The sequence below is a fragment of the Ceratotherium simum genome, chromosome 34, assembly GCF_057802395.1.
Source record: "Ceratotherium simum simum isolate JZ-2026a chromosome 34, ASM5780239v1, whole genome shotgun sequence".
Taxonomy (NCBI): domain Eukaryota; kingdom Metazoa; phylum Chordata; class Mammalia; order Perissodactyla; family Rhinocerotidae; genus Ceratotherium; species Ceratotherium simum.
In genome coordinates this window covers 1573476-1674865 of record NC_141933.1, presented here as the reverse complement: position 1 = coordinate 1674865, position 101390 = coordinate 1573476, and the positions used below count along the sequence as shown (strand labels likewise).

The 101390-nt window shown below is 58.1% G+C and overlaps 1 protein-coding gene across 4 annotated transcripts; it reads right to left on the bottom strand.

Annotated features, from left to right (window-relative positions):
* Positions 1-1623: 1623 nt before the first annotated feature.
* On the bottom strand, positions 1624-77455 carry OSBPL5 (oxysterol binding protein like 5). 4 transcript variants are annotated; one of them, XM_004441054.3, is made up of 22 exons: positions 77367-77455; positions 38651-38807; positions 36158-36240; positions 30078-30158; positions 29736-29837; positions 28373-28576; positions 27343-27427; positions 24661-24832; positions 24091-24283; positions 15912-16096; positions 15171-15252; positions 13566-13664; positions 13047-13143; positions 11961-12059; positions 9224-9321; positions 8624-8713; positions 8390-8526; positions 7742-7927; positions 7298-7424; positions 5354-5492; positions 4662-4764; positions 1624-2755 (listed from the first exon to the last, which is right to left on the bottom strand). In XM_004441054.3, the coding sequence occupies exons 2-22, from the start codon at positions 38784-38786 to the stop codon at positions 2617-2619; spliced, it is 2637 nt and encodes an 878-aa protein (XP_004441111.2). In that variant the 5' UTR covers positions 38787-38807; positions 77367-77455; the 3' UTR covers positions 1624-2616. The 4 variants fall into 4 exon arrangements, with proteins under 4 accessions (XP_004441111.2, XP_087278582.1, XP_087278583.1 ...); XM_087422456.1 differs by lacking the exon at positions 77367-77455 and adding an exon at positions 68483-68704; XM_087422457.1 differs by lacking the exon at positions 77367-77455 and adding an exon at positions 68483-68704 and having other exon boundaries at positions 28496-28576.
* Positions 77456-101390: the final 23935 nt, after the last annotated feature.

The window sequence follows — 101390 nt, the reverse complement described above, 5'->3', positions numbered from 1 at the left end:
GGGGGGGGTGAGAGGGATTCAGGGGGAGCAGACGGTTCTTCAAAAGAGGAACCCCTCGTAACCCCTTATCTGGGCATTGGCCCCCCTGCTCCCTTGGGGTTATGCCCACAAAGCTTTCTTTTTTTTTTTGTAGGGAAGATCAGCCCTGAGCTAACAGCCATGTCAGTCGTCGTCTTTTTTTTTTTTATATTTTTTTATTTATTTATTTTTTTCCCCAAAGCCCCAGTAGATAGTTGTGTGTCATAGCTGCACAGCCTTCTAGTTGCTGTATGTGGGACGCGGCCTCAGCACGGCCAGAGAAGTGGTGCGTCGGTGCGCGCTGGGGATCCCAACCCCGGCCGCCAGCACCTAACCACTAAGCCACGGGGCTCGTGCACTTAACCACTAAGCCTCAGGGCTGGCCCTCAGTCATCTTCTTTTTGCTGAGGAAGACTGGCCCTGAGCTCACAGCTGTGCCAATCTTCCTCCACTTTATGAGGGACCCTGCCACAGCATGGCCTGACAAGCGGTGCGTGGGTCGGCGCCCGGGATCAGAACCAGGGCTGCCAGCAGCGGGGCGCGAGCGCTTAACCGCCATGCCACAGGGCCGGCCCCTCACCCAGCTTTCTTTTCCTCCTTGATGTAGAATGGTTCTTGGTGTACCAAAGACATAAAGAGAATTCCGAGAGGGATTTTCCGAGGCTTGGGGTAGTTGGGGGGGTGAAGCTGTGAGTCAGGCTGCACCAGCCAATTAGCTCTGCGAGATGGGTGTCCGATTGCTACATCCCGGTGACTAATCAGCTCTGAAAGACGTGCAAGGCAGTCCAGGGCTTCCAGTCCTGAGCAGCCTGTCCTCCTGGATGCAGGAAACTACCACCCAGAGGGCGCCCACTCTCCAGCAGGGGGTGGCCTCCACATGGGGGTCCAGAGCCAGTCTGAGGGCACTGCCCTGGGGAGGGCAGTCCAGTCTGCCTGAGGCAGGCGTGACGGCCGGGATGGCAGTGCCCACCTGCCCCTTCCTTGGCCCCAGCCCAAGCTTCATCCTGCCCGGGGCCCTGGGGGCCCAGGTGGAGAGACCCAGACCCCTCTCAAGGACACTGCTTGCCCACCTCTTTCCCTGTGGTCTCTTATCCTTCACACACTGTTAGGGGTGGGCCACAGCCTCTCTTTGCCGTGGTGTGTGGGGTCTGTGATCAGCCGCCCGCCTCCCTCCTTCAGGGGCATCCTGGGCTATCCCAGCAAAGGCAGGCCCACTCACTCTGGCCACAGTGGAACACAAGCAAGTGCCAGGCTGGCGCAGCAGGGCGGGGAGGGGGTGGTCCGTGGAGGCAAGACACCAACCAGGCAAAATGGGCCTCGGCACAGCCTTGGCAGTTCCCTGGGGGGCCCTGGTGGGTAGTGCTGCCCCCGCGTCCTCAGCTGGCTCAGCGGATGGTGGTCAGGAACCCCGGCCTCCTAGTGCTTGCTCCACAGGGTGGGTCTGCTTCCTCCTGCTGCCTGCAAACTGCACCCCATCCTCCCCCGACCCCTGCTCTCCAGCCTCACAGCCTCGGGCACCTCCAGCCCCAGACAGCCCCCTGCCTGCCTTGAGTGTCTCCTGGAAACACCCCCCACGTTTCTGAAGTCCCCCAAGAAGACAATGCGCACTGTGTGTCCGTTTATTTCAGGGTATGGAGCACAGACACAGACACGTCCCCAAATCGGGGTGGGGAGGGCAAGGACATGGATACAAAAACTGGAAGATGAAACGTTCAGCTCAGGCGGCACCACCACAACACAGTTTAAGGCTCCACATGTATCTGTGTGTGCAGATGCTTACACACGCACGCAAGCGCACGCACACACACGGCGGGCAGCACTTGACACAGGAACGGAGGCTAAATGCCAGACGCTGCTCGCAGCCTGCCTAAAATATTGCAATTGCGTTTATTAAAAAAGTGTGGAATGGGAAGACCATGCCTCAGTCTGAGCAAAGTGTCCAACCCAAGCCTCTCTGACCCGGGGGGTGCTCACGTGTGCCCGCCCCATCTCGGTATGTCTGGGCTGTGGGAGGTGGGGCGGGTCATAGCTGGGCTCCCGTCCAAACAGCACACCAGCGGAATAAAACCCAGAAGGCCCTCTCAGAGCAGCTCCAGCCTGCCCCCGGAGCCCACCTGAGGCCCCTCCAGCGCAAGGTGGGCAGAGTCTCGGGAAGGAGACCAAGGAGGCCCTGGGGACCCCTGGGGACTCTCTGCTGGCTCCTCAAAACCCCCCATTCGCCCCTGCTGGGGAGTGATTGTCCAAGGCTGAGCAGGCACTCCTACCCTCCCTCCGGCAGTCCCACTTGGCCAGTGGAAGCTGCACTGGGAAGGACCAGGCGAGATGACCAGGGAGAGTGGTGCACGGTGAAGCGGCATTTGGCTTTAGCATCAAGGCCGGCGCTGGGTGGAGGGCCCTGCGGGAGAGGCCAGTGCCTCCCCAAGAGGAGCCTGTGCGGCCCCCTGGGTCCCTCCCGTCGCCGTGGGCCCCTCTGTCCATGTTGGCTGGCTCTCTCTGCCTCCCTGGGGCTGGCTTAAAGTGCTAGGTGCCTGGGTGGGAGGGCGGGTCGGGGCTGGCCGGAGTTCTGCAGGTGATGCCCACGCTGCCCCCGACGGGCTCTTATTTGAGGATGTAGTTAAGGAGCAGCTGACACGCCAGGAACACGCAGAGCAGGAACCAGGAGCGGGGGCTCTGCAGGAGGCCTGGGGTCGGCGCCTGCCTGGCCTGGGCCGTGGAGCTCAGCATGGCTGAGAGGTGCCTGCAACAAACGAACGACAGGGTGCAGCAGCTGAACCAGGCCAGCCCGGCCCACCCTCCCAACAGCCGAGAGAGGGTGCTCTCTGGGTGCCAGACCAGACAGGATGGCACGTCCCCGCCCTCCAGGGACATGGGTGCCAATGAGGGTGGGGGCTCATTAGGAGGAGGGGGCCTGGGGCACAACGGCTGCACTGGGTTTCCTAGGCACACATTCCAGGGAGAGGGGGGTCAGGGCAGGGGAGCTGGGCCTCTTGCATCCCCCCTCCAACCCCTGGTGTGATGGGCTGAGCTGTGTCTCCCCTGCCCCAAAGTTACATGTTGGAGTCCTAAGCCCCAGCACCTCAGAATGTGGCTGTATTTGGAGCTGGGGTCTTTAAAGAGGTGATTAGGTTAAAATGAGGCTGTTAGGGTGGGTCCTAATCCAGTGTCCTATAAGACTGGTGACCTTATAGGAAGAGGAGATCAGGACACAGACACGCACAGAGGGACGGCCATGTGAGGACACAGGGAGACGACGGCCGTCTACACACCAGGGAGAGAGGCCTCAGGAGGAACCAGCCCTGCCCACACCTGGATCTCGGACGTCCAGCCTCCAGGACTGGGAGACAGTAAATGTCTGTGGTTTAAGCCACCTGGTCTGGGGGGCTTTGTTACGGCAGTCCCAGGACACTCATCCCCTGCCCTGGACTCTGATGTCACTGTGTGTCTGCACTGCTGCAGAAGCTTCTGGCTGTTCTCCTGGCCACCCGCCTTGCAGCCAGCCTCCTCCTGTGGTGCCAGGCGGCTGTTCCGACCCTCCCTGGCTTCCGTGGCCTCAGGGCTCAGCTCCACCATCTCGGCTCACCCTTTCTCCCAGCAGCGGCCCTCCTGTGGCACCCACAGCTCAGTACTGACCTTTGCTGTCCCCTCCTCCCTTCCTCCCTGCCCACCTACATTCTCCAGGAAGCCTTCCCTGACCACACAGGTGGCCTTCTCTCATTCTTCCAAGGTGCCAGCCTCCCTTTCTCTTGGCCCCACACAGCCTCACAAAGCAGCAGGTTATTAAAAAGGTGACAAGCACCTCTGTGCCAAGTGTTGGGTTGGTCACAGAGGAGGCTGAGGCCAGCCTCATCACTGCCATGCTTATCCTGGGCTTCCCGACCGGCTGGGACGCTAACAGCGGCTGAATGTGGCTGGGTGCCGGGCACAGAGCCCAGCCCTCTGCACCATCTTCATCCCGCCCAGGGGCACTGCTATCACCCCACTTTCCGGAGGGGAGACTGAGGTACTGGCAGCCCGAGCCCCCACAGCCAGTGAGACTGGAGCCAGGAACCTGGCTTTGGAGTGGAGCTGGAAACTATGGCTCTGCCCTGCCTCGAGGGTGTCTGCTGATGGACGCAGTGGCCCTGGTAGCCTGCACCCGCCAGGGGTTGCAGAGTGTGGCTCTCAAGCTCCCAGCCATTCCTGAGGGTCTACTCTGCACAGTGCTGCGGACATAGCAGCGAGCCCAGAGCTGCCCATGGGGAGCTACTGCTGGCGCACCTCCTCCCAGCTTCCACCTGGCTGCTGACCGCCACCCCACCCCTCACTGGACGGTGTACTGCTCTGAGTCACCTGGGGCTCCTGCAAGCCCACGCCTGGCCCAGCATCCTCCTCCAGGCTCCTCCCTCTCCAGCTCGGTGTCTACCAAGCAGCGCCAATCCAGCCTGTTCAAACAGAACTCCCCGCCGCCCGCCCGCCCCTCACAAAGGGCAGGACCCCAGGTCTCCTTCCTGTCCTCACCCCAGAGCCAGACCCCTTGCAGGTCCCCAGAGTTCTAGCTCCCAATGACATTCCAGACACACGGCCTCCCTGGCCCCCGCTCCGGCCCACTGGCTCTCCTGCACTCTCTGCCCCGGAGCCCTGGCTGGGTCCCGGAGTGTGCCTACCTGTGGAGCTCCTGCTGGGCCTCCCGGATGGACAGGATAGCCTCGTGCAGCACCTGCAGCCGCCGCGCCTCCTTCCCACACCGAGGGCACGGGCTCTCGCAGCCTGGGCCGGCCGGCCGCCAGTCACAGGACACAGGGGACAAGGGGACACAGGATGGGAAGGGAGAGGAGAAGCCAGGATGAGCGAGAATGTCCTGCATGTGGGGACCCAGAGTCATGCCAAGCTCGGACCACGCCCCACCTCACAGGAGCCTTCAGGATGAGGCTAATGACACAGGGAGACCAGGGAGAGGCTGAGGGCTGTTTCAGGAGAGGCCCCTGGGCTCAGCTGGCCTCTAATAAGCCGTGGGAGACAGAAATGGCCAAGGTGTGGCTCATCCACTGCAGAAGCGAGGACAAGGTCGGGAAGACACAGGCATGCCCCATGAGGGCAGCGGGCAGAGAGGCAGGAGCGGAACCAGAGGGTCACAGACAGATGGACACTGCCCAGCCCTGCTTGTCACACTGCCCCTGCCAGCCAGGGAAGGCGTCCTCGTCCTCTGAGTGCAGAGTTGGGGAGCCCCTGCCCCCTCCATGCCCCTTTGTGCCCCTGGGCTCAGGGAGGCTTCTGGGGTCCCCTGGGAGGATAGTCAGGGCCAGCCGCTTCTCCAGCCCTTCACACCCTGCAGGGGGGCCGGCCGAGGAGGGCTCACCAGGAACGAAGTCACCGTCTTCCTCCTCGTCCGAGAGTTCCGGGCAGGACTCGGGCGTGGAGCCGCTGCTCTCCGTGAGCTGGCTGTGGCCGGAGGGCTGGTCGCTGGCCTTGCGGAGCCGCCGGTCTGGGCCAGGCCCCTGGAGAGAGACGGAGCCGCTGCCGCTGGGAGCCCATGCACACCCACTGCATCCTCGCTGGCCTCTGCTCCAGCTGCACCTGTGGGGACCTGCCCTGCTGGCCTTGGGGACATGGTGGCACACATGCCAGGACAGCTCTAGAGAAGGAAGCTGATGGGGTCTGGGTGCACAGCGGAGGTCTGAACCCTGGCCCTGAGCAGCCACGCCCCTGCTGGGCCTCAGTTTCCTCACTGGAAACATACAGTCCTGGCCTGTCTGCAGCGGGGCCAGGCCCGGCAAGCCGGTGCAGACAGGCCTGCCCGCTGCCCGTCGCTGCGTCGTGCCCAATACATGCAGACGTGATGGCCGTGGGGCGGAGGCCGTTCTGACCCGTGAGCCGTGAGGGCTGATTGCAGCCCACCGTGTGAACCGTCAGCGAGGGGTCCCCCCACACTGAGGGGACTTCTCCGGAGGGACCCCAGGCTCAGCCGGCCTCTAACAAGCCCCCAGAGTACAGGAGTGGCCAAGGCGCAGCTCGAGTTCACAAGGACCACGGACACGGACCGATGCTCAGGGGAGATTAGTGGAAAGAGCAGAACTGGGCTGCGGGCGCGGCACCAACAGCAGGTCTGTGCTCCCACAGAGAGGCCCGGTGGGTGCCTGGACGCTCCGCATCAGGCCTGTGTGGCCCTGAGGAGTATCAGCGATGGGGAGGCGGGATCATAGCCGGGACAGGTAGGGTCAGCGATAGAGGCGTGGGGTCAGACACATGACAGGTGGGGTCAGCGATGGGGATGTGGGGGTCAGAGCCGGGACAGGTGGATTTGGCACAGGGTGATCAGTGGCGACCACCCTGGGGCAGGTTTTGAGGCGTCGTGGGGCTGAGGCCGACTGGAGAGGCTGGGGAGAGGGAGGACGATGCAGAGGGCGTCAGTGTGGACACCTGCTGGAGCGGCTGGGGTGAGGGGCTGCAGCACGCGGGGGAGGCGAGGGGGTGGGACACATGTGGGTGGTGAGATGCTGCAGCACCTGCTTGCCGGGAGATTGGGGTCACGGGACAAGAATGGCCCTTCTGAGTTCGGCCCAGGCCCCTGCAGCTGGGGAGCACCCCCCTCCCTGCCCCTCCCAGCCCCTCCCCGCCCTGGGGGAGCGCTGTCCTCGTGCCGGCTCTGCGCACAGTAGGTGCCCAGATGGCACAGCAGGTGCTGTTCAGCACGTGGCACCTGCAGCACGTGGGCTGGCCATAATGGGGGTCTGCCACCTTCCTGATGCCTCCTGGAGCCTCCCCACCTTCCCTCCTGCCCTGTGAAGCCCCAGGCATCTGTGCACATGCTGGCTCCTCCTCCCCCTACCTGGGCAAGTCCCGGGGCTGCCCCGAGCCTCGGTTTACTCATCTGTAGAATGGGATAATGTACTACTGACACCACAGAGGGCGGCTTTGGGGAGCTATGGGCCAGGAGCCAGTAGACCCCAGCACAGTGCCTTGCACACTGGGGCGCCCAGGAAACTGAGCGTCCTGCAAATCCAGGTGTCTTGGGTCCCCTGCTGGGCAGGGCAGGGCAGGGATGGGGGGGCAGAGGAGGCCCTGCTGGGGGGGGATGAGAGTGTGACAGGGCTGGGGACTGGGCAGGACAGAGTAGGGCAGGGATGGGGGTGCAGAGGAGGCCATGCTGGGAGAGGAGGTATGAGTATGACAGCATAGGGGACCAAGATGAGGAGGGCCAGGCGGGTAGAAACGAGGGTGGGGGTGGCGGCCACATCTACAGCCTGACTGTCCCCTCCCGCTGCTGAGGACGATCCTGGGCAAGGGACGGGGGGGTGCTGACCTGGTGCCTGGGCCCCGGGCTGCGCAGGAAGGTGGTCTGGCCGGCCATGGTCTCCCGCTGCAGGGTGTGCAGGACCCCGTCTTGCTCAAACTGGGCGATGTCCTTCAGCGGGTCCCAGGGGCTGAGGCTGGAGGGTCCAGAGGGCATCCATTGGCAGGGTCAGTGGCTCTCGGGGTGAGGGGACCCCAGCCTGGCCCAGCCCTCAGCCTCCCAGCCACGGCCAGAGCCCCCAGGAGAATGGCTATTGCCTGTACCCCTTGTGCAGGGCCTGCATAAGGGCTGGCTGGGGGAGCCCCTATACGACCCTCCCTCCCCCATCACTCTCTCCTCCAGGGGAGTAGGAGCCCCTGCAGTGCTTCTCAGGCCCAGGGTGGGGTGCAGGTGGGGGGCAGTCTGCTGGTCCAGCCCACGCAGGCCCCCCAGCCGCCGCCCACCAGCACTCACTTCTCGTATCGGTAGCGCCACTCCTGGGTGGCGGGGTCCAGGTGGAACAGCTGTGGCTTCCAGGGCGTGAGGCTCTGCTGGCGCTCGCGAGTCCGCTGCCGCTGTGCCTCCTCCAGGGAAAACTTCTCCTCTGTGGCCTTGTGCTGGTCACCCTCGCAGATGGCCCTGGTGACGTGCTGCCAGAGCCTGTGGGCAGGGCACCCGCTCTGAGCTGGGGGACTTGGGCAGCCGCAACCCCTCAGCACTGGAGGGAAGGCTCAGAGCAACCTCAACTTGATTGCCTCCAGTGACAGGGAGCTCACTGCCTCTCAAGGTGCCTGTTTCTCCTGGGGCGCTGTTTATTCACCATGAGATTGTTCTTTCCTACGCTGAGCTCACACCTCCCGCCAGCAGGGACCTCCCTGTGGAGCTGCTGCTCATCTGCTGGCAGTGACGGGCTCCAGGGCCAGCTCTTCCCCAGGCCTCACCTCCTCTCCCTCCAGCTGCCCCCAGCAGGACATCTGCCGTGAGGGGTCCATTCCCCCTGACAGGGACATCCTGGGGACGTGCTCACAGCATTGTAACCCTGCCGACCTGGAGAGTAGCTGCCCGCCCGGCCACACCATGCTGGGGTCAGCGGCGTCCCTCGGGACCCGGCCTGGGCCTCACCTCTCTGACTCCAGCTCCGTCTGCTCCTCAAACAGCACGGTGTGCCGCTTCAGCCTCTGCCCGCGCACCTCCCTGCTTGGGTTCCAGAAGAGCTCGGTGCCTCCTCTCCCCTCCTCCTTGATAAACACTTCTCTGTCCTGCCCCAGATGGCCCGGGCGGGGTCAGAGGTGCTGGCGTGATGGCCGTCCCATGCCCAGGGGCCCGTCCGTGCCTGTCCCGGGGGCGGCCTCTTACCCAGTGTCCCGAGAGACGCGCCAGGACCTCCTCCCCCGACACGATCTTCCCCGTGATCTGGTTGATGCTTGTGCTGCCCCCAAAGAAAGGCTGTGGGGACACAGCCGAGATGGACACCAGTGAGGGGCAGTGGCCTCTCCGTGGACGCTTAAACCCCTTAGCGAGCTGGAGGGAGGAGGAGGCCCCTTCTTCACCAGGAGTCGGGGGGGTAGGGGGCTGGGGGGGCAGGCTCTTGGCCCCCAGGGCATGGGAGCCCGGCTGGGATGGGACTCAAAGCTGGAGGCAGCCACACTCATCCAATGGCTCAGCCTGAGCTCAAGGATGCAGGGTCCCTGCCAGGTGTATGTGCCGCATGGTGGGAGGGGGCCTGGGCCTGTCCTGGCTCTGCTGGTTGGCCTGCAGGCAGCCCCTTCCCCTCTCTGGGCCCGGCTGCACCACGGGGGTACCAAGAGCCGCTCCCCTCATGTGTATCTGCTCGGGAAACCATCCTTGGGGCATGGAGAGGGCCGAGGGGGTACCCCAAGGCCTTGCTCCTCCCGGGCTGAGCCCCACGTCCCCCGAGGCCCTCCAGGTGGCTGAGGGTGCTGCGGCCAGTGCTACCTTGAGCTTGAATTCCAACTCAGCTTGGAGGTTGTTCTTCTCGCACTCGATGGTCACCCTGCCGCCCAGCTCCATGGTCATGGTGCCATACAGGATACCTGAAATACAGCTGGTGGGGGTCAGGGGCCAACCGGTCCTGCCAAACCCCAGGCCGCTGCTGAGTCCCAACCCAGCAATGCTGACTCCTGGAGGCCTATGTCAGGCCCTGGGAATGTGAGAAGGGCCAGCGGAGAGGACAGGAGCTCCTGGGGGCAGAGCCGGCAGGATGGAGAGGAGCTCGTCAGGGGGAGCAGAGCCTGGGGGCTGTGCCTGGTTCCTCAGTGACCAGCTCCCCCAGAGGACAGGGTCTCCACCACCAGGGCCTCTGCTCCTGTGAGGTGCTCCGTCCAGGAGACGCCCCCACCCTTGGCTGGTCCCTCCCCAGGAACCCCCTGTTCCGGGCCCCCGTGAGACACTCGTCACAGTCTGTCATTTGGCTCTGCAGTTCCTGCCCCAACGTGGGCTCCCAGCGGCAGACGTCCTCCCTCTCACTGCTGTGCCCAGGATGGCCTGCACGGAGCCACGCCAGTGCCTGGGATGTGCCTGGCATATTTTTTTTAGTTAATACGTATTTTATTTTTTAATGAATGAAGGAAAGAATGAATCTTCCATTTCTGGCCATATGGAGGACTTAATCTAATGAAAGAAAGAAAAAAAGAACCATTCCCACTCTAAAACACTTAGCAACGTGGGATAAAATATGTCTTTCAAAAATGCAAAAAAAAAGACAAGCTAATTGAAATATTAACATGCTAGAAACATCCCCCAGATCTCTCTGTGCACGTGATGGAAAAGGAACAAGACTAGCAGCTTGCTGTGTTGGGGGTACGCGGCGGGTCACTGTGCTTTCATATGTGCTCGAAGTTTTCCATAATAAAATGTTGAAAAGACATATAATGTTCTCTTCAGCGCACTGGTGAGCAGATGAGCAGGCGAGAAATAAAAGAAATCCCCCGAGAGAAAAAACAAACAGGAAGAGAAGAAAGGGAGGGGGGGGGAGGGAGAGAAGGAAGAGGAGCGGGGACGAGGGGGAAGGAGGACGAGGAGCCAGCCGAAGCTGCCCTGCTGAGCAGAGAGGGCATTTGATCTGAGACCTGGGATTCGAGGTTCTGTGGGGAGCAGGAGAGAGGGGCCGGGGCCGGAGCAATGTGGAGAGTGTGTTCTGAGACATTTCCAGAAAGCTGGGCTCTCACATGGCTACCCCCTCAGCACAAGGGAGGGAGCTGCAGAAAGCCCCTCCACCGCAAAGGGACAGTCAGGGAAACATCCGTACTGGGCGGGGCTCTCGGGGTTAAAGATAAGAACACCCCCCCCCCGCCCCCGCCGGTGAGTTTGAGACTCAAATGGGCACTTCCTGGGTGGCCCAGAAACAACCTACTATACGCGAGAGCCAGGAAAACCCCAGGAGAATTAGAATCTCAAGGTCTTCATGTACACAGCCATCACTGAACAAGTCTTGATGGAGCGTCTCCTAAGGCACTGCTGTGGGCAGTGGGGCCGGAGTAGAATTACGAGACAGAGAATATAAAACAGCTGTGTCTGCAGCGTTTACAGATTTCTAAGAAGGAGTTGCAAATATGATCAAGGAATGCAGTACAAGTATAAAAGAAATAGGTAGGTTTGAAATGGAACCAAGTAGAACTTTTAGGGCAAAAACCCCCAAAACATCGAATTGAACTCAGTGGATGAGTTAATATCAGGTTAACCAGAGTTGAAGGTAGCTCTAAAGAAATTATCCAGAATGCAAAGGGATAAAAGATATGAGATGCAGGGCATAGAATGTGACAGTTTGACTTATGTCAAGTTGTGGTTCTGGAAAAAAACTGGAGAAATTGGGGTGAGGCAGTATTAAAAAAATAATGGCTAAAAAATTTCCAGACTTGATTAAAGCCATGAAATCTCAGATTTAAAAAGTCCAAACCAACAAAAACCCTCAAGCAGCAAAAATAAAAAAGAAATCCAGAGCTATCAAGCCACAAAAAGGCATCGAGGAATCTTAAATGCATGTTGCTTAGTGAAAGAAGCCAGAGTGAAAAGGCTGTATACTCTGTGATTCCAACTCTATGACATTCTGGAAAAGGCAACACTATGAGACAGTAAGAACATCAGTGGTGCCCAGGGGTTGCAGGGAGGGGAGAGGGATGAATAAGTGAATTCATCTATTTACATATTACCATAAGAGATTCTTAGGGAAGTGAAACTATTCTGTGATGCTCTAATTGTGGAAACAGGTCATTATGCATTTGTCCAAATACACAGAATGTATTACACAAAGACGGAACCCTAATGCAAACTGTGGACTTTAGGTAATACGTTCTGCTCAATTTTTTTGTAAACCTAAAACTTCTGTTAAAAAAAATAGTCTATTAATTAAAAACTAAAAAAGAAGTCCAAACCTTGACATACTATAGCGAGATTGCAGGACACCAAAGAGAAGATAAGAGGAGAAAAGTAGATTATGTAACAAATAGGCTGACGGCCGACTAGTCATCAACCACAGTGGGAACCAGAAGGCGATAAAACGCTTTCGAAGAGGAGAGCAGCATAACAACCTTCCTGGAACTCCACACCCAGCTAAAACGTCATTGAAGAATGAGGGTGACATAAAGCTGTCTTCAAGCAAACAGGGAGCCGGTGCCCTCACCGAGGGGCCAGCCTGGGCTCTGCCCTCCAGTGCAGGGGCGGCGCGGCCTCTCACCTTTGCAGTGGGCGTAGGGCATGGTGAGGGTGTAATCCTCTGCCCGGTTCAGGAAGGTGAGCGTGGCCTTGCCGTCCAGCAGAGCCGACAGCGAGTTCCCTGCAGAGACGAGGCAGTGGAACCAGTGAGTGGAGACGGACCCTCGGGACCCCAGGGCCCACCTCCTAAGTCACAGGGTCTGAGTTCCTTTCCAACAGGTGGAAAGAGTCCCCGGCATCTCCAGCTGTGTGACTGTGGGTGGGTCACTTAAACTCTCTGAGCCTCAGATTCTGTACAAGCCCTGTTCAGGTGGCACATGTCATCCTTCCTAAGGAGTTACTTAACTCGCTACACGTTAACGTTCATTGCAGTTACTAAAGCAGGATTCTTGGGTGGAGGTGGTCCGAGCCCTTGCTCCGAGTTTAAACACTCCTTAGAGGGGTATGGCCCACTGTGGGCTGAGAGTCGCAGCCACGGTCAGCAACGGGAGCACGGGGGTGGGCAACGGGGGACCGCCCGTGCCCACCCTCTGCAGGCCGCTGGGCACACAGAGGTACTCAGAGCACCTGCCCGCCAAGAAGACCATAAAGAAATGACGGGAAAATGCAGACGCTTTCTGAGCACCCCCGGTGCCCGGCCCTACAGTGGCGCTGCCGACAGAGCTATCTGTGATGGTGGGAATGTTCCGCCCTGCGCTGTCCCTCACGGGGGCCACCAACCACACGTGGCTCCTGAGCACAGGTGACGTGGCTGCATGTTAAGTTTTATTTCATTTTAATCAATTCAAACAGCCTGGTAGTGGCTAGCGGTACTGACTGGACAGGTCGGCTCTAGACGGCACATTTCCACGCGGGGTCTTCCTCGTAACCCTCACGGCATCTCTGCAAACGGTGCCCACTCTACGGCTGAGGGCTGGGGGGCCGGGGGGCTGGGCTCTGCCCGACTCTAGGTTCTGGGCACTTTACCACCCACGTGGTCCCTGACTAGGAGAGGCGGGGAGGGACACACACTCGGCCACCACGTGAGGTCTGGTGACCTCCGGCTCCAGGAGCCGGTCCTGCTCCCACTTCCCCAGGCCCCGGGGAGAGCCCAGGGGAGCCCCCTCACCGTAGAACCGGGACTTGGCCGTGATGCTGCCGCTAATGCAGAAGCCGTCCTTCCGGTTGCTGACATGGAAGGCGGACACGGGCGGGTGGTGGGACACCTGTGGGCAGAGAGGCGGCTCCAGAAATGGCCCCAGCAGTGGGCAGCCCCTGGGAGGCCAGAGCCCAACTTCCCGATGAGAAGCCCCCCGCCCAGGGCATTCCTCCTAGCGCCAGGGGTGGGCATGGGGCGTTTCCAGCTCTCACTCTTGAGCCCAGGGAAGCCGGGCCTGAGTCCTGGGGCCCAGGGGCAGACGGGAATCCCCGTACCACCCCAGAGTGCCCCTGAAGGAAACAGGATGTGATGTCCCCTCTCTAAGGAAACATTCTGCTGTCACAGCCGCGGTGCCGTGTCTGCACCTCCTGGGAGAATCCCCGTTGGCATTCAGGGTCAGATCCATCTCTGCCCACTGCCAGGGTCCTGCCCACTGCAGAGCCCAGAGCCCAGCCCAGCATCCCCCGGGGTGCGGCTGGGGGGCCTTGCCTGCTCCGCTATGTAGAAGGTGTGGCTGTTGGTCTGGGGATGGAACCAGCAGCAGCGGAAGGTCTCCCCCAGGATGGGGTTGTAGGGCTTCTTGATCCCCTGCAGGTAACGAAGGAAGAGCCTCGTGTGAGGAACTGGGCGGGCCATGGACCCCATGCAGGGTGGGTGTGGACGGAGGGACAACGCGGGGGGCTGCCCCCTGCCCACAGCCCCGGGCATCTGCAGGGAGGAAGTCTCTAGAAGGGCCTGGTTTGCCTCTGGGAACAGCAGCCCCCTTCTGGTCTGGGGAGACTATGCTTTGCCAATGATATACATTCTGGGGGGACAGCCTACGAGGTGTCCTGTCCACTTCTTGACCCTGAGGGGAACATGAGACCTCGACCAGGTCCTGCTCTCCCTGGACTTCGAGTAGAGCCAGCACACAGCCCACTCAAAGCCCCAATGGCTTCTAATGACCTTTTAAGTAACACCCCAAACCCTCTGGCCCTGTCTACCTCCCCCCACCCTCTCACTCTGCTTCAGCCACACTCCCCACCTTTCTGTTCCCCAAACGGCCCAAGTTGGTCCCCACTACAGAGGGAGCAAGTTTCTGTCTGGAGAGCCTTCCTTCCAGGTCTCCACGGGGTCCAGCTCAGACCCCCGATCTGATGTGAAGGAACTAGGTTACTCCCTTTATGCGCCCCCCTCCCCTCCCCAGATCTCCCTCACTTCCAGCTCTTTGCGCATGTGTCAGCCTCGCCCTGGAGGCTCCATGAGCCATAAATGTTTGCAGGATGCTCTGGAGGGACACCTGCCCCAAGCCTCACCTGCAGCCTCCCATCAACTCTTCTTCTGCTGAGCTCCCCAGTCCATCTCTGAGCTGACCCTGCATCGCCCGACTGTCCCATCCCAGACAGCCTTCTGGAGCCTCCTCTTCTGAGAAGTCCTCCCGGAGTGGTCCCTTCCACCCCAACAGACCACGCACTCAACACAGCTAAGTGTGCGCACACACCTGGCCCTACCAAGGGCCGTGGGGTCCACCTCCACCGAGCCCAAGCCTGTAGCCAACGCAAAAGGCCCCAGCAGAGTCAGGAGCCCTGGTTCCACACCCAACCCTCTGTGTGACTCTGGGCCGTCCCTTTCCCTCCCTGAGCCTGTTTCCCCAGCTGCACGATGACAAGGTGGCGCCAGAATCGTGGCTTCAAACCTGCATCCCAAGGAACCCCAGGGTTCCAGGGTGGGGTCAGGGGAGTGGGCGGAGCTGCAGGCCCCTCCTGTCACGGCAACCAGAGCAGCCCTGCCCTCCCCTGAGCCTGGGTTTGGGGCTCTCAAAAGAGGATCCATGACTAAAAGACAAACGACGGAAATCACAGTCCCAGGGTCCTTGCAGTTCGGGGTCGAAAGCCCCTTTCCTGGCACGTGTGGCAGCCCTGTCCTTGATGGGGAGGAGCACCCTGGGGGCCTGGCCTGACTGGGCCAGGGGGCCCCTGTGTGGGAAGTCAGGGCCTGCCCCCATCTCTGGCTGCCTGGGCCCACCGTGGGGACCATCCGGATCCTTCAAGGCCATGTAGGGTGGGCGACGGTTCAGGGACACAGGGGGGACCACCCGCCCTGGCTGCCGCTTACCTTGGGCTTCTTGTAGAAGCCAGACAGGTACCAGCGCAGCACGAGCTTGATGCGGCTGTAGGCGTCCTCCTCCAGTGCAGCCCTGCGACGTGGGGGGACCCCTGACTCCAGGCAGGGTCCCTGCGCCCCTCCTCCCTTTCCCTGCCCCTCCCTCCTTCCATGCCAACCTCTATCCACTCGCTGGAAACAGGCCACGTGGGCTCCTCCTGTCCTTCCCAGCCCTGAATTGGGGCGAGTTTCCCACCCCCCTGGGAGGTGGGTTCTCCACCTCACCAGAAACTGTCAGAGCCGCTCCAATGCTGGGGCAGAGAAGGTGCTCCTGCCTCCATGAAGCTCCCCGAGTGCTCCCACCCTCACCCAGCTCCCTCTTGTGGGCTCCTGAGCCAGCAGCCCCCTTTCCAGCCTCTATAGCCTGCTGTGTTCAGCCTGAAGGTGCCAATGCCGGGCCTCAGGACTTGGGGCTCATGAAAGATGCTCAGGGCAGACCCCATGCTCACATTTGATGGTCCGGCCCTGACTAGATGGACATGGAGCCGCCCCCACCCTCCCTCTCCACCAGCTCCCCCTGGGGCTGGTCTTGGAGACTGGACCCCTTGGAGGGCTGAGCCAGCAGGGACAGTGGACGGAGCTCAGCCCAGAGCCCCAGGGACCCTCCAGAAACCTGCGTGGGGCGGGCAGGGGCGGAGGGAGGCTGGGGGTCTCTGGGCACACATGTGTGCGATGGGCCCCCTCCTGGCTCACCTGGAGAGCAGGTCGGCGTGGTAGTAGTAGTCAGAGAGTTTGTTGAGGAAGGAGCGGGGCTCCAGCACGAACGTGGGTAGCACCACACGGGACAGGTCCATGCCAGGCCGTAGCTGCTTCAGCAGGACCCACATCAGGCTCTTGTTCTCTTCGGACACCGTCTCCACCTGGGACGCCTCGCCCAGCTGCTGGCAGAGGGGCTATGGTCAGGCCCCCAGCTCTGGCTGCCCAAGGAAGCGGGAGGGGTGGGCAGGACAGCGGCAGCTGGCTCTGGCTGGAGGAGGCGTGATGGGAGGGGGCTGCTGCAGTCCACCACCCCATCAGGGGAAGCCCCTGGTCTGGCCCCACCTGACCCCTGCACTTTCCAGAACGTGTCCCACCCCAGGCCGCTGGGCCCTGACTCCCTCCAGCCTGGCTGACCTGGGCTCTGCCCTGGGTCTGTGCAAACCCCCACTCTCTGAGTCCAGGGTGGAGCCTCTCCCACCCTGGCTGCTGAAACCCATCTGTGGATTTTGCAGGACTCTGCGCCCATGGCAGGAGGTGCCATGTGCATGGGGAGACTCCTCTGGCCCACAATCTCCATGACTGCCTGGCAATGCAGGCGCTTCAGGCCTGCACTTCCTTTAAAAAGGAGCCCTCCGCGGATCGCAGTGGGCTCAGAATACACATCTCTTGACCCCCAGCCAGTGATGGCAGGGGGAAGCTGCAACCAGATATTTTCAGAATGAGGAAAAATAAGCCCACGCCCTCAAGCACTATGCAAAAATATATTAAACCTCCAGACCAGAAGGAAAATGACAAGCACCCAGAAATCAATGCTGAAGGCACAGAAATTTATAACCGAAATGACAGAGAATTCAAAATAGCTATCATAAAAAAGCTCAATGAATTACAAAAAAACACAGATAGACAAGTCAATGAAATCAGGAACTTCTTCACAAAAGAGATTGAAACTCTAAAGAAAAATCAATCAGAAATGTTGGAGATGAAAAACACAATGGAGGAGATAAAGAAAATTCTGGAATCTTTAAAGAACAGAGCTGACAATATGGAGGAAAGAATTAGCAATATTGAGGATAGGAATGCAGAAATGCGCCAGATGGAGGAGGAGAGAGAACTTAGACTAAAAAGAAATAAAGAAATTCTCTGAGAAATATCTGATTCAATTAGGAAACGCAACATAAGGATAATAGGTATTTCAGAGGGAGAAGTGAGGGGAAAAGGTGCAGAGAGCTTGTTCAAAGCAATAATAGCTGAGAACTTCCCAAACCTGGGGAAGGAGCTGGAAATACAAGTGAATGAAATCAATAGATCTCCTAAATGTATCAACATGAAAAGACCCTCTCCAAGGCATATAGTAGTAAAGCTGGCAAAAGTCAACAATAAAGAAAAAATATGAAGGGCAATGAGAAAAAAAAAAAACATACAAAGGATTTACTATCAGGCTCTCAGCCGATTTCTTGGCAGAAACTTTATAGGCTAGGAGAGAGTGGAATGATATATTCAAAATTCTGAAAGACAAAAACTTTCAGACAAGAATACTCTATCCAGCAAAAACATCCTTCAGATATGATGGACAAATAATAACTATCCCAGATAAACAAAATCTCAGGGAGTTCATTGCCACAAGACCCCCACTACAAGAAATGCTCAAGAAGGCCCTCATTCCTGAGGGGGGGAAAAAAAAAGAGAAAGGGGATTCAAAGCTTTGAGCAAGGAGAAAAATAGCTAGACAAAATAAGAACAATTGCAGCTCTCTATCAGAATAGGTTAGCAAACACTTAATTATAACATCAAAGATTAAGGGAAGGAAAACATCAAAAATGAATATAACTTCATCACTTTAAACACAAACTCACAACACAAGTTGGAATAAGTTGTGACAATAATAACTTAGAAGGGGGAGAGGTAAGGGATGGAATCGACTTAGTCTAAGGAAATAAGAGGCCATCAGAAAAAGGACTATCTCATCTATGAGATTTTTTATACAAACCTCATGGTAACTACTAAACAAATAAACAGAACAGAGACACATATGATAAATAAAGGGAAAACTAAGAAAACCATCATGCAGAACTACCAAACTGAATTGGTAGTCCAAAACACATGAGATGAGAAACAAAGACAACGCAAAAGAACCAGAAAATGAGTGATAAAATAGCAACAATAAGCCCTCTTATATCAATAATAACTCTAAATATAAATGGATTGAATTCTCCAACCAAAAGACACAGAGTGGTGGGATGGATTAAAAAACAAGACCCAACAATATGCTGCCTCCAGGAAACACGTCTCAGCTCTAAAGACAAACACAGGCTCGGAGTGAAGGGATGGAAGATGATACTCCAAGCTAATGGCAAACAAAAGAAAGCAGGTGTTGCCATACTTATATCAGACAAAGTTGACTTCAAGATAAAACAGGTAATGAGAGACAAAGAAGGGAAATATATAATGATAAAAGGGACACTCCACCAAGAGGACATAACACTTATAAATATATATGCACCCAACACAGGAGCACCAAAGTACATAAAGCAACTATTAACAAACCTAAAAGGAGATATTAACAACAACACAATAATAGTAGGGGATCTTAATACCCCACTCACACCAACAGATAGATCATCCAGACAAAACGTCAATAAGGAAATAGCGGACTTAAATGAAAACCTAGACGAGATGGACTTAATAGATATATATAGAGCACTCCATCCTAACACAGCAGATTACACATTCTTCTCAAGTGCGCATGCAATATTCTCAAGGATAGACCATATGTTGGGAAGCAAGGCAAGCCTCTATAAATTTTTTTTTTTGGTGAGAAAGATTAGCCTTGAGCTAACATCTGTTGCAAATCCTCCTCTTGTTGCTGAGGAAGATTGGCCCTGGGCTAACATCTGTGCCCATCTTCCTCTACTTTATATGTGGGACGCCTGCCATAAGATGGTTTGATAAGCCCTGCGTAGGTCCACGCCCGGGATCCGAACCTGCGAGCTCTGGGCCTCTGAAGCAGAGTGCATGAACTTAACCACTATGCCACCAGGCCGGCCCCAAGCCTCTATAAATTTAAGAAGATTGAAATCATAACAAGCATCTTTTCTGACCACAATGCTATGAAACTAGAAATCAACTACAAGAAAAAAGCTGGGAAAGTGACAAAGATGTGAGGCCTAAACAACATGCTACTGAACAACTAATGGATCATTGAAGAAATTAAAGGAGAAATCAAAAACTATCTGGAAACAAACAAAAATGAAAATATGCCATACCAAACCATATGGGATGCAGCAAAAGTGGTCCTAAGAGGGAAACTCACAGCAATACAGGCCTACCTTAACAAACAAGAAAAATGCCAAATAAGTAACCTCAAACTATGCCTAACAGAATTAGAAAAAGAAGAGCAAACAAATCCCAAAGTCAGCAGAAGGAGGGAAACAATAAAAGTCAGAGTAGAAATAAATGAAATTGAAATAAAAAAAACAGTAGAAAGGATCAATGAAACAAAGAGCTGGTTCTTTGAGAAGATAAACAAAATTAACAAACCCTTAGCCAGACTCACTAAGAAAAAAGAGGGAAGTCTCAAATAAAGAAAATTAGAAATGAAAGAGGAGAATTACAATGGATACCACAGCAACACGAAGGATTATAAGAAAAGACTATGAAAAACTATATGCCAACAAATTGGACAACCTAGAAGAAATGGATAAATTCTTAGACTCATACAACCTCCCAAAACTGAATCAAGAAAAAATAGAGAATCTGAACAGATCAATCACAAGTAAAGAGATTGAAACAGTAACCAAAAACCTCCCAAAAAATAAAATTTCAGGACCAGATGGCTTCTCTGGAGAATTCTACCAAACATTCAAAGAAGACTTAATACATACCCTTCTCAAACTATTCCAAAAAATAGAGGAAGATGGAACACTTCCTAACACATTCTATGAGGCCAACATCACCGTGATACCAAAGCCAGACAAGGACAATACAGAGAAGGAAAATTACAGGCCAATATAGCTGATGAACAAAGATGCAAAAATCCTCAACAAAATATTGGCAAATTGAATACAGCAATACATTAAAAAGATCATACACCATGATCAAGTGGGATTTATACCAGGGACGCAGGGATGGTTCAACATCTGCAAATCAATCAACGTGATACACCACATCAACAAAATAAAGAATTAAAAGCACATGGTCATCTCAATAGACACAGAGAAGGCATTTGACAAGATACAACATCTATTTATGATAAAAACTTTCAACAAAGTGGGAATAGAAGGAAAGTACCTCAACATAATAAAGGCCATATATGACAAACCCACAGCCAACATCATACTCAATGGGGAAAGACTGAAAGCCATTCCTCTCAGAACAGGAACAAGACAAGGGTGTCCACTCTCGCCACTCTTATTCAACACAGTACTGGAGCTTCTGGCCAGAGCAATTAGGCAAGAAAAAGGAATAAAAGGAATCCAAATAGGCAACGAAGAAGTGAAACTCTCCCTGTTTGTAGATGACATGATTTTATATATAGACAACCCTAAAGAATCCACTGGAAAACTATTAGAAATAATCAACTACTACAGCAAAGTTGCAGGGTACAAAATCAACTTACAGAAATCAGTTGCATTTCTATATACCAACAACAAACTAACAGAAAGAAAGCTCAAGAAGACAATCCCGTTACAATCGCAACAAAAAGAATAAAACATCTAGGAAAAAATTTAACCAAGGAGCTGAAAGACCTATATATTGAAAACTATAAGACATTATTGAAAGAAATTGATGATCATATAAAGAAACAGAAAGATATCCCATGCACACGGATTTGAAGAACAAACATAGTTAAAATGTCTATATTACCTAAAGCAATCTACAGATTCAATGCAATCCCAATCAGAATCCCAAGGACATTCTTCATGGAAATAAAACAAAGAATACTAAAATTCATATGGGGCAGCAAAAGACCCCAAATAGCTAAAGCACTCCAGAGAAAAAAGAACAAAGCTGGAGGCATCACAATCCCTGACTCCAAAACATACTACAAAGCGATAGTAATCAAAACAGCATGGTACTGGTACAAAAACAGACACATAGATCAATGGAACAGAATTGAAAGCCCAGAAATAAATCCACGCATCTATGGACAGCTAATCTTAGACAAAGGAGCTAAGGACATACAGTGGAGAAAGGAAAGTCTCTTCAATAAACGGTGCTGGGAAAACTGAACAGCCACATGCAAAAGAATGAAAGTAGACTGTTTTCTTTCACCATACACAAAAATTAACTCAAAATAGATCCAAGACTTGAAGGTGAGACCCGAAACTATAAAAATCCAGGAAGAAAACATAGGCAGTACACTCTTTGATATTGGTCATAGAGGGATCTTTTTGAATTCCATGTCTACTCGGACAAGGGAAACAAAAGAAAAAATAAACAAGTGGGACTTCATCAGACTAAAGAGCTTCTGCAAGGCAAACGAAACCAGGATCAAAATGAAAAGACAATCCACCAGCTGGGAGAAAATATTTGCAAACCAGATATCCGACTAGGGGTTAATCTCCATAATATATAAAGAACTCACACAGCTGAACAACAAAAAAAACAAACAATCCAACCAAAAAATGGGCAGAAGAAATGAAGAGACATTTTTCCAAGGAAGGTATACAGATGGCCAATAGGCACATGAAAAGATGTTCAACATCACTAATCATCAGAGAAATGCAAATCAAAACTGCACTAAGATATCACCTTTTATCCGTTAGAATGGCTATGATCACCAAGACAAAAAATAACAAATGCTGGAGAGGCTGTGGAGAAATGGGAACCCTCATTCACTGCTGGTGGGAATGCAAACTGGTGCAGCCTCTATGGAAAACAGTATGGAGATTCCTCAAAAAATTAAAAATAGAAATACATTATGATCCAGCTATCCCACTACTGGGAATCTACCCAACGAACCTGAAATCAACAATCCAAAGAAGCTTATATACCCCTATGTCCATTGCAGCATTATTCACCATAGCCAAGAAGTGGAAGCAACCCAAGTGTCCCTCGACTGATGATTGGATCAAGAAGATGTGGTATATATATACAACGGAATACTACTCAGCCATAAAAGAGACAAAATCGTCCCATTTGCAACAACATGGATGGACCTGGAGGGTATTATGTTAAGCAAAATAAGCCAGAGAAAGACAAACACCATATGATTTCACTCATAAGTGAAAGATAAACTAACACACAGACAGAGAGAACAGTTTGGTGGTTACCAGGGGGAAGGGGGTTGAGGGGCAGGCACAAGGGGTGAAGGGATGCATTTATATGGTGAGTGACAAACAATAATGTGCAACTAAAATTTCACAATGTTATAAACTATTATGACACCAATAAAAAAAACACCTCAAAAAAAAGGGCCCTCATTTGTCCTGGGTACACGGCTAGAGGGCTGCCCTGGACCCCTGTCTGCTCTTCTCTGAGATGCCTATCACCGTAGCTGCCACACACGTGCTGTGGAGACTGAGCCCAGGACTTCCGGCTTCATCCGGCCAAGTCTGGGCGGGGGGCGGGGAGGCGGGGGTCCATCTCCCACTCCACACCGGACAGCAAACCCTCAGGGAGGCAGGATCACCTTATAAAAGGTCACAGAGGCGTTTCAGGATGGTGGGCCGGGAGGGCAGGTGCTGGGAGGCATGGCCAGCTCTGTTGGGTGCTCATGGGACAGGGCCAGCCAGTGGGGACCCTCCCCTCGCTTGTAGCAAGTCCCACCAGGCTGCAGCGCCTGGGCGAACACCAAGCCCATCTCCCCTCACTGGGGACCCCCACCATCTGTGGCTCCGAGGCCTCGGGACTGGGCTGTGGAGGGACTTGGCTGGGGACCCCCCAGGCCCCCACCCCTCTGAGCTCCCAGGGAGGCCTGGAGCTGGACCTGGGCTAAGGAGGCAGAGCAGGGTCCCAGGCCGCTGGCGTTCCTCTTCCTTCTCTCTAGACCCACTCCTCGCAGCAGTCCCCGGGCACCCTCACTGTAGTCACCCCACTCTACAGAGGGACAAGTGACTTGCCCAGGGTCGCACAGCTGGGAATCTGAACTCAGGGCTGTCTGCGTTCTTGCCTGGATGGCAGCCACCCCCAGGGAGACAGAACAGGGCCAGCAGTCAGCCCTCATGGGGATCCATCACCTCCCTGCTAGGCTGCCTTACACAAGTCACTTTGCCTCTCTGTGCGTGCACAGCTGCAGCCGAGGCCTACTGGGACTTGCTTGGACAGCATGCCTGGGCACCTAGGGGACGGGGAGCCCCTGGAGGAGGGGCCACGCCTGACCCCCATGAGGGGGCCTGGAAGGGTCAGCTGATGAGTGGCCACGTGAAGCCCTGAGCATCTCTCCATTTCCAGGCCAGCTTCGGGCCCACAGGGGCAGCTGCCACAGCGGGGAAACCCCCTGCACCCCCACATCCCACCCCCACTCCCTTTAATCCTGCCCCCTGTCAGAATGCCCTGGCAAGGTCACCACCACCCCGGTGACTGATCCAGTGGTCACCCCCTCTGCCCTCCTGCTCCACTTCTCAGCACAGCTGCCCCGTGACCCCCGCACTCTGGGCTCCCTCCCGCCTCCTGGGCTCCTCTGCAGGGCCTTGTCCATGCTCAGCCTCTGAAGCCCGGGGTGCCCCGCCCCTGCGACCTCGGGCTGCCCGCCCCACGCCCTAACGTCCAGACCACCACCCTGAGCCCTAGACCCTCACGTGCAGCAGCAGCTCCCCTGGACGTCTGGACCCGGGACACAGTCCTGTCCCCACCCCAGCTGCCAGCTCTTGCTCCCAGGGCGCCCGCCTCACAGGCAGCACCTCAGTCTGGCTGGACCTGCCTCTCTGAACACCTCGGGATGCGCCCAAATGCCCCGCCTCCCCTTCTCCACCGCTGCCCCGGGCCCGGCGCCCTCGGCTTGCTCCAGACAACAGCTCCTCCCTGGCAGGTCCGGGCTTCTCCCTCTGCCCCTCGCCCCCAGCCCTCACGGCCCTTCCCGCTCTCCCCAAGTCCTGCCATCCTGACCTTTCCGTGACCCAGGGCCCTGCAGGCTCTCCTCCAGGGGACTGGCGGCCAGCACGGCCACACTGCTTCAGGGAGGAGGGGCGGGGTGCAGGGTGACACCCGGGGCCCCAGGCGGGCAGGCTCTCACCTCCCCCAGCTCCTCGTGGGCCTGCTCCACATACGTGGTCCCTCTCCGCGCTGGGCGCCCCGGGGTCTCCGACTGGTCACTCCCGCTCTCAGTCTTCCGGCTGTGGTCCTGGGCCTCGGTATCTGACTCCTCAGCGTTCTCTCTCTCCGACTTGTCCGAGAAAGCATCATTCTCCAGGGAGGACCCATTCAGTCTGGAAGGCAGGTGGCGCCTGTGGGTCCCTGGTCACAGGTGAGGCCCAGGCACCCCCACTCTGGGGTACCTCTACCCCTGCACCCCCATCCAGGGCCCCGTCACCGCTGGGCGCTTCACCCACACCCCTGGGTTTAATTGCCATGGCAACCGGCATTTGACGCTATGAGCCCAGTTTATAGATGAAGAAACTGAGGCTCTCAGGTCCACACGGAGTGGAGGAGGCCGGCCTCCTGACCTGAGGCTTGGGTGGCCAGCCACATATTGAGTTTGCCCCACGTACAAAGAGACCCGTGTGTTAGTGCCAGTGACAGCCAGGGTCTGGGGGTTCCCGGGCTCCCGGGAGGGGCCGATCCCCGCCCTCCGCGCCCTGCTCACGGGAACGGGTCCTGGTCGTGGATGGCGGCGGAGGGGGGCAGCCCGCAGAGTGAGGAGGGCGACGCGTCTGGCGAGGACCCGGGCTCCCCGTCGCGGCCCTGCTTGCACGTGCTGAGTCGCAGGAGGCTGGAGCAGCGCAGTGCCAGCTCCAGGGCGTCCAGCCAGCAGCGGCCTGCGGGCGGAGTGTGGGCTGAGCCAGCCGCACCCTGGGGAGCCCCCTGCCCCTCCGCCGGGGAGTCCCCTTGCCCCACTCCCGCCCTTCCTCACCAAGGAGTCCCCATCTCCTGAAGCCTCCTACCAGGGAGCGCCCACTGACTGGGATGCCCCTCTTCTGTCCCAAGGAGCCCCCAACTCACCTCAGGGAGCCCTTTCCGGCCCCCCTACATGGGGGGCCCACCCCTTCCCTTTGGCCTATCCTTACCAAAGAGCCCCTCTTGTGGCCCCCCCAGAAAGCTCCCCGCCTTCTCCTGACTCTTCAGGGATCCCCCCCCAAGCCCAGGAGACAGCCCCACTTAGCCCTGCCCCTCCCCACCAGGGATGCGGCCCCTGTCCCTCCCCAACAGAGATCCCCGTCCCTCCCCACCATCCACCTGGAGATTCTGCCTCCCACAGGGACCTCTGCTGTGGGCGTGTGTGTGCGCGTGTGTGTGCGTGCAGGGGGCAGGCCCGAAGAGTCCTGTGGCCACAGGCTTAGTGGGCAGGCTGTGACTCTGGAGAGACGCCTGTCTGGCGGAAGCTGCCCTTCAGAGGGGATCAAAGGATGCTCACACAGCCCCTCACGGTCCCACCCTAACAAGACTCAGAGCTCCCTCCACCCAGACGCCCCGCAGGTTCCCACACATGGAGTGGGGAGGAGGCCTCCCTGGTGGGAACCGTCTGCCACAGGTCGGGGAACAGGAGTGGGCCTTGGGGGCCAGGCCTCGGGCTCCTGCTGGCCTGGAGCACAGGGCAGGAGGGTGGGCGGCAGGCTGGGAAGGGGGCTGCCAAACCCAAGGAGCATCCAAGTGGGAGGGCTGGCCAAGGCCGCAGAGGGGCGCTCCCGGTGTCGAGCAGATCCCTGGGGACGACTGGGAGGGCGGGGAGGGAGGCCTGGGGTGGGGTGGGTAGAGCAAGTGGACCAGGACCACAGAGGGGAGGTAGCAGAGCCAGCTGCCTCCAATCCCCAGCTCTCATCCCCTGTCCCTGCCGCCTTCCTGCTGGAGGCCGCCGGCGGGTTAGGCCAGCACCACCAGTGTGTCCCAGGGTGTTAACAGCGGTGGGGACATGTGTCCACCAGGCGACCCCCGACATCCTGGTGCCATCACTAACAGTGGCCCTTCCACGAGCGAGAGGGTCTGTAACGATGTGTCGTGCTCTTCGTGTTACCCTCAGACAGCCTTCGGGGGTCTGTGAGCGTGGGGTGCGGGATTAAGGAACTCTGAAGAAGGTTCTTCTCTGAGCAGCCTCCTTCCCCAACATTGAAAACCACAGAATGGGAATTGCGGGGAGGGGCTTGCAGGAGTGGTGGCTCCTGCTTCTCAGGGGACCCCTGGGGTCCTGCCAGGGGTTCACCCCAGGCTCAGTTGGAGCCCGAGCGCCCCAGCCTGGGCTGAACATTCACGGGAGACAAAGGTGGGAGGTCATAGGTACAGCACCCATCAAGTTGGAACTGGGGCCTGAATGTGCGTGTTCTCTGGTGCCCACAAAGGACTGGACATCCTGAATATTATGCACCCTTTGAGCCCATCCCAAGGCCTCTGCTGCCTCCTCCAGGAAGCCCACCCTGATACCCACAGGTACTGTGGACACCCTTCTTCCCTGATCCTGGTCCCCAACCCCACCAGGGGCTCAGCTCACGCTCCAGCCCAATTGGCCTTGTCTGACACTTCACTGCTCATCTCTCCCCCAAGACTGCGGGCTCCATGACGGCACGGGCTGCCCTGTCCATCCAGGGCCCACTTGGGGCCTGGCACACAGTCAGGGACTTGGGAAAAGAGGGTGAAATTTAGACTTGGCAGAGTGTGGATGCGGAGTCTGACCACCAGGGGGCGGCATCACACCAGCAGGACCGCCGCCCGCCGCCCGCTCCACTCCAAGCGGGAAGGGCTGGAGCCCAGGGGTCGGGCCAGGCTGCCTTGGCAGGGCCCTGCCCGCCCTGGACCACTGGTGGGATGGCAGCCCCTCACCGCCTGCCCAGGAGGTGCCCGTCCGGAGGGCTTGGAGGGAGGGGCAGACGCATTTACTGGGAGCAACCACTGGAGAGCGCTCCTTCAACGTGTGACGCATTGGGAGTGGGGAAATCGATTCCTATCCAGGCTCTAGCACTTTCTTGCTGGCAGCCGGCCCGTGCCTCAGTTTCCTCATGTGTCAAAGGTGGATGGTAACAGTAGAACCTATTGATTCGATGGTGCCTGGCACGTGGTCGGCGCTCAGGAATGACCTGGTTGCTGTATACAAAGTCATAACGACAGGTGTTACTGTTCACGCTTTGCCCGTGGGGAAACCGAGGCTCAGAGAGGGGTACTAGTGAGTGGCAGGCCTGTCTGGCCCAGGCCAGGGCTTGTCCCGTGACATCAGGCTGCCTCCTTCCTAGATGGTGGCGGAAGGGCCTGAACTGGGCCACGTGCACGTCTACAACTTTGCCACGGGGACCCCGTTTCAGACAGGGCCACCGGGAGACCTGCAGGGTAGGCGGGGACTCACCATCTGACTCAGAGGCGGCCCTGAAGATCAGGTAGCTGCTGGGCAGGGGCTGTGTGATGGAGCCCACAGTCTCGCCTTTGGGGCCCTGGAGGAGCAGAGACCCCGCGTCACTCGTGGGAACACCCGGGAACAGGTGGAACAGGTCACTCAGGGCATGCAGACCCACACCGAGACACGCATGCGCACTTCCGGGGCCTCAGGACCCCCCAGGCGGGGTCAGGCACTGGCCACGCAGACACTTCTGGGGCCTCAGGACCCCGACGCGGGGTCAGGCATCGGCCACGCAGACACTTCTGGGGCCTCAGGACCCCCACGCGGGGTCAGGCATCGGCCACGCAGACACTTCTGGGGCCTCAGGACCCCCACGCGGGGTCAGGCACCGGCCACGCAGACAGGGGAGGTGAACGGGCCAGGAGCTCTCTCGCCCCTTCTTAGCTGGTGGCTCCGCCCTCGGCTTTCCAGCTCTGAGCTCCCCAGCCTAGGGCGGCCAGAATCAGCATGTGCAAACCCAGGAGGCCCAGTTCAACTCAAATCTCAGAGAAATAATAAATACTGTTCTTTAGTATAAGTGTACCCGTGCAACATTTGGGACACATTTATACTAAAAAGCGATTTGATGTTGCTCTGACATCCAAATTCACCCGGGCATTCTGGATTTGATCTGGCAATCTGACTCCAGTTCATCCTGCGCTGGGCAGCCCCGGGGTTATGAGGGGTGAGATGGGGGCAGCTGCTCGCATGGCCCTGTTGCTCAGCCTCTGGGCAGGGCTTGAGGTGTGATCTGGATCCCATCGTGTCACCTCCACATGGAGGGCCAGGGACCGCATCTGATCCCCCGGCCATTGCGAGATTTAACCCAGGGCCCCCGCAGCTGGGCGGCGAGGGGCCCATTTCGAACTGACAGCCGTTTCTCGGGCCCCCGGACGAGCCCCATGACGGCCCAAGGTACCCTTCTCCTACACGGCCCCCGTGGGGCCTCTCTCCTGGCAGGGGCCTGGCCCTCCCGAGCCCCGGGCTCCCACGGCAGCACCTTCACGGCCCAGACGGACTGGTCCAGCGGGTGGAAAAGCTTGAAGCAGAAGCCGACCTTCTTGGAGGGCCGCTCGAGGAGCTCGCAGCAGTGCAGCAGGACGGTGCCCACCCACTGGCCCACCTTGGGCGTCTTGTAGATGAGCAGCACCCCCGGCTTCAGCACGCACCACAGTTTGGTCCAGCTCTTCAGGGTCCCGCGGATCTGCAGGGAGGGATGCCACTGCTGGCTACGGCTCGGAGGCCAATGCCCCTGGGGCAGCTGGACGGCTGGGGGTCGGGGGCCAGAGCGGGGTGGGGCTCTGGGCTGCGGCCAGATTTCTCTGCTAGTTTTAAAAGGAGTTCATAAAGTACGGTGACCCTAAAGAAATGCGCTGCAGCTGGGCACACATTTACTACTGAAGCTCTGAAGCTCAAGGCTAAGTGCAATCTCAGGTCCCAGGTCCTCCGGGGTCCTGGGAGGGACCGGCAACGAGCTGTGACCGCTGTAACTGCCCACTGTGTAAAGTGTGAAACCTGCTGTCGTTTGTTTTCTCGCTCTAAATATATAGTCACTTTGGTCCCTAAGTTTTTATGCATAATTTTGTGGGGGGAAAGGAGCCCCGCAGGCCCAGGGCTCTGCAGACGACCAGGCTCCAAGTGCACTCGTCTCGTCTGCTCTTCACGGCAGCCCTGCATTCGGCAGCGTTCCCCGCACCGTACGGAGGGGAAAACCGAGGCTCGGGGCTGAGGGAACTGCCCACCACCTGAGTGAGGTCTGGACACGGCCTCTGACCCCAACCCCGGTCCTTTCCCGTGAAGCCTGAGTTTCGCCTCCCTCCTGTGCCCCAGCACAGGGCGCCACAGACAGCCGGGACCCCCACCCGCACGCCAGAGCCCCCACCTTAACTGGACAGAGTGTCTTTGCAGAGGTAAGCAAGTGAAGATGAGGCCACAGTGGGGAGGGTGGGCCCTGATCCAGGGACTGTGCCCTTATAAGAAGAGAACAGGTCACAGAGAGACACTGGGAGGAGGCCGTGTGCGATGGAGGCAGAGACTGGGGTGATATAGCCACAGGCCCAGGAACGCCTGGAGCCCCCCGAAGCTGGGAGAGGCAGGAAGGATCCTCCCCTGGAACCAGGGGAGGAAGCATGGCCCTGCGACACCTCGATTTTGGACTTTGGTCTCCGGAACTGGGAGAGAATGAATTTCTATTGTTTTCAGCCACCAGCATGTGGCCATTCGTTAGGGCAGCCCCAGGACACTGACACAGACTCGCAGTAACAAACACAGCGAACCATCTCCCGAGGGGCTGTGACTTTGCCCCGTCCCCTCCGGAGGCCTCCTGAATGAGCCGCGGACAACACGGTGCCAGTCGCGCCTACCTTCAGGCTGTCGGCCATGATGACCACGCTGGGGTCCGTCAGGGCGCTGAACAGCTGCCTGGTGGCGCGCTTCTTCTCCTGCCGGTAGTTCTCCTTCTGCACCTGGGCCCAGGGCACCCCGCGGGCGGGTCAGGGAGAAGGCCTGGCTGGCCACCCCCCAGCTCCTGCCCCCGGGACCTCCACCGTCCAGCCCCGGGGGATGAGGACAGGGCAGGGAGGGGAGAGGAAGTGGGGGGCACAGAGGTGGCCAGTTTGTCCCCCCGCCTGTGGCAGGTTGGGGGGTGGTAGCCTCTCTGGCCAGTGCTTGCTCACACCCATGCCTCCTCCCAGGCCTGTGCCCACCTTGAGAGTTTCCTTCTTGGTGACCTTGGCTGTGGGGGACACACATTCCTTGTCGGATCCATTGCACAGCCTGTACTCTGCCTGCAGGAGACAGAAAAGGGGCATCGGGGGGCAGCCTGGGGCTGTGGAGGGCCGGGGGGTGGGGCGGCTTGAGGCCCAGAGTGTGAAGCAGAGAGGTCAGAGACAGGCACTCGCCCATCCCTGCCCGCACCCCTGTCCGGCTCACCAGCGCTGCTGGGGGGTGGGTGGGGGGTGAAGTCAGGGTGGCCGAGGAAAGCACGCGAGCAAGAGGCCAGAGGTGAACACCCAGGCCTGGCCTTCAAGGCCAGCGCTTCCCCGGGCACCTGCCCTGGGCATCCAGCAACGACCATCCTCATGATGCCCATCTGAGCCGCTGCCATGCGCCCAGCTTGGGGCAGAGAGGGGCCCACACGTGCAGGGGGTCTCCCATCCCTGGCGCCCTGGGAGCCGCTGTGCAGGGGCCAATGCCTGGGTCCTCTCCCGAGCCTGCCCAGGGCTGCCGGGGAGAAGGCACAGCCTGCCAGGCCCGCTGGGCAGGCCACACGGGCCGAGAGAAGCATCCAGGGACGTGGGAGCTGGAAGGGGCCGCAGTCCTTTTACAGATGGGGAAAGTGAGGCCAGGGGTGGGAGTGGGGAGAACGAGCCAGGACTAACGGCTATAGATGGGGGGATGGCAAACTGTAGTCTGAAGCCCAACCCCAGCCTGCGAGCTCAGAATGGTTTTACATTTTTAACTAGCTGAAAAAAAATCAAAATAATAATATTTTGTGAGACACGCAAGTCATATGAATTCAAATTTCAGCATCTATAAATAAGGTTTTCCTGGCACCCAGCCACACCCGTTCGTCCGCGCGCTGTCCGCGGCTGCTGCGGCTCTGACGCAGCGTCGAGCGCCTGCAACAGAGCCTCGTGGCCGTGAAGCCTCCAACACCTACTCTCCGGTCCTTTCCAGAAAAAGTGTGCCCACCCCGCTCTGTTCTCTGGGTTGCGTGCCTGGGTGTTCTCGCCAGCCCCCCCAACCCCGAGCCTCCAGGCAAGGGAGGCAGGCCCGGTGGCTGGCGGCTCCCACCCTGCGCAGGTGACAGGGTGACGGGAGGCAGCGGAAACCAGCATTGGCTGCCGTTGTCACGCGGATGGACCGGGTCCCGGCAGACGCCGTGCCGGGATCTGCTCACCTCACTCTCATCACACTCACTAGGCGGGTCCATCTCTTGTCCCTGCTTGAACGACTAGGAAACCAAGGCACAGAGAGGTGGAGCAGCTCCCCGAGGCTGCAGAGCCGGTACGCGGCAGGGATGGGACCTGAACAGTCCAGGGGAGCTGCGTCCCCATAGGACCGTGTGCCAGGCGTGGCTTCAGGCGCTGGGGTCGGAAAGGAGACAGGCCATCCACAAGCAACAGAGGCTGCGGGAGCGGGGGGTGGAGAGCGTGCGTGCACGTGAACTACCCCCACTCGGTTATTATCATTATCCACGTCCTGCAGACAGGGAGACGGCGGCACAGAGAGGCTCAGGAACCTGCCCAAAGTCACACAGCTCGTGTGGAGCTGAGCTCTGACTGAACTCAGGCAGCCTCACTCTGGAGCTGCACTCTTTGAGCCAAGTAAGAACGTTCCAGATCATAGGAAGACAGGGACATGGGACAAGCGTCCCCGGGGAACTCTGTTCTAGAAGCAGGAGTGATGAGAAGGAGCCAGATCTGAGTGACGATGTGTATGCCGGACCTCGGCCAGGTGACGGGCCTCCAGGGGCCGGGGCTGACCGACAGGATGCTCCTGGCTGCCCTCCTGAGGATCTGGGTCTTGTGCATGGCATCCCCAGCTCACTTAGCACATGCTGTTCCCCCAGCGTGGAATGCTCTTCTGGTTGCCGAACGGCCTCTGCTCCTTCCTCAGGCCCCAGTGGGCCGCTTAACCAGAAGGAAGACGGCTCTGATGGCCCTGCTGGCATCAGACCCCATGACACACCCGCCCGTGGCCCGCCCAGAGCCCTCTGCAATTACAGCCACACAGATGTTTCTGTTCACCGTCTAGGGCTCCTGCCGGGGACGGTTACGCCCCAGCACCCCCTTGGCACTGGCAGCTGGGAGCTCGGGAAGCATCTTGAATGAATGAACAAAGGCACGAACCCACTGCCAATTCCCTGCAGCCCAGTTTTCCACCAGATGCGGTGGAACGGAGCTGTGCTTGTTCTAGGCAGCAGAGGAAGAGAGAAGGAGAGATCTGGGGCGGTGGGCCTGGCGGGGTGGGTAGACGGAGCATCTGTGCCCTGCAACCCTCTGCTTTGGGGCCTAGCAAGGCCACTCGCGTCTGGTCACTGCAGCCCCTGCCCAGCACTGCAGCCAGTGCCCGCAGAGGCCTCCCTCCTCAGGGCCGTGCGGCGTCCCTGCCCAGGCCCCCGGGGCCCTTCTGCTCACTCGTGCCTGCCACCAGCGCCCCTGCGCGGCGATGAAGCACCTTAGCAATGAGAGACGCTGCTCAGAACCGCGAGCTCGAGCGTCTGGCCAGAAAGGTGCAACCTACCAAAGTTACTTTAAGAAGGTAATTTAGAACGACCGACAGAATGGGAGACAGCAGTATCTGCAATCGTATATCTGACCAGGTTCCAGCATCCAGAATATATAAAGAACTCACACAACGACTCACAGTAAACAGACAATCAATCCAGTTAAAAAATGGGCAAAGGGCCCGAAGAGTCACTTCTCCAAAGAAGATATGCAAATGGTCGATGAGCACGTGAAAAGATGCCCAACATCACTAATTGTTGGGGAAATGCACGTCAAACCACAAGACACCAGTTCGCACCCACTGGGATTGCTAGAATAATGATTTAAAAACCCAGAAGAACACAGGTGTTGGTGAGGATGTGGGCATGGGAGCCCTCACTCACTGCTGGTGGGACTGTAAGGTGGCGCAGCCGCTGGGGAAAACAGTTTGGCAGTTCCTCAAAAAGTTAAATATAGAATTTTTGAGAATTCCATATTACTATAGAATTGCCATATGGCCCAGCAACTCCACTCTTAAGTATAAACCCAAAACAAGAGAAAGCAGGGACTCTAACAAACACACGTCCACACATGTCCACAGCAGCTGAAAAGTGGGAACAGCCCAAAGGTCCACCAGCTGAGGAAGAGACAAGCCAACTGTGGTCCGTCCACCCAGTGGAATATTACTCAGCCCTCAAAAGGAATGAAGCGCTGACCCATGCCATGACATGGATGCTCTCCAAGCATGATGCTCAGTGAAAGAAGCCAGTCACCAAAGACCACGCTGTACGATTCTGTTTATATGAAACGTCCAGAACAGGCAAACCCACAGAGATGGAAACTAGAGTATAGGCTGCCAGCGGTTGTGGGACAGGGAATGGGAGAGACGGCTCACGGGGTTTCAGTTTGGGATGATGAGAACGTTCTGGAACTAGACAGAGGTGGTGGTTGCACAACACTGTGAATGCACTGAATGCTACTGAATTGATCACTTAAAATGGTTAATTTAATGTTATCTGAATTTTATCTCATTAAGAATAGGTAATATATAACACATCTATACATATATACGTGTGTATAGACATGTGCATATGTACATACATGTATATATGTATTAGAGTTTGTATCTTTTCCCAAGCCATGATCCCTTAAAGCAGCCCCAAGCTGGTCTCAAGTATCTGGGGGTGTGCGGAGCTTTCCTTTCCTTCCCCCGTGGCCTCTGACATGCTGTGGATGTACTTGTCGTGTCTCCCCTCACCGGAACGTAAGCTCCAGGAGAGCAGGGCCTTGGTTTATCCATGACTCCCCACCGGCCCCCAGCACCTACAGCAGTGTGGGGCTTTGCACACAGAAGATGCTCAGAAAATAAATATTGACTGACTGAATGAAATCTGAAATTTGAACCAAGTGAGTGTTTCTGGCAACATGTGTATGTTTGATTGGGTATTATAAGGACATAACCATGTTTTCAAAGCTTTTAAGAAATAAATCTGTTTCTTAAAATATAAATAATCCAAGTGTCCATCGACAGATGAATGGATAAACAAAATGTCGTCTATCCATACAGTGGAATATTATTCACCCTTAAAAAAGAAGGAATCCTGACACCCGTAAAAAAGAAGATGGGTGAGCCTTGAGGACATTGTGCTGAGTGAAATAAGCCAGTCACAGAAGGACAAATACTGTGTGATTCCACTCATATGAGGACCTAGAGGAGTCAAGTCCACAGAGACAGACAGTAGGATGGTGGGTGCCAGGGCCTGGGGGAGGGGATGGGAGTCAGTGTTTAATGGGGACAGAGCTTCAGTTTGGGAAGGTGAAGAAGTTTCTGGAGGACCAGCCCCATGGCTTAGTGGTTAAGTGCGTGTGCTCTGCTACCGGCGGCCTGGGCGCGCACCGACGCACCGCTTCTCCGGCCATGCTGAGGCCACGTCCCACATACAGCAACTAGAAGGATGTGCAACTATGACATACAGCTATCTACTGGGGCTTTGGGGAAAAAAAGGAGGAGGACTGGAAATAGATGTTAGCTCAGGGCCAGTCTTCCTCAGCAAAAAGAGGAGGATTAGCATGGATGTTAGCTCAGGGCTGATCTTCCTCACAAAAAAAAAAAAAAGAAGTTTCTGGAGATGGATGGAGGTGATGGTTGCACAACAATGTGAATGTACCTAATGCCACCAAACTGTGCACTTAGAAATGGTGAAAATGGTAAATTTTGTGTTATCTGTATTTTACTACAATTAAACATTTTTTAAAAATTAAAAAAATCCCCAGCATACACACATACACACACACAGACACAAATGCAGGTGCTCCAACTGCTTGCCCAGTAGCCGGCGGCCCTGGGGGCCGAGAAGGGCATGCAGGCTCTGGGCGCGGGGGACCCACTGGAGGCCTGGCTGCTTCCTCCGCTGTGGTAGACAGCCAGTCTGAGCCACCACTCACCCATCTGACAGGCCAGGACCCGGGGCCTGGAGAGGCAGGCCGTCACTCTCGGTCACACAGGGTCCCAGGGGCCCAGGCAGGGGGAGAACCAGGCTCCACCTGCACTGCTGCCCAGACCCACCCCAGAACCCGGGCCACCACCCTCGGGCAATGTCTGGGGCCGGGGCTCCCCCGGCCTGAGACCCTCGGGGAGCAGGGAGGAAGGGTGTGCCTCAAGTCCGCGTGTGGTGCCGGGGCCTCCTCACCCTCCCCGGACCAAAGTGTGCGGGAGGGCTGGCCTGGGGAACATGTGGGGTGTGTGCGAGTGTGTGTCTGTCTCTGTGTGTGTCTGCGTGGGTATCTGTGTGCGTGTGTGTGTGTCCATGGGTGTGTGTCTGTGGGTGTGTCTGAGTGAGTCTGTGTGTGAGTGTCCGTGTGAGTCTGTGTGATTGTGGGTGTCTGTGTGTATGAGTGTGTGTGTGTCTGTGGGTGTGTGTGCCTGTATATCTGTCTGTATGTGTGCCTGTGTGAGTGTGTGTGGGTGTCTGTGTGTGTCTGTGTGTGTGAGTGAGCGTCTGTGGATGTGTGTCCGTCTGTGTGTGTGTCTGTGTGTATATCTGCGAGTGTGTGTGTACCTGTGTGAGTGTGTGAGTGCGTCTGAGTGTGTATCTGTGAGTGTGTCTGTGTGTGTGAGTATCTGTGTGTGTCTGTGTGTGTCTGTGGGTGTGTGTGCATGTGTCTCATGTGTCTGTGTGTGTGTCTGCGTGAGTGTGTGTCTGCGTGGGTATCTGTGTGTGTGTGTGCTTTTCCAGAACCTGGCGTCAGGCTGGAGAGGCTGTTCCTGGTGGAGGGAACAGCACAGGCAGAGGCAGGAAGGGCTTATCCCTCGACAGAGGGCTTGGGGGCCTCCTGTCCCCGAATGCCACCCAGCCCACAGCCTTTCTCTGGTCCCGTTTCTCCAAGAAGGCGGCTCTGGTGAAACAGCTGACAAGCTGTGTGCCCCGCCCCTCCCGCAGCCTTCCCTGGACCTGCAGTCTGCATTCAAAGCTGGTCCCCACGGAACGGCCGGCGCCCCAGCTGTGCCCCTCCCTGAGCCCCTTCCTGTTGTGCCCTGGGCAGGCTCCCCAGGTCCTCCCACAGCCTCGTCTTACCGGAGGCACCTTCGTGGCAGAGCCTGGGGTCGGGGGCCCTTCATCTCTTGGCAGCGACGTGCCGTTGGGCTCCATGTCCTTCCCTGCAAGACAGCGGCTGGGGTGAGGTCCAGGGCATGGCGGGAAGCTGGCTGCCCCGAGTGTGGCAGGCGAGGGGTGGGTGCAGGCGGCCTGGGCGGGGCAGGAAGCCAGCGTGAGGCCGCAGCGGCGGGGACACTGCCCTGAGATCTAATCAGCACCAGCGTCACGTCACGTCACGGCTGGGAGGGAGTGTCAGGGCTGGGAGGGACCCGGGAGCCTGGCCTCCACAGCCTGCAGGGAGGCACCCCGGGCGCCCTGGGCTCTGGAGTGGCATGTCCTTTGGGGTTCTGGAAAGCCAGACCCCCCAGTTTTCAGGCCAAGAATGTGGCGTCCAGGCTCACATGCACACGGCGGGCTCAGGGCGCCCGGACCACTCCTGGCCTCCTCCCATAGCCTGAATCCTCTGACCGAATTCTGTCGTCCCCCAGTGCAGGGCTCTGGGCGGGAGGTGGCCCGACACTGTCCCTGCGCCCGGCCCTGGCAGGTGTCCATTTCCCTCTCCAGCCTGGCTGGAGGTGTCTGGGTTCTGGAGATGGATGGAGGTGATCCTGGATTCGATCCTGGGGGAGACGCCCGCCTCTTCCCTGGCTCTGGTTCTTTGAAGGGGGCTTCCAAAGCCCGGTTCGCCGCCGGAGAAGGAAGGATGGTCTCAGAGGAGGCCGCCTGATGGCCGCTCCAGCTTCCTGGGGCCGGTGGTTTATTGCCAGGGGCAGTGGGATAGGCAGGAGCAGTGGACAGCTGCCCAAGATCCAGCCCGGGCGGGGGCTCTGCAGACTCGCTTCCGGGAGCCCTGGGAAGGGGCTGGGAGGCCGGGGACCGAGAGCCATGCCCCGCAGAAAGCCGGCAAGGCGACCCGAGGCAGTGACACTGGCTCCAGGCCCAGGTTCACCTGGGGCACGAAAGGTCCTGGAACGGCAGCCACTCAAAGTCGCCCTGCCCTCGGCCCTGCCTCACCACCTCTGCTTCCCCATCCGCAAAGCACCCTGAGCCCCCACCCAGAGCCCGGGCTGGGTGGTGAGTAGGGTCTTTCTCCACTTCCGTGGGGCCCTGCATCTGGGCCCTTTGATTAAGGAACTGTCTTGGGGGGTTTGTTCTGCAGCTGTCAGAAGGCGGTCTCCCAGTATGGGTGCTGCCTGCTGGGCTGGGAGGACTGGGGGCCCTCAGAGCACCCGAGGGAGCGGGGTGCCGGCTCCCTGGCGTTGGCGGCCAGGTGCCGGTTCCTCTCCTCGCAGCCTGTCCATGGCTGCCTTCTTGCCTCTGCCCCCAGGACCTGCCGCCTCCTGCGCTCCCTGGAAAAGGCCCTCACCCCGCCCGGGGCCTGCACTCCCCGGGCCAGCTGCTCTGGGGACCAAATCCCTTGGAAACTGACCACCAAATGGGACCCATCCTTCCCCTCCCACCCTGCTCCGCGAGGGTGTGGCAGCAGAGAAGGAATGTCAGATTTATTTCCCCAGGCGTCCTGCACCCCCCCGCCTGCCACGCGTCTTCAACAAGGCCCTCCCCGTGCAGCCTCAGTTTCCCCATCTGCTTGGCGGTCCCCAGAAGCCCCTCTGGTCCTGACAGCACATCAGCCTGATGCTCTCCCAGTCTCCTCCAGGGACAGGACGGATGCTGTGGCCTGGAAGGGAATGGACTCGTCTCTCAATCCCAAAGCAGGGGGTGGGAGAAGGGTGGGCAGACCGGAGGAGGCCAGGCGGGGCACAGGAGGGAGGGAGGCTACGCTGCCCCCGACCCCAGCAGGGGCACCAGGAAGGAAGGGCTGGGCTCTCGGGATGGCAGTCACAGACACGGCAGAGAGAGCTCAGCTCAGATGTGGCTTGGTGGGGACGTGGAGAGGTGGGTGATGGGGGGGTGGGCCTGGAGCCATGAAAGCAGCAGCAGGTACAGATGATGCAGGGGTCTATGCGCTCAGCGTTTTACCCACGAGCTGCATGAGAGCAGCCAGGTCTGAATCCTTCCCCGCAGAGCCCAGGGATCCTCCGTAGCTGGTTGCAGTACCAATGTTATCCCCAATTTACAGATGAGCAAACTGAGGCCCAGGGAGGTCCTGCAGCTGGCCCAGGAGAGAGCTGGGGCTGGAACTCAGGCTGCCTGTCCCGGGGCCCGTGTTTGGGACCACTGCGCCACACCGCCTCTCCAAGGACGGATGAGCTGCCCCCAGAGCCTGGGCTGGGGAGCCCCTGCTTGACCTCCTGGTGGGTCTGCAAACCCTCTGTTCATTCACCTCGCACAGCACCCAGCATTGAGGGGCCCGTGAGCAGAGCAAGACTATCGACCTCACTGATGGGGACAGCACAGACAGGGCAAACGACCCGCCTGAGGTCACACAGCCGGGCTGCAAAGCCACGGAGGACCCAGGCCCCAGCAGCCGCCCGGCCCCCGCCCTGTGCCTGTGCCGCAGCCAGCACTGACCTGGGCTGAGAGGGTAGAGCTCATTCTCTCCGCCAAACAGCAGGTTGCGGGTGAGTCTTCGGGGGTCGACCTTCTGAGGGGTGGAGGAAGGCGGGCACAGTGAGAAGCGGCGCCGGAGAAAGGCCTCCTCCTTCATGGCCTGAGCGCTGGGCGGCTTCTGGAAGGAAGGAGGGGACAGCAGGGGTCACACCTCACTGGAGGCCGGGGGCGGCCCCGGATGCACGGGGGTAAGGCCAGGAGGCCAGAGACACTCCAGAAAGTCAGGGGTGAATGGCAGGGGCCACCCCCTCTTACGCTCAGCTCCCCGCTCAGGGGATGTCTCAGAAATGGACGAGGAGGGCCTGAGGGGCCTGCAGGTCAGCAGGGGCGGTCAGCCCGGGGAAGGCTGCCCAGCCAAGCTCAGGCTCTCCAGGGCCGGCATCGAGGGTGGGCTGTGACAAAGCCCTTGTCAGAAGCAGCCCCACCCAGCCCCCCCAAAGTGCGGCCCATCACGGGTGTGGAGACATCTTTCTCTGAGAACCCCTGCCCGCCAAGCCCAGCGCTAAATTGGCTCTGTAAGATCCTGGCCACAGCCAAGTGACCCTGAGGTGGGCCACTGAGTGATGCCAGGCCACCACGCTTTCCCTCCCAGGTGATGGCGCTCCGTGGTGGGGAGATGGCCACTGATGCCCACAGGGGAGGCAGCCAAGAGCTGCTCAGGAAGAGGGGACACAGGCAGGCGAGACAGGTGGCCCCAGAGCGCAGGGAGGTGGTGGTGCTGGGCCGTCCCCGAACCTGGCCTGCCCCTCCGGCCTAAGGATGCCAGGAGACCCTCCCCTCCCACATTCCTTCAGTCTGGTCTTCCCCTACTTCAGCCCCCCCGCCACGCTCCTGTCATTTCCACCAAAGCACCTTCCTCAACCCAGAGAGAAATCACAGGTGTGCTGAAGTCGAGGTGCTCCCAAGTTCACATGCCCCCAAGACACCGCATTCCCGGGTAAGCCTCCGTCCTGCCTCCCAGCACAGCCTGAGACAGCCCCCCAGGGCCCCACAGAAGGAGCGGCATTGGCGAGCCCCCACAGTCAGTCCTCCCGCCGCCCGCCACGCCCTCCCGGGCCCTGCCACTGCCTGGCCTCGTCCGCGGCTCACGGGCAGCTCTGAGCCTCCTCCCGGGATGCTTCCCTCTCTCTCCTGTCCCCCTCATGCCCTACCCAGAGCAGGGCTGGGGCAAGCGGTTGACAGTTGACAGCACCGCCCCCACCGCTGTCAGCCCACATTATAGACGAGAAGATCGTGGTTCCGAGAGCTGAAGGCCTTGCCCCGAGGTCACAGCCGGGAGGCACTGGCAGAGCTGGACTCCAACTCCTGATCCTGCGCGCTGTCCACTCCCCGAGGACGCACTCCATAAAGGCGCACTAATCAACCCGTCCTCCAGGCCCGGGCTGCTGCCTGCCGCCTCCCTGGGCGGGCTGAGGGCTGCCCGCCAAGCCCAGGACAAAGGCCCCGCTTTCTCTCTTGGCCCTGGGCCTTCCTGGGCGGGCCCGCAGCCACACAGCGCCTTTCCTGCAGTGACAGGGTGGCGAGCGGGACCTAGCGGGGCTTCAGGAGTGTGCGGCGCGGCCCAGGGCCTCCTCTGCACCCCCCGCCCAGGGGTCAGAGTGAGGGGCTCCCAGGCTGCAGGTGGGCCGGTGGCACCTCTGGCCCCTCCTTCCTGATCACTCTCTTGTCACCTGCTAAGCTTGTTACCTTTGTCATTTTAGAGATGGGGACACTGATGTCAGAGAGGTTGGGGGTTTTGGCCCAAGGTCACACACTAGTAACTGGCAAGGCCGCACCTGAGCCACGCTGGACTGACTCTAAAACCTGGCTCCGAGTCTGCCCTCTCCCCGTCTCAGCTGGGCCTCCAGCAAACCTGCTGCTGAGGGAGAGGGCCGGCATCTGGGCAGCCCAGCCCCGCTTATCAGAGTCCCAGTGGACACGTGCTGCCAGCCCAGGTGCGTCTCAGGACGGGAGGCCAGCACGTGAGAGGAGGCCTGGCTCACTCGCCATTCAGCTGAGATGTTCTGAGCACCCAGGCTGGCAGCCAAGGTGAGTCACACTCGGTCCTGCCCTGGGGGCCCCTAGGGAGTGTGATAAGGGAGGATGACAAAGGTCGACCTCCATCACCTGGAGCCTCATTTCTCTTAAGGGCTGAGTCTTGCAGACTTGGGGCGGGGAGAGGGGCTCTTGCTCACAGCTCAGTCTCAGCTCCCCCATCTGGCCATCTGTCCTGGCTCCACCCAGGGCAGGGTGGGGAGGGCATGGAGATCACTGGCTGCCTTTCTTCTCAGAGCCTACTGCACACCTTCTCCCAGCACCACTAAGGACCAGTGGGACTCATTAGTGCATGAGCTCCACCAACCACTCACCTACACCATCCTCTCTCCTTTCTTCCCTCCCTCCCTTCCTTCCTTCCCTCTCTCCCTCCCATCCATCCATCCATCCATCTAGCCATCTATCCACCTATCCTTCCATCTTTCCACTAGCCTATCTACCCATCCACCCAACATCCCAGCCATCCACCCATCTATTTATCCATCCATTCGTCTACCCATCCATCCATCCATCCATCCATCCACCCACCCACCCACCCACCCATCCATCTTCCCACCTGCCTATCCATCCATCTAACCTCCTATCCATCCATCCAAACATCCAATCACTTATCCATCCACCCATCTACCCATCTGCCTATCTATCCATCCATCCACCAACTATCCATTCAGCCTCTCAACCTTCCCCCCCCCCCCCCTCCTCCACGAATCTTTCTAGCCAGTCAGCTGAGCAGCCTGGTTTTCCTTCTTCCCTTCCCCCCTTCCTTCCTATTCGCCCAACAATCAGACACACCAGAGGTGACAGTCAAACGACTGAACTACTGGTATGGAACAGACACCCACCAATCTGAATGCCGTATAGGTGTGTGCCAGTGACTGTCGGCTCTGCGTCCTGACACCCCAGGCCAGTGCACGGGCCCCAGCAAGCCACCTCTGATCCAGGAGGGCTTCAGGGTCTCCACAGCTCTTCTGAAGACACGTCTCCCTTGGTCTTCCCTGTGCCCACCCCCGGCTGCTGTCTCTGGCTGCCTACTGCGGGCCAGGGGGTTATCTCGGTTGTGGTAAAGGCAGCGGAAATGTTTTGTTTATTGCAAAGGTAAATCCAGGTCACGTCTCCCCGGTGGCTCTTCACTGCATTGAGAACACAGTCCAGTCAGTGGCCTTGTCCACGGCCCCGCCACCCTCCCACCTCATTCCCTGCCGGCTCTCCCACACAGCCCAGCCACACTGGCCCCTTATGTTTCTCGAAAATGCTGAGCCCACTCCGGCCAGGGGCCTCTGCTCAGGAACTCCCCCTGGAATGCCCTCGCCCACATCTTGCATTCCGCGCTCAGCTGAAATGTCGCTTCCTGGAGAGTCCCACTCCTCATGTGTTACACTACGCGAATTCTCCACGTAACACTCGAGGTTCTGGGAGCCGTCTCTTCTGCCTTCCTTTCTCCTTTCTTAACTCTCTTCCCTCCACAGGATGCGAGTTCCAGGGGAGGGGGACGTGTCTGTCTGTCCCGTTCACTGCATCTTCCCAGGCCAGCAGCAGGGACCCGAGTCTGGGTACCCCCAGAAGCTCCTGGGTGATTGAGGGCGGCAGGGCAAACGCCCCGGGCTCCAACCCTCCTCATCTGCAGGTCAGGGGAGGATCCTCGGAGAGGCGGCCAAGGCCGGCTTTGGGGCCGGTTTCCACCGTAGCCCTGGTGAGGTTCCCACTCCGGGCTGCCCGCCACGCCAGGTGTAAAGATTAGAGTGCCCGGTGCGGCCGAGGAACGAGGCCTGCTCTCCAGGCGCTGGCAGGAGACAAGGGGCATCCACACCCCAAGGGTCTGCAGGCCCATGGAGGCTGCGAGCTGGGAGGACCATCCACCTGCTGCTGGGCTGACAGCACCCGCGGCCCACTGCTCTCCTCCTCCCAAGAACACTGAAGCTCGCGGCCCTGGGGATGCAGCCCCCATGGAAGGCCATTCACGAGGGGAGGAAGGGAGGGAGGTCCGAGGGAGGGAGGACGAGGGAGGGAAGACGAGGGAGTGAAAGAACGGAGGGATGACGCAACGGACTCCCCGGCTGAGCCAGCAGCACCCTGGGACGGCACCCACGGTGGGTCGCTCCCTGCTCTGTCCCGCATGGCCTGCTGGGAAGCCCCCCAGGCCTGGGCTCCAGCCGCCCAAGGGCTTGGGGTACGCTCTCTCTGGGCCCAGCCCCAGGGTCCTTGGGCCCTGGGGTCCACCCGCCTGAGCCACCAAAGGCTGGCATGTGCCCGCCCTCACTGGCTTCCCTGACCTCCAGGGGGCTGGCCCGTGCCCCCTGCCAGTAATGCTCCCCTCCCGGTCACTGGGCCGGCTGTTCTTCTGTGCACAGCTGGCCGCTGGCCGACAGTTGTCCAGATCCTTTTCCTGCCGCCATAAACGAGGCCATTTCCACGTTCAGCCGTGGCTTCCCCTGGCCCTCATTATCACAAAGTCCTAGCATCCGAGGGGACGCTGCGGGTCCTGGGGGAAGGAGCCCCAGGGCACCCGCACATGGTGAGACTGTCCCCGGCACAGCACGTGTGTGGATACGCCTGCACGTGAGGGGACCGTGACATGCCGGTGCAGGGGCCTAGGGCGGTGCTGCTCCAAAAGGTCGGCTGTTTCTGCAAGAGTGTGGCCCCAGCCCAGAGACCCCGGGGCCCCCTAAGGGGGCTCATACTGGAGGCCAGGAAGCAGAAGGGCAGTGTCTGGGAGGGGGCAGAGCGGGGTCACCATGGGTATGAGGCCTGGCACTGCCCAGCCCTGGCCGAGCCTCAGAGGAAGGGGTTTGCAGGCCTAGAACTCAACCACTGCGGCCCCCTCCTTGGACCCGAGGCCACGCCAGCCTCCTGGGCCTGGGAGGGCGTGGCAGGATTTTCCAGACTGGCCCGCAGGGCTCAGGCCAGGATCCTCCTTTGCCAGAGTCTCAGGCATGACCAGCTTCCGTTCCTGGAAGGCTCGGCAGCTCCCGCAGTCCCAGGAAGGTTTTTTTTTCCGTCTCTGTGTCAGGCAGGGTGGCTCTGCTGGGGGACAGCGGCCCCCACGGTTGCTGCTGTAGCCCTCGGCGGGCTCACCCAGCAAGCAGGAATCCCAGTGCTAGGGGATGCGTGTGCCCCTGGGAACCAAGTCCCCAAGGTCCCCTGCTCTGGAGCACCAGGTGTGTCCAGCTGCTGCCACCACCCTGGCTGGGGTGGGTCTGGAGGTTGGAGCGGGTGGGGCACGCTTCCCCTCACGGTGCTGGCCCAGAGCAGGCGGGGGCAGGCAGGTCCCACAGCCCTGAGTTCAACTTGTTTGGGCACCTGATGGGTGATGAGCTCTCTGATCCCTCGCCAAGGCCAACCACCAACAGCAAGGCCTGGAGAGTGGGCACGGAGCCCATCCCACTGCTGACGTCCCCCCCGGGAGCCAGACCCCTGCCCTCCCTCTCCCACTGAAGCCACCTTCTGAGCACTTGTCTGCCTCTGAACACTCTCCTTCCCTCCACCCCCCTGACGCCCACCTTTGGGCCAGAACAATGGGCCCGTTGTAAAGAAAGGTCATTGATGCCTTATCAGGGCCACACAGGCGGGACTCCGGGCCTGGTTAGCTGGGGCCAGAATCCACGGAGCCTCAGTTCCCGGTGGGAACGGCTGAGACTGAGAAGGAATCCAAGAGAATCGGACTCATGTCACATCCCGTTGCAGGCCTGGAAGCGGAGGGGACGATGCTGACCGCAGGGGTCTGGGGACCACGCAGAGCCGGGAAAGTGTCCAGCCTGCCTCTAACTGCTGTGTGGCCTCAGCTAGCCACGTTCATCTCTGAGCCCCTATCTGTAAATGGGGGTTTGCTCTGAGCGGGGGTGGCGAAGTCCCAGGCTCAGAGAGGCCCGGGGAGGCACCTGCGGAGGCGGAGACAACGAACACAGTGTGAGCCCACCCCCGTGCCCAAGGCGCCCGGTCAGCTTTCTCAGCAGCGTCCAATGCGACAGGGCCAGCCCAGCTGTGCTGGAGGGGAGGAGGGCCAGGGCAGGGGAGATGTGGCTCAGGCCACCAGGGGCTCTCTATTAAGTGGTGGGAGCAGGAGAAGTAGGCACTTGCTGTCGGGCCATCACCAACAACCTGTCTGCACTCATATTTCTGCTTGAACCAAATAGATCCTAAAAGGCTTCGGGGAAAAAATACTCCGAAATCAGATAAGCTGAGGGATGAAGCAACATAAGCCCAGTTGCTTGGCTCTCCACCTGCACACCTGAAGGAGAGATTGGCAGGTCCCAGGGAAGGACAGCAGTCATCAGTTAAAGGACAGCAGCCATCATGTCAACACCACATACTTGCCAAGGTCCCAAGGCCAGTGACCATGAGGATCCTGTGGAGGGGAAACCACCCGGACCTCATGAGCTACCCCATGCCCTGGCCCAGCAACAGCTGCCCTCCCCAAGAGCAGGCACCAGCATGAGGGTCCAGAAACGTGCCAGGCTTTTGTCCTCAGGCTGGACCAACTCCTGGGGCTCAAACTGGGCAGTGCGAGGTTCAGAGCTCCTGGCATGCATTTTGGCATGTGGGAGCATCCCCGGCGTGTCTGGACTGGTGTCCAGGCCCTGAAGGGCTTTGGAGCCGGGGCTTTTCCAGTCCATCTGCTGTGCTGATGGACCCTGCAGGTGCCCCAGGCCCTTTGTACGTTTTGTCCTACCTGATGTGATTCTTGTGACATGGACAGGTGAGGGGAGCAGATCTCACCATCCCGTTTTAAAGTTGCGGAAATCAAGGTCCCAAGAGAGGAAATGACTAGCTGAGGTCCCGTGGCTCGAGCCATGCCTGGGTCCCCTCCAGGTGGCACAGCTTCAAGCCCCAAGTCCCCTCTGTACTTTGGAGATGGCTGAGGGCAGGGACAGAAAGGAAGGCAGGGGGCCAGGCTCCCGGGGGGAGGGGGCGGGAGCCAGACCTCCCAGAGAGACTTTTCCCAGACACAACCATGACCACAGTCCGTGGGGCTGAGCCCTGGGGAGACAGGCAGGAAGTGACTCGCTCTGCTCAGGGGACAGCGATGGCCACACCTAGCTGCTCCCCGGTCATGTGGCTGCTGGTTAGGGCCGGCCCCTGGCAGCCGCCCACTGGCCTCCTGACGGACACCGGGCCAACCGCATGCTCGGTGCCACGGTCAGCCGGCCTGGGCCCCGCCCACCGCCCACTTCCTCTGCAGCAGCCCACTCCCCGGGGTTCTAGGAAGCCCAGCCACGTCGGCGGTCGGATGTGGTCCCCGCTGCAGGCCTGACCCCACCACGTCCCACCCAGAACCTGCCCCCACCATCCCAAATGAAAGGAGACTGATTTTCCGACGCAAACTGCAGCCTGGTGGTGGCACCGTCGGGGGAGGGCGACCAGGCAGCGATCAGTGTGGGGGGCGACGGGGAGAGGGGGTGCCAGGGCCCAGCAGGAGACAGGGGACCTGCCCCACTCTCAGCCCAGCCCTGGGCCTCAGGGTCCACATCTGAGCCCCTAGAGTGACCTCACGCCCCCTTCTGGACGAGACGCTCACCAGCCACGCTGCGTGGCTGGCCTCTGTCTGGAGTCCTCGACACACCCGGGGACTCGCCCAGGGTGCTGACGTCGCCGCCCACCCCCTCGCCGGGCTCTCCCTCGGGGGCTCCGGCCTGGTGTGTCACCCCGGGGAGACGGTGCCAGAGGCGGCTGCCCGCCTGGAAGTGAGACTGACGGACAAGCAGTCAGGCGGCCACCGCAAGGGGGAATCGGCCGAAGTTGGGTGCACCGCCGTCCAGAGCCCCTGCTGCTCACCCTCCCTATTACAGGGCCTGCAGCCTTGAGCGTGGTGGGGCTCCAACAAGGGAACTAGAGGGGACGGCGGGCCAGCGCGGCTGTGGCCTCCACTTACGTCCGCCTTGCTCCCTGCCGGCAGGGCTGGGACCCCGCAGCTCCAGGAGGCAGGAGGGGTGGTGGGGTGGCGGGACACCGCTGACCCTGAGGGGGAGCCTGGAGGCTCACGCAAGCCCGATGTCCTGTAGACCCCTCCAGCCTCAGTCTCTCCCACTGCTCAGCCCCTACCACTCCCATGGGACCTTCTGCCGCTGCTCCCACTCAGGTGACCCCAGGGTGGGCATCAGGCGGTGGACCCAACGCTGGCACTGAGTGGGCCTGAAAACCAGGCAGGTGAGAAGCACCAGCCCCAGAGGAGCACACAGCAGTCGGCCAGCAAACAGAAGGAACCGAGACCAGGAGGGTCACCACTGGACGGGTGGAGCCAGGGGCTGGGGCCCTTGGGAGGGGGGCATCAGCCCTCAGCTGTGCAGTGAGGGAGTGGGCACAGGCAGGGACCCACCTCACAGCATCTCTGCCAAGGCTTTCCCTCTGCAGAGAAGCAGCTAGCCCAGGTTCCCTAAGAGCAGCCATCATCTTGGGCTGTATTAACCGAGGTTGAGCCCTCAGAAGGAGGGAGGGGACCAGTGGGCCCTCCCTGGTCAGACTGCTGGGTTCCTCTCCACATGCCTCAGGAGGAGGCAAACCACAGGAATGCTCTCTGTGAAGGGCCAGGGTGGTGCCACCTGGGCATGGTGCCACTTGAGAGTGGTGCTACCCAGGAGGGGCACACACAGCTGAGCTCTCCCGTGTCCTTCCGGTGACTGATGGTGTGAGCTCACGGCGAGGCGGGCCTCACAGGAGGCCTGAGACAGCCGCCCTCTGGGGAAGGGGAGGCGTGCCCACAGCCCTGGAAAAGGCAGCAAGTCCTCCCCTCCTCAGAGGCTTTTTGAGGACCGTCTGCTTAAAGTTGCAGAGCACAGACACGGGAGGGGCCCTCAAGCACCCAGAAGCTCCCAAGGAGACTCAGTGACGTGGCACTCCCACACTCGGGTGGGGATGCCCCTGGGCCCCCCAAAGAGCCTAGGTCTCCCACAGAGGTCACGGTGGTGGGCTCCACAGCTGTGGGTGAGCAAGGGCTCCCTCTGTTTCCTCTTTGCAGCCCCTGCACCCCCCAGCCCTGCAGGGTCCCTGGCCGAGGCCCCAGCTGAGCCGGAAGGGGTGCGGCACTCACAGGGCCAGGTGATCCGGTGCCTGGCCACACCTCAGGGGGCCACACTGTGGACCCTGCAGGGAGGGGGATGCTGCCCCGCCTGCCGGCAGAGAACACTGAGGCACGGCGTGGCAGGAGGGCCACTAAACTGCTTAGGGCCCCACGAACAACCGGGAGCTCGGCCCGATGGGGAGGGACGTGGCCTCGGTCTCCTCCCTCCCTCCCCAGCCCCCGCTGACCCGAGACGGCTCTGCGTCCAGGACAGACCAGCCCTCTCTCCTCACTCACGCGCCACCTGCACGGGCTCTGTCACGGGTCATCTTAAATGCCAGTCCGTCTGGCCCCAGGCTGCTCGGCACTGGGTGGGGCGGCACCCAGGCCCGCTCAGGGGAGACGAGGCCCTGGTCTTGCAGGACCCCCTTTTAACAGCCCTGGTCCTGTGCTCCTGGGCGTGTGAGGCCTCATGGCCCTCCCCAAACAGAAAGAGGGGCACCGAGGACCCAGGGGAGCCTGGACCCCAGGGTGGGCAGTGTCCTCCCACTCACCCGGCTGCAGCATCGAGCCAGCGACTGGGGGCCAGGCTGGGGCATCCTGGCTCCCTTCTCCCCTGAACGTGCACCTGCCCAGACATGACTGGCTGAGGGGTCCTTGTTTCTGAGACCAAGGAGGTCACAAGAAGGGCACTTTCTACCCACATGTCCCATCCCAGGCCCTCCCAGGGATCTGGGGCACCTGGGGCAGCCCCTCATGGCCAGAGCTGAGGGCGTAGCATGGCCACATTGGCCCAGCACCAAGGGGCCGAGATGAGGGGACGAACCCACCCCCCTGCCCATCCACGCCTGGCTGGTCCACAGAGTGTGAGTGCCATGGAGCCCGGGCTCTGCCAGAGGGCCTGGGAACAGGTGGCTGCCAGAGACAAACACCCCAGAGCCGCCAATCCTTCCCCAACTCCACCCACCAAGGGTTGGGGGCCACAAAGTGCAGAAGACACTGAGCCCAGCACGTGGGCCGCTGGGGGCAGGGTCAGTCTGACGCCTGTACAGAGAGTCCCGCAGACAAGGACTAAATCACTCGAACAATGGAAACAGCAAAGTCAACCATCGGTGCTTCCGTCTCACCTTGTCTCAAGGGCTTTGCTTCCGTTTCCACTCTGAATCCTCACTCCCTCCCCAGGAAGTGCTGTCATCATCCCCGTGGGACGGAGGAGGGCACCGAGGCACAGAGAGGGTAAGTAACTTGCCCAAGGTAACACAGCTGCAGAGTGGGGGTGTGGGACTCGCACCCAGGCTGCCGGCTTCAGGGCCCGTGGGCTTTACCTGGTATGATGGTTAATTTTATGTATCAACTTCGCTGGGCCACAGGGGGATGTGACATTTGTCAAACATGATTCTGGACGTGTCTTCGAGGGTGTTTCTGGACGAGATTAACATCTGAATCGTGGACTGAGTCAAGCAGATTGCCCTCCCCAGCGTGGGTGGGCCTCGTCCAATCAGTTGAGGAACTGGATAGAACAAAAGGCTGACCTTCCCCAAGTAAGAGGGCACTCCTCCTGCCTGACTGCCATTGAACTGGGACATCAGCTTTTTTCCTGCCTTTGGAGCCAGACTGAAACTTCTGCTCTTCCTGAGTCTCAAGGCTGCTGGCTTTTGGACTTGAACTACACTGTCAGCTCTCCCGATCCAGGCTCCAGCTTGCCGATTCACCCTCAGATCTTCAGACCTCTCAGCCTCCATAACCGTGTGAGCCATTTTCTTATAATACATCTCTCTCTCCACACACACACACACACGCACACACGCACGCACACACACAGACACACACACGGGAGAACCCAGACCAACACACCTGGGCATTGTGCTGTTCTCTCCGTTGCTACAGTCACTGACAACAGCACAGGGGACGGCGATGAGAGCACAAATGTTGCGGGAGGGAGGCTCCAGGGGAGACTGGCCACCCAACTTCTCTGTGCCTCGACTTCCTTGTCTGTAACAGGCTGGAGATAGTTCCCACTTGCAGGGTTACTGTGAAGACTGAGTGAGATAAGGCTCCTAAAGGGTTTAGAACAGCAGCCGTGGCCACTCGCCAGTCAGCGTGAACTCTTACTATCGTGGCACTGAGCCCTGAAGAAACAGGCCTGCTGTGTCGGGAGCGCGGCAGTGCCTCGGGGCCCAGAAGGCTTGTGCCGGGGCCAGGAGGAACCAAGGACTCCTCTTTCCCAGGGAGCTGCCCCCAGGAAACAGTGGCCTCTGGCGGAATGACGCTGAGGGGCCGCGGAGCCGGAAAGACCCCAGTGACTGCGAACACCCCCCACAGAGGCCACAGGACGAGAATCACAACAGTCAGATGTGCACGTGGGGCCCTGGGCGGGCACCTCAGCTGCAGGATCTGGGCCGGTGGCTGCTGGGCGGTAATCCCCTCCACGGGGTCCCAGATCCAGCCTGGGGCGCAGCCCTGGTGGGATTTACCTCTGTGGCATGGGAGGCCGGGCATGGGGTCTCTGCTCCCCTCTCCGACATGCGGCCCAGCCCACGGCCGCCCCCTTCCTGGTGAGCCTTTTATTTGGTATCAAGGCTCCGGCCCCGGGAGGGCTGAGATAGAGAGAAGCAGGATCGCAGGTCTGGGTCAAAATAACTGAATTTATGCCAAGAACCGACAATTTATAACACATAATATAGAAGATGTGTCCAAGGGCCCCCATTTAGCATACAATTCCTGGAAAACCGCTCCCTGGTCTCGCCGCCCCCACCCCCACTCCGGGTTGGGGTGAAGCCTCCTCTCCTGACGACCTCGTCTCCCCCCTGCAGGGAACAAGGCTCCAGATCAGGCCGGGGCACCTCCCTGCCCTGGACCGCCGCCAGGCCCGCTCTGCTCCTCGACGCTGGACGGAAACGGAGCCGCTGGGACAGACGCGCCTCTTGGCCCCTTGAGGCCCGGCCGAGTCCACCTCGCTCCAGCCAAGTCCTGACTGCTCCTGGCGATGGCAGACGTGTCTCTGGACCCACGTGCAGGAGGGCGAAAAGCCCCTGCTCCCTGCTCACTGGGAACGGCCCTGCACTGGGGGAGGCATGGGCCCCGGACACCCTCCCGCCAGCACGCGGTCCAGCCCCCCAGCTGGACTCGGCCCCCCCGAGTGGGGCTTCCAGAAGGGCTCGCTCTGAGCACTGAGGTGGAGGGCTCACCAAGGCTTTCAGGAGACGGGTTTTGGGGGTGTCATCACAACTTGAGCCACATGAGGGGGCGGCGGGGTGCCTGGCGTCACTGACGGTAGAGATGAATCCTTGAATAAACCGGAAACTCGCCCTGCTCCAGGGACCCCAGTCCCCACACGGCACAGCGCTGCACCAGCGCGCACGCACCACCCCGCACTGCGGCCTCCCGGGCACCGCACGCTGAATGAGTCCGCAGGTGGGCGACAGGCACGACGCCCCTCTGTCCCCCCGTCTGCCTCCCGCTCTGTCCGGGGGCTGGAGGACCCTAAGTCTAGGAAGCAAAATAGCCCCCAAGTGTTCAACTGCTCTGTTTTCCTGCCTTCTCTCCATTTGACAGATGCAGTAACTGAGGCCCCCAGCGAGCTGACCCGCCCAGGGCCACGTGGCTGGTTAGCGCGGCCCCCAACCCCTAGCTCGCCCGAGGCAGGCAGTGCTGGGCCACCGGCGTCGCCACATCTGAGGCCCCCAACCCCTAGCTCGCCCGAGGCAGGCAGTGCTGGGCCACCGGCGTCGCCACATCTGAGGAGCCCTCCGAGTGGACAGGTGGCTCTTCTCACCCCCATCCCAGGTCCTGCACACAGTGGGTCAGCCGTGGCTGACGCCTGCAGCCTGGTGCACTGAGCACCTGGTGTGTGCTGGTTCTCAGTCAGCCCAGCCCTGCAGGTTTCCATTCATCAGGGGTGGGCTGTCTGCACTTATCCCGGCCGAGGCCAGCAGGGTCTCGCATGGCTCCAGGCCCCCTCCCCTCAGCCTTCAGCATGATGCCTTACTCACCCGCTGACCGGCTGGGTGGGCAGCTGCTGGGCGCGAGCTGGAGCCCCGCCTCTCGGGTCCTTCTGGGACAACTAGCTGTAGCGGCCCCGGTGACCCACGTCAGGCTGTGGGTGGCCCACAGTCACGGCCTCCCCCTGCCCCTCCCCGGAGGGTTATGGGGAAACTGGTTCTGTCAGTGTCTGGTGGAGAAAGTGGCCCTGCCAGTCGGGTGGGACCAGGCTGGCACCGGAGTGAGCACCCCCTCCATGTCCTGCCATGGAGAGGACAGTCCAGGAAGGAGACTTGATGTCTCAAGGACATGGTGACCAGCCCACAGGCCCCCAGCCTGGGAGCCCTGGGTACTCCCTGGGGTCACTGGACCCCCAGCCCACGGGCCTGGCCTCTAGCACACCGTCCCGGCCCGAGCAAACCCCACACGAGGGCACTGGGCTTCCTGGTGAGAAAGTGTCAGTGTGACATCAGCTGACACAGGAGACACGGGAGGCCATGCTGAGTGCTTCCCTCCCCTCTGGAGCCCGGGACCCCAGGGTCAGCCCCATCTGTGCTGACAGTCCCCACAGAGGGACTTGGCACACATCTGGGGGACGGGAGCCTGGCCGGGGTGCCTGGGGCCAAAGGCCAGCTGTCCAGAGCCCCACCTGCCCTCCCGGGCTCCAGCTGTTCTCCTGCCCACCCTGTCCCTGCCCCAGCCTGAGCCCTCGGCCTGGGCGCCTCCTGGTTACTCAGCTTCCCCAGGACAAGCCAAGGAGACAGAAACCCTGGCAGAGGGGAAAGGAGAGGCACTCCTGGGGCTGGGCATTCCAGGAAGGCTTCTTGGGAGAGGCAGCTTCAAATGACGATGGAGAGGAGGGGTGGCGGTCAGCCTCGGCTCACTGTGGCTGGCCTCTGCTTGTCGGCACCTGACACCCACACCCCAAACCCTGTGGGGACGAGGGTGGGTGCCGCCAGGGCTTCTCCATCTCGCTCCTGGACAGCACTCGTGGGTTCTGTGCTCTGCAGTGCAATGACCAGCTGTCACCTGCCACCACCAACCCGGGCTCTGCGATGACCAGAATCATCTGCACCGCGCACACAGGGCCCTGCACGGTGCCGCCCTGACCACCTCCTTCTGGAAAGCTTTCTCTGACCTTCTGGCCGACGTCAGGCCCCAGATCCACTCCCTCTCGTGAGGAGAGGTTGGAACGTGCACCCATCTCTATTTCTCCTTTCATGTCTCCTCCCTGTGTCCTCATCATTAGATCTGCCGGGCGGGACCTGTCTCTGCCTGCCTCAGTTTCCCAAGGGCCCGGTAGGAGGTGGGGCTGGAAGAGCGACAGGGCTTCCTCGTCCCCCGTGGACAACTGACGGCCCCAGGGCAGCCCTGCAGGTGGGAAGTGACCACCTGCCCATGTCACGCAGGGAGCATGAGGCCAGGGAGGGGGTCAGGGGGGTGGAGAGGACACAGACGCATCTCCCAGGACATCACTGACGGAGCCCTGCAGCGCTCGGCTCCGACCACGTGGGCGGGGAGAGCAGAGACCCCACAGAGTCTGCAGCTAAGTCCCACTGTGCCTGGGTGACTGGAGAGCAGGGGCAGCGGGGACAGGCCTCAAGGGGACCCCCTGGAGTCGGGCTGTGGGTGAAAACAACGGAGGCAATTCACCAAAGAGAAATGAAAACAGGTCCACACAGCAATGCGCACGCATGTCCCCGAGAGCCAAAAAGGAGGCAGCCCAGATGCCCGTCAGCTGATGAATAGGTAATCTATCTGTGGTCTGTCTACACAGTGGAATACTATTCAGCTGTGAAAAGGAATAAAGCACTGAAACATACCCCTAGCAGGAACCGTCTAGAAGGCAGAATGCAGAGATGCCAGCAGCAGTGACTTTAGGTGACAGGTGCCATTTCTTTTTTAAAAAAGTCAAATTTGCATGACTTCTCACATTTCCATTGATCATAATCATGGGCCAGTGACCCCACTGGACTCTGGCTAATCCTGAGCTCCTCGGCGTGGACCCACAACCCTCTCGACAGGACCAGCCCCATCCTACAAGCACTGCAGTGGTGGCCGCCCTGCCCCACCTGTGAGTCGCCTGAGATGTGAAGGGTCCAGAGATCCCTGGGGCCCGAGTCCCCGATGTTGGGGTCCCCCCGGAGCTGTCAGGGCTGAGAAACCGGCCCTGGGGAGAGGTAAGAAGGCAAGGCTTGTCCTCAAAGTTCCGAGACCTAATTTTGGGTCTATTCCCTGACACACTGGTCACACAATGAGATGGCAAGTTCCAGGGCATGAAGCACCACAGGCGCCTCGTGAGCAGCCGGTGACAGCAAAAATGAGACCGGGAGCGACAGGAGAGCAGCAAGCGCGCGGAGGCTGGACCTGGGTCCAACGTGTCCCTCTGGGGCAGGGCTGGCTTTACGGATGCCCGTGCATGAGGTCGGGTCCTGACAGCTGGTCGCCCCTTCGTCTACACCTGCCTTCGGGATGCGCCAGGGAACCCAGCCTGCCAGTCGGCACACCCCCTGGCACCGCTCATCGACCCTAAAACGCCTCCCCCGGGTTTTAAGGGACAGTCCCGTCCCAGCCCCCATGGACAGTGCTCAGGGGAGCTTCCCAGAGGCTCCCTGGACCCCGTGGGGTCAGACTCCTGGATTATCTGGTGCGCAGAAGGGGCGCCTGTCCTGAGACCACAAGGCCTCCCCCTCCAGGCTGTCCTCTCCGACTGGGGCAGGAGGTTGACATCTCTCCCAGAGCCAGCGAAGCCCAGCTGGGGCAGACAGAAGGCCCGGTGGGCTTCACCGGCAGGGCCTGGCCCCCCAGGAGGGCAGAAGGCTCTGCTCCTTCCTCCTTCTCGAGGTGACACCCCTGACAGTAGAGGTGACCAGTGGGGGTGGGGGCTTCACTGAGTCCTGAGGCTTTTCGAAGAAAACTAACAAGTTTCCTCCTCAGGGGCTGTGTGCACGTCCAGGGGCCGCTGTGATACACGACCACACATCCGGGGCTTAAAACCACAGGAATTGATTCTCTCACAGTCTGGAGGCCACAAGTCCAAAACCAAGATGTTGCAGGGCCGCACTCCCTCCAGAGGCTCTGAGGAGGGTCCTTTTGGCCTTTTCCTGCTTCTGGGGCTCCAGAGGTCCTTGGCTCATAGAAGCATCCCTTCTTCTATGGAGGGATCCCTGCCTCGTCCTCATGTGGCCTCCCCTGCAGCTCTGTCCCTCACTTCCCTCCCATTTCTCTCAGAAGTCACCGTATTAGGGTCCACGAGATGATCCAGGATGATCTCACACCAGGACCCTTCACTGAATCACACCTGCCAACCCCCAGTTCCAGGTAGGGTCATGTTCACGGGTTCTGGGGTGGGACCTGGACACATCTCTCAACCCACTGCCGGGACTTTCTGGGGCACCCAGCCCGATGGAGACCCATGGGATGGGCTGAGGGGGACTGCCCCATTCTCAGTGTTCCCCTTGCACACAAGACCCCACCCCCCACCCCACATTGCCTGGGCTTCCACCTGCAAAGTCCCCTCCTGCTCACTTGGATTGGGCCAACGACCCACTAGCTCCTCCCACTGCCCGACCACCCTCAGCAGAGCCACCTTTCACCCTGTCACCCCCGTGACTAACCTGCTCGGGCTCCATCCCCTGGGACCCTCCCCACCCCGCCCCTCCCCCATTGGCCCCCAGCAAGCACCCGGAGGTGTCAGCTATCTTGTCACAGTGGCCGGCCCTGCACCAGGTCCCAAGTGCCAGGCAGCTTCACGCATCCCTGCCCTGGTCTCCCAGATCCCTGGGCCAGCAGGGCCGCCCCATGCCCCACCCCCAGACCTGCACTCGCCCGCCCCAGCACTCGGCTCTGCGCCGCGGTCTGCCGCTCTGCGTCCAGGCTCCCCTCACGCACCCTGTGGTCCAGCCTGGGGGACACCCTATGGGCACACAGCCCTGCGCTGGCCCAGCTGAGAAGCAGGCCCTGAGGGTGGAAGGGGGGAGGGAGGGAGGGCAGTTTGTGAACGAGTCAAAACGTCAATCAAATGCGTCCTTTAAGCCAATGATCTGACTCCCGGAAATCACTGTCGGGGAATAAAATCCTGTGCTATTGATATTTGCGCAGAGATCCATGTGGGAGGACGTGCTGTGCAGTGCATTTACAGGGGTGAAAACAACCATTGCCAGGCAGGAGGTAGTAAGGAGGGAACGGCCGGGCGGGGAACGCCAACCGTGGCCGCGCAGAGGGCGATAGAGTCTCCGTCTAAACAGAAGGGAGCTCGGAAGATGCTCAGTGCAAACAGCAGGCTGCAACTCGGCGCGATTGTGGGGTCTTGTCAATGAAAATCCCAACGCCTGTGGGTGTGCAGGTCAGCGTGTGCGGCGAGGGGCCTTCTGCCTCCTCTGGGTCTCCACAGCGAGTGCGTGTCACCATCACTGTCGGAAAACGCACCCAGCAGAGCCGTCACCAGGCTGAAGACAAGTAGGAAGTGAGAGATGCTGGACCCCGAGGGAGGAGCAAAGGAGCTTTTTTGGGGGTCCTGGAGAGGATCTTGCAAGTGGCAGGTGGCCTGAGGGTGCCGGAGGACTGCAGAGAGACCTGGGGTCCCGCCCGCCTGGGCCCCAGTGCCCAGCCAGCACTCAGCAAGCAGTAGGTGCCAATGAAGGCTTCCTGCAGGGCCTGACCCACTGGGATGTGTATACATTAGGTGCTCAGGAACCAGACTGGGCCGAGTGAACAAGTGACCTCTTCTACCTTCAGAGCTGCTCCTTGGGTGGAACAGACCGGGGGACACTGGAACGGGGCACTGGTGGAGACAGAGGCTGGGGACTCACGCCCCAAAGGCCCACCCTGGTCTCCGCCAGGCAGGGAGGAAACAGAGCCTGGAGTGTCTCCTGGGCATCTTTTGGGAGGGTGGGCTTGACCCCACCGGGAGCTCCTCAAGGTCACGAGGGGTGTTCGTGGTGCGACCTTCCAGAAGCTTCCCTACTGCCTTCTGCCCTCCAAGGCTGGCACGAGGGTTCCTGTGTGAGGACGGTCATGGGACCCTGTCCTGGGGACCTTGCACACACCTGCGGGGGTACCCTGGGGGGCCCTCTGCCCCCTCCTGTGACGTGTGCTCTGCGGGCAGCGTCCCCCAGATGCCTCCCTGCTGGCAGGTATAGAGGCCGGTGACAAAGGACGGAAAAAACGGGGGTGAAGACCCAGGACGAGCACAGAGGGCTATTTTAAGCCGGTGTTCAGGCAGGTGAGATGCAGCGTGTTGGGGGTTGGCTCTGATGACAGCGGGGCGTGGAGGGGCCTCAGTTCACCGTCCTCTCTGCTTTTGTGTATATTTGACATTTTCCATGATGAAGAGTAGAAAAGGAGAGGCTTAAAGCCTTCTCTTAGAGGCTTAAAGCCTTCTCTTGAAGGCTTAAAGGGAGAATTCGTAAAAGCCTTAAAGCAAGAGAAGAAACCTCACATTAGAGTCCCGTCGCCCCCAAATAAGGCTCAGAGTTGAGAAGATCGAGAACAAACGAGGCGCCTGGAAGAACAGGGGAGGTGCCAGCTCTATTAGAGGCTTCTGACAGGAGAGGCAAGGGTGCACTCCGCGAGATGGGGAAGGTCAAAGATACAGGTGACCAAGAGCCGGGGTCAGCAGGAAGGGGAGCTGAGGGGCCACTGCCGAGGGGCCCAGTGGCCCGGCCTTGGTAGGCTGCAGCCTCCCAGGAGTGTAGACCCCCAACATCTGGGAACCCAGCCCAGCCTGGGCCCCCTGCCTGGCCCACTGCAGAGCCGCCTGCCGGACCCCCCAGCCCTGAGTCTTAGCATTAGGCCCTGTCAGAGGCTCCAGCCCTACGCTAACGGCTCTCCCGGCTGTCCAGGGTGTATGAGGTTCACAGCAGCCCCCTGCAGGTCAACAACGGCTCCCCGGAGGTCCCCGAGGCTGGGAACGTGGCAGAGGTCAGGAGCCCAGGCCCCCCGGTGCTGCCCTCGGCTCACCCTCTCAGAGACCACCTCTTCCAAGCGGACCACCCTGTGGGTGGCCTGGAGAGGGGCTGTGATGGTGAGCTTGGTGCAGGTGAGGCTTGCAGCACCCTGTGGTCGCTCCTCATTATCCTCTTGCCCCCCCATCATCATCATCACCCCAGAACTCTGCTCCTCGGCTCCCCCCACCCAGCAGGCTGCAGCCTGGCCGGTCCCCAAGCTCGGTGTCCTCGCAGGCCATGGGGACGGCTCCAGGTCAAACAGCGGTGGGCACTTTGACCCACTCTTGCCGGGTGTGTACGGCAGCCTCACTCAGGCTCCAAAGTTTACATCCTCTGCCCCCTCCAGGGAGGCAGCCCTGTCAACAAGAGGAGAAGTCGGGCGCTGCCCAGAGCCGACCGCCAGCGGGTTGCCCAAGCCCCCCGGCCCCTGCTCAGCACACGGCGGTGCCCCCAAGGCAAGGGCAGCCTCTGCTTCCTTTCCACCTCTTTGATCGTCAAAACCACCCACCTCTTGCTGACGTGTTAACAGCAGTCACTGCCCTGGCCAGGCGCCAGGCAGCTTGGGGCACAGGCTGGCCTGGTCACGGGGCACTGTGGAGTATGCTCTGAGTGCCAAGGGCTGGCACACGCCCGTGCGAGGTCCTGTACTCGCCCTTCCACCCCGAGCTCTCACCACCCCTTCCCCAGACACACCCCCCGAAGACACACACACACACACGTGCACACAGACACACACGCCCACGCAGCAGATCTGAACCCAGTCTGCTGCCATTCCCCCGTTAGTATTGCCCCTGCCTCCTGAGGGGGCACTGCTGCCGGGGTGTCAGCGCCCTGGGGTCTGGGCAGAAGGGGGCTGCAGGACTGGGGAGGGGTGTGCCCAGGACAGTGCCCACTGCAGTGAGGCCTTGCTCTCAGGAACCAGAGGCCCGAGGCCCCGGGGAAGGAGAGGCCCTTTTTTCTCTTTTCTTTTTCAGACGGCTCTTTCTAAAGAATGACTTTTGGTTCCCAGGTAAACACCGGTGATGCAATCGCAGCTCTGGTCCCCAGGCTCTCTCCGCAGGGCCCAGCATCACTGAGAGCCGCACCGGGAGCCCAGGACCCGGGAGGTGGGCATGCCCAACATGCCCAGGCCTGGCCGGCCACTTTAGCAGGACGCAGGGAGCCATGGACCAGGAGGGGCTCGGGTCCCAGGGGCAGGTCAGCAGCCAGGAGGCCGAGGATCATGGTCTTCTGCCCCATGGACGCCAGAGCCAGTGGCCTGTGCCCAGCGGGTGTGCGTGCTGTGAAAGTTCCCTGGACAAATGCTGGTCGGCGGGAGTCGGGACACATCCCCTGCTTGTGGGAGGAGGTCTCCCCAGCAGTCACACCAGTGCTCATTCCCAGCTCGGCCCAGACTGCCTGGGCACTGGGCGGCTCCTTGCCTCTCCGGAGGCCTCAACGATCTTGTCTATAAAATGAGGCAGCCCTCCCACCTACCCCACGCCCAGGGTCGCTGGGAAGACGAAGTAACGGCATCAGTGATGTCGCCCCCACGCTCCCAGAACAGCATCCCCCCTCCTTTCCACCACGCCGGTCAGCCAGAGCCCAGCTCTTAACCACCTCCCCCCCAGGAGTCACAGCAAGCTCCTGGCTGCTGCCCACTGGGGCCACTCTCTCCTGGGTGCAGCGGGTTGAACGGAGGCCCCCAAAAGATATGTCACATCCTAACCCCTGGGGCCTGTGAATGTGAACTTATTTGGAAATAGGGTCCTGCAGATGTGACCTAGAGAAGATGAGGCCACACTGGAGTCGGGTGGGCCCTGATCCAATGACTGTGTCCTTATAAGACAAAAAGCAGAGACACACGGGAAGAAGGCCATGTGATGACCGAGGCAGAGACTGGAGTGATGCGGCCACAAGCCAGGAATGCGTGGGGCCCCAGAAGCTGGAGGAGGCAGGAAGGACCCTCTCCTAGAGCCTCCGGAGGGAGCGTGGCCCTGCCACATCTCACTTTTGGACTTCTGGCCCCCAGAGCTGAGAGAGAATAAGTTTCTGTTGTTTGAAGTTACCCAGTCTGTGGTCCTCTGTTACGGCTGCCCTAGGACACACACACGCAGGTTCAGAGCTGGGAGCAGGAACGGCTGAACCAAAGGGGAGTGGGCACTCCCTTCCTCCGCCCCAAGGACGAGGCTGGAGGACCCTCAGCCACTGGGCACTACTGAGACTGGAGGAAAGCGACCGCTCTGCACAGCAGGCGGGAGAACTGGGCAGACTCTGACTAAAGCTGACCTGGTTGCTTCACTCGAATACAACCGTCTTCCCCATCCCCTGTCTGGAGCACGACGGAACCAACCCCCTCCTCTGTCCCCCCACGAGAAGCCAGGGGGCCGAGGGTGAAGCCTCACACACACACCCCTCCTGGCCCTGTGCAGCTGAGCTCACCATCCCGGCACGAATCCTCAGAGGATGGCCCACGACTCCACAGATGCCAGCCCGTCCCTTGTGGAGGGGTCTCCAGGCAACTCAGCACCACTATGCTGGACCCCCGGGCGGCGCCACCGCTGGGGGCACCTCCCAGTCTCCGAGCGCAGGTTCTCCGGCCCACTCCACCCGCTCCTGGAGACAAGCTGGCTCTCGAAGCCCCTGGAATTGGCCCTGAAGCCCTCTCTGCCTCCGGAGCCAGACTCCGAACATGCACATTGCCTGTTCCCCAAAATGCGGGTGACACCGGAGGATGCTGGGTGGCACAGGGTGGCGTTAATCATCATTGGTCTCAGAAAGTTCCTCTCTTTTAAATCCTCTTTCTAGCTTCCTGATTACGTCAAGGCGGAAAAGTCCGGGTCTTTATCGCGGCTCCATCACAGCTGATCTCTAGGTGGCGGAGGCAGCGCAGCCCGGGGCGCAGAGCTACAGTGACAACACCACCTGGTGAGGCAGAGCGACCCGTGGCTACAATGTAGCAGTGTTTCCTGATCCTGTGCATATCTTCAGAGTTACCTGCTTTTTATTACAAGTGATGATGACTTTTTAACTGCAGCAACATTTAAAGTTTCTTTTAGAAACAAATTTACTCAAGTAAAAATAAGTGAGTGGATTTAAAGACCCACGCTTTAAAGTAACGGTATAAGGGGTGCTGGACAGAGCAAGCCACAGAGGCAGTCTGCGAACGCCGGCAGCTCTCCTGAAAATGCCAGAAGCTGCTGAGAGTGTGGGGTCCCGTCTCGGCCAGGAGGCCCCTGTGCCCCCTTCAATTGACAGCAGGGACCAGGCCTCGGTTGCCACTGAGGTTGTCACCTCAGTGGTCAAGGCTGACCCCTTCCCGGGGTCCCACACAGAGCAGCTTCTTTTAAAAACTTCTTTTATACGAAATAAAATGTAAAAAATCAATCAACGTGATACACCACATCAACAAAACAAAGAATAAAAACCACATGGTCATCTCAATAGACGCAGAGAAGGCATTTGACAAGATACAACATCCATTTATGATAAAAACTCTCAACAAAATGGGAATAGCAGGAAAGTACCTCAACATAATAAAGGCTACTTATGACAAACCCACAGCCAACATCATACTCAACGGGGAAAGACTGAAAGCCATTCCTCTGAGAACAGGAACGAGGCAGGGCTGCCCACTCTCACCACTCCTGTTCAACATAGTACTGGAGGTTTTGGCCAGAGCAATTAGGCAAGAAAAAGGAATAAAAGGAATCCAAATAGGTAACGAAGAAGTGAAACTCTCACTATTTGCAGATGACATGATTTTATATATAGAAAACCCTAAAGAATCCATTGGAAAACTATTAGAAATAATCAACTACAGCAAAATTACAGGGTACAAAATCAATCTACAAAAATCAGTTGCATTTCTGTATGCTAATAACAAACTAACAGAAAGAGAGCTCAAAAAGATAATACCATTTACAATTGCATCAAAAAGAATAAAATACCTAGGAATAAATCTTACCAAGGAGGTGAAAGACCTATACAATGAGAACTACAAGACATTATTGAAAGAAATCCATGATGATGGGCCGGCCCTGTGGCTTGGTGGTTAAGTGCGCACACTGCGATGCTGGCGGCCCGGGTTCGGATCCCGGGTGTGCATCGAGGCACCACTTCTCTGTCCATCCTGAGGCCGAGTCCCACATACAGCAACTAGAAGGGTGTGCAGCTGTGACATACAACTATCTACTGGGGCTTTGGGGGCAAAAAATAAATAAAGTCTTAAAAAAAAAAAAAAAAAAAAAAGAAATCCATGATGACATAAAGAAATGGAAAGATATCCCATGCACGTGGATTGGAAGAATAAACAGAGTTAAAATGTCCATATTACCGAAAGCAATCTACAGATTCAATGCAATCCCAATCAGAATCCCAATGACATTCTTCACGGAAATAGAAAAAAGAATACTAAAATTCATATGGGGCAACAAAAGACCCCGAATAGCTAAAGAAATCCTAAGAAAAAAGAACAAAGCAGGAGGCATCACAATTCCTGACTTCAAAACATACTACAAAGCAATAGTAATGAAAACAGCATGGTATTGGTACAAAAACAGACACACAGATCAATGGAACAGAACTGAAAGCCCAGAAATAAAACCACACATATACGGACAGCTAATTTTCGACAAGGGAGTTAAGAACATACAATGGAGAAAAGAAAGTCTCTTCAATAAATGGTGTTGGGAAAACTGGACAGCCACATGCAAAAGAATGAAAGTGGACCATCTGCCCTCGCCATTCACAAAAATTAACTCAAAATGGATCAAAGACCTGAAGGTGAGACCTGAAACTATAAAACTCATAGAAGAAAATATAGGCAACACACTATTTGACATCGGTCATAAAGGCATCTTTTCGGATGGCATGCCTACCCAGACTAGGGAAACTAAAGAAAAAATAAACAAGTGTGACTTTATCAGAATAAAGAGCTTCTACAAGACAAACGAAACCAGAATCAAGATGAACAGACAACCCACCAGCTGGGAGAGAATATTTGCAAAACATACATCTGACAAGGGGTTGATCTCCATAATATATAAAGAACTCACACAACTGAACAACAAAAAAAACGAACAACCCGATCAAAAAATGGGCAGAGGAAATGAACAGACACTTCTCCAAAGAACATATACAGATGGCCAATAGGCACATGAAAAGATGCTCCACATCACTAATCATCAGGGAAATGCAAATCAAACAACACTAAGATATCATCTCACGCCCGTTAGAATGGCTATAATCACCAAGACGAAAAACAGCAAATGTTGGAGAGGATGTGGAGAAACAGGAACCCTCATACACAGCTGGTGGGAATGCAAACTGGTGCAGCCTCTATGGAAAATGGTATGGAGATTCCTCAAAGAATTAAAAATAGAGATGCCCTATGATCCAGCCATCCCGCTACTGGGAATCTATCCAACGAACCTGAAATCAACAATCCAAAGAGGCTTATGCACCCCTATGTTCATTGCAGCATTATTCACCATAGCCAAGAAGTGGAAGCAACCCAACTGTTCATCGACTGATGACTGGATCAAGAAGATGTGGTGTATATATACAATGGAATACTACTCAGCCATAAAAAAAAGACAAAATCGTCCCATTTGCAACAACATGGATGGGCCTGGAGGGTATTACGTTAAGTGAAGTAAGCCAGAAAGAGAGGCACAAACACTGTATGATCTCACTCATATGTGGAATATAAACCAACACATGGACAGAGAAAACTGTATTGTGGTTACCAGGGGCAGTGGGGGTGGGGGGTGGGGGGTGGGCACAAGGGGTGAAGGGAGACATATATATGCTGATGGACAAACAAAAATGTACAACCCCAAATTTCACAATGTTAAAAACTATTAAAACATCAATAAAAAAAAAACTTTTATATGAAATAAAATGTAAATATGGAAAACCATGGGGCTGGCCTGGTGGTGCAAGCGGTTAAGTGTGCGCGCTCTGCGGCGGCGGCCCGAAGTTCGCCGGTTCGGATCCTGGGCGTGCACTGACACACTGCTTGACGAGCCATGCTGTGGCGGCGTCCCATATAAAGTGGAAGAAGATGGGCACGGCTGTTAGCCCAGGGCCAGTCTTCCTCAGCAAAAAAAGAGGACGATTGGCAGATGTTAGCTCAGGGCTGATCTTCCTCACACACACACACACAAAAGAAAACCACACAGACATCCATGTAATGAGCTCTTCTAGACAAACACTCTGTAATCACCACCCAGGTCGAAACCCAAGCTGTCCAGCTGCCCCCCAAGCCCTTGGGGGCGAGTCCGAGTCACAACCGCTTGTCCTCCCAGACGAACCGGCCGGCCCCATCCTCACTCCCTTCTCCTTCATGCTGTCGTCATCCACGTCGTCCCTGGGGTCCAGCCTGGAGTCCTGCCCACTTGGAAATGTCTGCCCTGTCTCTCCACCTGCGGTCCCCCTCCTTTGCTTCCTTTCCCTTCCTTTCCCTCACAATCTATCTGAAGCACGCTCTGATCTGCGAGGGGCCTCTGGACTGGCTGCTCGCTGGCTGGCCGGGGGGGCGAAGCCTGGACTGTCCCTAAGACCAGGTTCCACACCTGAAATGGCACTGCCAGGCGCCTGGTGGCTTGTCCTGAGCCACAGGGCAGATGCCTGCGCGGCACCCTGGAGGTCTGGGCTCCCGTGGGCGCTCCATACCCGCTGGCTGTTGCTGCCTGAGGAGCCCTACTGGACTCTGAACCAGAACGCCGAACTCAGCCAAGAACGCAGAAAGAACGAAGCCTCTAAGTAGGCAAATCTAGCATCATAAAACGCCCCCATTAACGCTCCTGCTCACGATTACTGACAAACCTCAGGCCCTCCTTCAGAACCTGCTCACTCGTGGTTTGCACACATTTCTAACAACCTTAGTCATCTGGTTTCCTAGAGGAGAGTGGACTAGAAGCAGAAATGAGTTCTTTAAGAAAAGGAAATAACTGACAACCCCTCCAAAAAGAAGTTTAAGAAAAGCAGTCTGGGCCATTTAGTACAGGGACAAATAGCCCTGCAGAGGGCAGCGTCCCCCCCGGCCGCCCCAGCAGCATCACCAGGTGGAGACCACTGGTGAGCTGTTCCGGTCCCGGCCCCGTCACGTGCTGGTGGGTGACTCTGGGCAGGTTGCTTCCCCTCTCGGAGCCTCAGTGTCCCCATCTTACAGATGGGGATGATACTAGGACCTACGGCTCAGGGTTGTTTTAAGAGTTAAAGGAGATAAGTCACTAAAAAAGCCTTCAATAAAATGTTAATAATTATTACAATTAATCGTTGTAATGACCCAAGTCACCAGAAAAAGGATTAAATTATTTCTCATTTATACTCTAAGGTTGCAAGGCATTGTGCGTGTAATGCATCTTGGAAAGATTTCCAATGAACACAATAATGTTCTAAAAGTCTGGTGCTTAGCGGGGTAAGCTGCCCTCGTCAGGGAAAGCCCCCTGTGGCCTGAAGGAGTAGGTCCCCGAGGGCCACATGTCCCACGGGGTTATTTCTGCTCTGCAGGCAGACTGGGGCCAGATGGGAAGTGATGAATGGCCACGTTGAGGGGAACAGGCTCATGGAGATAAACAGCATGTTCCTTGTGCTTTCGAGATTTAAAAATAAACCAAAAAGCAGACACAGTTTAAAAATAATGAACGGGGCAGAGGACAGTCATTTGCTGTGTGTCTTCCTCCCGTCATTTGCTAAACCGCAGTGTAAAGACCAACTGCCAGCCCGGGCTGCAGCTCCAGGGGACGGGGGGAGCATGGGCTGGTGGGGGCCGCCCCTGCGGGGCTGGTGGTCCCAAGTAGGGGAAGCTCCTGAGGGACCCACTTGGCTGCGCTGAGGGTAATGGACAGATGTCCAGTCTGGCTGCGTGGAAAAAGTCTTTTTTCCCTTTTTTGCACATTTGGGGTTCTCAGGAGGGCTCCGGATGGCAGAGGCTCCGTATACAAAAGCCAGCTTGTCAGGACTCCTGGCATCGCCTCCCCTTCCTACAGTGCGCTCCGGGCTGCTTCAACAGCGTCTGAGTCTGCTCTGGACAGCTAAGGACCTCCTCCTCCTCCTCCTCCTCCTCCTGAGTACGGGGTGGAGGTCTCCACGGGCCCCACCCCGCCTGGCAAGGATGGCACACAGTGGGTACCCACCAGGTCTGGTAACAGGGAGGGGCAGGGGACCCTGGGGGAAGACCCCCCAGCTGGCATTCTAGAACGCAGAGCAGGAGGGCAGACCTTGGTGGGCTCTGAGGACTCAGTGCACAGTAGCGGGCACAGAAGGTCTGTGAGCATCAGAACCAGCCGCCCACTGGGGCAACGTCCCCTTTCTCCACCTAGCCTGAAGGAAAGCCACCTTCGGCATCCAAGGGCCACTGCAGAGGGGGTATTTGCTGGACTGGACCAGAGAGCAATGGTGACAGGGAAGCGAATCCAGGCCTGGGATGCTGGGCTGAGAGGGGATGGCCCTGGAGGCAGATGGCCAGCAAACAGCAGGACATGATGTCTGAAGGCTGGCTGACCCTACAAGCGCTGGACGACTTGCCTGAGTGGACTTCTGCTCACAGGGGGAGCTCAGACCAAGGGGAGCGAGACGGTGGTTCTGTGCATGTGAATCATGACATGTGTGGGCCTGTAAGGTTCCATCCCGGGTCCTGGTGTCAGAAATGCTGGCTGAGCCAAGGCGCCCAGGCGGATATAAAACTGTTAAGATTCAGGGATGGAAATCTGAAAAGGTTTCCATGCATTCGTGGGTACCAAAGACTCTGATCACATCAAAACCTTATTCCCTGCAACTGTTTGGTCCTCACTAGAAATAAAAACAGAATCACAGCCCAGGAATCTACTGATGAGCCTTCCCGCTGTGCTGGAGGCCTGTGGTCAGTCTGGTCGCTCATTCCCCACTGTGACGGGCTGAACTGTGTCCCCCAAATTCATATACTGAAGTCCTAACCCCCAGTTCTAACCCTCAGAATGTGACTATATTTGGAGATGGGGTCTTTCAAGAGGTAATTAAGTTAAAATGAGGTCATTAGGGTGGGCCCTAATCCAGTGTGACTGGTGTCCTTATAAGAGGAGGAGATCAGGACACAGACACGCACAGAGGGACGACCATGTGAGGACACAGGGCGAAGACGGTGATCTACACGCCCAGGAGAGAGGCCTCAGGAGGAACCAGCCCTGTTCACGCCTGGATCTTGGATGTGCAGCCTCTAGGACTGGAGACAGTAAATGTCATTTAAGCCACCCGGTCTGTGATACGTGTTATGGCCGCCCGAGCTGACTGACACACCCACACAACCAGGCCTCCCGGAGGGGGACAGGTCAGCACCAAGCACCTTTGGGAGAAGGGGACACCTGCCTCGCCACACTCAGATGACTGGGGGAGACGAGGCCCCTCTCTCAGGACAGACGCCCGGCACAGGGGTTCAAATCCTGCCTGGGCCACGTCCCAGCTGGAGCTGGTGACTGTGGACGCTCCCGGCGTGGCCTCGAGGCCCCAGCGGGGCCGGCGCACCCACCTCATCAATGGCGCTTTGCACTCGTGCCCCGGGGGACCAGACAGGCAGGGCAGCAGCTCTGCCTCCACATCACAACCGTGTGGAAACACCGCGCTCGGGACGTGGCCGCCATATGCCCCTCCGGGTCCCACCTCTGGCAAGGCGGCCACGTGTGTCTTCAACCTGCGGCCTCTGTGCCGTAACCAGCTCCTGGCACAACCTGCAGAACCATCCGCCGGACCCCGCCCTCCCTGGACCCTTGTCTCAGGTTCAGCCTATTCTTTCCAGCTTTATTGAGGTATAATTACAAATAAAACCATGAGACATTTAAAGTGTCCATCATCATGACTTGATATACTAAGTACGCATCGTGAAAGGACTCTCCCCATCGAGTTAATTAACACATCCGTCACCTCACATATTTATCTTTTTTTTTTTGGTGAGAACATGTAACTTCTGCTCTCTTAGCATATTTCAATTATACAACACAGTGGCACTGACTAGAGTGACCACGGTACAGGTGTTTTTGTTTTAAATTAACAAAATGTGCTGGTCACTGAGGCCCCCGGGGACACCGGCATAACCTCTGTATGGCATTCCCCGTGGGAGCAGCTGCTCACGGCAGCCTGGAAGACCCCTCCCTCCAGCAGGATGCTGGAGCCCAGGATCTTCCCGGAGGACAGACGGCAGGTGGACCTCCAAGGCCAGGAGAGTCAATGCACTTGACTCATCTCGACCCCAGACAGCACCACGAGCCCAGGACCCTAGCACTGCCAGGAGACACAGCCCCTGCCCACCGCCCCAGGGCCCAGGTCCTGGGAAGAGCCCCCGGGGCACGAAGCTCTGTTACGTAAGCCCCCAGCTCACTGTGGTCCTTCTCCCCCATCTGCTCGAGGGGAAAGCCCGACTTTCCCCCCATGTGGGCTGGGGCACCAACTGCACCATTTGGCCACATCCGCTGGGCTGCTGAGGTGCGCACCCTCGGACCCTGAGACCCCACTCCAGGCCAACGCCCCAGAGGAGCTCCCGCCCACGGGCCCCAGGAGACCCAGACACACCACGGGCTCCAGGGATAAGACGGAAGGGAAACAACCTGAACGTCCCTCCACAGAAGAGAAATAAATTGCAACATATTTATATAAAGTGAGGAAAACGAAGGAGGAATACTCACTTGTAACGGCACAGCTCCAAAGAAGTTGCAAAAGGCTACGTGGCGGTATTTTTGCAACTTCTCTGTAACTCCAAAATTATGCGAAATAAGAAAGGACACGCAGGGAACATTAGCAGTCATGTAACATTTGTAATGAAGCCAAAGGAGCCTGCATTTGTTTGTGGATTCATCCATATATAGTAAAAGCATAAAAACATGCCTGGGAACGTCACTCTGGAAATCTTCCGGGAAGGAGGGCGACTGGAGGCTGGGGGGGCGGACAGGGGCTCGTGCTGGAACTTGCAGCTCTTATACCTAAAGCAGAGAGAGCCAGGTGTTGCGACCTTGATAACGTGGGGATTAGTTCTGTTCTTCTGTATGGTTCCTGTGTTTAAATCTTTCACGACCATGAATCAAAGTTTTAACTAGCCATAAGCAGAGAGTCCGTCCCTGCTCGAAGAGCTGGACGGCTTGACAGAGCCTAAGCTGGACGGAGGGCCAGTGATCTAGCACTCCCTGTGGGCTGGCTCTGCAATCCACACACATCCTCTCGTCTCAGAGGCTGGCATGGCGATGGCCCGTTTCACAGATGGGCAAACCGAGGCCTGGAGCTTAAGAGCCTTGCCCAAGGCCCGGTGGCTAATGAAGTGTCAGAGTGGGGAGGATTCCCACCCAGTTTTTGGACCGTTGTGCCCACATTCTAATCACCACGTGACTCGGTATCCCTGCAGTCAGGCGGGTCACTCCCCGGAACCCCCATGGGAAGTCGGGAGCACCTTTACAGGGGGCGTTTACAGAACGGCTGGCCCACCTTGGGCCTGGAAAGCCGGTTCCCCGTCCTGCTCCAGGACCACAGGAAGCACCCGGCTTCACGAGCTCGAGAGATCCGCCTGCCTCTGCGTAAAACAAAACACTCAAACCAAACAAAGAGAAGCCGCGGCTCACTGACTGGCCAGGACAAGTGACTTGTCCCCAGCAAGTGGGGGGGAGGAGCCGGCTTCACGGGGAGAAAGGCGGAGAGGAGTGAGGCAGACTCTGCAAGTCACCCTGAAGAGACTGCTGGCAGGGGCTAAGCTCCCCAGACCTCTGGTATTCCCTGTTCGCCTGCTGAGGGCCGGCTCCCCGTGGGTGCTCAGCCAGCGCACCAGACGGAGCCAGAGGAAGGGCTTTCCAGGCAGGGAATGGCATGTGCTAAGGCAGAGAGGTGCAGGCGACCACGAAAAGCCAGGGTGGCTCCACCCCGAGAGTCACGTCAGAGTAAGCGCCAGAAACCTGGGAGAGCAGAACAGAGGGCAGGGGTCCTGCCCCAGGACGGACACTTGCTCCCTCTGATCCAATGAAGGAAAAGCCAGCCAGCCTGCCCGGCTCTCGGCAGCTGGAGGGTCTGCACTGGAAGGGTCTGCACTGGCTGCACAGAGGGCAGGGCAGTGAAGGTGGGGACCCCAGCGGCCGGTGGGCCTCAGGCCTGGAGCACAGACCCTTAGCAGCTCATGTCAGCAACACACTCGGTCCAAGTATGAGACTGGCCCTGGGAGGGAATACCTCTGTCCCCCTCTCCCTGGGAGCCTCCATGAGCCTGCCTGCAGGACCAGGAAGGATGCCCCACAGTGGCCATTTGGATGGACCAGCAGCCAGGCCCGTTCCCAATGGGCCTCGCTCTTAGGATTGCTCATTGGGGCTGAATTCTTTGTTTCCGGGTCATGTGTCATCTTCCTGCACACCCCAAACTCTCCCAGCCTTGTGGAACCAAGCGCTGGGTCTCTTCCTGGTAGCCTCACCCTGCCCTTCCGGGACCTGATCTTCTGGGCGGGCTGCTGGGGTTCAGAGGCGGCATGGAGGCCTCAGAGCAGGGGCCACCTGTGCTCTCTGCAGGAGCCCAGAACGGAAACCCAGCACCTCTCTGCCTGTGGGTGGGCTGGAGTGGACGAGGGCTCTCTTCACGGTGGGCTGCTCTCTCCCTCTGCTGGAGGAGAAAGGGGTCAAGGATGCCACGAGGCAGCACAAGGTCCTACACAGGGCTCATGCTGGGCAGGCCCACGCTGGGTCTGGAAAGCCCGCTCCTCTCCTGCTCCAGGACCACAGGGAGGCAGGGCTAAGGCTGCACCTGCTGCCAGACACCAGGTGGGCAGGGAGTCAGCGGGCGTCAGCGACACTAAGGAAACTTCTCCGGTCGTGTGTGGGTGCTGAGAGAGGGAGCAAGGAAAAGGGAGAGAGATTTCCAATCACTCAAACTTTAAAAAATGAGTGGAAACTTTTTTCCGTATAAAACTTGACGTGTACGTCCAGGACATTAAGCAGTGAAGGGCAGGTGCTGGGCCCCGAGTCCTCCGGAGAGCCCGGCCTCAGCGGTGAGTGGGGGCTCTGGATGTCCACCATTCTCTCCAAGCTCCTGCCCCGGCCTTGCCCACCGGATGGGGGTGGGAACGTGGTACAGGGACCAGGGAGCCTTAAGGATGGGGAAACTGAGTCCCAGTGAGGGCAGCACAATGACGCTGCCATTCTTGGGCCCAGCTTCCTCCCCTCTCCAACGGGAGATGGGTAGACCCTGTGAGTCCCAGGGCTGACCACCCTCAGCCTTCAGCCTGTTCGGCTGGGCTGCCCAGGGGAGGGGAGGCAGGAGGGCGCAGGTGAGAGGCTGCACACGCTCTGAAGCCAGAGGACAAAACCTAAGGCCTGTGGCTCTGCCGGGCCCTTTCTATGGGTCAGTTTTCACCCAGGAGACAGGGCACATCCTAAAGTCAGCAGGGGGCTGGGGGAGAAGCTCTCAGGCCTGGGATGGGGGGGTCCTCACTACACCTGTGGCTAAGGCCCAGCCCCCTCCCCTCCCAGCACCCCCGAGGCCCTACTGTGTGCCCCGCCTTGGCGGTCTGGTTCCTCACTCACAGGAGCTATGCCAGAGGCACCAACACACAGCTGAGGCTCACCCGACGCGTGTGTGTGAGACCATCTCATGACTTCTCAGGGACTGCTGTGGGCCTGGATTCGCAGGGAAACGGAGGTTTAGGAGGGAGAGAAACTGCTGGCCCCAGTGCCTGGGTTAAGAATCCCTGAGCCATGTTCCTGGGCCAAACCCACCATGCTCCCTGACTCCATCAGTCCCTCAGAGGTTGGCCCAGCCTCTCCCCCGTCCTACAGCGCCGGGGCTGCACCAGGGCACGGGGGCCTGGGTCAGCCACCTCTCTGCCCAGCTCAGCCCAGGCTCAGCCGGCAGAGGGGGCTGGCAGGGACGCAGGACTCCTGTCCAGGATCAGGGTCACCCAGGAGAGCCCATCCCAATCCTCTGGGGGATGGCTGAGTGCTGCTAACCCAGAGACCTCAAAGGGCCTCATTCAAGGGCCACTGCAGAGATGGGGGAACAGGACTCTGAGTGGGCAGGGCTCTGTCCACGCCATCCCTGGCCATGGTTCTCAGTGTCCCACACCCCAGACGGCCACTCTGGCCTTTAGGTTCCAACTGGGAGGTGTGAGGCCCCACCCACCAGTCTCCCAGGGTTGGGGTGAGGAACCCACAACCCCATGGCCCATAGGAGGACCAGGCTGCCAAGGGCCCCCAGACCCCTGGGCGTCCTGCAGGCCTCCCCTCCCCCACGTCCACAAAACCCACGCCCGCTCCCAGCCCAGTGAGAGCAGAACGCTCCTCCCTCAGTCCTCTGGAGGCCGCAAAGGCATAAAAACACACACTCCCCAGACACGTCAATAAACAATGACAAAAGGCCTCCTCCCTGGGCTCTCTGACCCCGGAATGTTATCCGGGTTCCCCTGGTGATGACTCCTGTCCTCAGCGTCTGTGGGTCCTGCCCTCCTCTGCCCGAATTCTGCCGGATTGGGGTGACTCCTGCCTGGGGGTAGGAAGAGGATGAGGGTCGTCCTATAGGGCAGGATCAAGTCTTCCTGTCCCGGCTGCTCCGTGCGCCCCCTGGTCACCCCTCTGGCCCCCTCCCTCCGGCCTCCAGGGGAAGGGGCTCTCCCAGGAGAAAGGAGGCGGGCCAACAGCCACTAGGAGCCGCCCCTGCAACCTGAGCGCGGCAGGAGACCGTCTGCGTGGCCGGCCCTTTAAGCGACTCTGTGCCGCACTGACCCCAATAGGCGGGCATCCACATCCCGCCTCCGCCAGCGCAGCCCAGAGACCAGCCGCGCAGCCGCGGGCCCTTTAACGGACTCTCTGCCGTATTCACCCCAATAGGCGGGCACATCCAGGCCCCGCCCCTCCCAGGGCGTCTCCGCGCTCCCTCCCTGGCGACAAGCGCCCTTGCCTGCGTGGAGGCGGCTGAGAACGGTCCGTGGCAGTGGCGGAGACAGCGAGGGAAGGGACAAAGGCGCCGCCCCTGCCTGCTGGCCTGCGAGGACCGGGCGGCCTGGCCCATCCCGCAGGCCATCCCTCCCTCTGCCTTCCTGGGGACTTGCCTGTCTCAGAGGGCAGAGCTGGCCTACACCCCGTATCCAAACTCCCCTGGCCCTAGACAAGGGAAAGTGACCCTGGCTGGTCACAAGGGGCGGCCTGGCCAGCGGCCTGTGGGATGGGGTATCCCCCAGTCCCCTCCTCGTGTTCTCATTAGGCCTGTAAAAATCCGTATCAACAGTTGGGGGACCTCACCTTCTCCTTCAGCCCTCCATCCCCCAGGGGTCAGAGGGGCCCGGGGTGGGGGGTGGGGGGGTGTTAGTCCAATCCATTCGCAAACAAAATACTAGGCATTCCTCCCAGGAAAGCCACTCTGCCCATTCCATTTCTAGTTCAGGAATGACAGGACCCCTGGGAAGGGTGGCAAGCTGGGTCTTCGCATCCGAGGATGGAAGGAATGCACTGGTGGGTCTCCTGCCTGTGGATGCTGGTGGAGCAGGGAGACTGGGGGTGGGAGATGCGGGATGCGGCATCCCGTCTCAAGCCACTGGCTTCCCTGGGTGAAGGCAATTCTGCAGCTTCACATGAGCACAGAGCACCTACTGTTTGTTCGGCCCTGGGAACAGAGCCCTGAACAGACATTCAGGCAACAAGTGAATGATGACCACATGTGCTAATGGCGCCCACCGTGGGCCTGGCTCTCGGCTCTCGGCCAGCTGCTTCCTCCATATTCAATCATGCAAGTAAACAAACACAGAGAAATAATTTCAGATACAGATCAATGCTCCTAAGAAAACAAAACACAGCCACCTTAGAATGGGCACCTTCGGCAGCTGCAGAGGGTCTCCTGGAGAAGTGACATCTCACTTGAGATCTGAAGTAGCACCCTGGGCAGAGGGTACATGTGTGCAAAGGCCCTGGGGTAAGGAAAGCCGGGCCTAGGGCTGGAGGCCTGTGAGCATGAGCGAGGAGGTGGGGAAAGCGACAGAGGCAGGCAGAGACCAGGGCGCCCAGGGCCTTGTGGGGCATGGAAGGAGTCTGGGCTCATTCTGAGGTCAGTGTGAACCATGAAGGACGCTAAGGGGGTAAGTGATGTGATGTGGTTTATGTTTTTAAAGATCATGCTGGCTGCAGGCTGGAGAAGGACTGGAGTAGGCAAGAGTGGAGAGCCAGTTGGATGGCTAGTGTGGCCCTCCAGGAAGGGCGGGTGGCAGCTGGAGGAGAGCAGAGGCCAGGTCTGGAAAGAAGAGTGGATGTGGGGTAGGCGTGGGAGGCTAAGCAGAGCACTGGCTCTGAGATTTGCAACAAAGGCCCCGTGGGTATCCTGGATCCCCCAGAGCTGGCCAACCAGGTCACGTCCTAAGCGGTGGGGCTGTCTCGCTGGCTCGATGACCTAGATAACCTTGGCGATTCTCTGATGGCCCTCCGCCTCCCCAGGGACCTGGCTGGATGGTTCCAATGCCCCTCCTGATGGTCACTGAGCCCTCCCCGCTCCCCCCCCGAATCCCACGTGTCTCTGATCCTGGTTGCAGGGGGAGATTTCCTCCTTGGGGGTCCCTGAGGCACTTCCAGGCTGCCCCCCATCTTGGTCCTGCAACATTCCTTTTTTTTTTTTTTGTGAGGAAGATCAGCCCTGAGCTAACATCCATGCTAATCCTCCTCTTTTTGCTGAGGAAGACCGGCTCTGAGCTAACATCTATTGCCAATCCTCCTCCTTTTTTTTCCCCCCAAAGCCCCAGTAGATAGTTGTATGTCATAGCTGCACATCCTTCTAGTTGCTGTATGTGGGACGCGGCCTCAGCATGGCTGGAGAAGCGGTGTGTCGGTGCGCGCCTGGGATCCGAAGCCGGGCCGCCAGCAGCGGAGCGCGCGCACTTAACCGCTAAGCCATGGGGCCGGCCCCTGCAGAATTCCTTACCGTGGGCGGCTTATTCCCCAGCTACCTCGCCAGACAAGGAACTCTAAGCTGGGGTCACTGTGGTGTGTGCCCCGCACCAGGCCCATCCCAAGCCTTGGCTTTCAATCGGGAGGTCCTGAGCACAGCTGGTGCCCACTCCCCTCAGCGTAGACGCCAGCACAAGCCAACATCACACCCACGTGCACACATTCCCAGGGGTCCTGGCTCGGAACCCCGTGATGGTGGGAGAACAACACGATCCAAAGTCCAAGTTCTCTGTACTGACCGCACTCCCACCCCGGGAGAAGGTCCACTACCTGCTCACACGTCTCCCCAACGAGCAGCAGTGTGGTGACGGTCCCGAGCCAGCTGAGGCCGGCCGCTCCCTCAGAGAGCTCACCCTCTGCTGTAAGTCCTCTTTCCTCGACCTGCAGGTCCGGTAGGTCATGGGGCAGATCTGGCACTGAGAGCAATACTGTTCCTTGGTGACGGCCGTGAGTGGCATGAGGACCTCCCAGGGCAGCACCGTCCTTCTGCACTGCCCAGTGTCTGGCCCCAACACCCGAAAGGGCCCATCGGGCCCCCCTGCTACCCCGGTGAGCAGCCAGGCAGTTCCACCCACCTGACCCGTGGACCCCACAGTGAGAACTGACCGCTCCCTTCAGGTGAAAACGACTGGGATCCTGGTGGCACACGCTGTGCACCCCTGTGACCTGGTTCTCTACAGCCCCCTGTCCTGGGGGCCGAGCTTCAAGAGCGTCAGGCTCCCCCGTATGACCATGAGCTGGGTCTGGGCTGTTTCTCAGCAGCTCTGCACAGCACATCTGTCCCTTGAACAACAAATGCGAATGGGGCGGGGCAAGTTTCTACCACCTCGGGTGAGTTCTCCTCCACCTGTATCTGTGTGTGTGCACACGCGCGTGCGCGCTGGCTTAACCACAGAATCAACAGAAAGCATAGGTCCCCAAAACACAGCTGCCAGAGACCCAACAGTCCTCAAACCCCTGGTTTGTCATGGAGCTTTTCTTCTCTCCCCCAAGCTTAGCATGTCGGATTACTATCACACTCAGGAAGCTTCCAGGAAGAGAGATTTCAGGAGAGAAATTGATCCTGGATATTCTAGCACAGTAAATACCATCCTGGGGGGACAGGGCTGCCTTTGGTGTTCTGTAAAGAGCCAGGAGCAGACCTTCGAAGACTTAACCCGTTCATGGCCCAACTCAGGCCCAGGAAGGAGGACCTTCTGTTTGGCAGCCAAGAGGCACTGTCCTGGGCTCCACATCTGCACAGCAGCCTCCCCAAGACGAGGCCCAGGACTGGGGTCGGAGGCCCCTGTCTCGGCTCATCTGCTTTGTCATCTTTTCTAAACACAGCCTGGCCAGGCAGACCAGACAGACGCCCTCAGTGCCTGCCTCCCTGGCGCCCCAGGCCCTGCCCCACACATGGGTAGGCAGACGGTAAGGGCTGCAGATCTGGAGCCTGAAGCCTGAGGGGAGCGTCGGATGCCCCTGAATTGCCTGCTGCCTGCAAAGCCTGTCAAGTTCAAGGAGCAGCTAGGCCCCCCCCGGGTGAAAACACTGCTGACACACCTCTCAGCCCACTATTGTTGAGGGCGGGGTTTCTGCTGCCTGGGACCTGGATCCACCCAGGGCCGCACACAGATCCAAGGGTGGACGCGTCCAATCTGAAGGCTGTGCATATGGCATATGTCCCCTGGCTGTGAAGCCCTGCGCCTGCCCCTGGCCAGGGGGCAGTCCCTGGGGGTATGATCACAGAGGTCTGCCTGTCAAAGGCACCTTGAAGGGGCTCAGGCAGACAGACAGACGCACATATAAATTATGTGTGTAGACACAGCAGCAAGTTAGTTAAACCCCAAGATGGCAAAAGAGAGGAAATCCCACCAGCTGCTCCAGCAAGGCCTGGCCTGGCAGGGCCCAAGGATGGGTGAGGGGCTGGAGGGACCATCCACACCCCCCAGAGCCACTCAAAATCTAACTCCAGCTGGCTTTTGACAGCACACAGCCCAGCGATGAGGGAGGGGCGGGGGCGGTGCTCAGGGAGTCCAGGCTGGCAGGTGGCCCCTGGGGGCTGCTGATGGCCCCTCTCATCCCAACCATCCCCCAACCCTCAGGAATCCCCAAGCGCACAAGACCCTCCTGTAGACTCATGTCCCCAGAACAATTCCTGGGGCTCCATATCTTTCGGGGATCAGTGGCCTAGAGATGCAGGCTGTGGGGGGTGGATGAGGGCAAGGATCCTCCCCTCAGCCCAGGCAGCCCCTCACTCTGTGGACCCAGACAGAGTCACCCTCAGAACCCAGCCCAGAGCTGGGATGCCAGACACCGATCCCAGACCCGGATCCAGACGCAGCACCCACCCTGCTGCACGCCCCGCCCCTTCTAGACCCCCAGGGTCGTCTGAGCTGGGGGCACAGACCGGTTACTGGAGGCAGCTGGACCCAGCCACTCTCGCTCCAGGTCCCTGCTCCTTCAAGCCGCACCAAGTGGGGAGCCTGGCTGCGCCCACTGCTCCCCACACCAGGGCCTCACCCGCACCCCAACCCGCCCGCGCCTGGGACTGTCCCTGCGCCACCCCGAGGCTCCCGGGCACGACGGGGCAGGATGGGGCTCCCCAAAGCCGACCACTGTCGGGGTCCGCGGGGCTGCGCCCAGTCCCTAAGGTCCGGGGGCGTGCGGTGCGGGGGCCGCCCCCGATCCCCGCAGCTGGCCGCCGGCGGCCCACTGGCCGCTCCGGGCCCTTTCGGCCGCAGTCCCTCCGGCCCCCTGCCCAGGTTCCTCCAGGCCCCTCTCCGCCCCCTCCCCGCCCCCTCTCCAGGACCCCTCCCCGCCCGCCGCGCTCCTGCTCCTACCGTGCGGCGATCTCGGCGCCCCGGCCCGGCCGGGCGCGCGGGGGCTCAGCTGGCGGCGCGGCCCGGCTGCAGGAAATGCCAGAAGACTGATCCAACCGCGTTAGCGGAGGGAGGGAGCGGGCAGGCGGGAGGAGGGAGGAGCGGGGGAAGGGAGGAGGGAGGACGGAGGGAGGAGGGCACGGCGGCCGCAAAACCCGGGCGGGATCCACCGCGCTGGAGCGGGCGCACCGGGACCCCAGTCTCTGCCTGGCGTTGGGCCTTTCCTCGCCCCCCTCTCCCTGGCGCACTCTGGGGCTCACGCGCACCCCGGCCTGGACACTGCTCCAAAAATGGGCAGGAGGCTGGGCGAGATGGGTGGTGTTGAGTGGGGTCAGCTTGGGGGCGGTTCTCACATTTAGGGGTGCAGGAGAGTGCTGTGGTCACAGATGCGTGCATGCCTCCAGCCCACCCTAGCCAGAGTGCCGGGTGCTTCCTCTCCCTGTCTGAACCCAGGAAACTGTCACCATTTCTCCCCCAGTCACAGAAGCCACCAGAACACAAGAGGATGCCAGAAATCTGAGCCCTTTGTCCTCGTCCTACATGTGTGCTAAAAAGGACCCCTCGACCCCTCGACACACTTTCTCAGGACTTTTGCTACAAGTCCACCCCCTGTCCATTACCTCCTGTGTGTCCCCCTCATCCCTTCTGCCCGCCAGGGAGTTTTTCAGACCTGCACGACCGCTTGCACAGAAGAGGCATTCTGATTCCTCTAAACCACCCCAGACAGGAGCTGAGGAGGGAACAGGTGGCCCTGGCCCCTCGCCTGTCAGCCCTAGAGTGGTGTGAGCTCCTGGCTGGCCCCAAGGCCCCGGGAGCACCTCTTAGGCCTCCGTCTTTAGACCCTGCCGGGCCCTCCTCTAGCATCTGTCCCCAGAGGCCAGACAAGCGGGGAGCTGGTCCCACTCCCAGGCACCCCCAGACCAGGTAGACATGTGAGGGCGAGCACATGGGGCCTCTTTTCCAAACAGAACTTCTCAGTCCGTGGGGGACGGGACTGACTCTCAACAGAGTCGCTGCCTCCCTCCTGCTGTCTGGAGCTGCTGGCCGGCTAGTGCATTTCCATGTTTTCCCTTTATGTTGGGTGGAGAGTGCCTCGAGGGCAGCCCCTAAGCCTGGTGGGCAGGGGGATGCCAAGACCAGCAGGCTGGGCTGTCGGGGCAGCTGCCAGGTGAGGCCTTTCTGGCCCCTGCCATTGGAGCGAGTCCTCTTGGGGAGCCGTGTGCTGGAGTGCCTACCTTGGCTCTGCCCCCAACCAGCCAGGTGGGTGGCCTCGGCCACATCCCTTCCCCTTAGCCTCAGCATCGTGCCCACCCCTTTAGGCCAGGTAGTGGCTCCCCCTGGGGCACAGAAGCACCAGCCTCCCCTGTTTATCAGAGGGGGCCATGGGGTAAGGGGGGCTGCAGCCTGCTCCCAGCTCATCCCCAGGACTAGCCCGTCCCGCCCCATAGTCACCTTGCGAGGCCTGTGGATGCAGAAGTGCTTGGACAAGATGCTCGTGGCCATGATGGTCCTGCTCCGCGAGGCCTGGGGCAGGTGGCGGCTGCCTCTTCAGGCAGGGTCTGCGCAGCTCGGGGCGGCGGAGACTAGCCAGCACTGCTCTCCCGGGCCTCGCACAAAGGCTGCCAGGAGCCTGGCAAATTGCTGGTTGCCAGGGCCAATCCACAGGGGACTGAGGAAGAAAACAGCCCTGTCCCCTAGGGCAGAGGTCTCAGGGCCCAAGGTAGGGGACGTTTGCAGTCACTGCTGAGGCAGACTGTCTGGGGCCAGCTTGATTTCATGAAATGACACTGAGAGGGCAGAGGTCAAAGGGGCACCTGACCAGGGGTAGTGGTGGGTGGGAAGGGCCCAGAGGATGATAGGGGTGGCGGTGGGAATGTGGGGTCCAGACGAGGCTCGACTCAGTCACTGAGGTGGGCCACCAGATGGCCTCACGGGACACGAGGAACATGCCACCTGCACTAGGTGTCAGGTGCCCTGTCCAGCTGCACAGCCGGCACCAGACTTTTCCAGAAAGCCCCCCTTCCAGCTTCTTGCTTGGGTTTGGACAGGCAGCGTGATGAAAGGGGCCTTGGCTTCCCCACCTGTCAGGTGGCAGCAGTGTGTGCATGGCGGTCAGCTGGGAAGGAGAGTGTGAAAAGGCTCGTGGATGGGCCGAACAGCGAGCTGACTGCACCAGCTGTGGGGACACACGCGGTGGGTGTAACCGCCTGTGAGTTGGCGGGGCTGGGGCAAGTTCATGCAACTCAGGCCTCGGTTTCCTCATCTGTAAAGGGACGAAAGCAGCTTCACCCCCTGAGCTGCTGCGAGTCCCCAGTGAGTACGCAGACATCAAGTGCCAGCTGTGGAGCGAACCCGGGGGAAGAAACGGCTTGCACTGTCTCTGAAGAGCAGCCGCTGGCTTCTTACTCCGTTCTGCATTTACGATAATCCAGACAGATCTGTCTGTGAGAAGTAAGATTTTTTAAAGCACCTTTGCAAGCGTGGAGGACTTGGCTGTTGAGCAGGCAGGTTACAATTTAAGGTCAGGACTGTTCCAATCCCAGTCCGGAGAGCGGGGGATCTCAGCGGAGGGCGATTTTGTGTGCCTTCTGTGTTGACGCTGGGCAGTGTCTGGGGACATCCTTGGTTGTCATAACTGGGTGTGCTGCTGGCTTCTAGTGGGTGGAGGCCGGGGACGCAGGACGGCCCCCACAACAGGAATGATCCGGCCCCAAAGTCAACAGTGCCGAGGCTGAGAAACTCTGATCTAGAACATTCTAGAATGAATACACTTTTGACTGTTGGAATCACACCTTAGTTCTGGGTGGTTGGTCCACAGGGATTGCGGGAGTCCCCCGAGGCCTCCGGTTGACGGAGCCAAGGGATCTCGACACACGGACTCAGTTTATCCACCCAGACTTGTGAGGCAGGTGCCCTCATGACCAACTCCATTTTACAGATGGGGAAACTGAGGCACAGGGCAGGGAAGAAAGGCACCAAGCCCTCACAGTGAGTAAGGGTTCACTCCCCAGCAGTCTGCTTCAGAGCTGTGCTCTGAGCCTTGATAATGCAGAAGAGCTACAGGCTCAGAGGGGAGCCCTGGGCAGCCCTGCTCCTTCCGCTGCCCCTGGCTGCCTCCCCAGGAAGGACTAGGGTAGCCAGGACACGTTGGCACATGCCTGGGCCTGTTTCAGAGAGGGCCGGCGCCTCCGGGGACTGGGTGGTGGTGGCAGCGCTGGCCGGGCGTGGTCGCTGGGGAGGAGAGCCTGCGCCAGGTGAGAGCCTGGCGCTTTCACACCTGTTGGCTCCTTCAGTCCTCTCCCAGCCAGCGGAGGCGGCGGTCACTAGTTCCCTTGTTTCTCAGGTGAGGAAACAGGCCTGAGTAGTGAGAGGTGCGGCTGGACTCAGGTGGGACCCCGACTCCTTGTTGAGCACTGATCCTGCTATCTGGGCAGGGTGGGGTGACCCAGAGGTTCGGCCAGGACGGATGAGCCTGGGCCCCACTGCCTCCTGCTGCCCTGAGGGCAGATCCATCCCAGGCACGTGGCCTGTGGAATTTGCCGGACACTCAGGGACAACTCCGGAAATGCCTTTACTGTGAGGTTTTCTTACCTGGGCGGTGGGGCTGAGATAGCACCCCCATGAGGCATATGGGAAGTTCGAACCCCTGGCAGGATCTCCAGAACACAACAACTTATCGTAAAAACATTGGCAGCGTTTATCCTTGTCTCGTCGCCTGTGCCTGGCGCCATGTCCCCCACTTTCCACGTGTGACCTGATTGCATTCCCCCCTCCACCGGGGGGCAGGGGTGGTCATTCTCCCCATCTGGTGGAGTGGAAGCAACCAGCTCCAGGCCAGGCAGCTGGGGTGGCTGAGGCAGGACGGAGGCCAGGCCTGCCCAGGCACAAGCTGGAGCTGTAGCCAGGGTGCAGAGGCAGGCTCTGCCCCTCGGGACTGGGTGGGAGAGGGAAGACCTGTCCTCCAGCTGTCCCTGTGCCTCAATCCCCACAGCGGTGCAGGTGGGGGCGGCCCCAGACACTGCCCTCCTCCTCTCCCCACGACTTCCTGGGCTGAGTCACCATGCCAGGTGTGGGGGGCCGAGCAGTGGCTGTTGTCTGTTGTTTCTCGGGGAACCCTGTGAAATTCAGCTGCAGAATCTCCTTTTTGAATTCTGGGCCCTGCCCACCATGCTGGGGCTTCCTGAACAGGCCTGCGGCCTGGATGGCTCTCTCTCTCTGTCTTTCTCTCTCTCTCTCACACACACACACACACACACACACACACACACACACACACACGTGCACACACACGCGCCCACGCGCACACACACGTTCTCCAGAAAGACACCTGATGGTAATAAAGACATGGACTTTCCCACCTCTCTCGGTGACAGTACTCTGCTCCTACCTGGAGGGACAAGAAGGTGCTATTTATAGGGCAGGACCCCGTGGGACTCTACGAGAGGCCGAAGTGGCCTTTAGGGCCTGCGGGGAGCATGCAGTGCGTGGACATGCTGACGTGCCTGGGCCTCCTCACAGTTACGACGTTGGTTCTTGGCGGTGAAATCTGGGGCCAGCAGACCGCCTCCGGCCCTCCCGTGTGGGGTGAGCACCTGCAGCGTCCTTGGCAGCTCTTGGCCTTGAGGGGGCAACAGGGCCTTGGTGGGCACTGCCGTGAGGTAGGGTGACAGGCCTGGGGAATCCCACGGGGTTACAGAGGAGCACGCAGGGGTCCCCTGTGCTGGACAGCGCCCGGAGCAGCAGGGGCAGCTTGCTCTGCGGGAGGCTGTCGTGCAGGAGGCTGCTCTTCACCCCCGGCCTCGGGCTCCTGCAGGGCCCACCTAGAGCTGAGCCGGACCATCTCCCGCCTGTTAGCGGCCTCTTCTCGAGGCAAGAACGGCATTAGGCTCAGAAGCTGTGATTCTGCTGGAGCAGGTGCTGGCAATCCTTGGTGTTCCTCGGCTTGTGGACACGTCCCTCCAGTCTCTGCCTCTGTTGTCCCACGGCCTCGTCCCCTGTGTGTCTGTGTCTCAAGTCTCCCTCTCCTTTCTCTTATAAGGACACAGTCTTTGGATTTAGGGCCCACTGGGATAATCCAGGATGATCTCGTTTGGAAATCCTTAACTTAATTCCATCTGCAAAGACCCTAAGTCCAAATAGGTCACATTCACAGGTGCTAGGGGTTTGGACGTGGACATATCTTTTTGGGAGACACAGTCCACTGACTACAGCAGGTAACCTTGGGGATCTGGCATTTGTTTCCCTTTGAGCACCTGCGGTGTTGGTGTGAGGGAGCCAGTCCTCCGTGCATTGAGCTTCTTTCCTGTCCTAAGTGCTTGTGTTCTGAGTCTCCATTTGAGGACACGGCTTCGGGGCCCTGAAAGCCATTGACCAGAGCTGATCCGGGTTCTACCCCTTCCTGTCTCTGAGCCTCAAGCTAGGTGCCCATCCCCCGCCTTCAGTTACGGAGAGGATGGAATGGGCAGTGAGGGCTTTCTCCGGAGCACTAAGGGCCCGAGCCTTCTCTGGGGGCTGCCTTTCGGTTTGGTGACCACTGGCCAGCCTGGAAGAACCTGATGTCCCTGAGAAGCAGAGTTCTGGCAAACCCCCACTGGGGCTGAGGGCCGGCTTTCTACAGCCTGCCTTTGGGAGAACCACAAGGAATCTGGCATGTTCTCTCTTCCGTGTGCCTGGGGAGGGCCTGGCGCTGCTGCCTGGTGACACATGGACAGTTGGTGCTAAAGGAAAAGGTTCTGAAGCAGGATCTGCCTTGGGGAGCTGTGCGCGCAGCGGCCACTGGGTGTACGTGCCCGGGAGAGACGCTGCCTCTTCTTCTCGGGGCGTGGAAACTGGTCTGGGGAGAGAGGCTCTGTGGATTCTCAGGGCTGGGTCTGGCAGTGGTCTCAGACCCGGTTCCTGCTCACAGGGCCACGTGGGCCAGTTGCTCGCTTGTGGGGCTGGGTTTTCGTTGGCAGGCATAACTCTTGCTCCGAGAGACAGACAGAGGAGCCCGGCACATTACAGAAAGGTAACCAGACCTCGAGGAGGGATGGTCACCCAGGTCACACGGCAAGTCCGCATGGAGCGTGCGTGGATCCACGGTGCTTCTGTTGCCCCTGAAGTGACACCAGGGCACGTTGAAGCTGAGAATGTCTACACTCGCTCTGGAGGATCTAGAGCTGTGGTTCTCAAAGTGTGAACCTGGAACCCTCCCTGGGGCTCCCTGAGGCCATTTCAGAGGTCAGGATGGGAAAGCTGTTGTTATCGTAATACTAGGATGCTATTTGCCTTTTTCACCTTTATTTTCTTAAAACTTACAGTGGAGTTTTCCGGAGCCTACATATGTGTGATATTGCAATAGACTGAATACAGAAGCAGATGTGAGAATCCAGCTGGCTTCTATTAAGCCAGACATTAAAAAGACTCAGAAAATTTAAAACAATGCCACTCTTTTCGCTAAATATGTTTATTTTGGAAAATACAGTTGATTTTCATAAATAATGTGTTTCTTTGTGTTAACAATGCAATGGGTGTGTCATTATTATCTTTAAATGAATAATTAAATAAATATTTTAAAAACTTAGAGTAAATATTGATAGCCTAACTTACAGAAATAAATGTTCTTTGTGGTCCCCAATAATTTTTTTTTTAATGGAAGGATCCCGAGACTAAAAGGTTTCAAAATTGCTGATGTAGAGGATACTGGAAGGCGGAGTGAAAAGACTCCAGTATGGTGTGCTGGGAAGAGCTCAGGCTCTGCAGTCAGAATAGGGTGTGAGTCTAGACTTTGCCATCCTCACTCATTCCTCTACTACCGTCGTCATTTCCATCACCAAGGTCACCATCACCATCATCATCACCATCATCATCATCATCTCCATCATGATCACCATGATCATCACCATCACCACCATCACCACCATCACCACCATCACCATCATCACCATTACCGACATCATCGTCATCACCATCACCATCACCATCATCATTATCATCACCCCATCATCACCATCATCACCATCATCTCCGTCACGATCACCATGATGATCACCATCACCACCATCACCACCATCACCATCATCACCATTACCAACATCATCATCGTCATCACCACCATCAACGTCTTCATCATCACCATCATTAGCATCAGCACCAGCAGCAGCAACACCATCACCATCACCGTCACTACCACCATTACCATCATTATCGTCACAGTCACCAGCTACCCTTGGGTGAGCATGTACTACAGACACTGTATTAGGTGCCTTATAGTCATTATGTCTAATCGCCATAGAACCCTATGAGGTATGTGTTATTTACATATTTACAGGTGAGGAAACTGAGGCTTATAAAAGTTAAATAAAGCCACCGGGCAGAGCAGGCTCTGAACACCGGCCTATTTGGTTTTGTGCTCTTTTCTCTCTGACCCTGGGAAGTTGCTCAAGCTTGCTTAGTCCCCATTTGTTAGTTGTTAGTTGGGAATATTACTAATGATAACAGTTACAATGACTGAACATGCATTAAGCCCTAGGGACTGGGCTGGGTGCCTGTCCACGTTATCTTAATCCTCTCAATCAAGCGGAGCAGGCATTGAAGTAACACCCATCTTGGGGCGGGCGAGACACGTGTGAAAAGCATTGGCCTCAGTGCCTGGCACAGTGGGGCACTGGGTGAACGCTCACCCCCGTCCTCACGGCCTCCCCAGTGTGGGGCTGAGGCTGCTGGGACTGAGAGACTTGCACAGGGAGGGTGAGCCGGGCCACGCAGGAGACCGCTGAGGTGGGCACGGCGGTGGGGGGTTCAGGCTGGTGAGAGTGCGGCCTCTACCACCGCTCGGCTCTGTCCCTTGGGCTCGGGATGCTCACAGCAGGCCCACCCCTGCTTCCCTTCCCTGATCGCATATCCATGGAGCATCCATTAGGTGCTAGGTGGTGTTCCAGGCCCAGGGGACACCACTGTGAACAGGACAGGCAAGCTCCTGCTCGCATGTTGCTCACAATCAGACAGAAAACGCGTGTGTGAGGCAGACCCAGCAATGCAGCGCCCTGCTCTGATACAAGCCATGGAGGCCAGCTGATCTGCATAAGGTGCTGGGGTTGGGCGGTGCTTGGTAGGGGGCTCTTTGGAGAGGGTGGCCGGGGGCACTTTCTAAGAAGACGACATTTGAGCAGGAACCTGTGTGAAGGGAGTGAGCCCTGGCACCTCCAGGCTCATCGTGTTCCAGGCAGACGAACAGCGGGTGCCCAGGCATGAGCTGGGGTGTGTTCACCTGACGGCCAGCGATCAGCGTGGTGGGGGGCAGAGTGAGGGAGAAAGGGCACCAGGTGAGACAGGGAGCCTGGCAGGGGCCCCTCATGTGCCACTGTCTGTGCCACAGGTGGAATTTCATTTTATTTTGATTGTGATGAAGACCACTTGGAGGGGATCTGAGAAAGGAATACTAGGTCTTATTTTTGTTTAAAAATATTTCTGTGGCTCTAGAGGGACAACACTGGAGGGAACGTGTCTTGTAGGAGGATTTGGTATTGTCCAAGCTTATTTTAACATGGTAGGAGGGGAGGTCGGGAGAGTGGGCGGATTCAGGTATATTTTGAAAGTAACCGAAGCTGATATCCACTCAAGCCTGTGGCCTTAGGCACGGGGAAGGAAGGTGTCTTAGTCCATTCTGGCTGCTGTAACAAAGTACCACAGACTAGGTGGCTTATAAACAACAGAAATTTATTTCTCACGGTTCTGGAGGCTGGAAGTCTGAGATCAGGGAGCAGCACGGTCAGGATCAGGTAAGGGCTGGGTCTTCCTGGGTTATAGACTGCTGCCTGCTCACTGTGTCCTCACATCGTGGAGAGAGGGAGAGAGCCCTCTGGGGTCTTTTTATAAGGGCACTAATCTCATTTACAAGGGCCTCACCCTCATGACCTAATCACCTCCCAAAAGCTGCACCTCCCAACACCTCCCAACTTCCCATCACATTGGCAGTTAGGGTTTCAACTTACGAATTTGGAAGGATATAAACCTTCAGTCCATAACAGAAGGTTTCCAATCAAAGGCAGTGAAGTCAACAGGGGCTGGGGCAGGAGTCAGCTTTCTAGCTGGCTTTGCCCCTAGCTAGACATTTTTGACTTCTTGGTGCCTCAGTTGCCCCTTGTCCTTAAGTAATAATGGACTTCCCAGCTCTCAAGGGAGTACTGAGACTCCAGTGAGGTACTATATGGGTAACACACTTTTCTGTTTGAGCCACATCATCTTCTGCAATGTGGTCAGATAATATATGTGACCCTTGAAGTCAGATGTGAACTCCTTGAGGTCAGAGTCCATCTCCTCCCCAGCAGGTCACCTCATGCCTTGCTCAAGGTAGGTGCTTCAAAGGTGAATGAAATCATGGAGGTAGACGCAACAATCCTCAAGAAACTATCAGCAAATCAAATCCAGCAAGATGTAAAAAGGATAACATATCGTGATCAAGTGGGGTTTATCATGGGAATGCAAGGCTGGTTCAGCATTTGAAAATTGATCGATGTAATTTACCATAGCAACAGACCAAAGAAGAAAAACCATATGATCATCTCAGTTGACGCAGGAAAAGCGTTTGACAAAATGCAGCATCCATTCATGATAACAACTCTTGGGAAATTAGTATTCGAAACTTTCTCAACGTGATAAAGGGCATCTGTAAAAAACCTACAGCTGCAATCATACTTAATGGTGACAGACTGGATGGATCCCCACTCAGATTGGGAACAAGGCAAAGATGTCTACTCTCTCCACTCCTGCTCAACAGCTTACTGGAAGTCCTAGCCAGTTCAGTAGGACAAGAAGGGGAAATAAAATGTATATAGATTGGGAAGGAAGAAATAAAATTGTTCTTATCTGCAAGTGCCATTTATTTATGTAGAAAATCCTAAAGAACAGACAGAAAAGCTACTAGAACTAGCAAGTGAGTTGAACACGACGTCAGGACACAGGTCAATATATAAAGATGAACTGAACTTCTATGTATGAGCAATGAAACTTTGGAAATAAAATAAAATTAAAAAACAGTACTATAACACTATTAAAATAACACCAAAATACACGAAACACTTAAATTTAATCTAACAAAATATGCAAAAAGTCTGTTTGATAAAAATACAAAACACTGAAGAAACAAATTAAATAAGACTGAAATAAATGGAGAAATATACTATGTTCATGCGTCGGAACACTCAATATTCTTAAGATGATAATTTGCCACAAACTGACCAATAGATTCAACGCAATCTCAATCAAAATCACAGCAGGATTTTTGGGGGTAGAAATTGACAAGCTGCTTACAAAATTTATATAGAAAGGCATAGTAACTAGAAGAGCCAAAACAATTTTGAAAAAAGAATAAAATTAGAGGACTCACACTACTTGGTTTCAAGACTTACTCTAAAGTTACAGAAATCCAGATTGTGTAGTATTGGCAGAAGAACAGAAACAGAAATCAATGGAACAGAACAGAGTCCAGAAATAGACCTACACATACACGGTCAGTGATTTTGGACAAAGATGCAAAGGCAGTTCAATGGAGAAAGGACAGTCTTCAAACAAATGATGTTGGAATAACTGGATGTCCATTTGCAAAAACAAATAAACACAATCAGATACAAATGCATAAATAAATACATAAGCCTTGCCCCATACCCTGTGCCCTAAACAATAATGAACTCAAAATGGATCATAGACCTAAATGTAAAACGTAAAACTATAAAACTTCTGGAAAAAACATAGGAGAAAATCTTTGTGACTTTGGGTTAGGCAACGGTTTCTTAGATATAATACTCAAAGCATAATCCATACCAGAATAAAATGGTAGGTTGGACTTCATCAAAATTAAAAACTTCTCCTCTTTCAGAGACACTGTTAAGAGAATGAAAAGACAAGGCACAGATGGGGAGACTATGTTTGCAAAACACAGATCTGATAAAGGACTGGTATCCAGAGGATATAGAGACCTCTCAAAACTCAATAATAAGAAAAGAAACAACTCAATAAAAGACGGTTAAAAGATTTCAGCAATCATTTTACCAAAGAAGATACGCCTGTGGTGAATAATCACACGAAAAGATGCTCAACGTCATGGGTCGTCAGGGCATTGCCGACGAAACCACGAGGAGATACCCTACACACCCGTTAGAAGGGCTGGAACAGGGGACGGCCCTGTGGCCTAGTGGTTAAGTTCACACTCTCCGCTTTGGAGGCCTGGGGTTCGCAGGTTCGGATCCCCAGCGCGGACCTACACCACTCCTCAGCCATGCTGTGGCGGTGACCCACATACAAAATAGAGGAAGACTGGCACAGATGTTAGCTCTGGGCCAATCTTCCTCAGCAAAAAAAAAAAAAAATGGCTGTAAGAGCCCCCCACCAGCACCGAAAATCACCCCCGAGCGCTGGCCAGGACACGCAGCGACGGGCCTCACACACTGATGCAAAAGGGTGCAGCCGCTTTGGATGACGGTGCAGCAGTTTCTCGTAAAGGAAAATACACACTGAGCACGGGACCGGCATTCCACTCCCGGGTGTTCACCCCAGTGGAATGAAACTTGCGCGCACACGAACCCTGCGTGGAAGTGTTTCTGGTGGCTTAATTCATCATCGCCCAAGGCGGGAACAACTCAGATGTCTTCAGCAGGATGGGATCAACAGGGCGCGCATCCACTCAGTGGAAACCCCTCAACGATCAAAGAAACAAACTCCAGACACTGGACGGCGTGGACTAACCTCAAATGCGTTCTGCTAAGTGGAAGGAGCCAGACACAGAGTCCACACACCGCGCGATTCCTGCGACTTTCTGGAAGAGGCAGAAGCACGGCAAACACATCAGTTTTGCGGGGGGCTGGGGGGAGGGCGGACCCACCGCAAAGAGACACGGGGAAGTTCTGGGGCCTTGGAACTGTTCTGTCTCTTGATTGTGGTGGTGGTTACACAACTGCACACGTTTGTCAAAATGCGTGCAGCTGTACGCCGAAAAGGGTGAGCTTTACAGAATATAATTATACCTCGAAAAAGCCTATCAATGGAACAACGAAAAAAGTATATATAAGGGTCAACAACAATTTGAAAGTCTGTAAAAGAAAGTAAGTAAATTCGATCTGTTCATCAAAAAGGATGCGAGTGTGGAACGGGCTGGGCCTGCACAGAGACGAGTGGCAGGTGTCACTCGGACAAGACCTGGTGTGTGCAGGATCAGACCCGGCCCCTTCCAGAGATGCTTCTGGTCCCGGTGCGCCTGGGGTCTTGTCACCACGGCCGGGCCAGGGCACCCAAGCCCTCGAAGGTATGGCTGTCAGGACGTGGGGTGGGCCGACAGATGTTGGTCATCAGCTGAGGCTGGTGCGATAGACCCTTAGGGCCAGCTCAGGACAAGGGAGCCATTGATGCCGCGGGCCATGGAGGGCTGCCTGTGGGCCTCCAGCGGGCAGGGCGGGAGCTGGACGAACATGGACCCTGGGCATCTTCAGAGTCTCTGGAAGGGAACTGGAACCCGGAGAGAGGGTGCCCAGCTGGGAATCGACCATGGCCTTGCCCTGGGCTGGGAGAGGAGCTGCTCCTGTCACCACAGGCCCGAGGGGTCCTCTGTCTGGCCCCTCCAGAAGAGTTTGGCAGTGTGCATGGTGCAGCTCCCAGCTGGGGCTCTGGTGCCGTTCCCAGGCGCAGGTGCGTGTGGACGGAGGCCGGGCGGTCAGGCCCTGCCCCGGCGTTGTTCTCTGGGGACAGGCCAGCAGGCTGTGGCTCTGCAGCTCACACCTTATACTTCTGGCCAAAGAGGAAGGGGCACATGGTGGACCGGAGGGCCACAGGAGGAAAGGGGGTCCTCACTCATTCATCCACTGAAGGGAGACGAGACGGGTGGGGCTGTCGAGGACGCCTTTATGGGGAGGACGGGGCCTGGGTCTCCTGCCCTGGCTGCACGCAGGGTGGGCTGCGGCCCACAGCTCCTGTCTCTGCCTTGACCCACTTGGAGTGGGAGGTGGACTCCAGGGAAGGCTCTGCCTGGGCACTGCCAGCGCCCACCACACCCTCTCCTTCCTTCCTGTTTCCGAAAAACAGCAGCGGGCCTCGGAGTCCACACCCTCCGTCCGATAATTGTAACCCCGCCTTCCAACAACAGACCATAATTGCCTTGATTTCTATCTGAGGGCCTGTTTTGTGGAAACAATCTTGGCCCATTCAGATTTGGGTTTTTACATTGCCACTTTGGGCCTCTTGCAATTTAAAAAAGTCTAGGACAGCACCGTTCAACTGACCTGTCTGAAACGATGGAAGCGTCCGGTGAGTTACGTGGCCCGATGAGGTCACCGCCGGCCAGGTATGGCTGCCGAGCACTTGGAATACAGCTCGTGCATCTGAGGAACTGAATTTTCACTAATTTCGGGGTCTGTTTAAACAGCCCCGTGTGGCTAGTGGCTGCTGTAATGGACAGTGCAGATTGGACTCTGAAAAGTGGTTTGTCCGCTTTTCTGCGGTGACCTCTCCCCTTCAGACACTACACCTGGTCGGCGGGTGGAAAGGATCCAGGGCAAAAACGAATTGCCCATTGAGATGAAAATACTACTCAAAGCAATCTACAGATTCAATGCAATTGCTGTCAAAATCCCCATGACTTTTTTTTTGCAGAAATAGAAAAATCCATCCAAAAATTCACACAGAATCTCAAGGGACCCTGAAGAGCCGAAACAATGCTGAAAAAGAAGAGCAAAGCTGGAGGATTCACGCTTCCTGATTTCAAAATTCATTGCAAAGCTACAGTGACCGAAACGGTGTGGTGGTGGCACGCAGACAGACATAGAGACGCAGGGAATAAGACAGGGAGCCAGAAATACACCCTCCCGTACACGGCCAGATGATTTTCAGCAAGGAGGCTAAGACCAGCTGATGGGGAACAGACAGGCGGTGCAACAAACGGTGCTGGGAAACTGGACATCCCTGTGAAAAAGGAGGGCGTTGGATCCTCACCCCACGCCATACCCAAAAATTAACTCAAAGTGGATCAAAGACCTAAATGTGAGAGTCTAAACTATGAAACTCCCAGAAGAAAACATAAGGGAAAAGCTTCAAGACACTGGATTGGACAATAATTTCTTGGATACAACACCAAAAGTTCAGGCAACGAAAGAAAAAATAGATAAATTGGAGTTCACTAAAATTAAAAGCTTTTGAGCATCAAAGGACAATTTCAAGAGTGAGAAGGCAACCCACAGAAGGAGAAAATGTTTGCAAATCCTAAGTCTGATAAGGGATTAATATCCAGAATATATAAAGAACTCCTACAACTCAACAGCAACAAACTCAATTCAAAAATGGGCAAAGGCCTTGAATAGATGCTTCTCTGAAGAAGATATACGGATGGACAACGGGGATGTCAAAAGGCGATCAGCGTCACTAATTGTCAGGGAAATGCCAGTCAGGACCACGGTGAGATCCGCCTCCCACCCACCAGGACAGCCACCAGCGGAGAACAGGAGAACAGCACCCCCGCTCACTGCTCACCGTGTCCCGATAAATCCTGCCAGTGGAACGAGTGATGCCTTTAACCACTGTTGCCCCATCTCTTGCACCGTGCCTTCCTTGGTGCCTTCCTTCGCGGCTCATCACTCTGCAGTGAGGAGTGAGGCCCAGCCGGGTCCAGCGTCTCAGGCCAGAGACTAGGAAGAAACAAGTGTTCACAGAGGCCCACGGATGGTTGATTTTACGCGTCAACTTGCCCGGCCTGAGGGCTGCCCAGAGAGGGGAAAACAGCATTTCTGGGTGTGTCCATGAGGGTGCTTCTGGAAGAGAGGAGCGGTTGGGCCTGCAGACTGAGTGCAGATCATCCTCAGCGCTGCAGGCGGGCACCGTCCCATCCATCCGCCCCGGGGAAGATAAAAACGCGGAGGAAGGGCGAATTCTCTCTTCCTGAGCCAGGACGTCCATCTCCTCCGCCCTCGGACATCAGGGCTCCTGGTCCTCAGGCCTTCGGACTGCGGAATGATGCCGCTGGTCTCCCGGGTCTCCGGCTGGCAGACGGCAGATCGGGGGATGACTCGGCTCCCTAACTGGGTGAGCCGATTTCTACGCTGAGTCTCTTCTTACGTGGATCTCTGTATGTCCCCTGGCTCTGTCTCTCTGGAGAACTCTGACCAACACCCACAACTCAGGGAGGGTGCAGACGAGTCTGGAGAGGAGCCAGCAGGGCCCCCCGTGAAGCCACGGGGAAGGCTCCGTGAGAGGCGGTCACCCGGGGCAATGCGCCTCCGTGCTCGGACCTCAGGCCTGGGTGGGGGGTCCAGGAGGGTGGTCTTTGGCAAGGTCGTCTGAGGGCACCATTGAGGAGGCTGGGAGTCTGGCAGCCCCCTCCCCACAACTGAGTCTGATGAGAGGATGGGGCTGCCACAGGTGCCCTGTGCATTTGCTGTGGCCTCTTTTGTGACCTCTGAGTCTGATCAATCTTGTTGTGTCACTGGACAAGTCCTGCTGGCCCAGACAGTGCCCTTCGTCTTGGTGGGGGTGGGATGGGTTTTGAAATTCAATGAAAATGCTAACTGATTCCAGGCCAGGAGGACAGGATTGCACAGCTTGGAAATCCCCAATTAACTCAGCTCCCAGAGGTGGCGTCCCATGGTCCCCGGGGTCCACACCCAAGCTGGCTGGAGTCTCTCTCTCGTGCGTCTTCCTTTCCACCAGTGGTGGGGGCGACAGATACCTCCTGATGGCTGCTGGGTCGTCCCTGGGTCCGTTGCCGCTGAGAGTTGATGAAGGGTCAAGTCCATAGGAGTGACGTGGCCTGGGAGGCAGGAAGGACAGGCCACTTATGGAGAGCAGCCTATGCGCCCACCTGGCTGCAGACTGTCACTGTGGTCCTCAGCACGGCCCGTGCCATTGCTAGTTTATAGATGACGACTTGAGGCTCAGAGAAGTTCAGTGACTTGCCTGAGGTCCCACAGTCCCGAAGGACAAAGGAAGAATTCAATTCCAGATGTGCCCGAGGGGTGCTCTCCCTGGGCGCTGGGGCAGCCGACCCTGCACGTGCACAGGCGAATGTGAACATCGTGATGGGGACAGGTGAGCTGAGAAGCCTGGGCACTGGTGGCTGTATGCTCCCAAATTCCCCAGACACTGACCCTCAGAGGCCAGGACCTACCCAGGGCCTTTTGTAAATGCAAATATTGCCTGAAGGAGAACCTCATTAAATTGTTATTACTCAGGTCACATTAAGAGAGCTATAGTGTGTGTATTACAGGAGGTGATGATCCCAATGTATTATAACCTGCTCAGGCCACACCTGAGCTCCTGAGATCAGCAGTGGGCACAAAGAAAGACACAGACAGACAGGGGTGAACCCAGAAGAGAGCAGACTGGTGAGGGGTCACATGGTCAGGTCCCGCGGGGGAAAGCGAGGGAAATGGGATGCTTGACAGTGCCACCCTGTTTTGAGTGACCTCGGGGCAGACCCAGGGCCCAAAGGCTTGAATCTTGAGGATCCAGAGGCTGCAAGCAGGCTCAGCGGGAAAGAACTCCATGTTGATTTCGACGTCTGTGTGGGTGAGCTGGGCACCACCAGCTTGTACATCTGCCTCCGGCTCAGGGGAACCTGCAGTCTGGGACGGGACGACAGGCCCAGACCTCGGCGTCCCCCCAACTCCAGGATTCTGTGATGAAAGCGTGTAAAACGGGGAGTTTCTGTCTTGAAGATTTGTGTTGATGCAAATAAACTTGGCTTAAAACAGAATCATGGATTTTGAAACGGCAGCGTCCAGGGTGGAAAACGCTGGCATGAAATACAGCGTTTGGAGCAGATGGCGCTTCTAGAAGAAAACGGGCAAATCGCGGAAAACTCGCTCGTCGGCTGCAGAGCGGTTTTGAGCCGTGTTGTCCTGGCACAGGAGCAGGAGAGGGCTGGCTGGGCCGAGCGGGCGGGTCTGCACCCTCGTTTTAACCAGAAGAGCCCCGTTCTCACTCACTGTAAGCCTTGCTGTTCTCACGAGTTTCGGGGGACCGCGGCTCCCTGCCCCCCGGGACAGCGCGGGGCTGGGCTCTGTCGGGAGCACCCCGGCTCGGCGGCGGGCCGTCTCGGGGTCTCCGCGCACCCGCGCAAGAGCAGGGCCGTGGCGGATGTTTGCGCAGGGGCAGAAGCTGGACACGCAGGCATGTCCACTCGCTGGCCTGGCTTCCCCGGAAGGGCTGCTGCTGGTCAGTCGCCAGATACGCTCTGACGAGGGGCTCCTCTGTCACAAAGGGGGTGCAGGGACGCGGCCTCCCTTATAAGGATGGGGGCCACCAGCACAGAGACAGCAAATGCAGATGCCAGGCTCCCAGCGGAGACCACGGATTTTTGGAGGGGCCGGGGCATCGGCATTTTTCTCTTCCAGGTGATTCTTACGCTTATCTGGTCTAAGAGCCATGGCTCCAGAGAGCAGCCGAGCCAGAAAGAGAAGGCTCCGGAAGGAAGGGCCAGGCGGAGGGGTGGCTCTGAGACAGGAAGGGAGCAGGCCTGGAGAGTGGGGAGAGCTGTTTGGGAACCGGCAGCTTCTAGAACGAAGCCAAGGGGTGTGAACCGGGAGCTAAATGCCAGGGCCTGGGGCCAAGAATATTCAGAGAAAAAAATTAAACAAGGGAAAGTCGCGACCTTCGGCCGGCTGGCGTGCGAGCGCCTGGCGTCCTCCCCGCAAAGAGACACGCTGTTCCCAGCCTGCACGGCTTCTGCTTGTAAGCCCGCTCCTCCTTCAGCTCTGGCTCCGGCCTCACCTCCCCCTGGAAGCCCTCCTGGACATGCCCCGCTCATTCACCTCCCGTGAGCCCCCTCCTTGCTGAGTGGATGTGGCCGTGAGCCCCCCCGGGAGGCGGCCCCCTCCTGGCATCTGCCTGGGCTTGTCCATCAGGGCTTAGCAGGGCTCAGTGTCCAGCGGTCACGGGGAAGAGCGATGAGTCGGAGGGATGTTTTGCCCTCCTCTGCTCCAGGCCGTTAATCACGCCTGCTGTGTGAGTGTGAATCTGCTGTCTGTGGGCCGTCGCGGCTGCAGGGATCACGCCGTGGGACTCCGGGCTCCCTCTGGCTGTGCAGTGTCCCTCCAGGACCTGCCTCCCCGCTGGGTCTCACCACCCCCCGCGGGGACCCAGCTCCGGTCTGCGGCTTGGCAGCCATCGGAGTCTTTGGACCTTGAGCGAGCGGGCGAGAGGAGGCGGGATGTGGCAGGGTGGGGGCAGATGCTGAGGCAGCCCCCTGTGGTCACTGCTGCCCCCTCTTCCTAATTTCTTTTTTTTCTTTTTTTTTTTTTTTTATTGCAGTAACATTGGTTTATAACATTGCAAAAATTTCAGGTGTACATCATTGTACTTCTATTTCTGCATGGACTACATCATGTTAACAAAACGAAAAGACAACCTAACAATTGGGAGAAGATATTTGCAAACCATACATCTGATAAGGGCTTAATCTCCAAAATATATAAAGAACTCATGCATCTCAACAACAAAAAAACTACCAACCCAATTAAAAAATGGGCAAAAGACCTGAACAGACATTTCTCCAAAGAAGATATACAGATGGCCAACAGACACATGAAAAGATGTTCAAAATCACTAACTATCAGGGAAATGCAAATCAAAACTACAATGAGATATCACCTCACGCCTGTCAGAATGGCTATAATTAACAAGACGGGAAACAACATGTGTTGGAGAGGATGTGGAGAGAAGGGACCCCTCTTCCTAATTTCTATCTTGCATTCCCAGTCGGGTCATTGGCTCCTGTGCTCCGGGAGCCCCCCTTCCTTCCATAATGCCCCTCCCCTTAACAGCCTCGGCCCCTCTACAAGTGCCCCACCCCCACCCCCACCCCCAGGGATTCCTCCGGAATTGGTGGTGGGCGGCTGGGTCCAGGCCTTGAGTTTTCCCAGTCCCCAGGTGATGCTCACGCACAGGCAGGCGGGAGCTTGCAAGGACGGAACAGGCCCCTTGGGGCAGCCCCCTAACCCCAAACACAGCAGGCAGGCCACCAACGACTCAGCCCAGATCAGCTCGTCTCCTGAGCCAGGGCCCAGCAGGCCCAGGGAACTGGGCACCGGACACTCAGGCTCTGGGGTGAGAAGGTCTCCCCCGCCTCCAAAGGGTCATGGAATGGGAGGAGCAGGGACGGGGGACGGCTTGACCGCTGTCCTTTCCCAGAAGCGGGCAGTCCAGTGGGCACGTGTACGTGCCACCCCCCCACCCCCCCCACACGCAAACGTCTCCATTTTATAAACAGTCTCCCAGAGCAAAGGTCTGGTGGTAAGCCCCTCCGCCGCCCCGCCACTGGGACCGCTGGGATTTCAGCTCCAGGCTTCACTGGGGAAGGGGGTGGTCAAGGGAGGAGTCAGGGGGACCTGCCAGGGGTCTGTCACCCCAGAAAGTTACTGCCCTGGAATCTCCAGGGACACGCGGCCCTGAACACCGTGTGGACAAAGGGGCGTGGCAGGGGCTCAGATGGGGCAGCGGGAAGGGAGGGACCCCCAGGCCTGCACCAGATCCAGCCTCTCCCACCCAGCCCATTTACCCTTCCCGGCTCCTTCCAGTCAGGTCTTTAGGGACCTTCGCTGAGAGCCTTCCTGACAGACAGGAGGCTGAAGGAGGAGGGGAGGAGGTCTGGAACCCCTCCCCGACGCAAGGTTAGGCCACCACTTTCCTGGGGCCTGAGAGGAGTGGACCCCCCAGAGAGCACCTCCACCCTGTCCCGGGGGGGCCAGCCTCTGGGGACAGAGATGCCTCACTGGCAGGCCCGGAGGTCCACGTGCCTGTGAAGGCCCTGGTTTCTCTGCAGCACCATCCCTCACCCGCCCCCGACCCCTCTGTCTTCTCTCTCCAGGCCGTGGCCAGGCCCCTCCTGAGACAGGGGTGGAGAGAAGGGCAGACCCAGGGGTCCGTTTCTGCGACCCTGCGGGGTACTCCCTGGTCCCACGGTGGGCAGGGTTGAGGGGGGTGTTCCCCTTTCTGCAGGGCTGGCTGGGCTTTGCTGCCTTCCAGGCTGCACCCCCTTACCTGGAGAGCCCCCCTGAAACTCAGGAGGAGGCTCTCTGTTTATGCTTATCGGCCTCTGGATACCCACTGCTCTGCATCCTGTTCTGCTGTGAACTGCTCATGACGGCGCTCCCTGCTAATTCATACTAGGGTGTGAGTGATTGCTAGTAGCTTACATTGAGTCTTCCATTAAGAAGCTTTGCATTCTTACTGGAAAACAAAACCTTAGTTGTCTTGATCCGAAAGGAATGCATGATAATCATCCCCCTCAAAGAACAGCTATTGAGAGAGGGGTTGGAGAAAGGCAGGGACAATTCATCAAGAGATCTCTCTGAAATTTCAGGCTGCTAGACAACTCAGCAGGTTGTTAACCTTCCAGAGCCTGAGCCTCCCCATCTGTGAAATGGATTTAATGACACCGTCTCGTCCAGGTCTGTAGGAGGATTGAATGAGAGCAGGCCTGTGAACGGCAGGCCCTACGCCTGGGATGCAGTAGGTGCTCCATTAGTGCTCAGTGGTCAGGTGGGCACCAGTGCTGTGATGGCCCGGGTCCTTCACAGCAAACCTTTCTCATGAACTCATGAACTCAGCTCCCTGTCCACGGGCGGTCACATCGTGGACGTGGGAGCCCTGGCTCCGGCCAGGCTCAGGGCCCAGCTGTCTCCCTGCCGGGCCCTCCGCGTCCACTGAAAGGGTGGAGACCCCACAACGCCCTCCGGGGCCGGTTCAGCAAACCCTGACCCCACAGCGACCCCTGCTGGGGAGGAAGGAAGTTGCTCTGGAGAGAAACCGGGACACGGGGGAAAACGTATCACACATCCCCCAGGCCAGGAACAAGCCAGGCTGGAACCTGCCCCGCTGGCCCAGGCCACCCAGAGACTTCTCAAACGGGCGAGCCTTTTGGTTTTGTTATAACTGCGGGAAGCCTCCCTGTGGGTGTGTGGGGCGGGGGCCGGCAGAAGGAGGCCCCACTGGAAGAGCCGGGGGGCAGCCGACTTCTGCTTGCCCAATGCACCTGCAGGAAGCAGCCGGCCTGGGACGTCAGGCAGAGATGGGGGTGATGCCTCTACAAACGAAGGAACCCCAAAGATTGCCAGCAAACCCCCAGAAGCTTGGGGAGGGGCCTGGACCAGATGTTCCCTCACGGCCCCAGGAGGAACCAGCCCTGCCCACACCTCGATCTCGGACCTCCGGCCTCCAGGACTGGGAGACAGCAAAGGTCTGCTGTTTAAGCCCCCGGTCTTCGGTGCTTGGTCACGGTGGCCCCAGGAAACTCACGCACACCCATCATGCGGGTGGGAAAACTGAGGCATCCCAGACCCTGACCAGGGTCTCCGGTGAGCTGGTGAGCTGGTCCAGGTGGAGAGAGGGCATTGAAGGGCACTGGTGTAACTCTGGCTTTTGATCATGGCCAGTGACTGGCCAAATCGAGGGATGCCCGTCTCCATCTTGGAGAAAGAGGAAAACCCTCTCAGGGGCGGGAGAGGAAAGGGACTGGGTGGGGCTCACCAGCTCGGGATCCGCCCGGCCTTGGGGGCCAGGCCCTCCGCCTCCTCCGGGGAGGCCTCCTGGCAGCTTCCTGCTAGGCCCCCCACTTCCTACCCCTCCAGCTCTCAGGGGTTTTGGTGGTCTTCTGGCTTGACGGTGACCACCTCCAGTCCTCCTCCTGGAATGTTCCCTGGTGTGGGCGCAAAGGTGGTTCAGCCTCGTGTTGGCTGAACCAACACGATCGGGATGCCCTTGGCTTGGCCTGGCACCACGCAGGGTCTCCGTGGGGATGCGCTGGATGCAGTGATAATCCGTGCCCTCGCTCACACCCTGCTCGGTGTGGGGGCTTCCGAGGAGGGGAGGAACGACCTCTGAGGGAGGCCGCCCCTGTGTCCATGCCTTCTGACGCTGCAGAGAACCCCGCAGGGCAGAGAGAAATGAGAGATCTGCAGCACAGCGAGGGGGGGCGGCGAGCTGTAATTGGAGGCCCCATCTGTGCCGCCTGGCTTTCTCCTTCACAAACCTGACAAGGACGGCTCAGACCAGGCCTGCAGCTACAGTGAGTGCAGAGGGCCAGGCACAGCGATGGGGCGGCCCCCAGGCCCCGGGCAGGAGGCTCAGAGTTCTGTGGCTGTGATCCCCACTGTCCTGGGGTGTGGGGGCTGTCAGAGCTCGGGCGCAGGATGGAATGGGCCCCGTCTGCTGGCTTTCCTGCCTTGGAGGGGCCTCTGGGAGCCGGGTCTGCTCTGCAGGTGGGCCAGGGGCGGTGGCCTCCCAGTCGGCCCGTCCCCGTGTCATTACGAGGCTGCCCTGGGCTGGGCACCACTGGGCACCTTGGGAACCCCGAGGTTGGAAAAGCTGAGTACGCCTTCCGGGGCTACCATTTGGGTGGACAGACAGAAAACACGCAGACGACTACAGCTCGTTCAAGGACACGCCGACCCAAGGCCCTCACTCCAGGCACCTCCCTGCAGGCCCCAAACCTCGGCAGCAGAAGCTGTGCTCCGCGAGACAGCCTCGCCTGCCTGCCTGAACCACCGGGGATCCGGCCCCGGATGAGGCGGGCCTTCCCTGTCGAGCTCTGCCAGACACCCCGGGGGGCTCCACTGGCCCCTCGTCTGGGCAGCCACGTGTTGGGTCTGGAGATGGGCGTGAGGAGGTGTGCCCCTTCTGCGGGTGGACGATGCGCCCAGCACGGCCTGGCCTCCTCCCACTCTCTCCAGGCCCTCTCTCTGCTCCGACGCCGGCCCCAGGGGTCACCACACTCGTGTGCCTCAGGCCATGCTTAGGTGCCCGCTCACCGGAACCCCACCCTCCCTACCCGAGGGGTTGGTCCCCCGGAGCCGGACCACCGGGATTGGTGACTGCAGCTCTGCCACTTACTAGGTGCTTGGCCTTGAAAGTTCCTGCACCTCTGAGGTGGGCAGAATCCCAGGATGGCCCGATGACCCCCCCGTGTAATATCCTTCCTGTGAATGTGGGTGGAACCTGTGAATATGGGATGTTGCCCCCGTGATGATGTCGCAGGACCTGGGAGCAGAGATCTCGGCAGGTGTAATGGGGGCCCCTGATCAGTTGATTTTGGGTTCATCAAAGGGTGGGCCCCATGGGGCAGGCCCGGTGGCACAGTGGTTAAGTTCATGTGCTCCAGGGTTCACCGGTTCGAATCCTGGGCTCGGACATAGCACCACTTATCAAGCCATGCTTCAGCAGCGTCCCACATATAAAGTAGAGGAAGATGTGCACGGATGTTAGCCCAGGGCCAATCTTCCTCAGCAAAAAAAAAGAGAGGAAGATTGGCAACGGATGTTAGCTCAGGGCTAATCTTCCTCAAAAAAAAAAAAAAAAGGTGGGCCCCCCCATTAACCTGGGTCTAGAGCTAGGAGATGGAGGAGGTCGGAGACCCCAAGTGAGGGAAGACTTTGGCATGAGGAAGCTCTCTGTGGTGGGCTTGAAGATGGAGGGCGCCGTGTGGCAGGGAACTCGGAGTAGCCCCCGCAGACAGCCTGTGAGGAACTGAATTCAGCTGACAACCCGAATGAGCAAGTGTGGAAGCGGATTCTCCCCAGGGCCTGCAGATGGCTGTAGTGCGGCCGGTACCCTGACCACCGTCTGTGAGGCCTGAGCAGAGCGCCCACTGAGCCTGCCTGGACTGGGGCCCCCAGGAGCTGTGAGATAGTAGCTAGGGGTTGTTTAAGTTGCTAAGTCTGTGGCAATCTGTTACACGGCACTAGCTAACAATGCAAACGCCTGTGCCTCAGTTTCCCCGGTTGCAGAATGGGGTCATCACGGTCCTTACCCAGAGGGTCATTGTGGGATGAGGAAGGTGTGAGTCACTCTGGCTGTCACAGCGCCCACACTCAGCTCCCGATGTCCTCCCAGACCCTGGCCTGGCTGGGGCCACGGAACCTGCACTGCTCTGTTAACGATCCGTGTTGAGTCTTTCTCCCCTGGCCCTGTGGCCCAGCCGTGTCCAACCCTTCCTGCATCTCCTGGGCCTGGCAGGAGGTTTTACACTTTTGGTGA

Bases quoted from the DNA above. Each gene is read 5' to 3' on its own strand.
- OSBPL5 (XM_004441054.3), bottom strand. From the start codon at position 38,786: ATGAAGGAGGAGGCCTTTCTCCGGCGCCGCTTCTCACTGTGCCCGCCT. The intron at 12,060-13,046 runs GTGAGGGGGCTC...TCGTCTCTGCAG, and splicing joins GGCCAAGTCCCGGTTCTACG to GGAACTCGCTGTCGGCTCTG. The intron at 2,756-4,661 runs GTAGGCACACTC...CGTTTGTTGCAG, and splicing joins GCCCAGCAGGAGCTCCACAG to GCACCTCTCAGCCATGCTGA.